Consider the following 144,179-nt stretch of genomic DNA (forward strand, 5'->3'; position numbering starts at 1 on the left):
AGTAAAAGAAAATTTGTGGCCTGTATAAGTCTATGGGGAGGCTAAATAAGTATGTTTGAGGGCGCTATACTAAAACATTTTACACAAAGTGATTTCTGAATTCAGTCACTCGGCCGCGCTGATCGCTAATCTTGAGTTTTGACTGTCGATGTCGTCGTGTCGACGTTTGACTTTAAGAATCGTGTGGGTTACTCTGGAAATAGCGAACCAAAGCTAGATTATCGAAGGTAAGCGTCATAATATTTGATCAATGCATTTTCTCTGAGAATGAGATGTAGAGTGACACTTTTCAATCTTGTGTGTGTGTCAGCGAATTTATATTCCGGCATGGTTCCGCTGAGATCAGCATAATATTATGGCGACGTATTGACAGTCTGTGTCTTTTAAGTTGCTTTTCAAGATTGTATTAGCTACAGAACCAACAATGACAAATTTTTCATGAGATTTCCATGTTGGCATTGATGTTAAATCAGCAGCAGTAGGCTAGCTCCTGCGTACAATAGGTCTGCGTTTCCCGGCGGTACGGTGGTAGGCCGACGGCTTGTACCACACTGTCCACAGGACACCACGTGGTAGAGGCCGTGTGCACAACCTGTACGCAGAGCTTCGAATACACTAGACAGAGTTCGTGTTTCCGTAAATTAGGCATTGAACTTGACAATATAGGCAATAACCAGAATCATCGACCATCGCCTGACAAGTGCACCATAGTCAGCTGTACATGAGTTGCGTGGCGTGGTGAGCAGGTTCCCATGGGTATTTATTTTTGAAACGCGTACTTCAAAGGTCACGAACTCATTTTGCTGCTACACGGCGCGGCACAGATGATTTTGAGAAATTCGGGAACAAATTTTGTCATCTATTGACACATTTTCCTTCTTCATAAAAGCCAATACCCCAAGAAGTACTTTACAAAATGTGCACGCGAGGCCATTCAGTTCATATCTGGTTATAAATTGATTCAAGATTTACGGCTTTACTGACTTTTGACGAAATTTTTATAATATTGTAGGATATTTATAAATTCACAAATATATTATAGAAATTACGGACAACGCGCTGACCATTAAAGCCGCCGTTCTCAATCCCAGGTTCGCGCATAAGTGGGTGCTCCACCCTGTCAACATAGTATCGTTTTCATTGCTTTGCGTCAACACCGCTATTTTAGTAGATATATAAACATAAGCTATTCATGTCAAACGTCGATGAGCACGTCGGAATACGTACATTTTGGCATGAGGTGGTTTCACCATAAGTTGGTGCGTTCGAGTTACAGATTTCACCGATAGCAGCAGCCTGTCGCTTGGCGCCGGACGCGGACAGTGTCCCCGACCCCACAAAATTACCACTACAAGTCAATAAACTGATATGCAAAAACACGATCTGCATCGCTCGAATCTCTCATATTCTTAGAACTAATATGTTTTTATTAAATTAGAAAACATCGGTGTCTAAAAAACATTATATGAGTATTTTCTGAAGATTGAACAGTGATCCCAACGTCCTCACCCAGCCAGCCTAAAACTTTTATGAGGCCAAGATGGCGGTCTGAAGTCAGAAAACAAATCCAGATTATCTTGTATTACATTATTTGCCAATTCGTGTTGCGAGACTTTGTTTGCATTGTAACCAAAAAGTACAAAAATCAGATGCATTTCGAAAACTCGGACAGCAAATCTCGTAAATTTCTCAGTCGTAGTGAACTTTGACCGATATGCAGCGGAACTGCATCGCTTCGGTTATCGATATGATGGCACTTGCTCACGTAGATACGTAGTACACTCGAAGTGACGACGAAACAAAACAGAGGAAGTCAATGCATCCTTTTTTAGCTCCATGGTCAAAAAAAAATTGTGTTTATGAGGAGAGTCATGGAGGTACAAACGACACTCCATTAGCATTAGATTAGATACTATACACGGATACCGTACCGTTTAACACCTCTGTGCCGAGGTATTGAACATTTCTCGATTTGTCATCCTGAGTTTAGCAGCATTAGTTTGGCAATGACAACTCCGACTCTATCGAAAGAATTGGGACATCCTTGACCGGCCACACGCTTGGCGTGATTGCCGATTTTTGGCCTGAAAACAGCATCAGATGCAGGCCGATGACATACTCGTCACAAGAAGAATATTGATATACCATTTTGTGTGACTTCTCTCGTCCGATCGTTATATCTCAATTTGTTCGGCGTACCGTACACATTTGCCTTCGTTGGCCGTAGGGTAGAATCCACAAAACCAAACCAAACGGCCAATTTCAGGGCCACCAACCTTTCCAAAAAGAGAGAACCCGATAATACATTTTCTTCTCAACGGTTACCAAGATGTAATCGACTAGAATGTAGTCTGATCACGTTTTTATCGCCAGAAATGCGGCGGGTAGGTACAAAAGTTGGAGAACTGTGAAGAAACTATCGCGCACGTCTTTCGACACTGGCAATATTGAAACATATTTATTTTTAGTAACTGTTAGCAGATAAGGCGAACGCTAATGATTATTAGGTACACATCCAGCTAACTCGTGTCTTACTTTACACAAGGTTTGATTGACAGTGATATTCAAGTCCCATTGGCGTCCCCTTGGTCGACGTTCTCACTGGCCACGCACAATTACTCACTAAAATTGTCCCGAAACCTTATCGGTTTGAAAACTATTGAGTCGTTATGCATTGATAAGGTATTTACCCTACTGTAGAGCATTCCCTTTTCATAATTGTTCATTAAAACACGCAAAAAACCCGCAATCTCATGAGCTCTCAGTTCAAGTTATCCGCACGGCGTCTCTTTGCATAATGAGCGTCCTTTCATGTAATCCTGTATTTATAACCAATGGGCGTCTTTAACGTTTATTTATGGGCAAGGGCGGGGGGAAAGCCAAAAATTAACGGGCGAGGCTAACCGAGCCCCTTATATTTGGCTTTCCTCGAGCCCACGCCCATAAATAAACGTTAATGGTCAGCGCGGAGTTATATCAATTACAATATCAATGAACCCCCCTAAACCGTCAAAATTTACGAACATTTCTCGTGCAAACGACAACAGGACCCTAGAACCTGTTAGTGAGTAGTGCGCCCATTACAAAAGAAATTTTTGAAAAAAAAGTCTAAACTTGGCCCACAAATGCTCCATTTTATTCTATAGCTGATTATGATCTTTGTATGAAACACAGTTTTCGTTTTAGCCGTAAAGTTACTATGTTTACGATATTATTCATATTCACGGGCATGAAAACAAACCATTACAGTGTATTTGTGGGCAGTCACGTGGTTCAGCTCGACCAATTAAAACGCAATGGAAAGGGCATGGTAATATAATGTACAATATTTATTGATTCGTGAAAAAAATGATGTTGAACAAATGTGTGATGAACTGAGAAATACGTGTTCATAAATGCAAATGACCTTGCAGCCGATATAGCTCATTGTGTTTTGTAGAGATCAAATATTTTGACACATGGAAATTTTTGATAGCTCATTTCAGTGGCCTAGCAAAAACGGCAAAAAAAGTGGCTAAACTACACAATTAAAGATTTTATCATAACTTGAACATATAACATGAGCATATCTCCCAAGAACATGCACTTGGCAAAATGCTTGATGTACAACAATATATACACATATACTGATTCTGTACATGTGTCAAATACGTTAAGTATACACGTACGTATACTAATAAAATGCAAAACTACAGTGTACACCTAGTGTGCAAAGATCTGCATTACGTATACTCATGATCTGCATAGAAATACGCTACGCATATCAACGTAATGGAATGTTCCATATACAAAGATATACGTTGCGTATGCAATTAATATTGTGTTCCATATACGTCAATATACGTAAATATGCTAAGCGCTTATCAAGCATTTTGTCCAGTGATGCCAACAAAATATATCAGTCGAGTAGATTTTCATGAATTTAACTGATTGACCAAAAGTGGCAAAGATTGCCAAAAAAACAACATTGCAGATTTCATCATATTTTTATTATATCATATTCAAATGACTCCTTGGAACCTGTATCAGACGAGTACGCTTTGAGAAACAATTTTCTTGATCAAAAATGGCAAAAATTGCTCCCCCTCAAAAACAAATGCAAATTTCAGATTTTATCATAACTTCGATACATCACATTTATTCATCTGTGGGAGCCTGTATACCAAATATAAAAGCTATCAAGACGAGTAATTTTTGAGAAAGAATTTTTTCTACCAAAAATGGCACAAATTACCACAATAAAAACAAAATTGCAAATTCCACCCTCATTTCAATATATCATATTTGAATTACCCCTAGAAACAAAATAACCCAATATCCAAATATCAAAGGTATCAGATGAGTACTACATGTATTTGAGAAACAAACTTATTGACCAGAAGTGGCAAAAAAATTGCCGAAAAATACAACATTGCAGATTCAGAAATATATATTAATATATCATAAATATAATCATCCCTAAAAACCTGTGTACCAAATATCAAAGCTTTTTAGGCGCGTTCTATTTGAGAAACATTTTTTCCAAACATTGCAAAAATTGCATAAAAAATACAAAAAGCAGATTCCATAATAACTCCAATATATCACCTTTAATTCTTCTGTAGGAACCTGTATACCAAATATCATGGCTATCCAATGAGTACTTTTTAAGACAAGTATTTTTGACCCAATGGCAAAACATTACCCCAAATACGACATTGCAGACTTATAATTACGTTTTTACAAAACAAATAAGATAACACTTAGGCACATGTGTTGCAAATATCAAAGCTAATTGACATTTAGTTTTGGAGAAACAAATATTCGCCGTACATGGCACAAATTAACCCAAATTACAACATTGCAGATTTCATCTTCATTTCATTTATCATAAATAAGATAACCCGTAGTAACCTGTGTACCAAAAAGCTTATAGACAGCTAGTTTTCGAGAAACACATTTTTTGATCAAAAATGGCAAGAATTGACCTACAAAATATAAATTGCAGATTTCATCACAATTTGAATATACCACATTATTCTCATCCCTATGGATCAGTGCATCAAATATCAAAGCTGTCAGACAAGCAATTTATGTAAAACAAATTTTTGACCAAAAATGACAAACATTGTCTTAAAAAAATACATATTTGCATATTTCTGTTCAATTTAGATAAGTCTGAAATAGATCAGCCTAAGGGACCTATGTACCATATATCAAAGATATCTGTCCTTTGGTTTTGAAGAAGAATAACTGTAAGATTTTTGACCAAAATGTGACAAAAAATTCCTCAAAAACACAAATTTGCCAATTTCAACTATATTTGGACGAATCTAACTGAAGTGGCCCTTAATAAACTGCATATCGAATTTCAAAGCAATCGAGAAGAAGATAAAAAAGCAGCGAAAATGTCCCCGAAACACAAATATGCGATTTTTACGACGATTTGAACAAACTTAAGTGATTTCTTTGAAAGACAAGTCAAAGACACAGATTACCAATGCGACGCAAATTATCACAATAAAGCAAACTAATATACAAAATAAGTGTACACTAATCCACGTCCTAAAACATACAAGGAGACATTCGATGATATGTTGTTTCAGAGAAATCGAAGGTTTCATTGTCGCCAACGAACAGGACCGGCACGTTGATTATACCTTAATGTATGTAGCCACTGTGTATCATTACTTTAGTAATACTATAGTTCTCTATAGTGTCCCGACTACTTGCTCAGACCTGGTCAAAAGGCATAAAAACCCTCTCTCTCTCTCTCTCTCTCTCTCTCTCTCTCTCTCTCTCTCTCTCTCTCTCCTCTCTCTCTCTCTCTCTCTCTCTCTCTCTCAGCATCATACTCTTGCATTATTATGTTCCATTGTGTGAGCTATTGTAAAGACAGACACCTTCTCTATTTTTAAAAAAAATATGTCTACCTTTTTTCAAGCCCCGACATCAATATTTGCAGCGTTTGATACTGATATACTATTACAACAGGATGTACTATGACAAGACGATTGGAACAAATTTGGGATAATGCAAATTCAAATTTCTCAACAGTGTTTGTCGGCCTATAGCTGTACAGTAGAATATTACATATTACTCATAAAAACAAGTGTGTTACCAAAAAAGAAAAGCAAATGAGATTACATTAGCAGATTGGATCGACATTACGTAACAATCTACAGATCCAAAATTAGTTCCAACCCTGTTTTGTATACTTGAACATTTAAGACAGACATCTGCTAAGCGGTGTTTGATGGCATCCCTATTGTTCTTTTCGCTTTCTTTGGTTTCTTTGGTCAAGTAAATAATCACCTTTCTGTCATCAACTCAGAGCAACTGACAGTAATGTCATCCTGCTAACTCTAAGGCTGTCATAATATACCCGGAGGTCTAGGGGTCAGTTAAAAGCGTTGATCTATAACATTACCAACAAAGCAGAACTCGTAGACATGCGAATTAGAATCAGATTGCTCACAACATTGAAGTTTATGTGGCATTATTTGTTGACAATTAATTAGCTGATGCCGGGGGGGGGGGAAAGTAGTTGTCTAGACGTCCTGTTTTGTAATAATGCCTACAAAAATGACAATTCTCTAACCATACTCAATGTTTGTGTTCAGTCCTTAATTCTTTCTTCAATATTCTTCATATAATTGATTTCACGTAAACGAGTTCGTTTATTATTCTGCGATAGTCGATGACATTTTACGGAATATTTTAAAACACGAAACAGATAATATATTGGAGCTTATTGCAACCTGAAGGATCAGTTAATGTAACCATTGCAACCTTATTAATTAGGATGGAAATAATGTATTATGTTTTAAGCAAAACAAGCTTTCTGGATACATAATGCAGCTTTTTTAAAATTCCAAATTTATATATTACAGTCATTAATAGTCGCGCCAGCGGCTTACTGAAGTACGCATGCACGTATTCATAATATACTATGCGAGTAACCGGAAGTGTACCCTTCTTTCGTAGGCGCCGTCATGTTTTTTTGAGTGCTCGTAAATAAACAAATTCGAAACGTGCTCTCTATTATTTTATAACATGCCTTTAATAAAATATATCTTTTCTATTAGCGAGTAATTATTATTATCCACCCTGTCGCTTATAGAAAATTTCTTATCACGCCTAAAAATTAAGAGAAGAGAGAGAGAACTGTCGTGCATATGAACGAGAACATTCGCAAAGAATGCTGGGATTGAATCTTAGAAAGGCGCCCTCTGTGTCAATAACTATATGCAAAATTTACCCGTTTTAGAAGTAACGCTGGTTTTCAGCTTACAATATCGGAAGTTGGGCGGTACAGTTACTATTGCAAAGTTAATGATTGCACAATACGTCCCTTGTTAAACACAATAGATAGTAATCATGGTAGAAATTGCAAATTTATGTCAAACTTTTTTACACATAACAGAAAATCTATACCTACAGGGTCTGACATCGTGTACGTGAACTGTCATCAGAGGGTAAACCGGTCATACTTGTACAAACGTATATAGAAAGTAACAATTAGTTCTATTTTATCCTTTTTGATTACTAATCATGAATCGATACAAATAACTTTTTAATCTCAACGCCTGGCGCGACACCAAGGGCTGAGCCCTATACAATATTAGATTCTGTAAGGATATACCGATATTTAAGGATTACAACGATCCTGAACAATGTTAATGCTATTTGAAATATGAACTTAAAATATACTTACCTAAGTTGAATTTTTTGACGAAGACCGACGCGATATTGTAATGGTACGCAGGGATATTCTTGCTTGAAGTAAAGCGAACCTTCTGGGTAATCAAATCGTATTTTACACTTCCATCAGACTGTAATCTCTATACTAAGAGCAAGTCCTTAGGCATTGTAAAGTAGCACAATAAAAGGCACAAATCACATTTTATGAGCATTGCTCTATATGCGCCGATGTTTCTGATGAAACCTTGAGGAGGTACATGATTTTTAGTGCTTGTCAAAGAGTAGTGAGGGTCGTGGTGCTTGATAGAGACATAAATAAAAATGTACAGCATGCACTTAAATATTTAAATTAAAGATCAAGTTGGTGTGATTTGATTTGTCCGTGATCGAGCTCGAGGACTTTCCTTCACATAGCTGATACTCAATGCCGTTAATGACACTTCCCATACGATGCAATTTATATTTTTTAATGTAAGCTATTATAAAGGAATGATAAAACAACCAGAATTAACTGAAACTGTAAACTACCCATTAAATTGAATATTTGTTTTTATAATTCAACAATACAACTTTAGATTTTAATATAATTAAAATACTATCGCCGTTCAATGGAGTTTGAAATCGAAGGCGTATACAAACAGAGCTAAATGTTGAAATTGAAATTCGAACTTTACGGTCATTGGTTTGGACATGAAATGATGTAATTACAGTGTGACATATATCCCTTTGAAAGAATTTCAGCGATGAACACAAAACCGTTCAGCTGAGGTATTTTAAAGGCACGTCTGTAATAAAATGGAATGGGGACATTGGTATTGATCGCCTTTCAACAACAACTTACAGGGGAGATATCCTTGTTTTCGTGAAAATAGTCTTCCTTAAGTCACAGACACTCTCGCTGTTTCGTCTACGGGGTGGAACTTTATCATTTTCAGAAAAGGAACGCAGTCCTTGCGTTTAGAGTTTATACCATCATAAACATGATAATTCCCTAATTTGAATAGAAAAGGCGTACAACGTGAAAGGGAGCTTCGCAAACAAATTACTAATAGAAGAATAATTTTGAAACGTTTTCATGCCTCATGAATCCATGAATGTCCATCAAATATTGTTTTAACAAATTTGCGACGTTTTTATGGCATTATTTTCGTCAAGGGAGATTGGCAGACCATGTAATCCACTGTCGTCCAAGGATTCAAAATTATATATTATTGCGGGGTGACCATGGTTTAATGACCAGTTCAGTTAATACACTGCAGCCAAAAAGCCCCTCATTTTGTACAATAAAAAGCGTCCCAACTTTTCGCCACACATACGCGAAGTACGCGTACAGAGAGTCAAATCCACCTTCCACGTCATGTTAAAAACTTCGCCGAATTTCCTCGCTGCAAAGGTAAATATTTATGAAAGAGTTGCAGATTCCATTTCCCTTACATGTTGCCCTTTCCATTATAGTATTTTGGCAAGAATTTCAAGGAGAAATTCTAATAATACCCAAGCGATAATAGATATGTGCAAAACAAAATGAAAACACAGTCAACAGTCAAACGATTGTTAACTTGTCATTTCAGAAAAGTAAGAGAGAAACTCATTAAAGTAAACTCATAGACTTTAAGTTAACCTTCATGAGATGTGAAATCTCAAATATTATAAGAAATAACAGCGAAATGAAAAAGTTACATGAACGGGTTTTCAGATGTATTTTCCATTTTGGGATGTGGCGAATAAGCTCGATTTCAAAATACACTTAAATGTAAAAGTATCACCAAATTTGAAAAAAAGTGTCGTCAATTTAATTAAAGTACAAGAAACCAACAGAAACGTTGATGTTATAGTATATAAGTCAAAATATACGGGTTATTATGGAAATATTCATGGCGTGACCTGAATACACGAGCGGCACCCAAGCAGATTTCGATCGATAATCTATTGAAAATAAATTGATACAATGTTCGCCGTTGTCAATAGCGACCGGCTGATAGCGCTGTGCTGTGGGAATTATGCTTCGCGGATACTGTACACTCAGACATGCTTTTGGACCGCAGTGATACCGCAGTGATGAGCGTCCGTCTTACACTTTACGCGCTTTGTTGCAGCAAATACTGAGTCCGAAACCCTACAAATTCAAGTAAATCAAATTTTGAATTAAAACTCCTCATCTGCGACTAAAACTGAAAATCATTCCGTTGGAGGCCCATTTCCTCATTATCACTACGATAAAAATCAGTGTCGCCCAGAGACTTTTACATCCTATATTATATTAAGTTATTCAGAAAAACTTTATCCGTACACCATGAGTATCTAAAAATTGTTTGAATTCGTTCTTTACTGCATGATACAATTGTTTTGCTGGTAGTGTCTGCGCCTGTGTTGTTTTTTTCTGATTTAGCAACTTCAAGAATGGTACATATATTTTCTGACTGTTTCTTCTGACGAAAGTCCTTGTCTGATTGAAAAGATAGATCGTACAATTGTGATCACTGACGCTACGTTTGGATGCGATGCACTTAAAGACACATATAATATTGCCTCAGTCTTTCTCGCGCGGTGAGGTGGGGCGAGGTTAGATGAGATTAGATGAGGTGAGGTGTTAAGTATACAGGTATGTCATAAGTATGGACCGGAACTTACTGTAGAAGTTATACTTGTAAAATATGAATTTTGGTAGCAGTCAATAGAGTAAGCTACTTTGGTCGTCAATCGAGCTAAGTCTTACGCAGAACCGGCCTCGATCATTTTCAGCTTCTATACCGTGTGTTGGCACAATGATGCACCTTTTCAGTTCTGTTGTACTGATGTCGCATTGCAATTGCCAAGTGGTGTAAGACTTCGAAAATTCCTATAACCTTCACGAAACCAGAGTCTATCGTGGAGGGAGTATGACATATCTAATTTCAATTAAACTTCACGAAGAGAGAGAGTCACTGTTTCCACACACTGCCTTCAATACCAATGCTGTTCCAGTGTTTGGTATTGGTATTATCAGACACAGCGTAATTCATACCTTCCGTCCAGCGTAGCATATTAACTAACCCCGAACTTTTTTGGGCTCCATACATGGCAAGTTAGTATCGTCGAAGTTTGATGGCTAGCGATAACACTGTGTGCCACTCCGGGCTACCCACATACACGGATGTGTGAGGAAAAATTGCGTGAGGTAGTCATACGGCACAATTGCTCTCTTATTCTGAATCGTATCTTTTTTGGTGATATATAGTGTGTTTTCCTAAATGATTTTGAGGAATGGTCATATTAAGTAACATGCATTTAACAAAGAGTATACCGTACGAAATTGCACTTTAATATCTGATTTTCTTTCCAACTTCTGCTTATTATGCAGTGTTCGATCCGATTTGCTCTTACCATGATATTTTCCTATTTCATCCACCTGTCGGCCACTTCTGACTTTAAACCTTTTGCTGTTCGTTATTCACGGTACGTAGTCAAGCATACGAGAGGTGCATACCTTCATCATCGTTGATCCATCTGAAGAAGTCTTCTTTGGGCTTGTTTCCAAAAGATTGTGCCTTGATCTGTACTTTCTTGTGAAAGGTCGGACGGAGGAGGTTTCAAGAACATGCACCCCCTAGATTATGTCCATGGACAAACTGTGCCGCCTTTTATTTTCTTAAGACTGAATAAGATAAAGTGGAATGTCTGGTTTCTTATGCTTCATAGGAATGGTAATGCTTACCCTCGATTTTGTGCAAGGATTCAATCTCCAGGGTTCCCGTGTTATATTGTACGAGGACTCTATCTTTTATTGCTTCCTTGTGTGATTTTTATTTCTATTTGTGTTCCGACGCCTCGCCCCTATTATAACTTCCTAATAGGCATATCAGGTCTTTAACCTTGACATGAAATATACTCTGATTTAACAATTTAATCTTTATCATCTTTGAAAACAGCCCCTAACGCTACATTCTGTTGCTAACGCTACATTCTGTTGCATACAGGAATTGCGAGCGAACATATAAGTAGAATGAAGATACGGCTACTGACGTCTGTCCAATACAATAATCACAAGTACCATGGCTCTCACAAACTTCCGATGGTTTTCTTTGGTAAACATAGGGTCCTTGACATGTCCAAAAGTGTTTTTCTCATAACTCTTTATCAGTACTTTCAGATCTGCATGAAAACGGGAATTAGACTGTACGTGATACCTGCTAATCTGCACGATTACTTTATGCTTGACCCATTTCAACCTTTCTATATTTCTACCAAATGCATGCAATCGAAACCTATTTGTAGTTAATTTAGCTTTTGAAGTGTATTGAAGTGTAATCCCATGACATCATAAAAAAAGTTTTTTGGGTAACAATGCGTTGCAACTTTTATCATGCGAAGTTGTTTTATATGTTCAGAGAACATTTGATGCATTGGGAGTTTTCCATAAATAATATGTTTGTTTGACTGTGATATGGTTTGTCAGGTGTGGTATTGACGGTCATCACATCTGGCAACGATAATTATACTGGTTATTGTTCTGGGAGGCCGTGAGGTAACTCATTCTTCTGTGTGACCTGGGAAGAACGCCGATATTTTAGTTTTTGTGATGACGCATGCTGGAAACGCTAGCAGTAGCACCGGTAGGGTGGTGGTGGAAGTGTGGTATCTCTGGCAACAAAAATGAGTGGCCTAAAAGCATTGATGTGACGGTTGATCCTATCTGAACTTCTTAATTTTTGTCCCCATAACATAAAAATGATGCCAAGGACCAGATCATACTTGGTTATCCCAAACTTTCTGTTCTTGTGAATTTCCTATTTCTTATTGGTAAACAATACATTTACACCTGTCGTTGTAAACAGGAAATACCCAGCTTTACCGCATACAAAAGATTGTGTAACTCTGTAAAAATGAAACTGGGTTTCACATTGCCTTTCGAAAAGAGAAAATGTTTGCACATATTAAGAAGTGGGACTTTACAGCTCTCATATCCATCGAGACCCACGCACTACAGACATGACGCATGATAATGATAATGTATGATTAATGTTCAATACTTGATTGGTTTCTGAATTGTAGAAAAAAAAAATTTCGATCTCAGATTTAATGAGACATGTATTAAAAACTTTTTGATAACTCCAATAAAAAAACTTCTGAACAATGCAAGAAGTGGGGGCGAGCTTTCAAACTTTACTTAGCCAGGAGCCTTCGCGGCCGATTCACAGAAACAAGCACTGCTGCTGACCTAAACCGGAATAGGTGTATAAGACATATCATGTGTTATTCGTCCAAGGTACGTCAAAAATTCATCGAAAAAAGGTAATGATACGCCGAAAGATATATTGCTAATTGGAGAGCAAAGGATGCTGTTAACTGTCAGATGAAAGCAATGAATGAAAGTAAGCGATCAACCATGTGAATGCTGTTTGTAGTAGCCGTAAAGAGAGTAACTTATACTCATACTCTGGTAACAACACATGTAACAGAAAATCATGCATCAGTAAAACTGTTTTTCACTTTGGATATGTAGAACACTTTGTTAGGTACCCAAAATGTTCGGCTTAAGGCCAGATATGTAGGTTGTGCTCTGGCATTTGCTATTTCAAGGTGAAATGCTCTAAATAAGTTTCCGAATGTATGGACAGGGTAACGTGAAAACCGGATTTAAAGGCTGTAAGACTGGAAATAGTGCAAGTGCTAACTATGCTGAAGAATACTGTGCTGATGAATCACAGTGTGGTAAACACAGAGAAGGGGCACTGCAGAATTATGCTTTTGCATTTTAGCATGAAGCATATTGTCAAACTGGTAACATCAAACTGGATGTAGCTTGAGTAACGTTGCTTGACATCCTGATAGATTAGGATCAACATGTAACTTGATAGGTCGAAGCCCCTAGGTATCCAATGCACCTCGCGAAAGAAGGCAAAGTGCTAAGTGTGTATGGTTTCAATTAACCAACATCAACCCTACACTGCAAATTTTTCTGGTTTGCCGGCCAGCTAAATTCAAGCCAAAAATAAACCGGCTTGTTTGTCAGTAAACGGATTGTTTCGAGTTGTGAATTTTGGCTTATATTTGGCTTTCTGGCATGCCAAGTCTGGTTTCTGTGCATGCCAGTTTGGGTTTTGATACGGCATATATACATGCCAAGTACAGATCACTTCAGCTTGCCAGTAGGCCATTTAGTACTAAAAAATGGTTTACAGGCAATCCACTATTATATGAACTAGGCTTGCTAGCAAGCCATGTTTAAGATACTGTGGCTTGCCCATATACCAGATAATGCTGAACAGTAGCTTATTTTTAAACCAATACCACACTTCCATGGATCAATAGTAAGCCAATTCTGGTTCCATCTGGTTTGAAGATAAGCCAATATTACTGCAATGTGGCTTACAAACAAACCAATTTCTGACTAATTCTGGTTTACAGGCAAACCACTGTAAGGATTCCTCTGGTTACCAACAAGCCATTACAAGCTGGCTTGCAGGCATGCCAATCTATGGCTTTTTGTAGGGCTTGCTGACAAACCAGTTCAATATTAGCCATATTTCCGGGGGGGAGGGGAGGGGGAGGGATAATTATTTCTGACCATCCTCAAATTTAAATTGGATGTCTTCAAATTTTGTAGACACAGAGGAGGATTATCATCCCATGGAATGGCCTATTGGGTCCTCTATGTGATGGAGCTACACAAAGCAGGACTGTAAAATATCTGAAACACAAACAACAGCTGAAATAGTTAGAAATCCTGCAAGCTACATTAAAAAAAACAACAATCATCAAAATGAATTTCAGACTAACATTTATTGCAATTTACAAGAAATGAAACAGTCTTTGTTGCAACATAATTGAATCTAATACTTACAAGGGAATACTAAAAATGACATTCTTATGAATGCTACTTGTAAAATCATACTGATAACATAATTTAATGCATCTGATGCAAAATTGCTTGCTGTTTCACTGGAAATACCCTGTACACTGCAGACCACTCATAATTGTCAGCCCATTTACTTCTCATCCCAGCTTTGTCAAGCCAGAAGTACTCTACAAATTGAAATGTTCCTTTCACACATCTGATGTAATCAAAGTTTGAAACCCTACATAACTAAGCAAACCTAGCACAACATTGTCTCTTTCCATGCTGCAGAATATAACACCTTCAAGAAACAACACAAACTGTTTCCTCCTTTATAGACGAGCACACCTAAACAGGGCTGCTGCTTTGCATCTCGTCCACAGAATGTGAGTTTCCAGCATCCTGCAATATAAAAGATGCAAACATTCAAACTCTGCGGTCCAAGATGAGCTCCTGGTAAAACACTCAGTGCCCAGCTACTTGTACAATGAGGGCAAGGCCTAGAAACTGGTATGTTTAGGGAATTTGCACAAGTATATAACAGTCATGTTCTTAAACACATATTGACTGCAGGAACACAATTTTCAAGTCTTTCTTGGTGCATCAATAATCTGACATGACTGCTCAGGGCAAGTCTCTCAGTATGACAAAGATAGCTCTTACAAGTTACTGTCTATGTCATAGGCTTGCTGCAACAGTGCACTGGCAAAAAGTGTGTGAAACTACGGAGTGAATTTCATGATAATGAATTTCAATTCAAGAATATCAAAATGATTATTACAAGACAAGATATATCAGAGTCACAGTGCAATGTCCTTTTGAGACTTGCAAAGAAGTTAGTAGACCTTTGAGAAAGCATTTTATCACTCTGGCTATGCAACCCTCATCATTGATGATATACTTCACATGTATGTAGTTTGAAATAAGTAAAGGAGGCTTCATTAACTGTAACTTTTGGCTACTTCTTCAGTATTTCACTACTGTTTATCATCTACAGTTTCTTGGTCTACTTTCCACAGCATACTAAAATGCCAAGTTTTATAGCCTGTATATTTGATCATTTTTATAATTGACTAATAAAGTCTTGTACGGCCCTAAATGAAATTTTCAACAATAACAATGCTACATGTACATACTGTATTGAGTAGCTAAACATTAGGGATTTCATCATGCTTCAATGACTTGAATGGGAAACTGCAGTTGATAAGCAGAACAATTGTACTGGACTGTTCACACACTAGGTACATGGATGTAAATGCAGCTGTGCTAGTTATTTTTCTGACTATGCTATACTGGGGATATTATTTTAATAGCTGGTAGTCTCTGTTGCTTCTCAGGGCTGGTACAGCTGTGTGTACATCCCTGAACCAGCCCTCTGAAGGTAACAGGGTTGTATGAATTTTCAAGTGTAGTGTTACACAATGTCCATGCACTGAATCTGACAGTTATCAAATCCAGCATGTTGAAAGCTCAATCAGCTGTAACTTTTAGCAATTTCCAAGATATTTTATTTTGTGCAAAAAAACTGCAGTTTCTTGTTCTACTTCTTAAGGCATGATGAGTGTCAAACATACATTATCAACCCAGTCATATGTGCATATTTAGCATTGTTACTGTTGAAAATCAAATTTCAGTATGGAATACACCCTTTGTGCCAGTCCTGAGGGGACATGGAACTATGGGAAAATACTAACCGGACGTGCGGTAAAACATACGACCTATACTTTAACATGGAAAAGTGCAATTTTCGAGTGAAAAAAAGTGAAATACGAAGTGAATATTTATGCTACAACAAGAAAAACACTAGTGGTGCATTGGACTAGCTTAAGTAAGTGCTTGTGTGCATTGTTTAGCAAAGTAATATTTTATAACTGTAGATATCGGTGATTTTTGGCATGCGAAGCGGGCGAGTTGTAGACTTTCATTTCACTATGTACAATGTATGACGGCGTAACATGGCCAGTATGTCAAATCTTCAGAATTATGGGTAAAAATTCAAAATTTTAACAAATTCATACTTTGTGACTTATGTTTTCATTGCTGTGTTTTTATTTTTGAAATATTTGAAAAAAATTGAACATTCACGTAAATTTGTTTCCGCTGAGCTACTACGGGTCCCTTAGATTCGGGAAGCGCACAGTCATCATACCGGCGCTACTGTCAGCAGGGCCATGTGACACAGTTTGCGTCACCCACTCTCGTATTGAGTCTACAACTTGGCCGCATCGCAGGCTGAAAATCGCTGATATCTACAGTTATAAAATAATATGGAGCTAAACAATGCACATGAACACTTACCAGAGCTAGTCCCATGCACCATTAGGTGTTTTCTTGTTGTAGCATAAATATGCATTTCATATTTCACTCACTTTTCCGCTCGAAAATTGCACCGTTCTGTGTTAAAGTATAGAAGTCGTCATATGTTTTACCACACTTCCGTTTAGTATTTTCCCATAGTTCCATGCCCCCTGGCGACAGGCGCAAAGGCTATATAGAACTCATTTGTCAACAACAACAATGGTTGTTAAACATGTACACAGTACACTGTCAAGCAGAATATTGGTATTCATGAGACTGTTATATAGCTATCAAAACTGCAGTTTGTACACACAACAATGAAGATTCAAAATTGCTAAAATTTACAGCCAATGTGCCTTTACTAATTTGCACAGAATTATGGTAACAAATTTTTTCAACAAGCAATACTTACGTCAAAACCATAACCATTTGTCCAACTGCAGTTTTTCCACAAAAGACACTCTTGAGAATAGAGAAGTTTGATGCCTGTTTAACAATCAGGAAAATGGTAATTATGTCAATTCTATTCTACTTCTATACATCAGACTAAGATTCAATATCATAAACTAGGTGCATGCAAGTGCCTCCCCTCATGTGATTGATTATTATACACCTGCTTCTGTAACCTATTGAGTTTCGTTGTACAGTAAGTTTCAGTATCAGAGGATGCAGAGTCAAATAACTTTGTGGCGCAGTACAATAACATTTGGTGTCATTGGACGCTATTTGACATTTGCCCTCAAAAAACCTTTACGTCAGTGCAGGGGAAAAAGGAGAGATGATTTTAAATTTTTAACAAAAAGTATACTTCTAAACATTCAGTACTTCACAACGTTACTAGTGGTGAATCAAAACCCTGTGAATTAGAGTTAAATTATGCTGCTGACCTACAATTTCTATCATGTACACTGTGCTGCGCAGGTTTGAGTTTAGTTGACACGCTGAATGTGTTCTCAGTTTGCTTGCAATCGCCTGGTGAAGTATGTGACGGGCATCCCAAAAACACTTTGACTTTTTTGCGGAAAAATTGGACCAAAAAAGGTGTATAATAATAATGCTATTCACAAAATACCGAGATTTATGTCCTTGTACATCGTACGCTTTAGCATTGTCCGAGAGGCGTAGCATCGAGGACAATACCTCCGCTGCACTATGTACTCGGACATAAATCCCAGAATTTTGTGAACAACCTTAAATTACAATAATAAGTGTAATGCTTATCATGTATGTTGTGTGACTACGACAAAGATATGTCACAGATATGTAATAACAGCTGAAATTTGAACAAAACCCACATTGTTAGAGTAATATGTGGAAATATGAGGAACATTCACGCCTAACATGATTATTATCGCTGCACACAACGATATTTGATCACCTTTTATATATCCACTTTCTGAGTTCCACCATATCTGAGGGCAGAGTCTTCATTCTGTTTCCACATTGTGCTCAGAGAATCCATTGTTAATTTGTGGAGCTGAAGGCATTTTCTGTATCAAGTATATCATGCCCTGGACCATCTGTTGAAAAAGAAACAAATAAGTATCTATTACCAGTAAGTGGAAGTCAATGGTCAACATTTGTACGTGAAGTTATTTGCTGGAAATGAATCACTTTAGTATGTACCTGTCTTGAATGACAAGATGGCTCACAGGATTTGTGTAAACAATGACGTTGAAGGACCCAAGTTAAAATCAAGCTGTGGAAACATAAAGTTGCCTTGAATAACAGAATCAACCATTACGTCATTTCGGACAAATGATTTGTGAGGTATGTTTGTCTGTATTAAATCATCTAAGTTGCCAGGTCGAGGTTATTATCAACATAACCAAGAAATATCATTCATGAAACAGTCTAGTTTGTTATTGAAAGAATGGTATGAGGATACCTGCATCTACACCATGGCAAGTCAGTTTGCCTACATGAAAGCCATACAAACACCGTATAAAAGGGACACACACATCAGGCCCATTTGTTACATCCTTGGCAATCATCATTGATATGAATATATGCACTAGCTGCAAAATTTGAAGCGCTACGGTGAGGCGGTTGGGGAGTTTTGGTTTTTGCGACCTCACTCACCAGTAGCACTACAATGCCGACGGCCGTGTAGAGTTCCACCACATACATGAAATAAGCACATCCCACTGGACGAGGCGTGTTGATGTGAAATGCTACATATTTGCTGAATTTGGTCGTACCGATTTATCACTACTGAAGACAAACACTACACAACACTAACCTTGTCGTTTATGGGGTTTGGAATTTGTTCAAACATGTCGATCGCGTTCCATAAACCATGGATGTATATTTTTTTTACATCCATGCATAAACATTGACTGAGCGTAGGGCATCCGTGTTTCACTGAGCCGCCTGTACCGGAAGTTGAATGGCGGCTCCCAGAAAATTCAAATGTTTTCGTAACGCGATCGAAGTGTTTGAACAAATTCAAGCCCGGTTTAAATTAATGACTTTGCCACATCTTACACGGAATATAACACGGAATAAAGCTTACTTGCCTCAAATTCCAAAGACGTCGGTTCTTTCTTTCTACCTCCATGCACAGATCTAGCGGGACTGTGCTCCATCGGGTGACTCGATGCATGGTTAAACCACGGAGGTAGACACAAATACATGTAGTTTCGCTGTACATAACATGTTCTTCCAAAGTCATATTTCGTCGGTGATGGAAGCCATTGCTGTCGACTGTTATATGGGAAATTTTGGAGGTAAACTGACGGGGACTGCCGTAGTTCGGAAAGGACTTCGGAAAGGTTGGACGATCGTAGACTGCGTAGAGTACTGTCTCGGCTGCACTGCATCTCGGCTGTGGCTTGGCGCGCAGACAGAGGAATTCATACGCCACTCCCTTTGAAGTGAAGGGGTGAGGATTCCACTAGCCAGCGGTCACTTTAAGAGTACGATCAATCAGCAAGTACAATAATTCTTACATATGTCACGGTGATATAATATCTATAACGAAGTTCACATTGACTCGGGGAATCATTGTGTAAAATTGAACTATGTTAAAGCGTAATGTTACAAAGGGTGAACCGTGGGTCAAAGGTTACGTAATGACCGTGACCGTTGACTTTATTGACACACGTATACGTAACGCTCTAAATTATCATCAGCGGTGATCTAGGCACGTCATGAGCCATAAATTATTGTGGTTTTTACTTTCGTTGTTCTCGCGGGAAATGCAGACAATCCGACCTATAGGCCCAACATTTATTTTTGCATGTTAATGAAAGAAAAATGACGTCATTTGCGATCAACACTATTTCAGTATTGTCAATTAATTCCTTCAAATTATTGTTTTGATATTTATGTACCCGCATACTTGAAGCAAGTTCATATCTTATGTTCAATTGAAAACATCCCAAAATTGTACAGTACGACAAAATTAAAGCTAATCAATCTGTCGCACTGAATGCAGGCATTGATGCGCACCGTCCTCGCTGTTATCAATGTAGTGACGTGATGTACGATTCTGGTTTAGATATTAACCAGTGACTGTCATGACAATGGCTTGAAAACAGGCCGATTAATTTCAAGTGCATGGATGGTTTAAACTTAAACCATGCTCACAAAGTTGCCACTTGTGGTTGGTTTAAAGATGAGCCAATGAATTTGTCGGTATATAAGCAAACCAACGATGCCAGTGGCTCAAATTTAAACCAATGAGATTAGACTATGAAAGGCTTAAAAGAAGCCATTCGGCTTAAATTTATGCCATGACGGGCTTGATAATAAGCCACCCATGTATTGGTATGAATACATGCCATTCATACTCTTTGTGGTGGCGTGACTGCAAACCAAAAAATCTTAGTGGATTGCGGGCAAACCGAAATATTTGAAACTGGTTCACCCGCAAGCCACATACAAACCAAGTGGTTATATTTCAAGCCAGAAGAATTTGCAGTGTAGGTAATTTAACAGCTGAGATTGTGGCACCAAACAATGCAACATGCTAAAAAGACTTTAAAGTCATTGAAAACAAAGGAATAAGCTTAATTTGTAAAAAGACGGCTGGGATGTAGAATCTACTTCGTGTTGGTCCTATTCACACTAACACATTTGATGTGAATCAACGCAGAGCCAAAATGAAGAATGGAGTGCTGTACTGAGTGGCATTGGGCCCCCGAAGGATTATGATTGAAACTGAAGAGAGATGACGCAATAAAGCAAGTTGCAAAGTCATCGCAGTAAATGCCATATTGGTTGAAAGAGAAGTTGAACCAAACGCTAGATGAGCTGCTGGAGCATGGAATTATCGACGAAGTGCTTGAAGGACCAACTAAATGGGAAACACTGGATATGAAATAGGCCAACAAAGTAATCCTAAGAGGACAACGGCCTGTTCCTACTGTGAAAGAGTCATTACATGATCTGAATGGCCCTGCAGTCTTCTCTAGCTTAATGTAGGGTTTTCATCAAACCTAGCTGTGTGAAGAGAGTCGACACACACATAGTCCTGTATAGATACACAAGGTTGATATTTGGACTTTCCTCACCTCCAGAGAAATGTGACAAAATCATCTAAGATGCACTTCGAGGCTGCAGTGGGGTAGATAACATCGCAGATTATCTCATTGTGCGTGGTAATGGTATGGGGAACTATGCGTAAGACTGAGACCGGGCTGAATCGACTCAGAGAAGTTGGAATAATGCTAAATGCCAAGAAGTGCCAGTTGCGTCTAATTGTTCTATGATCATCAGGTAACGAAGAGAGGCATTGTACCTGGCTAAGAGAAAGTAGCAATAATTTATGATGCAGAACCCCTTAAGACCATTGCTAGAGCAGAATCTTTCATAGGACTAATAAACTTTTTGTCAACGTTTATACCAGATCTCTCGGCAGTGGCTATCCAGTGACTGTTCGGAAACAGGTTCAGTTTTCCTGGGGTGAAGACCAGCAAACTGCCTTCGATGAGCTAAAGACGTTGATTACCTAAGCTGATACACTTGCATATTTCAGTGAAAACTGCAAGAAGAGAATAGTAAAAGATGCTTCACCGGTCTCACTGCAGCAGTAATTACACAGTCACAGGAGAATTAGTGGCGTGCAATTTCGTATGCATCAGGCAGAGTCCCTAATGTTGAAGAACACTACAGCCAAACAGAGAAAAAAAACGCTAGCTTTGGTGTGGGCCTGTGAGCAGTTCAACCTGTATATTTTGGAAGAGCATTCGGACTCTCTTCAAAAACTCCGAAACTCTCTTCATCGCTTACCAGACTGATTACATGCCACTGGATTATATTTCTACAAGTAAATCAAAATGTTCAGAGCGTGTTGATAAATTGGTGATACGCCTACAAGTGTACGACTTTAAGGTAGCCTACAGACCGGGGAAATAGAATATTGCTGCGACATTATCTTGTCATATCAAGTAAACAGCGTGATAAAGGTAAAAACTATGACTTTGTGCGTCAAGTGGCAGAGAATAGCGTGCCAGTTGCTCTTACACCGTAGTAGATCAAAAGAGTCAACAGATGACACACGCTGAACCTCGTGAAAAATATGTCAGAACTAGAAACCGGAACGAAAGTATCATCAGCTGTTACATTCATGAAAAGGATGATATAATACATATGGAGAACTCTCACCCGGAGTCATAAGGATTGCACTGCGGGCCAAAGGCCCTCCATTTTGTTTCATATTAGCGTGTCAATTTCTAAAAATACCTATGCGATAATTAAATAATAACACACGCCAGCAAGGGCAAGATCACGATTTGTTGCCCGCCCAAGGGATGGTGCTCATGACGGTAATATTGATGATGCCCGAGCCGAACCCGTGCTAGAGTGTGTTATTAATTTTATTACACCGAACAAACACTTGTTTTCGAAACTTTGCTCAGAATGCAGTCGTGTCGACCGAGACTCGCCACAGTGAAACGTTCTATTTGTTGCTCGATCGTAATGCTACATGTAGTTGAATTAACGTCTAAAAACGAAGACAGCGCTGTTCAAGTTTTTCTCATTTAATGTACTAAACTTCGTCGTATACTTCAGGTCGAGCTAATTTCTTCTACCTTTTCAAAAGCCATTGCTTTACAGAAGATACCAAGCAAATGTACGCGATGATGTTGTACGCGCAGAAAGGACGCACGGTATTCCAGAATGTTGTAGCGGGCTATATCACTGCACGCGACAGGGCTATATCAGCGCACGCGACAGGGCTATATCACCTGAGCCATGTTCTATCACTTTTTATTCTATATCACGTGAGTGAGGCTCAGCCAATCACGGTACCCGAATAATACGTGAGGTGTAATAATTATTCATATGCAAAATTAGGTGTAAACGCAGTAAACAGCCAACGATCGTAAACTCGTCATTTAACCAGATATGAACTGAAAATGCTCACGTGTTTCATTATATATTGAAGTTATGTGTAAATTTGAACCTTTGCCACATGTTTGCAACTTCATTGAAATTATTATGATCAACATAATGAACAATAATCACCACCGATAAATTCTAAAAGGTCATGAAGTATACAAATATGTAATTGGCTGAAATAAAATTATTAATTTAAGTTATTTGACTGTTCTTATTGTATCACCGCTTTATCTAACAATGTAATTACCGTTGGCAAAGTCCTTTAAGCCATATATGCCGAGCTGTGGAAGCTCATTAGATACGTAAATTATAAATTAGCTGACATGAAAATGTGAAATGACTTTCGATATTGTTTTGACCCAGTACCTGGTATAATCATCAATGTACATAGCATGATTTGCCAACTTTGATCAAGTAAATCCCGGTATATATCCCTAATAAGCAAGTTCATTTGATATGTAAATTAGGAATTGGCTTAATTAAAATGCTTAATGATTGTCAATAATGTTGTATCATGGTATCTGCAATATGAGTAGCAAATTTTGTCAACTTTGGTCAAGTCAATTCAGACATATGTCTCTTATTAGGAAAGATCATTAAATATGCAAATTAGGAATTGGGGAAGAGAAAATGCTTAAGGTAGTACGCTACCATTCTATATAGGAGAGCGCCCTCTTTTGTCCAGAAGATGTACATGTTCCTTTTAGACTACCTAACCTTGTGAGCGTGAATAACAGGACAAAATGGCAAAAAAATCATGCTAGTGACCTTATAATATTTCTTTCAGAAGTTTTTATGAATCAAAACAACCGAAATTATATTTTTGCACTGAAAAATCGACAGTTATTTTTATTTTGAAAGATCAGCACAGAATAATTAACAAATGTAGCTCTGACATAATATCAGTAAGCTAGAGGGTCAAATCTCAGGTCCAACAAAATTCACCTTTTTTCGTCACTTTTTGCTGTTAATAAGAATATTTGCGTGGTGACCCCAACTTTTTTTGCTTCTAAATCAAAGAACATTGTCTGTTTGATAGATATTGCTGTACTTTTAAACATTTTGAAAATTATTTTGTGCATTTACATGAAGTTTATATTTTTAAAAAAGACTAATTTTACAGTTAAATAATAAATTTAGGGTCTAATATTTAATTTTTAAGACAAGACATCAAAATTTTAGTTGATGTCCTAATTCAGCTGTCCTGGCAATGCAAAAATGTTGTATGCACACTGGGATCTGTTAATCGTTTGCGATAAAATAAAGATTTTGCTGGCAAGAGCAAATTTCGCAAATGGGAGATTTAGTGGTTTTCTGTCAATTTTGGCATGTGTTTTTTCAAAAAGTTTGCATGGGAACCCCATATTTTTTTCATATTTTTGCAATGTACACATAAAGATTATTTCAGAAAAGTCAACTTCAAGAATGTCCCAACATTTTTTGGAATGGTAGCGTACCTCCTTAATGACTTTCAATAATATTGTATTATAGTGTCTTTAATGTACATAGTAAGTTTCATCAATTTTGATCAAGTCGATTCAGATATATATCCCTAATTATGAAATTCATTTAATATATAAATTAGTTTTGGCTGAAGTAAAAATGTCTTTTGACTTTTAATAATGTGATATTACAGTATCTTTGATGTATATAGCAAGTTTCAACAACTACAATCAAGTTAATTCAGATATATATCCCTAATTGGAAAAGTTCATTAAATATGCAAATTCGGAATTGGCTGAAGTAAAAATGCTTAATGACTTTCAAAATGTTGTATCATAGTGGCTTCAATACATGTAGAAGATTTCACCAACTTTGGTCCAGTCATTTCAAATATATATTCCTAATTAACAAAGTTCATTAAATATGCAAATTAGGAATTGGCTGAAGTTAATAAAACGCTTAATGACTTTCAATAATGTTAAATCATAGTATCTTTAATATACATACCAAGTTTGGTTAATTTTGATCGAGTCCAATCAGACATATATCCCTAGTTAGGAAAGTTCATTAAATATGCAAATTAGCATTTATCTTTCATGTCAACCCTTAATGGTTCCCACTGCTGATATATCTTGGTGTGATCAACATTTGTAGCAAATCTCATCAAATTATGTGTAGTCGTTTTTAATATATATCCGTTTTTTCAAAATCATTAATTATGCAAAAGAGCAAAAAGTATGCAAGCCACACCCACCAAAAACTAATCAGTTCTTGCCATTTGCTAACTGAATATATGTACCAGATTTGATTCTGATCTGATCAGCCATTTTTGAGATATCGGACCAACAGACAGACACACAGGCACACAGACAGACAGACGGACAGACAGACAGACAGACAGACATCGCTGCGACATATGCTTAACCAGATATGAACTGAAAATGCTCACGTGTTTCATTATATATTGCAGTTATGTGTAAATTTCAACCTTTGCCACATGTTTGCAACTTCATTGAAAATATTATGATCAACGTAATGAACAACAATCACCGCCGATTAGGTCATGAAGTATACAAATATGTAATTAGCTGAAATAAAAATACCAACGTTCTTTTACTGCTGTCATTGTATCACCACTTTATATAGCAAGTGTAATTACCGTTGGCCAAGTCCTTCAAGCCATATATGCCGAGCTGTGAAAGCTCATTAGACATGCAAATTATAAATTAGCTGACATGAAATGTGAAATGACTTTTGATATTGTTTTAACCTGGTATAATCATCAATGTACATAGCATGTTTTGCCAACTTTGATCACGTAAATCCAGTATATATCCCTAATAAGCAAGGTCATTAAATATGTAAATTAGGAATTGACTTAAGTAAAAATGCTTAATGATTTTCAACAACGTGTATCATGGTATCTGCAATATATGTAGCAAGTTTTGTCAACTTTGGTCAAGTTGATTCAGATATATATCTCTAATTAGGAAAGTTCATTTAATATGCAAATTAGGAATTGGCTGAAGAGAAAATGCTTAATGACTTTCAATAATATTGTATTATAGTGCCTTTAATGTACATAGCAAGTTTCATCAATTTTGATCAAGTCAATGAAGATAAATATCCCTAATTATGAAAATTCATTTAATATGCAAATTAGCAATTGGCTTAAGTAAAAATATTTTTTGATTTTCAATAATATTATATCACAGTATCTTTGATGTATATAGCAAGTTTCAACAACTACAATCAAGTTAATTCAGACATATATCCCTAATTTGGAAAGTTTATTAAATATGCAAATTGGGAATTGGCTGAAGTAAAAATGTGTAATGACTTTCAAAAATGTTGTATCATAGCAGCTTCAATACACGTAGCAAGTTTCATCAACTTTGATCCAGTCAATTTAATATATATCTCTAATTAGCAAAGTTCATTAAATATGTAAATTAGGAATTGGCTGCAGTTAAACACTTAATGACTTTCAATAATGTTAAATCATAGTATCTTTAATATACATACCAAGTTTGGTCGATTTTGATCGAGTCAAATCAGACATATATCCCTAATTAGGAAAGTTCATTAAATATGCAAATTAGCAACTCTCTTTCATGTCACCCCTTAATGGTTCCCACTACTGATATATCTTGGTGTGATCAACATTTGTAGCAAATCTCATCAAATTGTGTGTAGTCATTTTTAATGAATATCCGTTTTTTCTAAAATCATTAATTATGCAAATGAGCAAAAGTATGCAAGCCACACCCACCAAAAACTAATCAGTTCTTGCCATTTGCTAACTGAATCTATGTACCAGATTTGATTCTGATCTGATAAGCTGTTTTTGAGATATCGGACCAACAGACAGACAGACAGACAGACAGACAGACAGACACACGGACACACAGACAGACAGACAGACAGACAGACAGACATCGCTGCGACATATGCTCACGTGTGTAAACACGTGAGCAAAAAAATGACCAATTGTTAGCGGTTTCTTAAAGCCCTTGTAGCTGCAACTCTTGAAATTTGTGGACCTGACAAAGGTTTTCTATTTTCTCTTGTTTTCTTTAAATTCTACAAATTTAAGGGATATAATCTTTTACTACTGAAAAATGGACAAGTGAAGTTAAATTGTTAACGCTATTTTGATTTCCCGCCATTGTTAAAAAACTGGTAATATTACAAAGAAAACAACGCATGATGTCCCAGTGGAAAACATTCAGCACTATGCATTATATTGGACTACTCTGTTGTTTCAGTGAAGATTCCATTGCATATATGACCGGCGTACAGTGTTTTTGCTTTATTTGCATGAGGGCCCATTTTATTTTGGGGCACACGTTTATTATTTATCTTGTTCAAATTGCACAGCAGTCCCAGTGAACAGTTTATATACTTGTATAAACACCCCTCAATGAGAACATTCCAACGAACTTGTTTTCGTTTGAAAGTAAAATGACAAAATAATGCTAAAAACATTGGGTCTTTAAGTTTTCAAGTCCAACTACAAGCCTTATGAAACCACAACTCCAAAAAATGTTGATTACAAGGGATGAGCTTATGAGTTAGCCAGAGCTGAATTGCGTCATCCTCATGGCCGGCAATATCTTCAGATCATTTACCACTTTTGTATGTGAAGGTTTCCCTAAATAGTATAAAAACATTTCCTATGTTATAAGCCTATGTTTTATGGTTTTTCGGATGAAAAGTCGATCCAAATTTGTTTTTTTCCGTAAAAAGGTAACCTATCAGTACACATTTCCATTTAATAGTACGGTACTCATTCTCATTCTGCATTTGACCAGCACAGTAGTCAACTTTACGCTCGCAATGTCTCGCATTGTATCATCATGGACGTAATAAATAATTTACTCTGTTTATTATAATGTGCACGGCTCTGATGGACGCATGTGCTTGAGATCCCCTAGCTCGTGCAACTGCTTCAGTTCAACTAATGGTGTCAAAATCTCTACTGTAGATCGACGAGGCCTTCAGCCACTTCCGGCAATTTACTCAGTTGCCGACTGAAACCAAGCAAAGATATAGAAGAGAAGACCAGATATGAACTGAAAATGCTCACGTGTTTCATTATATATTGAAGTTATGTGTAAATTTGAACCTTTGCCACATGTTTGCAACTTCATTGAAATTATTATGATCAACATAATGAACAATAATCACCGCTGATTAATTCTAAAAGGTCATGAAGTATACAAATATGTAATTAGCTGAAATAAAAATATTAAAGTTATTTGACTGCTCTTATTGTATCACCACTTTATCTAGCAAGTGTAATTACCGTTGGCCAAGTCCTTCAAGCCATATACCGGTATGCCGAGCTGTGAAAGCTCATTAGATATGCAAATTATAAATTAGCTGACATGAAAATGTGAAATGACTTTTGATATTGTTTTAACCTAGTACCTGGTATAATCATCAATGTACATAGCATGTTTTGCCAACTTTGATCAAGATATATCCCTAATAAGCAAAGTTCATTAAATATGTAAATTAGGAATTGGCTTAAGTAAAAATGCTTAATGATTGTCAATAATGTTGTATCATGGTATCTGCAATATGTGTAGCAAATTTTGTCAACTTTGGTCAAGTCAATCCAGATATATACCTCTAATTAGGAAAGATTATTAAATATGCAAATTAGGAATTGGCTGAATAGAAAATGCTAAATGACTTTCAATAATATTGTATTATAGTGACTTTAATGTACATAGCAATTTTATCAATTTTGATCAAGTCAATTCAGATAAATATCCCTAATTATGAAAATTCATTTAATATTCAAATTAGGTTTTGGCTGAAGTAAAAATGTCTTTTGACTTTCAATAATGTTATGTCACAGTATCTTTGATGTATATAGCAAGATTCAACAACTACAATCAAGTTAATTCAGATATATATCCCTAATTGGGAAAGTTCATTAAATATGCAAAATCGGAATCGGCTGAAGTAAAAATGCTTTATGACTTTCAAAAATGTTGTATCATAGTGGCTTCAATACATGTAGCAAGTTTCATCAACTTTGGTCCAGTCATTCAAATATATATCCCTAATTAACAAAGTTCATGAAATATGCAAATTAGGAATTGGCTGAAGTTAAACGCTTAATGACTTTCAATAATGTTAGATCATAGTATCTTTAATATACATACCAAGTTTGGTTAATTTTGATAGAGTCAAATCAGACATATATCCCTAATTAGGAAAGTTCATTAAATATGCAAATTAACATTTATCTTTCATGTCACCCCTTCATGGTTCCTACTGCTGATATATCTCGGTGTGATCAACATTTGTAGCAAATCTCATCAAATTGTGTGAAGTCGTTTTTAATGTAGATCCGTTTTTTCTAAATCATTAACTATGCAAATGAGCAAAAGTATGCAAGCCACACCACCCAAAACTAATCAGTTCTTGCCATTTGCTAACTAAATATATGTACCAGTTTTGATTTTGATCTGATAAGCCGTTTTTGAGATATCGGACCAACAGACAGACAGACAGACACACAGACGGACAGACAGACAGACAGACAGACATCGCTGCGACATATGCTCACGTGTGTGAACACGTGAGCAAATTATTACGCGAGCAAAAAGTATGCAACCCACACCCACCAAAAACTAATCATTTCTTGCCATTTGCTGACTGAATATATGTACCAGATTTGATTCTGATCTGATAAGCCATTTTTGAGATATCGGACCAACAGACAGACAGACAGACAGACAGACAGACAGACAGACAGACAGACAGACAGACAGACAGACAGACAGACAGACATCGCTGCGACATATGCTCACGTGTGTAAACACGTGAGCAAATAAAAATAAGAGGGAAAATTAAAAAAATAAAACGATAGAGTTTTAGTAAACGTTCATGAGATGTGTAATCTCAAATATTGTAAGAAATGACAGCGAAATGAAAAAGTTAAACCGACGGGTTTTTTTCAGATTTTTTTTTGTCTTTACGACGCGGCGAATATTCTCGATTTCCCATAGAAAACAATAGCGTCTAACACACCGAACAGATTGCGTACTTCTCGCCGGTGCAAACTCCTCAATTTTGAACGAATAATGATGAAAAGTGGTACAGCGATCCTTTGATTAATATACAAATTTCCTATTATTTTAGATTTTTGAATTTCTTCACGAAATTTGTTTTATTTGCATTTTATTTTTTCCGATCACTGAAATATAGTGTTGCCGTCAATAATTTGGCGATTTGACGGCGTGTACATATGCAGAACACGGGTCTTAAATTGACGCATTTCAATCAGTATGCGTCTCGTAATTTGTACAGACCAAATACGTGTCATGTTGTTGTAATTTATACCAAATTTTGGCGAATATCAACGATGGAAATGCCAGTAAATTTGAAAAAAATAACACAGAACGGAGGCAGACGGGCGCAGAGTCTCCACTGTAATCGTGTAGTGAACGTTATCGATCGATATTCTTTTATCGAAAATTGATACAATGTAGTGTTGCTCACTCGCATGACCTTTCCAGCTTACAATGGCGCCAAACTTGGCCAAAGTGCGCCAAAACGTGCTGAAATATAAACGCATCACCAAAACTGTAAAAAAGCGTCGAAGATTCAATTTAAGTACAAGAAACCAACGGATACGTTGATGGTTATGGTATATAAGTCAATATATACGGGTTATTGTGGACATATTTATGAGCAGATCGGAACGCGTGAACCGGTAGGCAAGCAGATTTCGACCGATATTCTATTGAAAATAAATTGATACAATGTTCGCTGTAATCACTAGCAACCCGCCGAAAGCGCTCTTAGGCAGAACAAATGCTTCGCTGAATATGAAACAATCAGGCATACTTTCGTCCCGCTGTGTTATGATTCCCAAGTCTCTAAGGGAGCAGATGCAAAGTAGTTGGTGAATATTCAGCACAAAAAAAACTATGGCAAGAGTTACTCCTCCGAGCAGCCCTTGACACGATTGCTGTGCAGACCTGTTCGATCAAATACATTCTCGATAAACCATACTATCAGTGGTAAATGACTATAGTAGGCTATACAAGGTTGTGGCCATGCATTCTACATCAAGTAGAACGATCATAGAAGCACTGTAACCCATATTGGCCAGGTATTGAATACCTCAATCGCTGAGAACAGATAACAGACCGCAGCTGGCCTCAATTGAATTCGAAGTTTTGCACACACAGCATGAATTGAGCACAAAACAACTATACATTTGTTGCCTCAGGCAAATAGTGAAGACTGTAGACAGAACAGGTCATTAATGAAAGTACTGCGAATTGCGAGGGTTGAGAAGAAAAACTGGCGTGTAGAATTGTCAAAATCTTTACAGCCTATAGATCAACACTTCAGTTAGGACGGTATGTACACCATTCTTCTTAATATTTGATTGTGAGATGAGATTAAAACTACCAGATCTAAGACGGGAACAGTCTATGACAGATGAAAAGGGATGTGACAAATTGGTCTAGAAAGTTGTATGGACAGGAGTGTGAGGATGCAAAGAGACGAGTGACAAGAAACAAGATTGAAATTTGTGAAAAAGTGCTGATAATATGTCACCTAAGCTCGAAGTAAGTTCCTTACAAGCTTGTGAATAAAAAAGGTTGACTGGTTACAGTACAAAGTAAAGAAGAAATTGGGTTTAAACGCAATATCACGTTCTTAAAAAGTACAATGAGAAAGATAATGAAAGTGTACAGAAGGGATCCGTCAATATGAAACGAGAACCAGCACCAATTTACAGTCAGGAGGAACGGTCAGCAGTCCAGCTCAACAGACGAAGAATTCCAGACCAGTGAGATTCATATGCATGCACAGACGCACAATTCTTTGTTGACATTAACATTCTGAGTTTCAATTCGCTTCCATGCATGCTAATTTAAACTTTGTTGCTTTTCAGTGTCTGCCAACGAAACAGATGACTCATGTGATATTGTTTTGACATTTGCATCTTTAACATATAAATTGTGTACTCGGACATTGATGAACTTTCAAGTTTTGGACCGGTTTGTTTGCTTTTCTCTTTGTAGTCATTGATACTCAATTGAAATGAGATAGACCAAAATCTAAAGAAAGAAGGGATGCAGTGTTTTGTAGTATAATACAATGATGTCATATTAGCTACAAACGTTTGTTGGCAAACAATACTTTGTTACTTTTAGTTGCTGTTATACTTTGAGAAAATGTTTCAATGTGTTGAGTGTTTCTCAAGAATATGTATTGACTGAGATGTTGTTTGTCTTGTGCTGTATTGACGGACACAAATATTTCTTCTTCAATTGTAGATTTCCTCGTCTTCATAAACGGCTGGCAGAGCATCATTAATAAGGACTTTATCGATGGAACTCTGTTGATGTAATTATTATTTTGTCTTTTTCTCTCGTTCATCCTTGTGACCCCTCTACTTTGGTCGATATTTTATCAGAGGTCTGTCCCTTTACTTGCACAAAAGTTAGTTGGTGTTGCATTCACAAATGCTCATATCGACTTTGTCTCCTTCTACACTTACGTAGATACAAAATCCACCACGGCATCCTCCTGTTTGCCTGTATTTCTCTATTCTGGGTACTATTGCAGGAAAAAGTGAGAGTTCCCTTGTCATGAAATTGAATTGTGAATTCCTACTTTTCTGCCTTCATCCTCATGTGTGATTTTTTTCTCTTCAGAGCACTACTGAAGCCTCTGTGGGTACCTTGTACCAACGTCTTTTGCATTCTGGACAAGGCTTCCATTTTATCACGAAGTTGCAGGTTGACAACTCTGACACCCATCGAACATGATATTTAAGTAGACATTCCACACTAGACGTAGATGATGAGAAAATGCCATCCCCTTCAGAAACTGGGTACGGATTGTACAAACTAGCGTTCTTTTTTCCTTCAGAATCGCTCAGGAAGTTCATTGTCATGCAAAATATTTCTTTCTGCGTACTATATTGGCACCTTTGTTTTCAAACTCTACATGCTGCCCGTTGTCGACTGAGCATTGTCCCTCGCTGGCAAATGGAAATATAATTAACCTTGTGCTCCGAGTGCTGTTACCAGAATTAGTCGATATCTGTTTGTAGTAGTCAATTTCTATTCATTAAAAAACCGTACAGGTCGTGAAAAAACAGAATTGTCAGCGTTTCGCACAAAAGTGGGTGCGTTTGATCAGAAGGAAATACGTAAGTTTCAACGGGGTTCGAACTCACAATGTACGGTAGCCAGTAAACTAGTGGAAAAGCCACAGACAAAACCACTCGGCCACAACTAAGTTGACCAACCACTGGCCATGTTTTATTTTTGTGGCAAAATTTAAACCCTTCCTATCATGGAAAGGAACATTAACACAAACAGATTATCACCTACTAGCATGGGCAGAAAGTCGAATGTGATAATGTCGTCACATACTATCCTGTAATTCCCGCATTAATTGTTGAGTCCCTTCTAATTCCTGTCCCGGAAAAATATAAAACTATCTTGTCGTTTTTCTATGGTGTACATAAATTTCTCAGAAGGTGCAAATCAACAGGCTTCTTCATTGTGTCTCTGGTGGTTCTAATACTACTAAGCCATTAGGTCTAGATACATTTGACAACCACCGAACTATGTTCTCAAACATACAAATATTCCGTCTGGTATTTACTCGTGAACAGGCAAATGTTACACCTACTACTTTGCTATGGCACCAAATTCTTTTAAACTGTTCTCCATTCTGTCATCCCGCTAAGTTCAAGCGATGTAATAATTAGATATTATTCTCTAATTTTTTTCTTCGTTCAGCAAAGGAAAATACTTGTGACACAGTCATAGCGTCACAAGTATTTTCTGAGCCAAGAATCGTTATTTTTTGCAAAGTAAAGGTTGTTTTCTATGACAATGCCGCGATTAAACTTTTGAACTACTTTCGGAATAATATCAATACGCCATGCGTAAGTTGTCGATCATTTCTAGTCGTCCGTCGCGTGAGCGAGGAACACGGCGTTCACGTTCGTTCGTGTATGGAGCAAATGCCAAACGACCTCTCTTTCCACACGTATCTTCCACAAAGTTATACACTATTTCAAAGAAAGCACAGGCCTAGAACTTACCTCAGGCGAAGATACGCTATTTTTCGGGAACAAAAAGCGACTGAATCTAGACGGTGCAAACACTGTAGACGTTGCGCTTGACCCTGGTTGCAATGCTTACAGAACTCACGGTAACGCGACCAGCTTCGAGTTCCTTGTTTCTGCAAATTATTCACGGCAATTCCTTCGGACTATACAGGTTTTACAGTCTTGTAGTAGTCTGTGAAAATATCGATTTCATGACATTTTGAGGCATAAACACCGCACTTGATCCCCTTGTTGCAGTGGAAACCATATGTCTACCGCATGAAAGTACACGGTGCGTCGATGGGGTCTATATAAACCCCATGCATATTGGCGACAAAACTGAAACACGAGGACTAAATAATTTGCCCAGTTTATGTATTTTGTCAGACTCTAATAATCATGAATATCTTTACGATATTTTCACGTCAGGCACATTTTGATCGTGGGAGAAATACCGGCCGCCATGTTGTTTGTTTATTTTGACGAGCACACCGAAGAATGACGCAAAAGAGTTCTGACGCACCAAAATCGATGACATAGACGCGGGTTGTCGTGACGTAAAACGACCAGAGAATAAATCCCATATTTTTGTTCGGAAACGACAAACTCGGCTTGTGCATGTGATAATTGCTTATCGTTAAGTTTTTGTGGGATGATACATGTTGGTGAGACGTATGGCGAACACTTAATACACTGTAAAGGGTGCAGGGGGTCGAAGTACAAAATGTATTTTAACAACTTAGCTTGACTCTTGAGCCACTCTTTTTAGTAATAGGGATTCAGCACTTGCTGTATGCTGTGTGTATGAATATAATTAAGAAATAATAGACCGCCAGTATTTGCATATTCAGCGGTGATCAGATCAATCGGCTTGTCACTACTAATGCATATCACGTATCCAGTTTTCAATAAAGAACATTATGTAGCTGCTTGGAAGGGAGTAGTTTGAGCACTGGTACCACGGAGTCCCATAGTTGCATGTCACTCGGTGATGCAAACCTATTAAATGGAGTGCTATTAAAATTAATGTGTATTTACACATTCGATGCCCACTAAAAATTCCCATTTCAGTTTATAGGGCTTCAGTGGCATATGACTGTAGGCCAGGAGGGTTACGCCCTACTTTTTAAGCTCGATTAATAGCTAAGGTAAACTCAAAACACCTGCTTCCTTATAAACTAAATTAAACACATTCCATGTTTTGACAGTTCTAATGTAATTTCATCGGTGTGTTAATGAAAACTTTTCCCTAAGAAGATCTAGGCATGGTCATTTGCCGCTTCTGCAGCCTATGGAGACACTGGCCATGTCTATTAACAGTCATAAGTGTACAGCATCTCTCAGCAATCAAGCTACGAGGTATAAGGGAGCGTTCAGTTATTACAGCCGAGGGTGGGCCGGCAAAATCCGAGGGGTCACCTTAAATTTGAAAGCTGCGAAGGGGGTCAAATATTTTTCAAACAGCTCAGAGGGGGGGGGGTCACTTAATTTTCATAAGTATCCGTCACGCCAAAAGCAGTTTCAATGTTCAGAATATTCTGGGAGATAAAAATGATTCGCTGCATTATTTCATTCTCTGAAGTCATTTATCTGTAAATCTGAAGAAAAGTATAATTATCTGTCACATGAACATCTTGACTTGGCAACTCTGAGGCTTTGCTTATTGTAAATCAAGCTCACTGAGGGAAATGAACAATTCCTATTACTTACATATTAGAAATGTAGCAAGGTTTGTCAAGGAAATTATTTAACAGTTACATGTAAACAACTGGCACCAAGAAAAGTGAAATTGTACTTTAAGGTGAAATTCCAATGTCATACTTGTTGTCAACATCTGAACTTTCAATACCCTTTTTGAATCAAGTACATTTGTATCAATTATCAAACATCTATAAAAGCACAAATAAATTTAGTTTAGCATTGTAAGAAAATTATTCATAGATTTCATAGTTTTCATATAGACTCCAATCTATAGGGAACCAACATTTCGGTGAAATTCCAAATCCAATTTTTGGGCACACATACCAGCCTTTAACCATCCTAGTCTACCTAAGTACATTAGAATGAATCATCAAATATCTATAAATACACAGATTTGATAGTTTTGTATCGGAAAAAATATAGATTTTCGCTCATAGACTCCCATGTACAGTGAATCTACATTTTGGTATAATTCCAAAATCCAATTTCTGGCGAACACATCCATTTGTTACCACCCTAATCTAATCAAGTACATTAATGTTAATAATCGAGAGTTCATAAATACACTGATTTACCTATCTTTTTATTGGAAGAAATTATTACTAATTTCCTCGTAGATTCCCAAGTATAGTGGATGAACATTTTCAGCGAAATTACAAAATGAGATTTCTTGTACACATAGTATGCAACTTTAACCATTTTATACCACTCCTGGTCATGTGACACATTGTTCTCACCGTACATTTATAATCGCAACACCAATTGTTCTTATGCAAATAAGTAAACCACTACGGTTCATTGATATGGAAATTAGTAAACCTACAGTTTAATGATACACTTCATTAATGTACGCGTAAAGGTTTACTAATCTACATACAAACGAAAATCAAACATCTGGAAGATTGTACACATGGCAACTTTTAATGAACTAGCGAAATTACATTTCAATGACAACTTATCACCGTGTTGATTTTGAATGAAAATATGGCCTGATTAACTTCTGTACGAGGTTATTAAACGTAGTCGTATCTGACAAGCGGCACGGAGAATTGTACTCTTCAACTTTTACATCAACTTTTGTCACAGGTTGTGGGGATTGTAAAGCGTTAGAAACGGTTTTCTGCAGGAAATTGCTGATACGCAGTGTACGTGCGAAATTCTTCATCAGGACGATGACCAGTGCATTCTTTAAATAGTTGTTCATCGAAGCCCTTATTCATACAAAGAAGTTGCTGCAGCAACCTGAATTTAATGAAAATAATCAATAATTGAAAAATTTTGCCGTCGAAAAGGAATGATATTTGAGCGGAAAGTAATGGAATACCACACTTGAAACTCCATTCAAATGACAACACTCAGCGGGCGGGGTAGACCTACTTCATCTAGCGTTTCAAATATTATCATGTCATATTAAACTGGCCTTTCAAAAACAAGATGGAAGAAACAATAATGAGAACGGTCACGCCGGGAAAATATAAGAAAATAATTGAAACTAACCTGCCCGAATGGCCGGTATGATATCCAGATATTCCACACATTCACAAATGAATATTTCGCTGCTTTTAACTGGAGTTGTTTTAAGTTTCTCGCTTCGGGTACGTCCCCATGCATCCGACACTGACACGCCTGATCCGGTAGACTTGCGTGTATTTTGAAATACGCGAGATCCTTGTATTTCAGTCAATTGTGCACTGTTCACGGCAGCAGGAAATCTTTCACTTTCATGTTTGCCGTTTGGTAAAATCCTCTCTGTCATCCAGTGGTATAGCGTTATCAAACTGCGAGCAAAACCGTTCCACTTCGCTTGATTACATTGTGTCGGAGATATACAAGTATAGGTCCATACTGGTGGCGTGGCCGATGCACAGTGACATGCACATGCATCATACCACGTGGCAAATTGATATGCACCTGGATCAGGGCAGTTCAGTTTGTTAGCCAATGAGAAAGCTGTATTAAACTATCTATTGTGTCAGAATTTCAATCCCTAATGACACCAGGTGTTTTAAGGCGCAATGCAAAATGAGCATTCTGATAGCACGACCGCACAACTAGGTCATAGTATTTTTCAAATTTCCTCTTTTTTCGTGGTATAAGTAGGTAATTGTACAGGGTATCGTATGTTTACAATTCTAAACCTCACGGCTTTAACTGGCAAGTTGTAAACCGCACTTGGCCTTCGGCCTCGTGCGGTTTACAACATGCCAGCTAAAGCCGTAAGGTTTAGAATTGTAACCCACTCGAACCCGTACAATTACCTATACATATTCTAATCAAGTACAATTTTGTTCATTATTCATCGTTTGTATATGCACAAATATAGCAAGTTTATCAGTGAAAATAATTATTCAAAACTTTATCATAGACTCCCATGTATAACGGATTAACATTGTTTGTGAAATTCTAAAGTCAAATATTTTGTCCACATGCCAGTTGTAACAAACCTATTCGAATTAAGTACATTCATGTCAATTATCGAATATCTATAAATGCATAGATATAGTTTTGCATAGCGAATCAACATTATCAACAGCTGATTATCAATTAAATCCAAATATCAACAGTTTGTACACACATGCTTGCGCACAAATATTGCGATCGATCTGTTATTTCTGTCCATTCCCTTTTAGAGTTAATTTCAAAATTACAGCAAGTGACAAGGGAAATTTAAACATTAACACCTTGTGAGTTTGTAAGTAGCGTCATTTGAAAAAAAACGAAGAATCTTTTTGTTTTGGATCCTATCGCCCCATACCCCTCCCTCGAAGTGTTTGTGTGTACAGCTTTACTCGAGCAATGTGGGGGCATGGAATTTTTGTCATCTTAAAAGGGGGTTCATCAATTTTTTGGTGTAATGGGTGGGGGTTCATGGTGTTGTATCACAGCCATGTTTGACTGATGCGCAGGAAGAATTTGCCGGTCCAACCCCGGCCATAATGTCTGAACGCTCCCCAAAGCATTTCACCACAAGTTATGACAACCAATTTGGCGCTTATAAAACGTAGAGCAGTGGTACTCGAACTTCGCTCTTTAAATTAACTCTTTCACGAGCATTTTGATGTTTTCGACCCTGCTATGCAACTAGGAAATGACACAAGAAACTAAAAACACCCAGATTTCTTGCGGTTAGCCATGGCCAAGGGTACTACTGAATTTGTAAAGTAAAATAAGGGAACGCGTGTCTCCCTACATCAAATATTATATTATGTGAGGAGTTGTGTGGTTACAAGTCTTGTGTTATGATCTCATTGTGTACTCGTTCAATGACTGTTTTCGTTTAGTATATCCATGATGTGCACTGTCGTGTCTTGTTTATTTGGTGTTAGAAATTATCTATGGCAAGACAAAGCCGGATAGCTTTTGCCTGAGCCACAACACAATGCACAACATGAATTTACTATACGAAAATAGTCACTGAACGAGCGCTTAATCAGACCATACCACAAAACATTAAACCAGATAACACCTAAAATATTTCAAAGCCGTTGTTCGGACCAACCGTTGTACTATTGTGAAAGTTTTTTTGTCGTCAATAACTTCTTTATAGGCAACATGATGCCTCACCTTAACGTCTGACCAGTACATAGGCCTAGGGGTCATTACAAATGATGAGAAGAGCCATTTTAATCAATTACGTACGAGTTTTGTGAACGGTGTCAAAAACATTGGATTAATCTGACATTCGTAGATAAACATCGAGAACAGTAATATTGTAACTTGTGTTATAATCCCAACCAGGTCGTTTTTGCGTGAGAAAAGTTGGAATGCTGTCTGGGACGGAACACATACAGATTGAAATTAAATGCGATGCTGGCTGTGATACAACACCATGTTATGTACTGGACAAAATACACCACTGCTTACAGCATGGATTTTGGTTGAGTCATTTTCACACTGTTGTCGTGCAGATACTCTCCGGACAGCTGGTTTATACTGGTGTTTCGGATGCTCGACACTGTACATGAATGATGTTTGATCTTTGTTCTCATGTATTATTATGTAACTCTATCTCTCTCACACAACAGACCCTTTAAGAAAAGCGTAGCATACTGAAAACCCCTTACAAGTATTATCGATTTACAAGGGGACTATAATATCCCATGATATATTAAGCGATAAATTTATGGTTCCCTTTTGCGCTGAAGACAAACTCCCATATTAGTAGGTGGGATTTAGTTTTATAAATATCTGATGTCTTTACGTGACTACAGCTCATTGATTTTTCGGAACGGTGATTTTTTTCGACATATATAGGGGCAAGCACTCAAAATTTTTCTTGTTTTAATTTTCTGTTTCTCAGCAAGCACAGAGATATACATCATAAAATGCAGGGCAAAAATCAATGAACCTTGTACACTCTAGATAATAACCATGAAAATAATCAATAATCATACAAAGCCCTTACGTGGATGGTTTAAAGGCTAGGGACTTGATCCCCGGGATCAAGCTTGTTCCATTCTGTAAGTGGATAATGGAGTGCCATAGCCTTTTGTTTTACACTGAAATTGTGATCTAGTCAGTAGATCTCCCTGAAAGACAGGCCTTTAAAGACTCATTGGAAATTATGCCCTACGAAATTTTGAGACATTGTTTCATGATACGTAAGTCCCTAATGAAGTGACACTGGTTACATTCAGTATTAAATTGTGCCAGTTTATAGGTATAATATATAATAGCCATCGATAAGCCGAAATTCAAAAAGCAATCTGACTTATTGCTTTGTTTTTCTCAACTCTATGTGACTACTAACAATTAAAGAATTGAAAGGCTGTTGTACTTTTAGCGATATTAATTCCTTGTCAGACGATTACCCCAGAAGCATGTGTTTGGAAACGCTTACCTGTGTCTTCACCTTTTTGTTGCTTATCCATGTGCACACTTTCAATGACAGCGCCGACATCTTTGAGTAATTTTTCAAATGTACTATCCTTATTCTTCATCCATCTCTTAATAAGTCTCTTGTTTCTCTCCTCTAATTCAAGCTCTTCCAATGACCTGACCATGCGTTCTTTTATTCCTAATCGCTTCCATACCATATTCGCGATGTCCTCAGTGATTTTGCAAGCAATAATTCCTGGTGTTAATAAATATCACACATATGTTTGATGAATTATCTCGTATAGAATGCATGCTATTTTTTGTACATGTAAATTAGTCCATCATCCAACAGGCTTTAGCTCAATTACAGGATGAGGTATGCATAATCCACTAACCCCAATGGAGCACTGAGGAGTAAAATGCCTTGCTCAAGGGCACAACGCCGTGCTGGAGTCTCGAACTCACCCTCCTCCGACAGTGAGTCCGTTACTCTGGACCTACCGGGTCTTGAACCGGGTCTCGAACTCACCATCCTCTGATAATGAGTCCGTTACCCTAACCACTGGGCCACGGTGCCTCTTGAATGGATTATTAAGCATGTGAAAAAAATATACAAGCTTATAAATCTCGCCATTTGTATCGATTACATACATTGTTCACATGTATTATAATCAAAATAAGTTTTTTACCAATATCTGTTGAGCGTTTCACATAATACAAAAATTGCATGATAAGCACTTTTTGCCGTTTGTTTGCAGTACCATTTAGAAAAAGGTGAGGGGTCTCAATTATGTTTGGGAAAATTACGAAACGAAAAAAAGCATGAAAGTCTGTAGTCAATTAAAAACGATAACTTTTACAATTTGTCTGTTTTGAGAGTTTGGTGAGAATTGATATATCTGCAGCTAGTCGTTTCAGCTCGTTAGTCGAGCAAAAATAAGTGATAATAATGATAACCAATATAACAAATATCTTTGAAAACGCAGTTCGTAGCGCAAAAATGACAAAGAGAAAAAGGCGACTGATGCCGTATGTTGTGGGTTCGAATCCGATTGAAAACTATCCGAATAAAACAAAGCTACTACGGGGGACTATGACATTGAAGTCATGAACAGTTTTGACGTCAATTAATTCTTCAAGTAAGATATAAAAATACAACTATAGAGGTCTAAACAGTTAAGGGGATACTTTAAAAAAAATAGCTATTCTGAAGTTAATGCAAATATTTAAAGTAATACCTATGTTTTGAAGTCATACTGATTGCGTTTGTTTAATTATTCAAGTCTGATATAAACGTACAAGACTACCTGAATACACAAGGCCTGCTGCTAGTGTTTTTCAAGAGTACACTTCCTATAAATAGGAACGGTTTTAAAGTCATTATCATTTATAAATTTAATACTTCAAGCAGCATCAAATCATAGCTTGAAACAGAACTAAGAAGGTTACTCATTGTTTTTTTTCAAACATTCAATACATATATGGGGATGCTTTTAAGCTTGATAAGTACAACTTCGAGCTCACGCACTTAAAAATAGTGGACGCTAGACGCTTCTTTACGTGTTCAATATGTAGATGTCGGTGTTCAAGTTTGAACGACTAGTGTTCATGTTATTAACAATGATGTTCTTAACCTGACATTGGTGTGTTAACAACAATCTTGTTTAAGTGTTCAAAACTCAGCATTTAAGAATTTTACAATACAATGAAAAAATTTAAATCTTTAGTGTTTTTTCTTTACTATTGCTATATCAAATTTACTACTACCTTGCTGTTCGGCAAACGTACACTAATTTTGATGTAACGAATTTCCCTCTAAGTGAATACAATAAAAAATAATAATACACATTTATTACGGGTTCAAATTTTGTAAATTAGAAAAGAAAGTCGGAAAACAACTATAACGTTTTAATTTTAACATAGGCGTGCAAGAGGCAAAGCCCCCTAGCTTACCAAAAAAGAGTGGCACGCCCAATTTGGGTCGGTGGCATGTGGCACAGGACCTCATAGCTTACCCAAAAAGTGAAAATGTGGCACCTTAGGCCTTGGTTTGCCTAGAAAGCTTGTAATTGTGGCGCACCCCCCCTCCCCTCCCCACGTTTTACGACCACAGTGCGGAGGCAAGGGTGGTACCAGACCCCCTAGCTTACCCGAAAAAATTAAATTTAAATGTGGCACCTTAGCCATTGACTTGCCTGCGAAGTGTGCAATTGTGGCTCACCCTCCCCTCCACCAAATTTTGGACTCTGGTGCACTTGCACTTGTAATACCAGACCCCTAACTCGTCCAAGAAAAAATAGTATGGCTCCCTTTTTAGCACTTGATCCTGATTGGTTCATTTAAACTTTGTAAGTTTACATAGGTGGTCTTCCCTTGAAAGTTTGCACATGATGAAATCATTCACAAGAAAGTCATCGAAAGTCAAGTCCTCAGTAAACTGTTGAATAATACTTGGCATGCTCCAACCTTGGCAATGATGCAATAGGTAATACAGAATGTACTGTCCACACACGGATGAAAGAGGCCTTTGAATCTCTGCCTGTTGAGGTCCAGTTAGCACATTTCCTGTCCAGGAACACCCCGAAAGAGCTTGGCTGGCGGGCATCCGTATGAGTCAAAGTATTCACCATGAGTGTCATCCATAAAGTAGAAAGCCAACCAATGCTTTTCTGGTTTGGTACTGAGATTTACATTAGCAACAAAGCAGCAGGAAAGGATTTGAGTCTGGCCTTGGGTAATTTATCACCAAAAGAGGATGCCGTGTACTGGTCTGCAAACAAGATCCCCATGAGATTTACGGGTGTCATTTCTTCTCTTGTATGGTGTTCGTCGAATGATCCGGGATCAAAAGTCAAAAAAGACGTTGCAATCTCTGTAATTTCCAATGATGTTGTCCAGCTCGCCGTACACGAGCAGATTCACAGTATTTTGCAGGGCTTATCTGAACTGCAGTTCGATGCCCAGGTTACCTTCTTTGACCAGGTTCAAATGTTTTCCGTCGGCAAACAAAGTCGGTGTGAGACCAAAGGCAAACAGCGTGTATTCTTTGTCGCATTCATAGCAATTGATATTAATTCCTTCATCCCGACCTATTTTATTCATCCCAGCGAAAAAGGAGTAAGAGGTCATGATGAATGATTGGCTGCCAGCTTTGGTGAAGTGCAGATTCAGGGATTAAGTCGGCACTTGTTTTCCACCCACATTAGGGACCAGCTACGTCATGTCGTAATGTTTGAAGTTGAAAGGATTCTTCTTGTATCAACCGTTGAAGGCATCGTTGTCAACCAGACCCGGGACCACATGCTTAGGTACTTGTCCCAGAAAGATGAGGTCTTTATTGAAGGTCATAGTGTCTCCAGGAATGGACAGAACCTTCATCACACAACAATGTATGGGATACTTGGACAGTCCCTGCTTTAAAGCTTCTGCATGGCCAAGCTGTACCGATGGACTGACTTTTGTTTTCCTGAGTTTTGTTTTCCTGACCAGTAGTGTGGCTTCGGTGACCATAGTTTTGAAGTCTGGATTTTCTGCAGAGCTCACAAGGGAGAAAACATTTTTGCTTGTATTGAGTTTGACACGTAATTCGACACCATTCATTATATATTTCGGCTGAAAGAATCTTTTGCCATAATTCAACAGCGTCTCCAACATGGCTCTGTTAGGGTAAGTAGGGGAAGGGTTGGATGTCATTTTTGCCATCGAGGTGTACATCCATCTGGCTGAGCAGTGAATGGAGCCACACGTCGACAGGGCCCACTGCTGCATCTGCACCGAGGTTAGCACCACCAGCTTTTGTAATCTTAGCCTTGATCTAAAGGAGTGTTGAGGACAGATCAATGTAGTCTTCCCCTGAGCCTGAAATCACACATTGGATGAGTCTCGATTCTACAATATTGGTCAGGAGAAGCACTTCTTCCCATTGTCCCTTTTCCACACTAGTCTGTGTTGGAGAAACCGTGAACAAGTCAAGTTCACCCTCGGTAAATTCACAGGAGTGTTCGTGAAGAATACCATGATGAAAAGTGCCAGTCGAAAATGTCGGGAGATCCCTTTCCTGTTGCTTTTGATGAAATGACTCGTCTGCGTGGTGCTCTGCATTTTATACCACCACCATTGCCTGGGGAGACAAACTGTCTCAAACCTCTTCCTGTCACCAGGTCTTTGCCAGCTTTCAGCGATCGTCTTTATGCAGAATGCTTTATGTTACGTCCGCTCAGTCATCGCCTGCAATGTTGAGTCATGTTCCTAACATGTGTATGCTGGGGACTTTGGCGCCTTTTTTGAGTAGTGGCGTGGCTGCGCAGAAGAGCTCTCTGAGGATGCCACCCAATCCATATCCACATTGCACGGCCGCTCCCTGGAACGATGCTCTACTTCCCACATGATCCAAATAAATTTTCTTCTATGTGCAGGTTGCTTTCATAGATTTTCTGTCTGCTAGACTACAGCAGTGTTGGACATCGTTTCCTGAAGGCTAGTGTCACGATCACTTTCCCACCTTGAAATGGCACTTTTTTACCCATGTCGGCTCTTATGTACACTTCTACTGTATCAAGTTCGCGCTGTTTCAGGGGAAGAATGTTTGGAGTGTTGAAGGCGCTGTTGATCATCTGTCCAGGGATCCCATCCACATTTTCTATTCTCAGCTGGGGTGCATATACACGTCTCCGGGCAATTTTTCCTCCACTAGGTCGCAGTACACATACAGGGAAGAGAGGTTTTGAACATTGAACATGAAAGGTGCATCACGCTGCTATCTTATGACGGTATTGGGATAAAATCCCATGAGTTCAGCTAGAACTGAGAGAAAGTTCAGGCTGGCACCCCCACTCACATCGGCGGTTACTTTCCTGGATGCTTGGTCGAAGCCATATGGACATTGTGGGTAAGCCTTGCTCCCTCAGAGTAGTCAGTATACTTCCAAAACCAGCAGGTATTTTGACAAGTATTTCTCTATGGTCCTGATCTTTGCACACAAGCAAGTTTCTGCCCTCGACCACATTGTACTAAGAGAAAGGGCAGTGTATTTCCATCAAGGCAACTTCCCTGTTTCCCAGCAGAGAAATGTGTTTGGGTAATTTCACAGTATAGCCTGTCACTGTATTGTCTGGAAAATCGATGTCCATGGATGCATTGCTTAGCAACGTCCAGAAGAAGGGGTGTTCGGCCAGGATGACCGTTGAGTTCAACATGCTGTGATTGGTCAAAGCACACCTCCTTATAATACCTTTGCAAGATCAGTCATCCAGCTGTTAAACTTGGCTGGCCAACCCTACCACTTAGCCAAGTATTCTAGCCTTCCTTTTCTCTTTCTCATCTTGAGTACCTTTTCTACATTGAAGACATCATTGTCTTTCTTTACCATTCTTTGCAGTTCTTGCTCATAGAATGTCCCTTGCAACTCTTCACCATCTTAACCTTTCAACTTGTACAAGAGTGGTCGATCAGAGCTCCGTCCGGATATGGTAAAAACTTCTTCAGTCCAATTGAAAGGTAGACCTTTTTGAACATACATTTGGCTTTGCTGATGCGTACTTGATGACCGATGTTGTATTTGAATTTGACGGTTTTTTGATTCAAAGTGACTGTACAGTGTATACCAGAGTTCCTTCTCGTCGGTCTTGTTCACATTGACAGGTTTTCTCTTGATGGTGCTGTACCAGGTGTTGTTGTAGGCTTGCATCAATGCCTGATTTTTGAAATGCAAACTCTCGTGCGGTTTAAGTTTGTACACACGCGCTTTTAATGCTGTATGCGTATTTCCGAACAGATGGTAGGACATATTTATCAGCGATTGTCATAAATTTATTCAGTGGTTGCTAAGAGATGCTCGAGTTTCAGTGTGCAGTACAGGACTGCAAAACTCACACCAGGACACTCCTAAATTTAGGAAAGTACCCATGGATGTCCGGGTGACTTTTCATCCATTTCCCCATCGGATATCACAGAAATATCTTCGCCATAAGTGGATCGATAGTTGCCCCCGAGAACCGTCCTGGCTCTCAAATAAATTTTTAAGAGTTTGCTTGCGGCATTTTGATTCTGACAATCTAACTTCCCCTTGCGACTGGAGTCACACTATTGTGCCTGGTAAATTTCTTTATATAATGTGGGCCATTCTTCGGATCCATCCCGTCCAAGAAACCAGTGGCAGCTAAACTAAGGGATCAAGAAACATAACGTTCTACAGCCAGCCACACAAAAATATAGAACAGTCAAGCAACGTTGCATACATTTTGTTTCATGGTCGTCTCGGTAGATTATGCCTTTTCATATTAAAATGGGCTTCAAAGGTGTTAAACATTTTGGATACTTTGTTTGTGGTTATAATTGCACGAGATCATGCGAAAAATGCGACGAGATGGCATTGTGCTGCCAGTCACGTAGCAACCATAGTTACTTTGTGAGCTCTCAGGGCAGAAACACTTCTTCAACGCCAATCAAAACATAACACGCCAGCAGTTTCATAAACATGCCCTACCTTGATGATTGTGTAAAAGAGACGGTATTACTGACTGTAAACCATTGAGTACAATCTAACAGTACCGATAAAAGACTTTCAAATTTGGTTAAAACTCGCTTATTATATATTCATAAAAAGGTGAGGGGAATTTTTAACACTGCATGAAAACCCTATAATACTTACTGTATTAACATGGATTATTGCCTGTATTTTAGCTGAAGAGTGCATATACAGATGAATACAGTCAATAATCCATTTTTTGTATTCAGCAACAACCTGTATTCATGTGGATTCATGTGAATTCAAGTGTATTATACTATAATACAGGCAACTCATGTGAATTCATCTAAATTATTGGGTTTTCATGCAGTGTAAAATGGTAAAACTCACCTCCTCGAAGCTCAAAACTTTCAAGTTTTCACTAAGATTCCAATTCTGCTCAGCACCACAAGACAATAACAACACAAATTTTGCCGAACATACTTTCTCTTAAATATTAGCAAAGATCCGGAAACTAACGAAAGGTGCATGGCTGGCACTCTTCGGAAAAGAGAGTCGACAGCTTCCTGAGGCAAGATAAACATGGAGTGCTTACGTAACCGCTTCATACCTTGAACAATGCCCGTTGCTAGTCTGTTTTATATATTTGTCTGTGAGCCAGCTGAGGAATGGCATGATCTAGTGGTTCTTGAGACCAACTGAAGCCCGTCTCTTGAACTTGAAGTTGAGCATCATCACGGAAATCAACAACGTATTCCACCTGTCTCCACAATAGGTTAGTTCATCATTTTTAATGTTCTGCTTTCGATGGTTGCATGTGAATGTAAGTATTTTATTGCCTATTTGTATTCATCACGCTGTCCAAGTCGATCACATTAGATTGGTACACTGGTCATTTCATCATTGTCGTCTGCTGTCAAAATGTGCCTACAAATAGTTTGCGTGAAGGACAATTCGAATAATTTTGGATAGAGAACGGACAAACGTGTTTAACGACGGTTATAAGTAAGTCGGGATGCTACAATTTATAAAAGTAAGTCGATTTCAAGCATTTAGTGAATCTTTGTGACCCGATATTCATTTTTACTGCACGAATATGCGCTTCAAAGGTGTCCTTGGTGTTAACGTTCGCCTCCATATAAACTTACGCTCGGAACCATGTCTTTTATTTACATTTTTTGCGATGGGAACAAACATGTTCTACAGAAATAATATAATGGCTTTGCCGAAAGTGTCTTGGACCGAATATCATACTTGACAAGTCCCTACCAATATCCCCAGGAATGTTTCCATGTTCCCACAGGAAGACATTAAGAACTTTCAATGTTTTCATTGACCAGCACATACCATGCCATGCTAATCCAGTGTCCCTACAGTTTTTTTTCCAATTCATAGAGAAAGAGAAAATAAAGGAGACTGGCGAAAGATAAGAAGGACACTAATTTCTTAAGAAGATCGGGACATTGCAAGGTAAGTTGATAGTAAGTAGGATTTACTCACTTAAGTCTTGTATTTGCAGTTAATGACTGTATTCCTTAAATTTATAGTTGCCAAATTAAAAAATAAATAATCGATTTTGCTATCTTTTGATTGTCAGATGGAGTCTTTACTTTTACCAACCCACCCAGTGAAGATCTCTTATATTGCAAAACTGCTCAGACACAAATCACAGGTATCACAATCTTCCTTTAGAGTGTATACCCGACTGCGAAGGGGGTTATTGCTATTATATTATATCAACTTGTGTGTCTTTGTTGTCTTACTTGGGTATTTTCACCACTTTTAGCTCGAAATGCAGAAAACGGACAAGCATATGAAAAATTTGACTTTTCGAACAGTGGTCTGAGAGATCGAACGTTGGAAATTCTGCGCCCGAGACCGAGCATTTTTATAAATAGGGAACACGCACACAGTATCCTTCGATAAATACGCTTTCAACATTGCATTTTATTCACATGCAACATGAACACTATTCTTGTCAAAAATACCTGCTGCAGACATAGAAAACCGGCTAGAGTTCAAATCAAAAGATAAAGTAACATTTTTTTCGGAAATTTACATATGAACAATAGCCCTGACTTTTTCGGTATGCTAAAAAAAATTTGTCTCATTCTGTACGGCATACGCGTATAGATCGTCGCGGCATCCAGAAGAGGAACAGTGAAGTTACAGGATCTAATTTTGATGGATAATTCGTGCGTTAATTGTACTAAGAAAAAAACAGTTTTGAAATAATCCAGACTTGCGACGACTGCAATTGTGATCATAATAGTTGTGCAGATTATGTTGCCCGATGCAGCGAGAGCTGGACGTTGACACTGTTCGTTGCATTTGATGTCAAATTTCGTCGCAGTCGACAGGCAGAAGACATCCTATTGTTATTTTGAACGTTTTGGTCTAAATCGTCAGGACACCCTGGTCTGTTACAGCCCAAACTTTGGTAAAGAATATCTGACATACCGTTATTGTGAGGAAGTGTCAATTTTTTCTTAAGTGTATGAACGAATATTAGCTTCATTTTCACGAGGGGTAGGATTTATCACGCCTCGACTCAAGCAAAGTGCACGGTCCATGAGCCGTTGCCCTAATGCAATAATTTGTGTATCACACCCAAATGCACTGCTTCAGAGATGTCTTTCATCATCGATCCAAACTTATTTCACCAAGAGGTGAGTTTCGGTCTTTGAAACAAAGCGGACTGTTTCGGTTTTTCTCCAGGGTCTATGGTGTAGATAGGTACGTTCAAATGTACCGACTGGGCAATTTTCGAAAATGCTGGTTTAAGGGCCAGTTTTACAACCGCTATCAGTGCTAAAACATTATTTAAGAATTGCTTGAATGAGCTCTCGTCCGATCAAAATGGCGCATGGCAGCTTGATATAATAAAATATTGCATATGTACCCTCAAAATTAATGAAAACGGTAGTTTCGGTCGTGGCCGCTGCGGGCATTCGTGTATTTATATCTGGTTCTCTCAGAAATGATTGATATTATTCATATATTCCAAATGAAACGGAAAATGAAATTCAATAATGTAGTTCCAAAAAGGAAACCCCTATAAAAGCACACAACAAAAACAATGTGCATGTTTTATTGTCAAACTAGACTACTTCTATATTTTTGTATGAACAACAATTTTTTCTTTGCATATGGTTGAGAAAAAATGTTTTGATTTACAGAAACTCACATCACCTTTCATAAAAGACCTAAGTATTCAAATAACTAGCTCTTGCAGCCGTATATCACATTTATTGCTCCATGTTACTTTGTCATATTATTACCTTTAACAATACTGTTAAGATACATTGTGTCTTAGATAGTACAGCTTATATTGAGTTAGAAATGAAAAGTTCTAGATATTTCGAAGATGTCATTTTTTTATTTCTCAGTAATAATATTTTTATGTGAATGACTTGCCTTTTGATGTCTTTAGTACAAGTTTGTGAGTTGCAAGTAGTGTGAATTTTGATATGACATGACAATATCTCCTTGTCCTTTATAGCTTTGAAGAATTCATGGCTTATGATACATGACTTGGAGCTAGAACCTCTTTGCTGCCCACAATAGTAAAGCCACTGTTTCCAGTGATGTGCATTTTACAACGGTAAAATTACAGTATCTGGTGATGTAAACATTTAAAAGCTGTGTTGGAGTTCACTGTACATTTGAATAGATATGAAAGCAGATTTCTATGCTCATTAAGTGTCATGATCAGATGCTGTGTCATTACTGCTCTAAAATTTGCCTTTAAAATATGGCATTTACCACACCTCAAGAATCATTACAACGACAACAACAATTTGTATCACATATGTAGCAAGTTTGTTATGAAGTAGAACAAGCACAACAAAAATTGAGCTTATGAAATAGAAAACTACAAGCAACTTTCCCATTAAACATTAGGGAAAATCCATGAAATGAACACATTTGTCAGTTTTAAACACCATGTATTCCATAATGCTCTGTCATAATCAATTCTCTCCACATGTACTACGGATGTTTCCCTAAAAACAGTACAAAATCACAATACTCCACCTTAGCTAATGCCTATTGCATCTGTATCTGTGTCAACCATGGACCAGATCCAAGATGTACATTCTTGTTTTCATCCGTAGTTACATTATTTCGTTTGACTTTAGTGTACTGCTCTAAAGTACAATCAGCGCCTGTACGTAGACACTTTATTTCAACCACCCCCCCCCCTCGCCCACCATGTCATTCACATTCAACCATTGCATCTGGGATTGCACCTAGATAAGGTTTATCTGGATCAACAATCAACCTGTTTCCCAAATCTTAAATTTCCTATGTATTTGGCCAGCTTCCATACGGTATGTACTACGTGCAGCACTTCCCAAATCATTGCCATATTGTGTAAGAATGTTTCCAGACAAATTATTTTGACCAAAAATAGTTTTCAGGAGAAAATGAGTCAGTGATGGATTTTGTACATGCATGACTTGATGAGCAATACTGGTAGTTTTCCTCCTAATCTTTAATGAACCCATCCAGATTCATAGCTTGACCCCTGGTATTTTCCTCAATTTTATCACAAGTACTCTGTGTAAATTCTCATAAAAGAGACGCCAGTCAACCATTCTTATGTTTTTTTGCAAAGTTCTAAGAATGTATGCATTTCTTCATCGGTATCTGAATCACTACTTGAAGTGCCATACAGATACAGGTTGCAAGTGAATCTTCACTTGAAGCATGTTACCACCTGAAACCAAAAAAAATAAAAATTAGAGATTTTTCCAATTTTTCTCCATTTTTTGCTCACGCATTCACACACGTGAGCATATGGTTTACCGATGTCTGTGCGTGTGTATGTGTGTAAGTCTGTATATCTGTATACCCGATATCTCAAGAACTGCTGAAGGGATGTCAACCAAATTTGGTACACAGCTTTAGGATCTAAATGGCAAGATCTAAAAAGGTTTCGGTGGGCATGGATATTGATAAAGTTATGAAACTTTTAATTTTTTCTGTTTCATGGTTGTCTATGGGACAGCTTTCACTAACGCCGCGTATGACAAATAAAAACGATCGATTGATGAGATCGACTGTTTGAGGGCGCTGTACAATGAGGTAGTGCTGGTTTCAACCTCGTATTGAACGTTACAAATATTATATTCTATGACTCATTCGACTCACTATTCAAGACAAAATATCGTTTAGTAAATTAGCTTAACCCTTGGTGATTGATCGTTTCTCTCGCTGCTCGATCGCCAGAAATACGTTCTCCACACTAGCCTCATGGCATAATCACTTGCCCGACCCTAAATATGGAGTGCTTATGAATATTTGGTCCTACGTATTGAAGTGTCCAATCAGGTTCGTGCACAGAGTCCAAGGCCGTGACCTACATCATGTACTTCTGCCGTGTTTTGATTTTGCTTCGCCAAGAAACGTGCTCGCCGTTGTCCATAAAAGTATGTTTGTTCTCCTTTATAAGCATTTTTTTAGTTCTAACTGTGTCAGATTAAAAGGCGAGGTTGTTCGTTAAACGAATTCCGGGATAGGCTTTGGTATGTGTACGATTGACAATTCGTGTTATGGTTAGACGTGATGGCCATTTTATGATGTTTGCAATACTGCAAAGCTATATAGCGTCACTATCGTGATCGAGGTACAGCGTACAGAAACTCTGCAGAGGTAGAAACGATCGTTGACATGACCAGTCAATCAAGCTGATTAAAATCAGATGTAGAGTACGCCGACGTCTTCTTATGCGTACGCGGTATTCTCTTGCTGTCGTGAGATGAGAGGCGACTGCGAGAGAATACCGCGTATGCATAAGAAGACGTCGCCGTACTCTACATCTGATTTTAATCAAATTGGCAGTCAATGTATTTCAACACGTAGTCCGCAGATTGTAAATTTAGAAAATAAACGTGTCCGAGTAAATAATGGAATATTTATGTACATTAACTCGATATTAATCAAATTTCCAGCTCATCGCAAAATATGTATTTTGAAAGATTTGTCACTGACAAATACTGCACTGTACGGGAAAAAAACAGTCTGGAGAATTTTCAAGTCGTACAACCCGAGACAAACTTTGTCAATTTGATTTCATTTCACGAACTTCATACTTCATCGAGTATCGCGTATTTCAGCCTTTGTGAAGCCATTTTATTGATATTTTCAAGTTTGCTTTGGGTTTGTTGCGGAACTTGTTGAATTGTCTCCGCGGACATGAAGACCCTAGGCCTTGGTGCAAACATATTCAGCCAAATTATCGTTTCAAAGCAAACAGCTATAACACAGAAACACCATAAATTCTCTCTAGCAAAGTTGCGTTAAATATTCAGTAAATGTCACGTAACTTGAAAAGTGTGATGGGGTCGAAGTGACTTGGTACGAGGTGACCAAAGCCAGTGTAAATTACTGTGGTCAAAGCGGACAGGGGCGGAATGACCTGTTCCCCAAGCGAGCTACCTTCAGAAGTCTGTTTCCTCGTACGTTGTTCACAGCATCACAACATATACGCCTCTGCCAAGTATCAAAGCAATAGTTATATTTGAGCGCCTGTAAACGGGATCCTCGTTTTTTACGAACCCGGAAGTGTGTCTCGCTTAATGCATTTCCTATCGATAGCGAAGGAAACTGCCCGGGTTCCATGTACCTTTCTTCAATGCCAGTACAACGCTATCTGTGCAAATTTGTGGCGATATGCTCCTGTGTGATTGAAAACCTATCTTATTCTAACATGGATGCAGTTGCTTTTGGACTTCGATTTCGTAAATGTGATGTCCATGCAGTGAGTTTGGGTTGGCGCGTGTAATGCAATCTTCGCCCGCCTGCAGTCCAATATCTCACATAAGGCATAAGATCACAAGAAAGATTGCTAGAAACCCGTATTTCAACTCTGTTGTCGTTTTTAGTTGATTTCATTGCTTATCGGAGAGGTTTTTCCAGGATTGGGAGCTATGGCAATGCAAATCTATATCTTTCTCTGTACTGCGCCCTTTTAGATCGCCTCTGACTCCTGAAAACAACGGTCGAAATCAACACCACGCAGCCATTTGAAACACGTGAGCACTTTCAGTTCATATCTGGTACTCACATTGAATATATCCTAGCTATAGTTATCGCAGCACTTTGTACTGTACATATTCCAGTACTTATGGAATTCAGAGTGATGGCTAGCCTGTATCATATTTTAGGTACATGTAGGTATAATATGTATGGATATATGCAGTTTTTCTGTCTGTATATCTGGTAGTCTGTGTGTGTATATGTTGTGTGTATGTATTGTATGTTTTAATTTATTTTTTAAATTATTTAATTATACGTGTACATGCATGTATATATGTATGTATGTATGTATGTATGTATGTATGTATGTATGTATGTATGTATGTATGTATGTATGTATGTATGTATGTATGTATGTATGTATAACAGCACAAAACAATTTCCCAATTAACGAAAACCACACTTTTTTTCAAATATTTCCACTTAAATAACTGGTTATAAAATTCAGTTCTGCTGTACTTGATAATTTCACCATGAATTTCTGATTTGATCAAAAGTGGTTGAACTTTCTTGATAGTTTAAGATATTTTTATGGAAATAACTAAATTTAATATATAATATATCCTTTAATATGATTTTCCATGGAAATATGTGCAAATATGCAAGCAAAAGCCATTTCGTTATATTTCAAGTCAAATTACAGTCATTTCATTGCCACAAGTTCATTCTTTATGAAATATCTGTTGGGTTCTTACCCGTGTCAACTTGTCAGTTGCAGGAAATTTCTTGCAAGGGTGGGTGTGTCCATCGCAAGAAATTTATGTATGTATGTATGTATGTATGTATGTATGTATGTATGTATGTATGTATGTATGTATGTATGTATGTATGTATGTATGTATGTATAACAGCACAAAAACAATTTCCCAATTAACGAAAACCACACTTTTTTCCAATATTTCCACTTAAATAACTGGTTATAAAATTCAGTTCTGCTGTACTTGATAATTTCACCATGAATTTCTGATTTGATCAAAGGTGGTTGAACTTTCTTGATAGTTTAAGATATTTTTATGGAAATAACTAAATTTAATATATAATATATCCTTTAATATGATTTTCCATGGAAATATGTGCAAATATGCAAGCAAAAGCCATTTCGTTATATTTCAAGTCAAATTACAGTCATTATTTCATTGCCACAAGTTCATTCTTTATGAAATATCTGTTGGGTTCTTACCCGTGTCAACTTGTCAGTTGCAGGAAATTTCTTGCAAGGGTGGGTGTGTCCATCGCAAGAAATTTATGTATGTATGTATGTATGTATGTATGTATGTATGTATGTATGTATGTATGTATGTATGTATGTATGTATGTATGTATGTATGTATGTATGCATGTATGTATGTATGTACGTACGTATGCATGTACGTATGTATGTATGTGCATGTGTACGCTGGGTGAAACCCTATAATGCAGGCCAATACAGGAACGTATTTTAGTCTGCATTTAGGGTAAATACATGTAAATAAAGGGCAATACAGAGTACTATAGGAAACACAAATACAGGCCCTGTATTTTTGCCTGTATATACCTGTATATGCACTGTTACAAATACATTGTAAAACAGATAATAAAGTTTAATACAGATTATAAATACAATCTGTATCATCATGTATTTGCCATGAATTTGTATGGTTTAAATTAGTCTATATTCATTCCTGTATTTTGGATGTATTTTCATGGCTTGAATTTACCTATCAAAATTTTGTAATCAATGATCTTTGCCTGATTATTAACACATTTTAAACAGCAGCGGTAATCATGCTAGTGTGCTGCTGGTATGCAGGTCGATCTGTATTATGCAAGGTAGTAATTGTTTCACGTACAGTAATTGTACAATATGCTTATATGTTATTTGAAACTTTGTCGTCTTGGTAAAATGTACAATTTTTATTCACTTTTCTTGGGCTTGATGTAGCCATTAAGGTATATGGTGTAGCTAAACTGCAATACAGATGCCTTAATTTGGCTTCACTAGTTATCACTGTTTGTGGTTACGTGCGGATGCATGCCAGCCGTCATTTTTTACAATGGAGACTCATAGCTTGCATAGTTCATCACATTATATTTTTTAGCCAGTCCGTCTTTGAATTTGAGGCATAGATTGGCAGAATGAGGTGTATTTGAACATGGAAAGAGTAGCAGATAATCTCTTCAGTAATTGGAGATATGATCACGGACGTAAAATGAGGTTGACTTGGGAATGGATGTAAAAAATGAGATGTTGTGGTCGAGATTACATGGTGACAAAGTCACCTTGTCCCAAACCAATGTACCAAGTCATAGTCCCTCCAACCACGGACGGTGACCAAGCCTTGCTTCTGTTCGCACTCTCATAGTTATAATTTTTTACAGAGCCATTGTCGGCATTATGAATAAGAACTGTAACGCCATAAGGACCATGCCACAATTTATCGTCTCTGTCAAATTATTTCACCATGTTTCCACATGTACTGAAAGAATTTTTTCATTAAAAGAAATGAAGAGAATATATCTGTTGGGCAGGAGAGGTATTCACTGGCAGCCAAGGGAATTGTTCAACCAGGCACGATACATGTATGTCACGGTCCCGTGTGTATGGAGGTAAAAAGCGATCACGCTGACCAGAAATGTTTTAAGGCTGTATTTGAGAGAAAATACACATTTCTCAATACAGATTTGTATTCTATTGCTGTAATGTGTTTTTTTACTGTGTCAACCTCAGACCATATTTTGATGTGCCTCTAGACATGCAGTCTGCACTGTGTGTAGATCCCTCCATCACGGATCTGTGCACTGTGGGAAAGCCACCTTGCCACCTAGTTTACCATTCTTCCTCTTATAATCAATGTATTGTTTTTAAGCAACAGTTACGTGGTAGATAAGCGCCCTCTGTTGACACGAGCAGGTGTTTGACAAGCCCGCAGGCTACGTACAGGTCCTGGCACTAACCACTTTTTGTCAGTGGTGAGGTCGAACAAAAAATTGTGCTGTTCCGATAGCCCGACATACCCTATTTTTAACTGCCGACCCTAAACTTTTTAGAGCTACGTTGACACGGAAGTAAAAACAGAAAGAAAAATTCCATAAAATCGCGCATTCGTTACTTGACATTTGATTTTTGCTTGAACAAAGATGTTTTTATGTTTCGTTTTCCTTTTATATGTATGATACATTTGCTGGAAATATTTTATGGCCAGTAGCCTATTTGACCACCCTCAACCCCAGAAAAATGCATATTTAAAATTAGAAATGTTTTGGGAAAAAATTCCTGCTGTCCTACCTACCCTATTTTTGAAAACCATGTTATCGGAACAGCACAATTCACTTTTTTGCCTAATCAATCAGGTCAACACTAACAGCATAGACAACAGTGAGCAACCCGTTAACGCCCCTGGCAAAAGTATCACAGGTCATGGGTTTGGTGCTATTACCCTTACACCGTCCACTGTAAAGGTTGAGGTGACCCAAATCAAGGCAATGTACAAATTGTGGTTTCGATGTTCTTAGCACACGGCGGTTAATCCGCAGGGAGTGTCGAGTCGTTATAAAAGTAGGTTTCGAAGCAACCTGCACAGCCATTTCATGCCATTTTGTTTGTCGAACCGTACGCCTGTTCAGCTTCCTGTCTCACGGCATGTGCTGGACGCACTTCAGTTGTTCGCTTAAAGAGGCACTCCCACTTGGTAACATTTTTAAAACACATTTTTTTTAATGCCAACGGTCGATATTTGACGTGGCGACTCCGCGCGGATCGCGAGATATCGATAAAAACATGTCATTTCCCGAGCGTATTTTTCACATCCCGAAGTTTTACGATCGTTTCTGGTTATGACCCGAAATCCCCCAAAGTGTGTTGTTGTGCTGATTGACGATATTCTAAGGAGTCCAAAAACGTTCGAATGACGCAATTAATTTACCTCCTACTGCGATGACTTTATATACATCATTATCAATGCCTTTACCTCTGGTAATTCTTTTTTTAAAACTTCTCCTCAGTTTTTGTCGTTTTCATTATTCTCAATCAGTTGTATTAAATTTTTAAACAATACCACATAGATATCAGTTTTTACGTGTAAAATATTAGTTGCCTCTGATGACGCGCATACCACGCGGCGGCCACTATGCATACTATGTATCAACCGCACCTATCTGTGCTAGTCACCTATGCGAATTCTGGTGGAATCAGCAAACTTTGTTTTTCGTTTTTTTGCCGAGTCAGTAGTGCCGAGTCAGTAGGACTCGGCTTTCTCCCATGGGACATGACCGCTCACCGACGCGAGTGGTACTGCTGTGGCGTACAGCAGCGTCAGCGTAGACTCGTACTCCATAGCTTAGTTGACAATGACCCCAGTGCCGAACGTTCTATGTTCGGAAGCTGAATTCAGGTGGGCCACCGGAATTCAAACTTTAACTTTTTTGAGGACATGTTTTTATCGATATCTCGCGATCCGCGCGCAGTCGCCATGTCAAATATCGACCGTTGGCATTAAAAAATGTGTTTTAAAAATGTTACCAAGTGGGAGTGCCTCTTTCATTGCCAAATTCGGGTAAAAACCCAGGCGTTATCAATGTGTACGCTATCTTAATATCACCGTAAAAACCCTTGTATTTCGAGCACAAAAATGATTATGATTTTAAATCGTCAGATCAAATTTAATAGTAAACTAACACCGCCGAAATAAATGGTCGAATTAATAGACGAGACGATTGTGAAATTTTACATGAAACATGTTTTTATATGGAGATTGCTTCAAAGGATGGGTGAATTTTTTGGTGCCCCGACATCGACAAATGGTCGTCATTCAGTAGTTCTATGCTCTACGTCACAAACGAAAACAAATTGGATATAGGGGCATGTCAAAATCAAAGTGGCCGCTGTTTCAAGACACGTCGCAACCGGCCGATTGATGGACGTCGCGTAAGTTGTGTCGGCCTTTGAAAATAAATAGTACAAATAGAATAAATAGTAACTTGTGGCAGGCAGGTAATATGATCGAGACGTGTAGTGCATTATCTACGTCGATCAAATAATTATAATTGACATCACCTATCGTAAGAAACGCGATGTTGAAAAGACCATGGCGACAATTTTCCTGTTTGTATTCTAAGTATGCAAACTTGCGAAACAAACAGCAGAAGACTTAAAACTCTTTTGCTGTGTTCTACATGTTATGATCTCAGTAAAAATTTAAGGAAAGTATCCGTTCATCTTCGTAATCGTACAGCGTAATTGTGCAACCCGACGGCGATTTCCGAAAAACATGATCGGTTCGTGGAAGCGTAAAATCTCTCTCTCTCTCTCTCTCTCTCTCTCTCTCTCTCTCTCTCTCCTCTCTCTCTCTCTCTCTCTCTCTCTCTCTCCTCTCTCGTTGTTCGATGTTTTGAATTGTCGACATTTATTTCGGGTTCGCGGTCACAACTCAATGTTGATGTCCATTTCTGAATGGGTATTTCTGCCGTGTTCAATATCAGACACTCAGATCGGGAACAACGATTGTAATATTGCGTCTTTGGTCTTGAAAGCCAGTAGAATTCGCAACTGATGAAATGTCAAGGCATGGAGCAAGTTATCACCATTGAAAGTAAAGTTTAACGCACGAGCAATTTTGTATTGAATGGCAATATGAATTTTTACCGCTGAGAATGTGTATGACAACACGGGAGGGATCGTGGAATAAAACATGACGGAAATGATACCGACTTCAGAGAAACAGCGTGTTTTTTTTCGCAACAGCAGGCGATAGTTAGTTGTAGAAATTTTACAACCTTGAGGCTTGTTTGGTTCTCAAAACCATAGACCCTCGAGACTTTTCTCAAGCTTAAGGGTCTATTTCAAAACTAACAATAATATAAGTAACTGTACTCTCTATGTAATCAAGACGCACGTGGCGACATTTCGTGATTTTTTACTGAAGGTTACTGGAGGTCCGCATATCTTTCTCTCACGACTTTGACTGACATGTATACCGGTACTTTGGTTGATAGGGGCCTAATGTTGCTGTGCTGGTCTGTGTTTGACCTGTACAATAAGTGTTTAACATAACTTTTGTCTACGATTTTTGGATTTCGGATTGGTGTGATTGCTATTGCTATTAATTTGAAAATAAAACATTCGAATATCTGAACCTCGATATAACTAGCTTCACCGCACGCTCGAAAGTTGTTGTCGGAAACAGGACAAGAACATTGATCAAGCCCGGAGTTTGACATCTCCGTTTCCATGTGTGAAGACTCTGTCCTCTGTCAGTATTAAGGATTTAGCCTCCGCCGTGTTACTCACTCAGGCTAACACATGGTTGTTTTGCCAAAGATGCCTTCAACTTTCCGGTCTATTGCATCTGACACATCTGTGTACTTTCACAATGAACCCGCCACAGTAATTTATGAATCTATATTTGTCAAAATAACACGGAACATTGAAGATGAAAATACTTTTATCGATTGACTTAAAGAGCAAGAACGAGTTAGGGAATCTGTAATTGGACGGACGGGACAGGCATGTCTGCATATAAAAAATGACCACCTAGCCTTTTCCTCGTAAATAAGGTCTAGCTTGTCACGTAATCTGCTAAATCACAAATATATCGTGCACTGAGTCATATTTTGTCTTACGAGAGCCACAAAAATGTATTCTGTCGTAATTGAACATAACTAATAATAACTTGTGAGCAAACTCTTCCCGTGAATATTTGAGCACTAAAGGGGTCGTAAACAGTAAAGCGCCACCTTGATTACTATGATGTACCTGTGTTAAAGTTGCAGTTGGTCTCCGGAGTGGGTCGTCATGCAGTTACGAGCCGTCAACTTCGACAAGCAACACGTTTATTTTACAGTTTAACCCCAGTTTAATCAGGGCGAAACTACACAACCCATTTTCGAAACTTGGACGGAAGAGAGCAATCTTTTCATCAACAGCGACATGTCGACAAGTACCTAAATCGTCGTTTTCATAGTTACACAACATCAGCTGGACAACTGTTTAATCCAGGTATGTATCGTTACCATATCAAGTCCCTGTGTTTTTGATACTTTTTCTTGTATAGCTTTGTATATAGATGTCTTTATCAGGAATATGTATCTACATTTTCCTGACTGTTGCAAATCATTGAGGTACCTTTGGTAGGTCAGTGTGCAAATGAACACGAAATTCCTAGCATCCTGTTCCCAAACCTTTATGCTTATGTGACCTTTCATGTCATGCCGTGCATCAGACCCAGGAAGAGTGTAAATCCTTGCAGGCAAATATACACGCATAGACCCTAAAAAGACAAAGTACACATGAATGGTTTACGTTCTACCGTTTTTAAAACCCCCACTTGAGAAGCTCAGGGGATTGTGAAACTGAAGTCTTGAGAAGACTATGTGTTTCTGTCTTTTGTTTTCCTCTAAAATTGCAGTAATTGTATAAATATGTTGCGATGATTTGTGATTGATCTGACCAGACTTAATTCTAATATCTCAAATCTATGTACTATGTATTATGTTCCATGATGTGAAGAGCCCCATTCAAGTATTGGGTCTTTTTGAAGCTTCTGAGAAGCATATGCATCTCCATTCACTCAGTTGCCATTCAGCGATGGCCACTACTATAATTTATTATAGTGTTATGCAATTAGCCACTTTGCTATCAGAAATTTTTGGGGAGAACGCTTTTCACACCTGACCAAACCTTTCCAAACTTCTAAAATTTGGGTTTCTTTTATGTAACACCAAAGTCAGTCTAATGCTTTAGCACTGATATTTTCACTCAATTCCTTTAGCCAATGTTAATGCAGTATTGGTTAATAGCAAATAATGACATCTTTTCCAGCAATGTTGAGTAGCTGAAAATGAAGAATCAAGAGATAGAAATATCACACAATTTTCATAGATAATTGCAAAGACAAATATAAATAACATTGTTGTTAGTAACGCAATGATCCTTATCTCTTATTTAGTCATTTACTGCATCTGTGATTAGTTACCCTTTTAGCGACGAAATTACGTAACTGACGGTGCTTATCGACTGGAGGAGGCAAAATTGACGTCATTTCCGTCAACAGCTTCCATAAAACTTTTTATGACACTAAGTGATCACAGTGTTACGTAAACGTATCTAGTATAGTACCACGCACGGAGAGAATGTGTTGTTTATGAAATGACAATAAAATCAGGAAGTTAGAGCGTACGTGCACCGTCCCTCCACCCACCGGTCTGGAAACGCGACACGTGCGCTATTGTTTAAAGGTGTAATTGCTCCGCCGTTGGTACGAAGCGCGTTACGGATGTAAATGCTTGCTTGGGGACGCCATCAGTAGTGTTTGGCAACATCTTGCGGTGCGGAGTATTATAATTATTTATTGTCATGTCTTTGCTCCTCTGGTAACTTTGTTACCATAGACAGGATTTCTGCTACAACTGAGAAACTGTGTTTATTGAGAGTGATGTCTTTTTAGATTTTCGTCTATGATTTTCCGTGTTTTTCAGTCGAATTTTCGCCAACCAAATTTGACCTCGCTAGGTAGGAAGAGGCACCTTATAGTACGGAAGTTTTCCCCCTTTCACTTGTATAAGAGGAATCGAAACGAATTTGGCGTGATCAATCAGCAATGGGGATTTTAAAATTTGAAGTATGCGTTTTTTGTCGTTTACGTACTCTGTTCTGTTGTAGAAAACGCCCGGTTTTCGACGATGCATTTGTTGTTAAAAATCAAGATGGCAGCCACCATACGTCGGCCATGCGTTTTTTGAAAAACGAAAATAGCCACTCAACCCGTTAAATTCCCCGTGAATTTTGACTTACGAGGTGTGTACCCTCCTAAAAGGTTATTTTCTAGAATCGATTTTCATTCTAGCATTACTCGAAATTTATGCTTTCGATGTTTCGGAATGCCGTTGAGTTTGCCGCGACGCCATTTTGAAACTTCGATCGCGCATGTTGGTTCGATTCCATGTTTGAATCTAATCCAACTCAGCATATTTCAGTCACTGAACATTAAATTTACGATATTTTACTAATGGTAAGACACTTATTTTGATATTTATTCTTCCGAAACGATGACTTTGGGATAGTGATTTTGTTTGTGTCTTTGTTTATCCGTTTTAAGACGTAGGGATACAGTCGTGTACAGTTTTCTAGCGGCAATTCCTTGCAAGCTCAATTTCTTTTTGACGCCAAAGAGTACGCAGCAGCTTGGAAAAGAAATGAATGTTTATCTATAAAAATGTGAAAGAACCTTGAGGCTCCCACTTTAATATCGAAACCTTTGTGTTACAATATCGACAAGTTTTATTCAGCAAAATCGCTGTAGTGAATAGCGCAGTGCATTCTGGTCATTTTGGTTAAAATTAGCATATTTTGCATGCAAATTCACGTACTTGTCACTTTTAAGGTGTCGAGATTCACGGATTTTTTGTAATTGATATATTGGACGGAAGAGAGCAATCTTTTCATCAACAGCCACATGCAACGCGCATCGGACAAAGGAACAGGAGCTGTTTCCAAACCGGTGGGTGGAGGGACGTTGGTACGTGTGAGTGCATTGGCTTGCATGAATGTGATGCATTTACGTTAGAACGTTCATGCTCGATCAATTTTGTTTTTGTCCTGTCAGTATAAATTACGAGAATGTGGACATTTAAAAACTATCGATCTTGCGTTTGTGGTCGATCTTAGTCACACCATGGATGTTCGGACAAGTCGTTCCGATCTTCTTTTTACTGCGCAGGGGAGAATGAATTACGTTCTCACGGTTTTCAAATATGGTAAAAAATACGATTTTTTAGTTTATTTACGATTTTTTTAATACCAGTTCGTAAAATTACGAGCGAAAATTTCAGCTTCCCATTTCATCGGCGCGATCGATCGTGCAAGAAAGCTCAGTCTGTAAGCTTTTCACATGTTAAGGAGCCATATGAGACTCCCTAGTCTCAGCCACGAAAGGAAATAGCCATTGTTTCATAACATCAAATTTGATTGGTCTGGAGTGATTTTCTGGAACTATTTTAGCCAATCGAAAATGCCCAAACAAAACTTCTATACCTCTTAGTTTTAACATGGCGGTCAAGCATGCAAGGACATAAGTATCGGCTGGCCATCTTCTGTTCGAATTTTTCAAAAGTAGACGGACTAAAACTGTGTATAGCAAGTAAGAAGAGAGTGGAAAGAAAGCAGATAGCTCAGAAAACAAGATAACAGACACAAAGAAGTCCTGAGAATATGGACAAAGTCCTTGAACTGAACATGCAAGGTCAGTACATATAATAGTACCTGTATGCATACTGTACAGTGTACATATCAGCAGCGACATGACTTTTAAAATCAAGCTGCTGAAATAGGTCACTTATCTTGGACATTTTGTGAGCTATGTAATGTTTGAACTAACACGAATACCGAGAGGTATTTCATGTGATTCAAGTGATACTATAGTAAGTTCATTGTAACTCAATGAGTGTAGCAATAGGAACACGAAATCATTTCTGGCAAAGTCAATCAAAATGTATTTATAATTTGTAGCATAATTCGGCGATGTAAATGTATTTTCATGAAGATTCTGCAGTCATCCATATTTAGTTATAGTAAATACAGTATTTTTGGCTTGGTATATAACTACTTGTCACTGTTTATGACCACTGTAAATGTTCACTTATTATTGCTTAATGTTCGTGAGATTGTGGGACAGGACTGGCACTTTCTACAACTGATAATTTTAATGAGTTTGCTAATTCATCTGTTCAGGCATATTTTCCAGACTGTCAAAGTTTATTTTGACATGTCACGTCTACTTTTCATGTAATATTGTTTGCTAAAATCAGATTTAATTTATCTTTCAGATAACTCTCCTGTGGCATTAGCATGACAGAGAACGTCATGTCATGATGTATGAATGGTGCAAAAAGGAGAGAAGTTACATAGGTTGCTACTCTATCACAAAAGACAACAGTTAATGTTGAAACATTCCCAAATCAGGAGAATGGCAACTGCTGTCTTGCTTCAGATAGAGAGAGTTTATATTTGTTGATTTGTATGAAACGTGTGAAAGCTCTGTTTGAACTTGAGATTTGATGTAAGGATGACAATAAAGGTGTTATTAAATGAAGTGTTAATTTGTGTTTGTACCATCATTCAGTGTAGTCCATACAAAATAGATGTTGCTTTTTACTTGTACAATGTCTTACTTGTAAATTTACAAAGACTTTTCAGAAGCAAGAGAAAACACAGGCACACCAGTGCAGAAAGTCCATGGGAAAATGTTGTTCATACATGAACATCGCTGTTTGGGGGAGTTATTTGTGACACACTGTTCTAACATGTTTCAACACCCAAAGAAACATTCGAACTTTATAGTCAATGCGACATATTAATCACAATATTTTAATTTTGAATCGGGATATCACAAAACAATGTTGTGTTCGTCGCAGTCCAGCCTTTATGAGTAAGCATGTGTACTTGGCTGGGCAGATCAAGTTTCCGAAAAAAAACAATTCAGTGTCATGGACAAGCTTAAGTGACGTCTTTCACTTGTCAATTAACTTGTTGTGAACTTTGGTATATGACGAAATTTTCTCTCAAACCACTTGTCAATTTGCTTTGAGATTTATTAGGCAGGTTCCCAAAGCAAAACACCCGAGTAAGATTTAATCAAAATTATGATGACGAGTTCATGTAATTGCATTTTGGTGAAAGTTTTGCCCTTTAAGTGGAAAAAATATCTTCTTAGAAACTGCCACTCGACTGATTGCTTTCAAATTTTGCACGAAGGTTGCCACGTGTAATCTGTGTAAGTTGTCTTCTGATATATGTTTATACCCACAGTTGTGTTGTATGCATGCCAATATCGCGAAGGGATCTCTCAGCTGCAACATTGCATGTTTTTCTTTCGAAACAAAAAGAACATGTGCTATACTAGATTAGAAAAATTTCCGAAAGGTCAGTGCAGTAAGTCCAAAAACTTTGCAATATACACCTATTTTGAAGTGTAGTTTACAGTTTTTGTGGCTCTTTTTGTTCGATTGTGTATTTATTTTAAAACCTCAGATTAAATTCTAGTCTTGATATACAATTTTTTTTTTTTCTTGGTAAATTTGCTGTGTAAAATATTTGTTGAATGTGTGTCATAAGCGAAACTGCTTCTGGCTATTTAGTGATTAGAAGTGAAAATATCATGTCATCATGTTGGCTAAAGGTCTATAGAAATATAGACAATTTTGACCCAGGTGAGTTTGTCTTGCGCTAACATCATGTGAATATCAAATCATAACGGCGATCCCTCGGTTTAAAATCGGATGCAATGTTTTATTTGTAGCAGTAACTCAGTTACTGTCCTACGTTGGTGCAATGAAATCATGTGTCTAGTACATTGGTACACGCCTCTCAGTAGGCTTTCATTGATTCAGTGGCTAAAATTATTCCGCGAAAATCCAGTATTGTTCACTGCCAGCTTGTAACTTTTGAGAAGCTAAAATATGAATAATTACAGATGCCATTGTGGTAACGTTGGTATATAAATACAGAACTGTTTTAATCGGAATTTATATAATCCTGAAAAATAAGCAGGAAGCGCTACCAGCAAATTGGCTAAAAATACACGTAAATACAGGCAAATGTAGTCCTTTATTTACAGTAAATATAGGCAAATACAGGAGATGTATTTACCATGTATAAAAAGTATATATATACAGGTAAATACAGGCTGAACTTCCGTGTATTTACCATAAATACTTGGCTGTATTTACCTGTATCTATCTGAATTTGCATAGAGAATCAATATACTCTGTATCCTAGTCTTCTCATGCAGTGGTATGTTTGTATGTATGTATGTATGTATGTATGTATGTATGTATGTATGTATGTATGTATGTATGTATGTATGTATGTGCGTGCGTGTATATATATATATATATATATATATATATATATATATATTATATATATATATAAACATTACTTCAAGTACAAAGTAATGAAATCTATTACTTAAGTTTCATGCATCTTGCAATCCTCAGATAGAGTGAAAGGATTACTAGCTCGATACTCTTACATATATGATTGGGACGAACTATTCTATTTGTAGGTAGTGTTAAAGTTCGATAAATAAATACTTGTTTTGGTGGCGACATTTTGAAACCAACTCAGAGCGTTTGTTTAACAGTGTAGATTTGTAAGCATTGATAATGTGCAGCTTTTCTGATATATATATATATATATATATATATATATATATATATATATATATATATATGTTATGTGTGTATGTGTGTATGTATGTATGTATGTATGTATGCATGCACGCACGCATGCACACATGCATGCATGCATGAACGTATGTATGTATGTAGATATGTAGTATGTCTGCATGCGTATGTATGTATGTATGTATGTATGTATGTATGTATGTATGTATGTATGCATATACATGCATAGAAGCTCGGATGCATAGATACACTGTGCATGCATTGGAAGGTATGTCGGCGGGCAATCTAGACTATATTATCTGTAATCTTGCAAACAAATTACAGCAGCAAGATGAGTAGGCCTATAAGGTAAACACATCACTGCTATGTTCATTTGATTTGAATCAGATTGGTCAGTATGAAGGTTGATATTCTGTATACATTTGTAGGTAGGAATGCAGTTAGGAAGAAATGTGAATAGGTTTGTTGATCTGTAAATATACAGGTAGGTAGGTAGGTAGGTATGCAGATAGGTAGGTATTTGTGAGTTGTTTGTTGGTTTGTAGGTATACAGGTTGGTAGGCAGATACGTATGCAGATAGGTAGGTATGTGAGTAGGTTTCTGGGTGAGTAGGCTTCTAGGTCTGTATGCAGGTAGGTATGTCCGTAAGTAGGGTCCTGTGCAAGCAATAGATCATTATGGGATCCCTATTATTGTGTCATATGAATGATGAAGATATGACATCAGATATGACATCATCCTAGGTGTTCATCAGTTATTTACCGAGGCGACTGTTTCGGGGATTTGAAAACAATACAAACAACTGCCTTGGCTCCCTAGGCAGTACTGATCAGCAGTACTGATTATATATATATATATATATATATATATATATATATATATATATGTGTGTGTGTGTGTGTGTGTGTGTGTGTGTGTGTGTGTGTGTGTGTGTGTGTGTGTAGTAGGATTAAGGGTAGGTAGGTATGCAGGAAGGTATGTGATTAAGTCGCACTGTTGGCCTGCAGGTAGGAGTTTATTGTGTGGCATATTTCATTAAATTTGTTTTGTTATCTGCTTAACAGCAGCAGTATCCTAGATATTAATTTCAGAAATTATTTTCTATAGAGGCCCAACTGTACAATAGAATACAACAGAGTTTAAAAAATCTATGTTGTGAAACGGTAAGACATGTTGCCATGTCCATTATTACCGATAAGCTTGTCAAAATAGCCTGCATCATTAAAGGCATTCAAATCAACTTTTGTCAAGACATTTCAGAGGACAATTTTTATTTCTTGATGTGTACTTTATACAGCAGAGTATGTGCGCATACTTAATCGTTAGCCTCAAAATAATTACTGAAGTTACAGAGTGAAATTGAGTGGATACCTAGGCTTAATTTCACCATAAGATTCAATTGTTTGCTATACTTGTGATGCTCTGTCACCACTGCATTAAACAAGTTGACCACTCCTCTCGATCTCCATGTAAAGACACCAAAGAATATGTACATTCGTGTGTATCAAAGCTCACCTTTTTTTCTAAATCATCTGGCATGTCAATTACTGGCTGATACATAACTAGTATTGGTTGTATGAGTGGAGTTGACCTATTTGCTTGTACATCAATATCATCAAGGAGCTGTGGAGTTGCTGCCTTTTTAGGACAATCCCATGTAAAAGCTATGTCAGTGCCAACAGCAGTGTGTCGATCCTGATGTCTGTCAGTAAACGACCACAATCAAAACATTAGGGCTGCCACATGCTTACATGCTTGATCATCCCTATACAAGGAAATTTACTTGCCTCAATTAGACATTGTTTATACTAATGACCGATGCAGCCTGAAAGAAGCATGGGAATAATGTATTGCATTAGTTAAAGGGACATTAGCTGTTACCTTTCGCCATTTTTGAAGAAATTTGGTTCCGTGCTGCATCTATATATCCTTATACTAATTCCCATATTTTGCAGAAATGCCAAATATTCTGTTTGTCCATGTAACCTCTATATGTCATTGTTGACAAATGAATTCTAGTCCAGACTTGTATACAATTGGCACAATAACCATGCTTATTATGCTTGACATTGGTTGTGAGAGTGTTGATAATCTAATATCCAGTATTTCATCATAATTCAAGGATTCAGACCAGAAACAGCAAAATTGCGGAAACAGCTAAAAGTTACAGCTAATGGAGCTTTTAATTGGTCTGGCATATTGGGTCATGACAAATGAATTGAGGTTCTGAATTAAAGATATAGAGACACAAAAACACATTTTTTGTGATGACATGAAACAAAAAGATTTCTGAAAAATAACATAAACTTGGTCCCTTTATTTCCTCATGACAAGAAATATTATTTATAAAATGTTTTTTATTATTTGAGTATTTAACAAAACAAGTTTTACTTACACATGGCACTCACAAGATGATGACATGATATTATTTTCTTCTAAAGTTATCCAGATGTTATAAGCAGCTAGTTGTTCTGTTTCCCTGACACAAACTCCCCTGACATATGTGAAATTATCATTGTGCTTGGTAAGCTGTACCAAGAAATAAACAAACGTTTTCTACATATTGGTAAACAGATAATAGAATAAAACTATCATTTTTTAAATTAACAAACAAGAAATCTACCTACTTTATTAACATGACCATCAATATGCAACTTCCAACCATCAGATGGCATATAATTATTAACCATTGATTTTGACCATCCATTGCTAAGAATATAGACTATCACCTGAATAGAATCATGAAATACATATGAAATATGAAGTGCGAGTGAATGCTATTTGTCATCGGCGGTGTTTACTGTTTCTCTGCCCGGGAAACATGCGTCCGTTCGTGTGACCTCAAAGTGTTTACACTGTATGCAAACAGAAATTTTAGACTGCACATCTGTTGCCGCTGACGTCAAACATGGGTTCGTAAAGCTTATCTCTTTCTCTCGCTTGTATATTACAGGCAGTGAGAAACCACAAAATGCAACAAGAAATAGAGCGTAGACAGGAGTACTATGAAACGAGTATTGCCGAGTATTGAACAGACCATTCACAGACCTACGAACAGGTAATTTCGATCTTTTACCGGAGTTCATTGGTCCAGAGCCGGGGCTTATCAACCCGCTGCCAGACGATGCTTCAGAAGTCGAATGGTTTTGCAAATATTCGACGAGGATCTGATAAGATTCATTACCCAATGCACTAATCGTTACGCTAGACAGAGGAGAAGGGCAAATGCGAGGGAACGTCAAAGATCGGCCTGGACACCGACGACGGTTGTCGAAATGAGAGCATTCATTGGAGTGATGGTGCTATTCGGAATTTGCTGGCAGCCTGAAATCCAGCTGTATTGGTCGGACCATGTTTGCTTCGGTCATAATTTCGTCAGGCGAACTTTTCCAATTATCGCTTTAGGCTACTGATGCGATATTTATACTACAGCACACAGCCATACTGTGCTCATAACACAGCCATGTATACACCCAAAAAAATAAGTGAGAAACGGGATAGAATGTTGAAAGTACGAAATGTCATTGATCGAGTGAATGCAAACAGCAGAATGCACCGAAGCCCGATGTGCGAACTGGCAATCGACGAAGGAGTCATCCCCTACCGGGGCCGCACAAAGAATGTTCTCTACAATCCAGCAAAACCGCACAAATATGGAATGAGAGTTTACACTCTCAGTGAGTCCGCCATGGGTTACGTTTTCAACGACGAAGTCCATCAAGCTGTCGCTGATAACTGTCATCACCCACTTGATCCCGATGCTGCAGACGACCCCCGAGTTTTCAGGGGAAACAAACCTGGGCAAGTTGTTTCCCGGCTGATTCGACCTACTATGAGTTAGGACATCATGTCATTATGGACTCATATTACACTTCTGCCCCGTTGTTTGACCATCTCTACGTGCATAATATTGCTGCCACGGGAACCTGCAGGATGTACACCTTAGGTTTACCCGATGAAATAAAAAATGCCGCAAACTATGATCCACAAGCCGCCTGATGCTAAGGACGAAAAGCGATTTCCACGTGGTAGTTTCTCGGTATTTCAAGACGGCGCAATGACAGTGTGTGCCTGGAAAGACACAAAAATGGTGAAATTTATTAGCACGGCAGTCTCTGCACAAAGACCGAATCGAGCACTAGTGAGGCGCTGACGTAAAGATAAAAGAACCGGTGCTTTTGAATGAATTGAAGTACTATGCCCGAACGTTGCTGTAATGTACAATCAGTACTTCAGAGATGTTGACTGACTGATCAATAGCTGGCTTACTACACGCCAGGTCGATCATCGTCACGGTGGCACAGAGCTGTGTTTTACCACGAGCTGAACAAGGTACTCATGAACACTTTCCACAACATGGCATCAGTTCATGGATACGGTCCAAGTGGATCGAGATACAGACGTCAGCTCATGTTTCGCGCCCATTTAGCAAGACAGCTGATCGGTAATTTCTCATCTCGTCAACATCCCCACAGAGCAACTAGTCTGATGGCACCATGTCTCACTCCTACCAATGTGGAAAGAGTTGGTCATCGAATGGGTCGCAATCCGGACGGAAGACGTAGTTGCATGATGTGTCGACGTACAGGACGGATAGTAGGCCATGGAACTCGTCCCAATCGTGTTCATGAGACAATCAACTGTTGCCTCAGTTGCTAGTTACCACTGTGTCACCCACGGTACAGACAAGCATGCTGGCGAGAGCACAATGTGTGAATGCCGTTTGCAGAGGATCACAGAACTTGATATAAGCACAGACTGAACATTAGTAGGTATTACAACCCTTAATTACACAGTTGACATGGAAATGATAAAAAAAAACCATTCACTCGCAAACTATCGGTGAGTACGATGTACTTTTGTGTATGGTTGTGTGAAGTGAATGATTGAGTCTAACACATTTGCATTTGGGTAATGATCGAGTTACAGTGATGATTGCATCTGACGATCGCTAGACAAGGTCTTAGCCAGAGCAGTTCCTGTTTTGGCAGATAGTGAGTCGGTGTACGATGAAAAATGCATCTGAATAGTGAACAGTCAATTTCCCCGGTCTGTCATCTCTCAAATGCATAATAAAAATATTTTTATTATGCAAATAGTATTCGACATTTACATACGGCTCCCTAGGATGTACGAACCTCGAATACATCAGCACAGAAAAGATCACATGTCAGCTCAGGGTAGTTCAGACCATAACTGCTCAAACTGACAGCTGCCGACCGACAAACATGAAAAAGTGAGATTGGCCTTGTGGGAACCCGTCGCCTCAGTGTTAATACGACAGAAATTAAAAAAAACACACACTATCATTTCACATTTTAGTTCAGTGATAGAATAACAATGAATGAACCACCCTCTATTATCTTTAACATAATCCTAACTTTTCCTCCAATCATATCTACGGCCGTTTAGCGTACTTATGATACTGTGAACTTTGCCCTTTGCTTTGCGGCGAAGTTTTGCCGATTCAGCACATATCAGAGTTAGGGTCACGAACAGACAAATGACTTCAATTGCACCTATTTTGTGTGACATGATACAAACACAGTCACACTTACATTGCAAAAACAATGCTGTCGCCGATTGCCTCACATTACGAGATGAAATTCGGAGGTACCCACTCACTACACACACACACACACACACACACACACACACACACACAAACACCAATGTTTAAGAAAGGTCGAAGAATGCTGGGCCTGCCGAGCTTCCGTACACACAGTACAGCTAGCAAGTTGAATATGCCATTGAAATCTTTGTTATTACGTGGTGGTCGGAGAGTCACTTTTCTAGATTAGCCAACTGATTATACAATTTAAGAACATGGTCGCTCCTGTGTTCTGAGCAAATACTTCCAGCAGTAGAGTTACATAGTTTTGGTGTAATTTCGTCTGCCGATAAAGTAAGGCTTACAATCATGGGAATGGCAATTGGTACAATTTACCCATGAGAGGAACTGCCGTGAAGAACTGTCCGGCCAAGGCAGCTGATTATGTATTCAACATTAGCATACATTAGCATACAAATAATCAGCATATCAACGGACTAGCTTGTGACGTATGAATTTTAAGTGAGGGCGTCTTGACCGATGGGAGGAGAACTCCGCGAAGGTGCTAATTGGTGTTCGATGACAATAATTGGCGCTTGATTACCGTCTGATTGCATATCCATTACATTTGTTTGTTCAAAAACAACTGTCTAACTCTTGTAAAAAAACACGCCAGATTGCACTGCTTCTTGTCTCTTGTCATGCGCGTCTCCCTATTATACTTAACCTGCTTTCTGTTCGTAAGTTGCTTCTCTAAATACTACGTTATCGTTTCTTTTTGGAAGTGGCTATTCGCACCACAGACATGCGGATAAGGAATCTAAATTTCTTATTCGCACAACAGAGCTTACACCCAATCAGATAACGGTTTACATACACAACCAATAAAATTGTAGTTTTCTTACATACAACGATATTTGGTTAATATTAATTGCTCTGTTAACTTTTATTAGCAAATTGAAGTCAAAGTGGCGTGGTGAGTAGGCGGGACGCGTCAAAAGTGGCCGTGATTGCATGTTATCTGGTGCCACGTTCGCTTCCGCGGATAGGATTTTTTCTCCCTGCCCACTCTGTTTGTTCCTCTCTCGTTCTCTCTCTTTCTCTTTTTCCTTCCGTCTTTCCTTCTTTCCCTCTTCGCTCAGGCCCCAGCCCCACTTCCCACCCCACGGGCCGGCACTACTTAGCCGACACGACAGAATAACTTCAAGTGCAATAAGCTGGCGCACGGCCCGCGGGCTTACAAAATAATATTGCAGCTGCTCAATCCCTGTGCTAATGCCTTCAAACTTCACATCGCCTACACCTCAACTTTCCCTAAGGGTTTAGTCTGGACATCGTGAAAACAAAAGTAATAGAAAAAATGTATCCGTCTCTACTGCAGAGACGACGTCAACTGTACCACCGTGACATGTGGTGCGATGCTGGCCCAGCGACGCTAACAAGATAATTTTGGCCCCGGTTACTCGAGATCATGGACTGGACCGTATTTAGCCTGCCTTCAGACCATTTTCACAATAAAATAAAATATTTAAATGTTATCCCGGATACATGAAGTAAACAATGGTACAAATGCGCGTCCTATTACTTCCTTATATGCTCCGCTGCAGTGCAAATAACACCTTCCAGTCAGATAACTAGGTGAACTGTTCGGGCCGCACTTTTTCCCAAACGAAGTCGTTCCGGCCATAAAAATGAAGTCGTTTGCGGCCCCGATAGTCACTCAATCGCGCCCTAAGACCAAAGTGTAGTTATGTAGAATTAGAACATTTACTGTCACGAGTCATAATTACTGGCAAAATATGTCCCTATCGCTCACTCTACCTGTGTTGTCCCTTATGGGTCCGACTATCAATTTATTGTTTCTATCCCTCTCTCTACACACGGTTTTGTGGAGGGACCGTGCCCTACATACAGATACATTTTATATCTTAGGGAGGGCCTAGAGCCAGGGAATGATCTGGGTGTCAAAATTATTTCTTTTGAGGGCCGGAACGACGACGTTGCTTTTGGGACCGGCATGGTTTGGCTTGGTGAAAAAGCGGGGCCAGAAGGGTTTGGGGCCGGATCGTCAACTACCCTGCAACAATTAAGTGATCAATGACCCATGCCTCTATGGTAGTCCAGCACCCGAGTTTGCACAAACGGCGTCAGTCTTGCAAAAGTCAGTAGCAATGCATTGGTGTCAAACAATGGTTTTGATAAGCGCAATTACCAACGACTTAAAATTCGCGTTCCTGGTTAAACCACCCTTCCTTTACTATGTATGGCTACACAAAACATATCCTATTTTTCCATTCTGATCGGTTTTTATGTGTAACTTAAACATGCAAGTCGAAAAACGACTCACTTCGTCGTTATAAATGTGTATGGTCGTTAAAAATGCGTATTTGTGTTTTCGAGTATGTTTCTAATCAACTCTTTCAACTCAAATCTTTGAACTCCCGGCTTATCACGGCTTATCAAAGTGTTAATCATTTAATGGTCAGATCAGAAACCGTTGATAGCTCTCCTTGTGAGAAGTGCTTAATGTGTGAAAAACGAACATTAGGCAGTTCTTTGTTTCGCATAATGATTGGCAGCTGTGCGCTCCGTTTATGTGCATTCAAATTAACCCGCTTTTGCATTGCATATGCATATATGGATGTGAAATGAGATTTCAACCCGTCGTTTTCACGGGTCGAAGCAGTTCTCGACCGGACAGTTCTTCACGGCACTACTCGGCATGCCTCTGCAAGACAATTGTAAATAGATGGTGTTGTTGTCGTACTGTGTCATTTTGGATAGGATCTATTATTTTGCACCTTAGGGCGACGTTGCTGTCAAAATCAATGATGTTGCTTACAACTTTTTTCAAGCTACTAGTATTTTCCAAATTCTGCTGCGCGATGATTTTCCACCCCCACCCCCACCCCATCCCTGTAAAACGAACACTCCATAACCGCATGGCCAAAAACAACTCGACGTTTCACGCAATCCAGAAAAAAATTCTAAAAGCAATCGGATACATCCTCTTATTCGCAAAATATGTGAATCGGCCAAAAGCAACTTCCCCTTTGAATGCCTCAAAAGCGCTCATTTTGGAACTCGCAAACGAACGAAATAAGAACAGAGCAACACGCTCACTGACGCTGATTTGGCAAAATTTGCTGATCATACGCTAAAAATCCCATGGTCAACTCCTTGAAACAACATGTCACCCAATTCAATCAATATATTAGTTTTCACGCATTAAAAAGCTTAAGTTTCGATTTTTGTGTGAAAAACATAATTCTAGAAAGTACTTTCAGTAAAAAATTTCAATAAAATTTCAACACGTTAAATAAAACAATAATAACGAACCTTCTCCTTTTCAGAACACTCTCCCGACAAAAGTAATCACCCTAGAGTGGTACTTTCCTATCCTGTCCTCTGCTGTCTTACATAAGTCTTCTAGCTCCTGTTTTCTGCCATGTCCTTTGAAGCCATTTTTCGAAATGCTATGCAATCTGCTGTCCTACCTTGTTCCGTTGCTAAGGCTAATACGCATTTTATGAATCTCGTGAGAGTTCGCAATTCGAAAATCAGGAATTGAGGAAGTATGGAGATGTTGTTCAGGGTGTTGTGTCTGGTGAAGTATTTCCACATTTGGTTTCCAGGGTCCGATCGAACCGTTCGACCATGGCTGCTTTAGTTTTATTGCTGGCGGTGAAGAAATGAATGCCTTCAACCTTGAGAAATTTATGGAATAAGTGTTTGCAGTTTCTCTAGTTCCGCGCACTTTTAAAATCAATTGGAAAGCAGACACCAGGGTGATCCGACGTGTATCTTTCAAGGGAACAGCCCAGGCTTACTTGGACAGGATGTCAATGCAGGTGAGAATGTATCGTCACCTTTGGTTGTATTTTGACAGGGAACTCAAGTAAGCATGATCGGCCTGCCACTGTCAGTCCATACCCCCGGCGATTACTCTAGACTTTATAAATCTCAATCGCGCTGGCTTGTGCAGTGTGTAGGTGCCCTGGCATTGCATCCAATCCCCTAACTTGCTGGCACGTGATTTTCATACCCTGTTCTCTTGCAGCACAGTAAACAGCATCGATTCCTCCAAAACGTATGGAATGACTTTGTTTGTAAAACACCTGGCTGAGATGTTGGTCCAATTCCGTCGATTTGGTAGCATGGTTCATGTTTGATAACAATGCACCAAGAACAGCAGGCACAAAGACACCTCACACATTTGAGAATATCACTTACAGAAAGAGAGGGGGGACAACACTCCATGACAGCAGCCTCCTGTAAAATGACCAGCAGCAGAACATGCATTGATATTTTAAAAGTCGATCCCACTCTTTGGATGATGCGAGGTCTTATGGCTGTTGAAATGACAGGAAGTCCCTTCTTCTTGTTGGCAGGCAGCTGTTCGTCGAACAATTCCGGTCCAACATCAGTGTTGTTGCTGTGAATTAATCCCTTGGATTTCTTCAAAGACTGGATCCAGTTCCACCTATCTTTGTTGCTAGCCAAGTCTTGGGGAACGTTCATGGTAGACAATACCTGTGCAAATGTTGCCAACCCGAGGAGTGAAAGTTTTTCTTTGACATAAAACATCATTGACAAGGCCTACCATGTATGTGCCAGGTACAGGACTGCCATTGTACATAAGTTCCCCTTCTCATTCCAGTCGACCAGATCAATCTGTTTCACTTTCTGCGGGAGTAGTTTTGCCTTTTGCTTCCGAGATTTTGGAACACTTTTGATGACATTCAATTGACTCCATCTCTTGGCTTAGCATAGTCGATTCTTTCTTCTTTCGCAGTCAGGTTAAATGAAGACACGGTAGAGGAAATTGCAGCAGTTCTGTTTCAGTTTGGACGATACTGATTTTCACAGGTTCCTTTCTTTTGTCGATAAAAGCCCTATACTGATGAAGTTTGTTGAAACAGTTTGGCTTTTCCATCATCAGCTAAATCTGTTCAATCCAAAATATGTTGCATCCCCCGATCTTAGGAGGATAATACCTTGGTGACGGCATATGTAGACTGATTCTGCTGTACTTGTATTGTATTGAGCAGATCCTGTGGCACGAGTGCCATCTTCTTGGCATGTTCCATGGGCATGAGGCTGTCACCTAAACAAGAGATTTTTCAGCACAGATAGCATAGCTCCCAAAACAGTTGAGAGGAATCCTTCTTCTTGGACGTTTTAATCTTTTTATCTGTCGGCGTGCGAAGCTGATGTCTGTATTTGCTCAGTTTCTTCTTCTGACTAGCCGTCAATGGAACACTATCCCTCTGGATGTTCAAACAAAACTCAGTAACTGTGAATCAGATCATTGCTGGCTCCTTTAATAACTCCTCTCTGCTGCTTCGGGTTGCCTCCGCTTAACACAGAAAGAAAGTGGGCATGCTTTCTCATTCGCTGAGACATGATGAATGATGACATATCTTCCCATCATATCTATTTTAAGTTTTCCTCACATAAATGAAGGTAGTCTCCCCAGGAAAAATGTGGGAATGCAGACGAAGGACTTCCGGCGTGTTTGGTTTCAGGTTAACAAGAAGATAGCCATATGGTTTTTGGATACTGTTGCTAAATGCTTCTTGAACAAAAAGAGTATGTCCAGGATACATCTGTTTGGCCAGGCGACTGTGTGATTTGCTAGCCATCTCTCGGATATTTGAAGAAGACCAAGTAGTGTGAATTTAAACTCATGGTGCGAGTTTCTTTGCCTTGGTGAAATAGATTTTGCAAAATTAGCATCACAGACAGGTTGCGATGATGAGAGCATTTGGCGAAAAGGTTAGTAATTCTCTTGTTGTTTCTGACATCAGATCGTCGATGATCAATAAGTTTGATTGCTCGGGAGAAAACAGTGTGCCCAAGTCCACAGGAATGCTCTCCACGAAACGGATTCCTGGAGTCTGGGCAGTTAGTTCTACATAGGCAGGTTGATACTCTCCATTACACAAGGCAATGTTTTCCTGAGATGGAACAATCAGGGCTTCTCTTTCCTTCAGAAGTCGTTTCACAAATTCTGTTTTGCCCGACTTTGTTGGCCCGCACACAAGTGCAATGAGCGGATGACGAAGTCTTGCATCCATAATTTAGTTGGCTTGATCTCCTTTTGTCAAAATGTATACGATTCAGATCAAGTCAGGCAGCAGTTTATGGGAGTCGGATTTATTGGCCAGTTTTAAGAGTCTATGGCTTAAATTTCTAGTTTGTCTCCAACATTATGCACTTGAGCAAGATGATTTTACAGTCTGACCAGTTGTTTTGCACGACATCCAGGATAGGGACAATTCTCTTTAATTCGTGGCATATCCACAGTTGGCTCACTTTCAACCTCTTCTTTTTTTCAGTTAACGATCTTGGAATTACTTTCGGTTAAAAAAAATTATCGTAGATGATATAAGGTAAAACACAAAGATAGACGAAGAACATGGGCTTTGAAAAGTCTCGATTGTTCACAATCAATCTAAACAATATTTGCAGAATGACACCCATTATGCCAACTGAGTGAATTACATGAAAGCACTGTCTTTCATAGGCAGATAATACCTCATTGCTTGAAAGAGGAAATGGACAGTCAGGGGAAATGGCCTGAGGAGCAACGGGGCCTCCTGCTTTTCATGAAGAGCCTACAAAAATCGCATCACAGAAAGGCAAGGGGAGTTCAGTGGATCACACATTTTCACCGAAGGCCCTCGGGGCGCGGGGACCTGAATTTTGGTTCTTGGGGAAAAGGGGCTATGCTTTTCAGCCCTTCCCATTACTCAAAACATGCACACAAAAACACTATCTCCCATACATACGAGGATAAAACACCATTTCTTTTTTTTCAAATCAATCCATCAAAGCGATGGATTTTTAAATTTCTGTCAGAAAAAAATAACTTATGTAACATGTACCAAAACATTCCATTGTCAAAAAGTGATGTAAACATTCACAATGTTTTTTTGTTTAACTTCTTCTCTATTTGTCCCGTCATCTTTTCTTTCTTGGATGTAACGTGAACAAAGAAAAGGTCAATTCTCAGTCCATTAAAGTTTTGAATAATGACAAATTCAATGATGATTTGTATACTTTATTTTATTATTCTTTTTTATTTGAAATGATCAATTGTTTGTTTAGATTTGTTTTCTTTTGTTTTTTTAATTTGTGTCGTAGGGAGGATGATACTACAAATACATTTGCAGGTGTTCAGTGAAACCTCCATCAGCCAGGACTGTTGTTTGACATACAGGTAGAAAAATCCACACTTCAGTTGTTGATAAGTGTACATGTGGAGTCCATGTAGACGGAACCCTGTCGGTCACATTCTGGTCATACTTGGAATGGAAGACGTCGAGATTCAAGTCTTTGGTGATGGGACTGGTTTTCTTGTTCACATCTTTACATGAAAACGTGGCTCCCTTATCTCCACCAAAGCAGTAGTAGCATTTACTGTTAAGTGCAACAATACCATCGCCTTCCCACTCGATCCTGGAAAGGCCGGGAGTTCATTGTCATACTAGAAGTGATCAGGGCGTGGAAACCAATGATGATGTTGGGCTTCATACAACTCTCTCATCTCCGGTTTGATCACTTCTTCGAGGCTGTTAGCAGCGATGGCAATGTATGCCAAGTCATATCCATCTCCACATACTGGAAATCAGATCGCTTGAAGAATCGACACATGAAGTCGTAGTAAAACTGCAGCATTCACATCTTTGCATACTGGTGGACAAGAGGCCAATCCGCATGGGTTGGTCGATGGTAATGGTTTTCGTGGTGGAGGAGACTTCGTATGTGTCATTGGCAAAATCAACCAGGCGTCGAAAATGTGGGAAGTTGGCCAGTTTGGTTGCCTTGACCAAACCACAGATATGGACGTCCAGTTGTTTGTCTTTATTCATGAGTGTTTTACCATAGGCACTATTCCCAAGAAGCTTCATAGTGTCTCCAAATACAGCTTCGTCGGGATTTTCGTCACCGAGTCGACAAGCTGTTGATACGGACTCCCAAAACTCTCGGAAGCAGGTTTTTGGGTGAATTCTAGGACATGGTGATTTTTTCCTTCAGAGTAAGACCATGATTCAAGTACCAGTTCAGTAGGAAAGTAATAATGATGATCTTCTCACCGTGCAGATAGCTGATCAGTGATCGTCGAGGACTTCTCAGTGGAACATGATTGACGGCATGATAAAACGTGTTCTCAAACATCTGACCTGTTGATCGAAATTTATTTGAATATGGGATACATTTCTGAAAAGTGATCCAGCAGATGTTCAGGAACTTCAAGGTCACACTTGACCATCCAAAAGAGCTCACCGTCTTTGACTGCTTCGTTGATGTCCTCTTCAGTAACTGAGTAGCTCCTGTCGAGATACGTGGTGTTTCTCCGACGGATGAACTTTGAGATAAGGATCTGTCCTGAGCATGGAACGTAAGTGACATTCCCACATGGTGACTAGGTTGAACCCTATGTCTCTAATGTACCTGTCATTCTTGGCAGTCACTTCCCGAAGCTCTTGCACAGACTTCCTACGAACTTCATTGACTTCTCGGTTGTCTGTTCACATCACAATCATGCCCATGCCAGTAGCACCATGAAACTGATAGACAGTGTTGTTTGCCTCACAGAAACCATCAATGGGTAGGCGACGACCACTGAGACATCTTTCTCTTGCTTGCCAGTGTGCTGGATATGCAGGTCATCTTTAGTTGCAATGTAGTCAAGCCACTGGGAGACGATGGTTCAGATTGTGCCCGACGGAAGTTTTCACACACCTTTCGACAAACGTAGAAGCCCGTTGGCATTTTTTGCATCAAGGTCCAGAGGTACAGTGTATTGGCATCATATCCTACGATACGCTTGCAGGGTTTCTAATTCCTTATGACTTGCTTCATGGTAGCAATGGAATATGATGCTGTGGCCTCCAATGATGTTAGACTTGAAGGCGCCATACAGGTCTCTGTCTTGTTTGCTAGGAAGACAGAAGTTGACATCAGGGTCAAGCCGCTTGAACAGATAGTGCATGGTTATGCTAGGCAACGATCAGAGCGACCAGAGTTGAAGCAAAAGACTGGCAGTTGTTTCAGGTGATTAAGTTTCTGATAAAAACTCCTGAAATCTTGCTTTTATGATCCAGAAAACCGTTCGCTGATGGTTTATTAGTATTGTAGTATTTCGGAGACCAGATGTTGCGGGTTCCCATCTGTGATGAAACATTGTGGCTCTTCATAGGATGGCACATTGCTACAGACACTTATACTGAGTAACTCGTGCTTGTATACAAAACGGAGTTTGTTAGCATCATTAGAAGGTAAGCTCTCTTTATCCAGGTAGCATTCGAAATCAAATGTTGCCCTGTAGTGATAAAACCGCAGTCCTTCAGGTACCATGACCCTAACATCCTCAAGGGATTCAAATACTGTTGGGTTGAGCTGGAATGTGCCACCTGGGAACTGGTGTTTTGTCCCTGTAGAGCATGTTTTTCATGCTTGTTTAGATTCTTGAACTGTTGGAAGAGTTTATCCCAGGAAGAGCACTTGTATGATTGGGCATAGTGGTCAAAGTCTTTGATATATGAAAAATGACCTTCGTAATGGTTCACATATGTCGTGTCCTCGTGTTTCTATGGATCTATATCTATTGAGTGAACTGTCTTGATGAACTGTCTGGAGGTATGAGTGAACTGTCTTTGATGAACTGTCTGGAGGTATCGCCCAATCTCATTACGATGAAATCCACCTGTGGTTCGCAAATTGAAGATGTCCAGCAATGGTTTTCACTCACGATGTCTCGATCGAATGTGGAGAAGACGATGGAGAAGAAGACAACAACGATGAATGCTATGCATCTTCCTGGTTGTTGTCACTGTGCTTTCAATGCCTGAAATGAGACGGCCTTTGACAACATTCTGGCTGGTATAGTGGGACCTTCTGATGAATACCATATCACATGTTTAACACTTGTATATGCTTGGAAGACGATAGCAATCGTGGACGTATTTTCTCAAATAATCCCTGGAGGCAAATCTTTGATTACACACAGGGCAGGTGCAGTGTTGATCTTTAGATCCAGCATGAACAGTGTTTTTTTCGCTTTGGATTATCTTTGTGGCTGAAAAAACGATCATAGCACGGGCAAGAGAAACGAATGTTCTCACCATGGACAGTGCTGAGGTGACACTTGAGATCATGGCGTCGTGCACATGATCTGTTGCACAGGGAACGTGTGCAATCTTGTGGCGTGGACTATTTTTCAGTTTGCCCAAGGGCCTGCATAAATTGAGGTGATGTTCGATGATTTGTCATATTTAATGTCAGGTTTGCAACTCCCTAATCGTAAGGCTCCGGCATCGTTCATAAAAATTTAAATAAATAAGTGATTCAATGAAAACAAAATTTAATCAATTATTATCCTATTTAGCACATTTATAAACACACAGGAGAGCACTGCAAGACAGTCGAGATAGACACACTACATACATACATTTATGTTGTATACATACATACACACATACACACATACATACATACATACATACATACATACATACATACATACATACATACATACATACATACATACATACATACATACATACATACATCACCTTGGGGTTTGTGGAGTTAAATAATCCTGATTGGTTTTGCTTGTTTCAGACATTGACTCCTCATTTCTGTATGATTGAGGGAGAGAACAGAAAAATCCAATATTATATCAGATGAACGTTCTAAAAAAAACAGGAACGTAAATAAAAAATCCTGCAAAATCGCTTATGTCAATTTATAACCGTAAAGGTAGTTATATTCTTACACGCCTTTGCATCTCAAGAATCAGACACACGACACACACGCTGTGACCTCTGGAGTGTAAACAACCGTGAACGGTTGAATGACATGAAAACAAAGACATTGTTATAAGATACCAGCTCTGCAAACTGATAGATCGATTAATATCGTCGCGCCGGTTTGGTACGGCTGGTTTTGACCCTTCTACGCCAGTTTCGGCATTTGCACACACACCCGAAATATATCACTATATGCTAGCATATACACGAATTATCTCTTTTATGAGCTTTAGAGTATCGTGAAAATTCATTTACAAATATTTGGAGGGAATACAGAGGTATAAGCAGTACACAGTTGACGGCCGAGCTGCGTATGCTTTCACACGTTCACACTACAACACCATATAAAGATCTACACCGGACTGAAGAGAAGTGAAGTAATTTGAGCGGCAGAAACGTACGCCTAAGCTTTTTCACCCCTTTTCACGATTCACAAAACATTCACATGTACACCTATATGGCTGACACCATTGGGTTGTTTATTATGGAAAAATATCAGAAACTATTTGAAAATATCCACTAATACTCATAAGATTGATTCGGCGAGTATGCAAACAAACCTTTGCAGACAATAAATTTACACACTGCGCAAGCACACTAAGGCACATTATGCGAACCGCTCACTCGATGCCCAGCGTACAAATCAAACACACAATTTTTCCACATTTTGTGAACATACTTTTGTACGCCTTTAAACAATCTTTGGATAAGTAGTATTCAACAATAAGAAATGTTTTCATCCATGAAAGTTTGTTAATTTATCATACAGACAAGTTGTCTGTAGCACTGACTATACACTGTACATAGCCGAGCAACATCAACTGTATGACGATTACAAAAAGTTTAACAAAATACGGGCAGACGCATTCAAAATTACATAGGGCTGGTTTTCTTCTTCCAGCTGCCTTCTATATTCTTCCTTGATATCTGTGATCTTTTGCTACTGGCTGGATGAAAATTTCGTGAACTGTCCATGCTCATAATGACGGTGCGCTCTACGTACTCGACGGGTGGCAGTCTATGACGGACAAAAAAATCTTATCAGCTGGTCGATAGATGGCGCACGTCTTCACCGACCATGTGAGAGTAATTATGAGCCACAGTGGCGTGAGAACTGCTTTGTATATCCTTCTGAATTAGCATAATTCTTGTTCACACCAATCAACTTTGAACTCCATAGGATCCTAATACGCATCAGCCAATCAGAAGAAGGATGGATGGGTTGCCGGGGTGAAAAATATTATGTTGAGCATAGGCTCAGGTACCATATTTTATTTTTTCGGGGTAAGCTAGGGGATCCGTTGCCACAAGCCACGGACCCAAAGCTGGCGTGCCTCTTTGGGGGAGGAAAGCTAGGGGCCGCGAACATATACTACTAACATCGCAGAGTAATTACTGTATTGTTACAGCATGTACATACTAGCTTTCTACTTTTCATCAGTTTATGACAAGAAGAAGCCACTATTTTGTAACAGTATTGAAAAGATGAACTGTTTATCAAAGCCTCCCCTTTTTACATTACCAAATCAGCCTTTTGACTTTCATTGAAAGTCTAATCTTGCCATTTTACTTATTGTTGCATTAAATTCAGGATGTGGAAAATTAGATTTACCTGGAAATCGAAGAGTTGTTACAGAAGCTGATGGTACAAAAAATGAAGAAGATGAGTGTAAAGTTAGTTGTCTTGAAACAAGCTTGAGAACCTCAGTTAATCTCTAATATAGATGTTAACTTTTTCAAAACAGCAAGTACGATTCCTTTATATTTGGATTACAGATCCAAAGGGATTACCCTAATCACATATATTCAAATTATAATGAAATATGCAAATTTATATTTTTGAGGGTAATGTTGCTACTGTTTGGCAAAAATCATCTTCCCCTTTACTGGTACTTCGAAATATTTAATATTTGGTAAACAAGTCCATAAGTATGACCTTAGTCAAGTTTTTGCAAGGTGTGATGACATATTCAAGTTTTTTTATTTTTCATGGCAAGTTTTTTTGTCAGTTTTTGTGAAAAAAATCTGTAAAAATCTTCATCAAAACTGCTGATTGAACAGCTTTGATATTTAGGATATAGGCCTATGCTGATAGCCTTTTCAGATTGTTCAAATTATGCAAAATGTGCACATTTTCATTTGTTGACATTTTTAAGATATTAGGTTTATTAGAATATGATATATTCATGTTATGATGAAATCTGCAACTTTGTTTATTTGGGGGCAGTTTTAAACATATTTGATAAAAAAAATTGCATCTCAAAAATTATCCGTCTAAAAACTCTGATATTTGCTACTCACGTTCTTAGGGATGATCGTATTTTGATATTTTCATATGATGATGAAATCTTCAATTTTATATTTTTGTAGCTATTTTTCCCATTTTTGTCAGGCCATCCTTTAGTGAGCTGTCAAAGATTCTCTACATAAAAGAGAGAGCTCTTTTGACCTATTGGTCACTTGTTGTATTGCTATATTAGTTAGGAAATGGCTAGTGTTTAGTTTGTTGCCATTGGTTTCAGACTGCAGTTTCCTTTACAAAATTAATGAATTTTAATAAGGACTGAAATTTCGAGGTTAAACAGCAAATGCTTGTCGATACAGAGAACAAAAGTAATGAATCGAAGTCAACATTAGTTAATAGTCGCGCCAGCGGCTTATTGACTACGCATGCGTAGATTCATAATATACTTTGCGAGTAACCGGAAGTGTACCCTACTTTTATGGGCGCCGCAACGTGTTTTTGAGAGCTCGTAAATCAACAAATACGAAATGTGCAAATTATTATATAACATGCCATTTGTGAAATATATCTCTTTTATTAGCCAGTAAGTATTATTATCAACCTTGTCGCTGATTTAAAATATCGTTAATATAACGCATAAAAAATAGAAAAAGGTAGAAAGCTGTCGTGCATATTAACGGGGCATTCGCAAAGAATGCTGGGATGGAATTTTAGAAAAGCGCCCCCTGTGTCAATAATTAGATTAATAAATTGCCAGTTTCAGCTTGCAAGTAGAAGTTTGGCAGTGCGGTTACCATTGTAATGATAACTATTGCACAATACGTCCCTTGTTTAACGCAATAGTATGTTATCATGGTAAAAATTGCAAATTTTGTCCAACATTTTTACACATTACAGAACATTTTTACACATTACAGAAAATCTATACCTGCACACTGCAGGGTTTGACGTCGTGTACGTACAAGAACTGCTTTCATCAGAGGGAAACAGGGTATAGTTGTCATATGAATTAACAATCAATTACATTTTATCATGAATCAATACAAATAACATTGCCAATCTTAACCCCTGGCGCGATACCAAGGGCTGAGCCCTATATAATATTATGTTTTTAATTTCTGAGAATTAGTTTTTTTGAAATACTACTGATTTATTTCAGAGTTTATTTAAGTCATTAAAAACAGACAAACCCATTTGTTTATGAAGGACTTTGTTGGACAAGGAAATATGTGTTACACTGCCAAGGACCCACTTTACCCATTTTCTACATGTTGTGCCTGACTGTGACACTTTGACAACTTGACATGTTGTGTTTACTTTAGTTTTGACAACTATGCACCGTGTGCATCACAGGAGCCTTGACTAACGTTTTTCTCAAAATATAAAATTTGTCTGTAGAAGAGGAAATGTGTTTAATAAACCATCTTCAACCAGATATACACCGAAAATGCTCACGTGTTTCATTATATATCGCATTTATGTGCAAATGTCAACCTTTGCTACACGTTTGCAACTTAATTGAAAGTGTTATGATCAACATAATGAACTATTCACCACAAATCTTTAAAGGTCATTAAGTATTTAAATACATGATTAGCTGAAATAAAATAACTGATTTCTTTGAGTTCTGTCATTGTATCACCACTTATTATAGCACGTGTAATTGCCTTTGGTCAAGTCCTTCAAGCTATATATGCCCAACTGTAAAAGCTTATCAGATATACAAATTATCAATAAGCTGACATGAAAATGCGAAATGACTTTCAATATTTTTACATCCTAGTATGAATGTACAAAGCATGTTTTGCCAACTTTTATCAAGTAAATCCCAGTATATATCTCTAATTAGGAAAGTTCATTACATATACAGATTTAAAATTGGCTGAAGTAAATATGCTTAATGACTTTCAATAATGTTAATATCATAGTATCTTTAATATACATACCACGTTTCGTCAATTTTAATCTAGCCAATTCAGGTATATATCACTAATTAGGAAAGTTCATAAATGTGCAAATAAGCAACTATCTTACATATCAACCCTTAATATCTTTCAAGGCTGATACATCTTGGTGTGATCAACATTTCTAGCAAATCTCATCAGATTGTGTTCCGTCATTCTCAATGTGTATCCGTTTTTTTTTCTAAAATCATTAATTCTGCAAACGGGCAACAAGTAAGCAAGCCACAACCAAAAAACTAATCAGTTCATGCCATTTGCAAACTTACCAGATTTTAATTCTGATCTGATGAGTCGTTTTTGAGATATCGATCACATAGACAGACAGACAGACAGACAGATAGACAGACAGGCAGACAGACAGACAGACAGGCAGACGTTGCTCCGACATATATGCTCACGTGTGTCAACAAGTGAGCAGAAAATGAAGTATGCATTTTATACATCTACGTGTTTTCAACACATTTAGTTAGCCAAAATATTAGCTTATCCAAATGACGTTTGTACATTTATAACAATTATGAACATAAAAACGTAATCCACAATAATTAAGTAAAACCTGTTTTATCATTACTTTGCTCATAAACTTTACAAAATGGCCATGTCTATTTGCCCATTTTACACTAAATGATTGTATTTTACGTACGAAATATTTTGTGTATTGTTAGAATAAAATAATTTTACTAAATATCAGTTGTCTGTATTGTTATTTCCAGGCTTGAACATCCCCTGAACGCCCAAAATTAAAGGTGTTCAACAAATGCACATCATGTGTTCTACACTGTAAAGTTAGGTGTTTAAGGATAGAACACCCATTAAACGCCTTTTTTAACATTTTTTGAACGGGTCTTGACGTTCAGAAATTTAACACTACGTGTTCACCAATTTCAACGTTCAATTTTTGAACACATGTGTGCAGATGTTGAACAGTACGTGTTCATCAGATATTATATTGAACACCATGGTGTTCCATGACTGAACACAAGTTGCAAACGAAATTTGTTCAAAAATTGAAGGCATTACGCGTTCAAAGGACTGTAAAACTTTTTGAACGCATGGACGCCGTTCAACGACAAGTGTGTTAAAGGCTAGAACACATGATGCGCACTTTTTGAACACCTTTAATATTGGGTGTTCAGGGCATGTTCAAGCATTTAAATAACAATACAGACCACTGTTATTCAGTAAAATTATTTTATTCTAAAACTAAAGAAAACATTTCTTGAGTAAAATACAATCATTTGTGTAAAACGGCAAATAAACTGACAACTTTGGAAAGTTTGTCAGAGGAAAATACCAACGGTGTTTACGCCTTCCTATAAACAAAAGAAAATCTAAATAAACACTGTAGATTGCTTTAGAAATATGAACAAAGTTTTGACAAACAGGGTTTACTTAAATATTGTGGATTACTTTTATGTTGATACTTGTTAAAAAAATACAAAAGTTTTGAAAAAGCTCAAAATTTAGCCTACTTATTATGGTAAAAAAACGTATATGTATGAAATGCGTACTCCATTTTTGAAAGATGGTTTCTTTAAGACATTCCCTCTTCTATGCACAATTGTAAATGTTGAAAAAAAAGTTAGTCAAGGCTCCTCTGATGAATATGGTAAATAGTTGTCCAAACTAAAGTAAACAACATGCAAAGTTGTCAATGTGTCACAGAAAGGCACAACACGCAGAAAATAGCAGTGTAAAGCTTATTTCCTCGTCAAACAAAGTCCTTCATAAACAAAAGGGTTGTTTGGGTGTAATATTTTAAATAAACCTTAAAATAAATCAGTTACATTCCAAACATTTACTTCTCCAACATTAAAAACATATTAAATAATGTTGACTTCGTTTCATTAGTTTTGATCATTGTATATTAACAATCATTTGGTGTTGAACCTGAAAATTCCAAGCCCTACTGAAATTCACTTGTGAAAGGAAACTGACGTTTGAACCAATGGTAACAAACTAAATACTAGCAATTTCTTCACCAATATAGGAATACAACAACCGACGGTCGAAAGAGCTCGCTGTGTATGTGGAGAATCTTTAGCAGCTCACCTAAGGATGGCCTGACCAAAAAATGGGAAGTTAGCTATAAAATACACAACTGAAGATTTCATAATAATTTGAACATATCTAACTAAGATCATCCATAAAACCTGTGTAGCAATTATCAAAGTATCAAACGGGTAATTTTGAGATAGTTTTTTTTTTACCAAAATTAGTAAAAATTGCCAAAAAATAAAAAAAAAATTGCAAATTCATCAAAACTTGACTATATCACATTCTGATAATCCCTTATGTCTTAAAGTGTCTGAAATGTCTTGAATGTCTAAAAAATACAAACTAGCATATTTCTGCATAATTTGAACAATTTGAAAAAGGCTATCAGTAGATACGTATGTCCTAAATATCAAAGCTCTTCAATCAGTAGTTTTGAAGATTTTAAAGATTTTTTGAACAAAAATGACAACAATTGCCATGACAAATAAAAAATTCAATATTTCATCACAACTAGCACAAATTTGACTAAGGTCATTCTTAGGGACACGTTTTGTTACAACGCAAGAATTGTATAGTCACTATATTCATATTTATATACTCTCATGTATCGAATGATTACGGACTCTTATTAGTTCGCTGGGTAAAAAGCTTGATATACAACAATATATACACATATACTGATTCTTTACATGTGTCAAATACGTTACTATACAAGTACTATACTAATAAAATGCAAAACTACAGTGTATACTTATCTGCATAGAAATACGCTACGCATATCAACCTATTTGGATGTTCCATATACAAAGATATACATTGCGTATGAAATTAATATTCTGTTCCATATACGTCAATATACGTAAATATGCTAAGTCATATCAAGCATTTTGTCCAGTGGTTATTGTTATAGGTCAATCACCTTGCAATCAAACGTACTTCAACAAGAGCAGAGTTCAAGAAGTATCAGTGATTCAGCAAAACTGTTATCTTACTGGAGCTATTTTGCTTTAAATAGAAAATATATCTTAAAGAACAATCAGGGACTGTTAATAAAACCGGCTTAATTAAGTGCGAACCAATCACTCGAGGTAAATTTGAGACCTTAACATTGTATGGAAATATATGTCAATCTGTGCCCAATGGACGACCATTTTAGTAAATCAGTACGACCAGATTGTAATTTCCCTCTTTTAAGGGAGAATTTATGAGAAAGAGCAGAACACGATCCTGCTTGGCACGTTACGGCAAGGTGCAATCAAGCCGATAACCCTCCTCATACGAGTCTAACTCTTTGTGAGCCTCTGCTTTGCTGATCGTCCAGTACCTCATCGCACAAGTTCTCCAAGTAGACGATACGTCAGTATCAGTTTATCAAATGTTGAAGACGTCGAACCAGCAGTGAAGGAGAAGAAGATTTTTGCTAAAAAAAGCAAAATTAGCCTCAAAATATAAATTTACATATTTCATCATAATTTAAACATATCAGATTAGGGTAATCCCTGGGGACTTGTAATCCAAATATAAAGGAATCGTACTGACTGTTTTGTAGCAAAAGCTTGGGAGTACAAATTTGAGGATAATGACACACATCCACCTATTTAGATAGGCTCCGCGCCGCTGACAGAAAGCTAAAAACAGTTGCTAGGAAGAAGAGAAGTGATGAGCTACAATACAATATAATCTTAGATTTAGTAGCATGTTATGATAAATATTTGTGGAGCATAAGCTTTCAAGGACGTTAAGCCTCCTTTTCAGATGCAAGGATGACTGAAGAATTGAAGCAGAAAGTAACAGAATATTCAGAACGAAAATTTCAGAAAATTCAGTAATTCAGAGGGGACATTTTTCACTCCGAATTATCTGTCACTTTCAGCTTTAATTTTTCATTGCAACCTTGCATCTGATAAGGGAGACTACATATCTATGAAAGCTTATTCTCCAGTAACATTTAGTTGATCAAAGCGTGCAACCAAAGCTTAGATTAATTCAGAACAAAAATACAGAAACTTATCAAAATTCACTTACTGACCCTTGAAAGGTTAAATCTACATTATAGATGAACTGAGATTCTGAAGCTTGTTTCTAGACAGCTACCAGTATACTCATCTTCTTCAATAGCTTCTGTAACAACTTGTCGATTTCCAGTGAATACCAACTTTCCACATCCTGAAAATAATGCAACAATAGGTAATATGGAGAGATGAAACTCTTAAATGAAATAAGAAAAAGAGGAGACTTTCATATTCAGTGCCTCTTTTCAATACTGTTTCAAAATATTGGCTTCTTCTCGTCATCAACTGATACAAATAAAAAGCAAGCTCTCATATACTTGATCAATACAGTGTATACTCTGCGATATTTAAGTAATATTTTGCATGTGATTTTGCCTACAAAAAAGACTTGTGTTAACTGTGATTACGCAGCGGTACCGTGCAAGGCGTATTGATCGCGCTCGGGTCAAAGAAGTGTGGCGATAACCTTTGACCCGATCGATCGATAGGCCATGGCCCAAAGTACCGCTGCGTATTCACATATTGTAATTGGTATACCAGCCACTGAAAGAAAAAAGGTTTCTTCACCGTTCTTAGCTATTCCAGAAACACAATACAATGAATTCCAAAAGATAATAATACACTTGCTTCAAAATGTAACAACTTTTAGTATTTTGGAGGGAAAACTTACCGTTTCAGGTCTTGCTTCAGCACGATCACGACTTAAGCGTGCGTTTACAGGAAAACATTTCGCAACTTCCGTTTTGATGCATCATGGTATAAGAAAAGGCACCAAACTTGAACACCAAGTGTTTAGAAGTAGAACGCTCCTTTCAAACCGATGTTAAAATTAAAACTTTCATGGTGGTTTTCAGATTTTCTTTTCAAAATTTCAACCCGTAATAAACGTGTAAAATTATTTTGTACACTTCCTTTTTCAGAAAGATATGCTTTCACCAATTATAGACCGGAATTTTTTTTTCACTTCGTGGGAAATTCGTTACATCAAATTCCGTGTACGTTTGCCGTAAAGCGAGGCAGTAGTAAATTTAATATAGTCATAGTAAAGTAAAAACACTAAAGATTGTTAACTGTTTCACAGTATTGTAAACTTTCTTAATTGCTCAGTTTTTGAACACTTGAAGAAAATGGTTGTTAACACATCGTGTTTAGGTTAAGAACATCATTGTTAATAATATGAACACTAGTGTTTAAAATATGAACACTAGCTGTTCAAATTGAACACCGACACCTACGTTTTGAACGCGTGGAGACGCATCTGGAGTCCGCTATTTTACAGTGTACACTGTAACAATAGCGGACGCCAGACCGTAGTGTGATATTGGATTTATATAATTTTTGATGGTATTTCCTTTAAGGAATGGATTAGAGTATGTTACAATGATATTGAGAGTTGTGGTTTGAACAACGGTTATTCGACAAGATAGTTTAAATTAGAAAGAGGGATTACAAGAGGCTGCCATTTTTGTGCAATAGAAATTGTAGCCATCGTTGTGGGGTCAATACTCAAATCAAAGGATGGTCACGTAAAAACTTTTGTACGTGTGCTCATGATATTACTTTAATGCTGAGGACTAAAGATACTGTAAAATGTTGTCTTGCTCTGTTTGAACACCTTCATAATTTTGGGGGCTGAAAATGAATTAAGACAGGACAGAATTGCTACTCTTTGAGACGCAAAGGCATAAAATTGGATAACGATGGACTTCATTTCACTACCTTGTGGGCCTATAAGCTATTTAAGGATTTTATAGGTACGATACAAAGAAAAAAAAGTTTTCCAATGTGTATGCTCGGATAAGAAAAATGGGTGACGAACTGGATATTTGGAGGTCAAATGACGTGAAAATTTGAGGGAAAAAACATTTGCAAGGTTAAGGGACTTTGGAGCCTTTAAGTTAGTAATTATATTTAAGGACAACAACGGGTTAATCGCAGACAGTCGTCTCCGTTCTACTCTCTATGGTCACATTCGCCGAAATCAAGACAACGTCCAAGACGGCGGCGGATTTGAATGAAAACTTCGTTCCGAGTTGTTTAACCGTTGTTTTTCAACCTAAAATATACACACCCGACCATTGCGTTTATAGAGATTGCATCACTGATGACCAGGAAGTAATATTTCGATAACTTTTCTACAAGGTAAGGGAATATTCGCCGCGTGCGCGACCGGTTTATGCAGAGCAGATCTGCCTTGCTAAATTTCTGCGTTTTCTATTGGAAGGAATTGAAGCCCTACTAGCCGGCGCTACATGGCCAACAAGAAACAATAAGCCGGCGCATGGCTCGTGGCTATAATCATCGCATCTAGGGGACTTCAAAACAATGCAAGACAAGAAGGAAAACTCAGAGTTTCCAATCTGAAAATCTTCACCAAAACGTGCCCTCAAATCTATTTTGTTTTGTAATATAATCAAGTTAGCAATTTCAAATACTGTACAAATGCGCAGCTTTTTAGAAAAGCTTCAAAGCTTTACATAATACTACATTAAGCAGTAATAAGCTTTACTGTCATGTTACACAATAACGTTGAACTTCATAATATCTACGAAACGATTCTCTTAAATTGTCTTATTTAATAGCGAAATAACTATTATACGCCCACCGATATAAAAATTCTAAGTTAACTTCGAAATTATTTGTCCAAAAAATTATGGACGTAATATCAATTGAAGAAAAACTGTCTCAGCAAAAAAGAAATTTGATGCAAAGTGGTCTCCTTTAAGCTCATTGTAATGATTAGACTCTTACAGTGTCTTTCTCGTGTCTTTTCCCTCCTTTTCCTTTATGATTTGAAAAAACTCTCCTTTGTTTACTGTCTTTAATGTAGTAATTTTTCAAAAAAAACCCAAAAACTATTATCAACATATGTAGCTTCTGTTCTGCAACAATTTGTTGTTTTTCTTCAAACAACTCAGTTATAGGATTTTCAGATTTTTTGGTATTCCGTATATTATTTTCATTATTACTAACAAACGAAACTGTTGGAGGGTATGAACAATTTACTTATATTCCATTGAATTATCTTTGTAAATAGAGGCAATAAGGTATTACCAGATCCTAGATACCAAAAGCAGAAGCGTCAATCCCCCTCCAACTTACAACAGCCAGAATTTTCAAAGACCTTCTGAATTCCTCAAGCCTCCTCTCTAGTAATTGTAAATAAGTCTTATGATAAATTGTTGAATGACAATTTGCGCTAGACTTTAACAATTCAGCCATATCAAATATTAAGTGTTACATTTATACTGGTGGGTTGGAAATTTAATAAGCATGCATGTAAACATTATTTAATCTTTATAATGACATGCATCTTCTTGTATGTGTGATTGGCAATTTAAACTGCTAAAACGCTACTTGGCTTTTAATCTGTAACATCTTAAGCGGGACGTTTGTAATACGAAACCTTTACTAAAAAACTTATATTCATAACCTTTTCGTTGACTAAACATGTTTCTCGGAGGGGTTACGAGCAATTTTGATATTCAAAATTAGTGAACAGGCATTCATAAACCCCATGTTGTGTCCAAAAAGAATGCATTACATACCTTCTACTTTGTTTGCAACATCCTTTGCAACACTATGGTGTCCGTGCTGTTCGAGGTTTGCAATCAGATGATCAAGGCCAGCATCATCATACTTATCCAGCCACATAAGTAGACTCTTCTTAGCCTTTTCGAGAGGTTTATATCCACTGTACATTTCAATGTCATCGTCTGATATCCGAAATGTTAAGTACAAATCTTCTACAGTTAGTAAGCTAGCTGTTTCTGAAGCTGCGGCTTCTAGGATGCTTTGTGGAGCTTCCGTATGATGATCTTAAAAATCAAATTCATAAATCAAATACATCATAATTACTTCCTCGACGATGCAGATGATGATGATCTTTCCCATTAATAGAGTTCAAGTAAGATTTTATGGTGGAAATTTGGTTCAACCTTTAAAATTTTAACACTAAATTTTGCTCACAAGCATGAATTCATACTGTTAATACATGACAATGTGAATTTGGTCTTCACTGTATGTCAATCAAGTAATAAGGTTTTACATTGAGTGAGTAGCAAACACCAGCGTACGCAAAGATGGAATCGCTTGTGGAGCGATTTTTAAATTCTATATTATGTAAATATTGATACGTTTGAAAAAAAAGCTTTGACGTTAGCGAATTTGTTTCAAATAAAATAAATAACAAAATATAAAACTAATCACTAAGTCAAGGAAGAAACTACACACTTTCATGGTTTCCAGGCTAATAATCTCAGCGACGAGGCACAAAGCTCCAGGGGGAGTCAGACACTGAGACAAAGTGAACAGTAATTTAGCTTGCTTAGAGGTTTGAGGTTGCACAATATACACAGAATAAATCCAGAGTTACTGTGAAGGTTTTGAAAAGTCTTTAAATTAATACTTCTGGAGTTTCCAACATTTTGAAGTAACACGTCAGCAACATGATCCTAAATGTCTGACTGGAGACTGTGCCGTCCTAGTTTTTATACTTAAATTGTTATATCTGTTCTAACATATCTCCACTTTTAGTAAACACACGACTAATTCAATTTCTAGAATGTCCAAACATAACTAAATGAATCCAAGTTGAGAAGGACAGTGACCTTCAGAATGCTCTAGACTAATTCAACTCAGGTCATGGGTGGGGTAGAATGACGTACATAACACACACCCTCTTCAAAAAATGTTTTTCAACGAAAATATTTCTTTTACAAATGTGATATTAAAATGTGAACAACACTAAACTCTTAATACGAGAGAGACAGTCTGCAATCAAATTGTCTCTGTCAAGGTTAAACTCTTGCAACATTTAACGCCATCTGAACCATCTCTGATTTTTGCCTTTTAATTTCTGCAGAAAACAAGAGGTTGTGATCTATATAATCCATATTGGCTGATTTGACGAAGAAACATGGACATCAAATGCTGTAAAACTAATAGTTGAATTTTCATTATATAAGTTTGTGACATCTTCTTTTACAATAGATAAAAATATGTTAGTCAAAGGCTCAGTAATGATCAAAAAATTGGCAAAATTTCCCGTAGAAGCCAGCCATACTAGGAAAGCGCATCAGTTGTCTCTTACATTTGGTATGGGGAAACTTGAAATGGCACTATTTTGGCATCAACAGGTTTTTACCTCACCCTGTTCTACCGTGTGTCCTAGGTAAGTCTCCCTTGCCCAACCAACTCAGATATGGCGAGGTTGGCAGTCAACATTGCTCAGTCTCTCAAAAAAGTTAATAATTAGTTTGATGTGTTCCTCACAGGTGTCGCTGTACAGGAAAACATCGTCGACATATGCTTCGCATCCCTTCTAGTCCAGATATGACGTTAATCATCTGTTGGAATGTTGCGGGCAAGTTCTTCATTCCAAATGGCACTACCTTGTACTGGGACAATCCATCTGGTGTAACAAAGGCGAATATTCCACAAGCATGATCCGTCAGAGGGACTTGCAGTCTCCACACAGAGATTGTAGCAGTGTGGAAAATTAAACATAGCTAGGAAGTTTCAGCAGTAGCTACACTAATCTCTGTCACAGGCGACGGATTTCATCAACTTTTGGGTATTGCGCGTTTTCCATGATATACATTTTTTTTGTCTTTTTTATATATAATACTTGGAACAAAAAAATAGGTAAATGAATAATACGCATGTTTTCAATATTGATAGTTGATTCTGTGAACACTTGCAAAACATAGATCTTGCTCTAGGTTACATGGATGTGAAGCGATGATTGAAAATGTATGCCCCAACTGCTGTCTGCTTTGTCTGATTTTCAAAGTTTTAACACAACATTTTTTAATTTTACTAATGTATAATGTATTATTTTTACGAGTGTACGGAAATTGCGATCTCTAGCTAGATAGCTCCAATCAAAATCTGCTATTTCCACAACATTTGTTGAGCCAGGTGGGCACGCGCAGGACTGAAGGAAGTCCCAGTTTAGAATATTCAAATTTGCCTGCAGCAGAGGTTAGTGGGGGCGCGTAGTCAACGACTCGGAAACCCTCTAGCTTGGTTCGAATTATCCACGCACCACTGCTTCCCCATTGCGCTTCGATCTTTGTGAGGAGATTGAGGGACTTGCTAAAATGCCTTGAGTAAATCAAATTTTGTCACTCGATTTTGTAGATCGATGCAGTCTTCAATCTTCGGGAGCGGGAGAGTGTCTGCATTTGTGATAGTGTTCACTTTCCCATGGTCAATGTACATACGATACCTTTGATCTGGTTTTGTTCAGGCACTTTGACTGGTTTCCATAAAGTCGTTGTCCAGCAGGTATTTGACTTCTTCAAAGAGAATAATTTGCTTTCCATTGAGTCAGTCTGTATTGATGTCGTTTCACAGGCTTACTATCGCCAACATCAACATCGTAATAAATGATGTTTGTCTTCGTTGGAACACCTTGAAAGAAGTGTTCATATTCGTGGATCACTTCTTTCATCTGTTTTTCTTATGACGCCTGGAGGTGTACCAACTTAGACTCCAAATTCTTAAGGATTTCTGAAATCTGGCCGATCCCAGCTTTCAATTTAGAGTATTTTCACTAAAGTCAATTTCACAATCGCTACCTCGATATTGGTTTGAACTTACTGCACTGACATATTGTATTACAATAGGATTATTGCTATCTAAATATGGCTTGAGCATAACTATGTTGCATAACTGTTTTGTTATCGCCTGTAAGATGTTATTAAGATGTTATAGGTTATCTTAATTTCTTATCAATTAGATAGGACAAACGTAAGGAGCATGGAGTGGTTTTCAAGGAACCAGAAGAAGAAAAACAAGAAGGTACTATTTTTATCGTATTTGACTTCAATTGACTACTGAGATGATTCACGATTTTCACTTGCTAATCCACACGCCTTTGTAAGTTTCGTACTAAATTCTGATACATATTGCAAAATATTTAGACACTCATTGTCATCTGATAGAATTTCTCTTTGAAAAGCTTGAGTGGGCCACGGACTGTATGTCAAAATAAAAGCTCAAATGGGCTGAAACCAAGAGACTCTTGAATTGATTCTCCAACAGTAAAGAGCAGAAAGTTAATTCCTTCATCCCACTGCTTCTCTGTCTCAAAACACTAGGTCCTAATCATTTTTTCAAGTTTGATGATATCGCTCGGGAGCACTCTCGCTTTGTGGATTATAGTTGGAGGATCTGTACTGTTTAATTCCAGACATAAGTTGGAAACTTGATCGGACTGGAAGTGAAAAGTGAGAAATTCGACTACAGCTTTCACTATAGTCTTTGTCTTTATGTTTCTCAGTGGCATGGCTTCAGGGAACCGAGAAGATGTGCACATTATTTAAATTATGTACTCATTTCCTGATCTTGTTTTAATAAGGGTCGTACACAATCTATGAGTATCCAACTAAACTCTTCTTGAACAGTGGGAATTGTAAAGGGAACTGTAAAGGGATTTTGGAATGGTCTGATTTTGCTTTCCTAATATTTGACATGTATGACAATTTTAACTGAAACGTTTCATTCTAACTGTGGACGATGTTCTTCTAATTGTCTCTCCCTTTCTTTTTCCTCTGAACACGATTCGAACTAATTGGGATAATAAGATCTTCATATTTTTTTAAATTTCTCAGTAGTATTTGCTGCCATAAAACTGAATGTTGCAGTATTACAAATTAATCTTGAAATCAAGTCTTTTACTTAATAAGAAAAGCAGATGAGCTTACATTTGCTGATTAAAATAACCTTACTTCACCATCCAATTCTCCCAAATAAGTTCCTATCGTGTTTCTCTGTCTTTCTTCCATTCCTAATTTTTCCAGTCTATCTTTCTCTCTGAGCATTTTTATCCATTTCTAATTCTCTTTTTCTGTCTTTCTTCCATTTGTAATTTTTCCTGTCCTTCCCTTTCTCTCCTTTGTAATTCTTTTTCATTCATATGTAATTCTAGTTTCATATGCTTCAAATATGCCTGCATTTCTGCTTTTCATTTCTTTAGTTCTAAGGTGAATACAGACACATAACCTTTCAAGGTGGATTCCTCAACTTTGCCTAATCTAATTAAATGTTTTGCTATACTGTACTGAATTTCCTTTAAAACATAGAAAGATTTTTTGACTTCTAAGTTAGCAAACCGGCAGTGCAATTTGGTCGTCCTTTCTGTAAGAATCAAAATGTGTCCTGATCAAGGTCCTCCATAAATTCGTCTGGCATGAATTCCGCCATCATAAAAAATTACTTGAGTTCAAAAAAGAGTGCAGTATAGTTAAGGCTGGCAAAATGTTGTCGGACGGCTCGAAATGTTCGAATGCCGGACAAGCCCCTTAAATTTGTAATGTTTGAAAAACTTTGAAGTTAGCGAATTTCTTTTACATTACAGAAAATGAAACTAATCACTAAGTCAAGGACGAAACTACAAACTGTAAAAGTTTATAGGATACTTGTCTCATCTGGGACAGCACAAAGCTCCAGAGTTGAGTCAGACACTACGACAAAATGAACTGTCCTTTGGCTTGCTTGCAGACTGGGGTTGCGCAATGTCAACAGAATAAATCCAACGTTGCTCTGCAGGTCTGGAAAAGTCTTTTTTAATTAATACTGCTGGAGTTTCAAAAGTCTTAAAATAAAAGGTCAGTGACATAATCCCAAATATCTAACAAAAAGCTTTGTCGTCCCGGTATTTATACTCAAATTAACATATATATATAAGAGAATATAAGAACAATCTAGATCTTCTACTTATATGCTAATTACCGTTCTAAAAATAACTCCATTTAAAATAAACACACAAGTAATTCGATTATTAGATGGTTACGAGCATCACTAATTAAATTCAAGGCCTTGAAGGACAGTGACCTCAGGATGGCTCTAGACTAATTTAACTAAGGTCATGAGTGGGTAAAATGACCTACATAACAATATGTTTCCCCGTTTTAACACAATAACAATTTATTGTTGAGCGTTTTATAAGATTCATGAAAGATATGGTAGGAATTAATTTCACCGTTCAAATTTTTGATGGGATGCAAATACAGCAGATGAACTATTGTTGAGATATTTTAATCTACATCGATGGAAAATTAAATCTAACTTGTGTTGGATATGCACTTTCATTCAAGCTTTGGATCTTGGACAGTCGTGAAATATTTAAAAAAATGAAATGAGCTATGTAGAATATTGTAAGTATTTATGTAATTTTGCTGAGTTTCCGTTGGAGTTTCTACTTAGGAAGCTCTGACAATTCTTCCATCTACCTAAATGCAAATGCGTCAACATAAGACCCTGATTCTGCATATGTAAAGGCCGTAAATCGCCATTTCATTGAGGGCAAGAGTATAAGTTAGCGGTCGGAAAAAAAGAAAACGCAAACAAAACAAGTTCTGTCAAGAAATTCAAAAATCTACAACAACAGGAATTTTGTATATCAATCAAATAATCACAGTGCAATTTTTACCATCATTGGTTCAGGATTGAGGAATTTGAACGAGCGACCATTGTTGGGTCTGTTCAGTACATTAAATGCCATTGTTTTCTAAGGGAAATCGAGCCCATTCGACACATCGTAAAATGAGAAATACATCTGAAAACGTTGGTTTGACTTTTTTATTTTGACTGTTATGTTTTACAACATTTGATATTTCACTTCTCATAAAGGTTAACTAGAACACTATGGTTTTATTTTTGAGTTCCCGTTTTATTTTTATAAAATGACGAGTTAAAGATCGTTTTGCAGTTTGCTGTGTTTTCACCTAATTTCGCATACGACTGTTATCGCTTAGGTATTTTCGGTATTCTTTCGTGTAATACTTCCAAATATTCTAAGGGTAGTATATAAGGGAAATAGAATATGTACCTCTTTCATTAATATTTAGCTGTGCAGCAAGGAAATAGGGCGACATTTTCAACATGACGCGGAAGGTGAATTTGACTCTCTGTACGCGCACTCGACGTATGTGTGGCGAAAAGTTGGGACGCTATTATCGTACAAAACGGGGTGCCTTTGGGCCGTAGTAATAAAAGCCGAATAAGAATGGTCTTATGTAAAATAAAGTCTGACACTACAATGAAATGTCAAGGAATAAGACCGAGACGTTTTTCCCGGAAAACTTACCCGGGGCTAACTTATACCCGACAGAAATCGAGCAAATAAATAGAAACACACTATTTTGATGGCAAAGGTTGGTTAGTTCATGTTTTATTGGCAATTTCATCTTATTACGGGTAATATATCCTCTCTCTCATATTGTATTCAACAAATTTATTTCATGAACACAGTGACCCCACAGCAATGGCAACATTGACCCTTTTTCAATACGGGATTTGCCAAAGATGACGTACTATTATGTAAGAGAAGTCAGGACACATTAAAATGCAAATAGCAGTCGTATACCTGCCAAAACATATTTTTCTTTTACGTGCCTTCTTCTAAAAATCACACTTGTACGATAGTTCAAACTCAGACTGGTATAAACTGGTTTAGTCTTTATCGATAAATATGGTTCATCTGTCTTCGCGATCATGCATTTGAACAGATTGGTGTCCTGTTACAACGATAACGTAGTAACTAACCGATAACGTATCAAACCCGATAATGTAGTAAAAATTTATCGATAACGTATCAAATCAACCTATAATGTAATAACGAACAGAAACCTGGTATATTTTCTTAACCAAAAAAGATTCAACAAATTTACGATAACATATCACTCAACCAATAACAGATTAAATCTACTGATAATGTACAAAATTCAACCAATACCGCATAGAAACAACCAACAACATATCATATAACTGATAACGTATCTGATCAAGAGACTAATGGGGAGCGATACAACGATCGACTGATCGATCGATCAATAGACAGATAGACAGACATATAGACAGAAATATAGATAGATAGATAGCACTGGACAAAATGCTTGATATGCGCTTAGCATATTTACGTATATTGACGTATATGGAACACAATATTAATTGCATACGCAACGTATATCTTTGTATATGGAACATTCCAATACGTTGATATGCGTAGCGTATATCTATGCAGATCATGAGTATACGTAATGCAGATCTTTGCACACCAAGTGTACACTGTAGTTTTGCATTTTATTAGTATACGTATGTGTATACTAAAGTATTTGACACATGTACAGAATCAGTATATGTGTATATATTGTTGTATATGAAGCATTTTGCCTAGTGTAGATAGATAGATAGATAGATAGATAGATAGATAGATAGATAGATAGATAGATAGATAGATAGATAGATATGTATAAGTAGGTCAATCGATCTACGGATACATAGATCGATCACTCACTCTATCAATAGACAGATCTGTCGATCGATCAATCTATCAAATGATAAAATGATGGGTAGATCGATCGATAGAACTAAGGATATATAGAGAAATAGATCAATCAATCGATTTATCAATCGATAGATCAATCGAAAGAATGATCAATCGATCGATCGATTCGATAAATGGGTCACCATATGCATATGAGGTTTAACTTGCAAAAATGATTATAGGGAATTCACTGGAATAATTAACCCAGATTACCTGTAATTTAGTCCCAGTGTGAGAGTTACATTGTAAAGACTTATGTTATTTTTGAGATACTGACATTGTAATTACAACGCAATTTTATAATCTGTCATTTTGAAAACTATATTCCAAGAACTCCCACCTTAGAAAATGTGTTGTATTTATCCTGCAGGAATATTTATTTGATGTGTCATCGGTAAATTTGTTGATTTATTATTCGGTTGGAAAAAATTACTACGTTATCGTTAAATTTTTACTACCTTATCGGTTAGCAAAAAATACTATATCGGATCTTTACTACGTAATCGGTTGATTTAATATGTTGTCGGTACATTTTTACTACGTTATCAGGTTTGGTACGTTATCGGTTACTTACTACGTTATCGGTTGTAACATGGTCATATCGTGAAAATTGGTTGAAGCATGGATGAAAAACCCCATCCATGATAAATCTAAGTTAGGAAGTATAAATACAGATGGGGTCAACACGGTGACGGACATTAACAGGTTTTCGGATTCACAGCTCTCTCATTCGACCGTCAACTATTTTGTGACTCATGAATCATCAATCCTTCGCTCACACCGACACCAAGGAAGGCAGGCCAAGCGAATCTTCAGATTATCGTCATTAGTTCATGTGCCGGAAGCGATAAAGCCGAGGCAAGGATGTCACTTGTTCAACATATTTTAGCTCTTTATATTCTGAGTAAACAACCCCTTCACCGACACAAAGCTACCATAACAGCATATTGTGCCAACTTTTGCGAATGACATGCCAAACTTTGCCTAACTAACACGTGACACTTTAAATTCACAAAGCAGGCAAGGAAATGAGTCCGTACATGTTACAGTGTATGGACCCCTAATAAGATATTGACAACCGATTTTGTACGCTTCTGTTCTAGTCCTCTTCATGAATAAGTTGAATTTTGATAATGTAAGTTTTGTGACATCTTCTTTTACAATAGATAAATAGCTATGAAATATTGCATGCTGTACGTATAACGGACAACTTGTATACTTAGCTGTTTTACAACAAAAAGAGAACACACATCTTTGATATTATAAAAAGCAGCAAACGACAAATTATTAAAAAAACAATAAACATCAACAAGAAGTATATAACACCCTCAACAATTACACTTTTAAGTAACATTGCAAATGCATATTTCATATGAAAGTATATTGAATCAATAATTAACCTACATACCAAACACGGTTTTAAAACAAATTAAAGAACAAAATTAAAAAGAATTGATAAAGAAATAGTAAACCTGCAAAGCGAACATGGAAATGAAAAAAGAACGAAAATCAAATTAATTAACAAATAAATGTGAGGCCCAAAAATAGATTTAAACCCAAACATGTCAACATCAATTTAAGGCAATATCAAATGAAGAGTATAAATCACCCTGTACCTGCAAAACATTACCATCCTAACCTTTATATCAAACATGGTACGCCTTCTTGCAACTTGGTCTCGTGGAGTACAGACTATAGGTTGTGCTTCACGATGATGTTGGTGAAATATACTACATCATTAAGTATCATGCAAATGGAAAATTTTACTTCCTGTAGAATAAATCGAAGCTTACCATTTAACACATCTTTAACTTTGACTGCAGCATCTGACAGACCAATTTTATCAAGAGCGCCAATAAGTGCGCAAGAGGTACCCCCATCGTCGTCAATCCATCCTAACAGTATATTTTCCGCCTTTTTACGTGGGTTATAATCCTCATAAAGGTCAATATCACAAGGAGAAATCTGCAATTCTTTCCATAGGGCATCATAATGTTCCTCGGGTATAAGTTTTACTAGATCTGGAACCAGTTCCATGAATTCTTGTGCATCTGCAAATTGTAGAAAATACAAATCTTAAATGACAGTCAAATTTACAATTTAAAGGCGACTTACTGAAGCGATTTATTACCAGTACTTTTAAAAGCTTGAAATGAATATGTGAATAACATGAAGTACTCTTAAAAATATGTAAACTAAGAACGAACAAACTGCCGACATTCTATACTTTTCTGTTCTGTTCTGTTTAAAGGCATTAATAGTAAGCAATGGATAAAACTATGCGAATCGGTAGTATTTGAGACACCATATGAGGACACGAGCATTTTAGGGAGATTTTATAAAACTCGGGGCAAATAAGCCCGTAAACATTTCCGTGGACCAGCGTTGTATACCCACAATGCTTTGCGAAACTAGCGGCTTCGAGGATATCATTTCGAGCGTATCGCTTGTTCTTTAACAAAGTCTGCTATATCCGGACTTATTTTTCGCGTGTTTTCAGACTAATTATGTGGTGAAATATCAGCTACACAGTCATATTTTACGTATTAATGTATTTGTAACTGCTTGATGCAACAGTTTGACGATTGCTTACAGTTTTAAGGAAATGTAGAAAATGTTTGTGGATTCGCGATTGTTTACATCTGTGTTCAGTGCGGATGTAGCAAGCATTCCTAATTTTGCAAAATTAGATTTGTGTAGCTGCAACGAAATCTTACACGAGATGCCTTCAGGACATGTCTCCTCAAACTTACATGAGACTCCGGTCCATGATTGCCGCTGTGTCGAATCAAGTTTACATTTTTGTTTACATGAGCGGAGTTTCCCTTTTGTCTCCAAGCTAAAAATTGTGTTCAATGGATTTCGTCTTAAGATATTAAAATCACCAGTGCAGTTTGTACGTAATCTTTACATGTTCAGTAAAGCCTCGAGATGCAATTTGACGGCAGTAATGAAATCGTATACTTTTTATGTGAAATCCCTTGTAAAAGCAACAGCCGATTAGTGTGGATGAACATTTGCAGATGCAAATAAATCGACACAATTGTCTTCCAGATGTCCACAAATATTAAAATAATTGGCGGACTTTTATATTCAACAGCTTTTAAATAGATGGACATATACAAAATGGCTAATTAGTTTACTGTTATCGACATAACAAGCCGAATAACAAGAGGAAAAGGATTCTTGATATAGAAGACGTGTGGAAAGAATTGGCGGTCCGCTCAAAGTGGTACCCTCGAAGCCGCTAGTTTCGCAATACGGCATGGGTATAGAACTACGGAAGCGTATTCGTGCCATTTTGAAAGAAAAGAAAATCTCGTAATTACGAGTTTTAGACCCTCGTGATTACGAGTTCTTCATTCTCGTAATTACGAGATTTCAATTTTCGTGATAAGTAGTTTCTGAATCTCTCTTAATTCTGAGCCTTGATTCCCCTCCATATTATGAGACTTAAACTATAATCACTCGTAGTCTAGATCTTTCTGTGGTGTTTGAGCTCTTTTGTGTGAACCTTTATAGTTTATACATATTATTGATCATTATTCAATGAATACAAAAGTTTGCGTGAATCTTGACGTGTTAAGTGTCGTGAGCAAGTATTGTACACTCGTTTTCGAATAAATGAACGTGTAAACTTTGGGCTGCTACATGGCTTACAATAGTAAATATTCATTAACTTATCTAGTAGATCAAAATTCATGCCAAGCATGGCCTATATATTTTTTTCTGTCCGGATGTGCAATACATTTAGAGTGAAAGATGCATAAGTATGCTATTATGCAAATTACTTCATTCAAAAACACCTATGTTAGGGTCTTGTCCGACAAGCTGAAAAGCACGGCTCTCAGAAGATAACACCAATAGGCTACTACATGTTCCTGCCAAAGTGATGTTAACTTTTTACATTTAGCACAGACCGTCAGTTGTTTTCATGTTGTGTCTGCACTAGAAAATTTCACGAGAAGCCAACGTCTTCTGAAATTTTTGAATATCCCTACTGTGTGATTTCTATGTATCTGTCCTAAACCCCCTTTATATATGAAAAGCATATCTAAAACAGCAGTGAATAAGTAAGACGGGTAAAATCCCTTTCGAGAATATACGAAAAATTGAAAATGGCAAATTAAAACGAAAAGGAGATGATGAAGTGATGAATTTATCACTGGTTTTAATTAAGTAGAAATTAAAAGGAGATTTCATTTAGACAATAAGATGGAATAACACAATGAAAAGTAAATTTACACTTGGCTCTTTAAACAATAATCATCATGACGTTAAGACATCACCATTATGCTGACATTCTGACCTTTTGATAACACGATTTTGAAACTTTAGAAATTTGCGATTAGCCTACTCGACCAAAGCTTTTGACCATAAATGTTCAATCATAATGACAATTATCATATACCTACATTCACGTGCCTGTGTAAAGCTATGGGAGAAAGCGCCCTCAGATCCGTGCATTTGTTTTACGTATCACGCCCCGGCCTGGTGCCAAAATATGGGCAATCGCGTGCATTTCTGAACTATTTCGATTCTGGTTACTATGAGCGTTGCTATCTGCAAACGTTCCATTCGTACACAAAGCCAGCGCGAGATTAGGAAAACGTCTGCTCACTGTGATCTTACTTCCCCGTTGCGACAGTGGGGCCGTGCAGGTGACATCGGCTTTTATTTCTAAATTCTAGTGAAATCCTGTGTATACTAAGTGCAAGCCTGTTCAATAAAAAATACCAGAAACTGACAACACGCTTTTATCCTCCATACACATGGATTCAGCCTTGATCTCTGTGGGTAACGTACAGTACTCATGTTTCTTTGCGCGTTCTAGAATTCTTCAGGTAAACAAATGACGTCATTATTATGTCAATCCGCGACGGGAAGCGGTCATCGTTTAAATTTCTGAAAAACTTACACAAATGGCGATGAATCTTTGATATCGCACGCATTTGTATCTCCTAAACAATGTTGAATATTATGTAAACTACATATTTACCATTTCATAGGTATATGATAAACCTTTACGGCCCTGATACGGCTTTTGCGGCCCTTGGTCGTACGGAGTACGAGCCCTCGCACGCTCGGGCCCTTCCGCCGTACGACCTCGGGCCGCAAAAGCCGTATCAGGGCCGTAAAGATTATAACAGAATTTGCATTTTCATGAAAAAAAAATATCCTAATTGATGTGTTTCAATTTTCATAATTATTAGTTTTCAATTCTCATGATCAAGAGTATTAAATACTCGTTATTACGAGTAAGCTTTTTCGATTTCGTAAATACGAGTTTTAACTTTTCGTTATTTCGAGTTTTGATTCTCGCAACTACGAGATTTTGACTCTGGTCGGTCCCATGTGTGTTTGTTATTCTGGTATCGATGCCTTTCCTCTGATAATTCAGTACTTTGCTACGTCGGGGGAATGTGTTCCTGAAGGTACATGTGAGTTCATTACCGAGAGTAGGCCTGTAGCCATGCGGCATAATTAAGTATATTGTAAACTTTATTGTCCTTCGAATGACACGTGACACCAGAAAGCGCGGTCTGCTCCAGACGGGGCACTCCTGCTGTATCTTCAACATACTAACGGAGTGAAATGGCGGAGATTGATAAAGAATTCTTAATGTTTTTGAGAAGAAGGGGTATCGCCGAACAAGTTATTTAGCAGAACATTGCAGAAAGAAAAGGTAAGGACTAGCTCTGAACGGGTCCAAACAAGGTGGATAGTTATAACATCGACGTCGCGGTCGGTCAACAGTTTTCACTGCCGACATGCCATGCAATAGTGTAACAATTTTTGATGCCCGTGGTTGTAATTTTGCACCATTTGAACTAGAATGTTCATCATTGCCAGATACCAAATATCAAGGATTTAACCAATGCATAAGCTATGGTGTCTCTAAATTTATGTTTAAAAGCACCGTTGTTACACCAAACATGCCAATTAACAGTCACTCAATAGTTCCCACAAAGGTGGGCTCGAGGATAGAAAGATCAAGTCAAAGAATTCGGCTCAACCTATGTACGGCACTGCGATTGCTTTTACGCCTAGCTCAAATAGTTTTGGATTTGCTTGGAGTGTAAACTACAATGCCGTTGAGCCTCAACCTCTGGCGAAATTCCTACTTCGATACTTCAGTGCACCTGCGCGCAGCCATGGTGTGATAGCCATGGCCCCTGTGATTGGTTATCACAGCACCGCTCACGTAGTAAACCGAAAGCTTTTGTTCTAGTCATTTCACCAGCATGGATTTACCGTCGTTTTCAACAATTTATGATTTTGACTGGGAGATTATAAATCCTATGAACAAAATAACAAGGAGTAATATGTGTACCATCGAGGTGCAAGCGTGAGTGCTTGTAGTCTATACTAGGAATGTCTGCCTTTGTTGTTTACAGAATGTTTTACTGGATTTGAAGTTTGGTGTTTTGCACAAAATCTCAAAATTAGTTACAAAATGTATGGCAAATATTGGCAAATATGTTTAATGGAGCTATGTATTAACTTGACATTGCCCAATGCTTCTCAGTACAATTAGATATATATCAGATCAATATTTGTTGCAGGTATCATCAAATTTGCTGTAGGAAATTTAGAGTTATGTGACTTATTACAAATTTTAAAGTTCATTTAATATGCAAATGAGCAAACAATTGACATGACACTCACAGTATCATCATTATGTTGTGAGATTGTCATATGTGAAAAGTTTTATGTAGTTTTGTGCAGCATTTCTTGATATGTCGACTCTGTCATTACCGTCTCCATAGGAAACCATTATATATAAAACCAGATATGAACTGAATATGCTCACGTGTTTTACAACAGGTTCATTAATAGGAGTACGCTTCACAGAACAATAAGATATATGTTATCACTAAATGAAGCAGTTTTTTTCAACATCGCACAGTACTCTCAGATTTTAATCACTAATTCAAAACTTTATTTAAAATGCAAATGAGCTGTTAATTAACTTGACACTGCTTAATGCTTCATTGGACAATTAGATATCCATCAGATCAACATTTGTAGCACGTTTTATTTAATTTAATGCAGTAATTTTAGAGTAATGTCACTAATTACAAAGTTCATTAAATATGCAAATAATCCCTATATTAACTTGACACTGTTCAATGATTCATAGCACAATTAAATATTTATCAAATCAATATCTGTAGCACGTTTCACAAAATTTGGTGCCGTAATTTCAGAGTTATATACCTAATTACAAAGTTTATTAAATATGCAAATGAACCCTTAATTAACTTTACACAACTAAATGCTTTACAACACAGTTAGATATCTGTCAGATCAGTATATGCAGCAGTTTTCATCACATTTGATGCAGTTATTTCGGAGTTATATGACTACTTATAAAACTTCATGAAATATGCAAATGAGCTAATTATTAATTTGACACTGTTCAATGCTTCTCAGTACAATTGGATATTTATCAGATCAACATCTGTAGCAAGTTTCATCAAATTTAACGGTGTAATTTTGGAGTAATATCACTAATTACAAAGTTCATTAAATATGCAAATAAGGCCTTAATTAACTTTACACAAGTAAATGCTCTACACCTCAATTAGATATCTGTCGGATCAGTATCTGCAACAGATTTCATAACATTTGGTGCAGTTATTTTGGAGTTATATCACTAATTACAAAACTTCATAAAATATGCAAATGACCTATTTGTTAACTTGACACTGCCAAATGCTTCTCAGTACAATTAGATATTTATCAAAACAATATCTGTACCCAATTTCAAAGACTTGGGTGCCGTAATTTCAGAGTTATATACCTAATTACAAAGTTCATTAAATATGCAAATGAACCCTTAATTAATTTCACACTACTGAATGCTTTACACTACAGTTAGATATCAATCGGATCAGTATCTGCAGCAGATTTCATCACATTTGGTGAAGTTATATCGAAGTTATATGACTAATTACAAAACTTCATAAAATATGCAAATGACCTATTTATTAACTGACACTGTCCAATACTTCTAAGTATAATTAGATATATATCACATCCATATTTGTTGCAAGTATCATCAAGTTTGGTGCAGAAATTTCAGAGTTATCTCACTAATAACAAAAGTTCATTAAATATGCAAATGAGAAGGTAATTGACATGACACTCACAGTATCATCATAATGTTCTGAGATTGTCATCTGTGAAAAGTTTCATGAAATTTTGTGCAGTATTTCTTGATATATGTCTACACTGTCATTACCGTCTCCATAGGGAAACCATTGTACGGAAAAAAACGATATTGCATAACTTCATTAATATGCAAGCCACACTAACCAAAATCTAATCAGTTCTTGCAAGTAGCATATGGTACCTGTGTACCAAATCTGACTTGAATCCGTTCAGGCATTTTTGAGTTATCGTGTAAACAGACAGACAGACACACACACACACACTAACACACACACACACACACACACACACACACACGGACAGACAGACAGACATCGCTATGACAATAGCCCACGTGTTTACACACGTGAGCTAAAAATGATATTTTATAACTTCATTAATATGCAAGCCACACTAAGAAAAACCTTATCAGTTGTAGCAATTAGAATATGATACCTGTCTACCAAATTTGACTTGAATCTATTCAGGCTTTTTGAGTTATCGTGTAAACGGACAGACAGACAGATATATATACACACATACACACACACACACGGACGGACAGACAGATTGACAGACAGACAGACATCGTTGTGACATTAGCTCACTTGTGTAAACAAATTAGCCAAAACAATAAAATATGCTGACAACAGAAAATGAAATTATGAATCATCTAGAGCAAAGATTCTTACATGGGCTTGATGAAACTATTCTTAGAAAATTTCTAAGATTCTGTTCTGTGCAAATTTGATGATTAAGCGAGAGATATGGGCGCGGTTTGTCGACTCGACAGGGTTGGCATGTTGATTTTTTTTTTTAAAGTAGAGGATATCTTGACAAACCTTTATAAAACTCTCTGATGATTTTATGTAGTTCTCCTCCTCTGGACAGCATCCTGTTGTACAGGCTGGCAACTTTTGGAAGAAGTTTCCTACTAGAAGTGTTGCGCGAGCAAAGCGGAGATATTCTGATAATACAGTGCCATAAAATATGTGTGAAGGGATGTTACTATCGCGATCTAGTATTCTCACTATGTAAAACTCATAATCGTCGCGCTTGTCAAAGAGTTTATAGAAAAATATTCCATCCACTCTGGGTTTGTCCAAATCAAGAAACGTAGCATGTTGCCCACCTGTGTTTTGCCATGGTCCCTCCACAAACGGTCAAGAAACGCTTTTGTTCAAAGGTGCTAATCACCTACACAGTTGCAACAGTCCGCGTTGCGGTGGACGCAGGAAGCGAATGACGTCATAGGCATGTTAGCGTCTTGTTTCAGCGGCGTCTTGTGATACGGTCCCGCTCCGGTATCCAGTCAATCAATCTACTTTATTTTCATCTTTCTGCACTATTTCGCATGTATTTGAAGACTTTTGTGTCTATGTGAGAAGATGAGTAAAACAGTTTCTTAAAGATCTAGGTCACTATCGAGAAATCTTGGATAGTATTTTACGGCTGAGTTCAGCCATGAGGTGATCTTGACCGACGCCATGCATTTCGGAAACACTGTGAATTTTACTCTCCCGTTTGTTTTTTCGCCTTTCATCAAAAAAGTAAGTCATGCACCTCCTAACAAGGCAAAGACTTCGAAAAAATAGGGAATCGTGTTGTGTTCTTATTTTGAAAACTAATTCGACAAGAAATTTACTAGTCTTTTTTGCTGCATTTATTTTTTAAACTGAAAACAAAATGGCGTCGCTTGGGATCAACGAGTCGTATCTGCATTACATAGGAAACTCCTGAAATGTCCTCCTTAACTCCCTTTTGATGTTTCATTTAAAGTGATAATTCCTCAGTTCCAAACTTTGAGAGTTTGATTTGAAATTTTAATCGTTTTAAACAATTCAATTCAATACACGAAATCAAGGAACTCTTACGATGAACTTGTTTTTGCAAAGTGCTCCCGTCGGCCATGCATCGACCCATTGAGAGTTGGCGTTATGGTAATAGTGCAATATTTTTCCCCCTTTTTTTTCTCCTTTATCGATCGTTCAGAGGTGTCAAGTGCGTCCCTATCGGTCACTCAGTCTTCTCAAAAGTAGGCAATCATGTTCATTACGGAATCTGTTCTTTCTTATAGACGCATGTTACTGCCAAACCCATGCAATGTTTTGATTTTGTCGACATTTCGAATCTAGAAACCCTACAAGTGTCGTGATGATGTTTTGATGACACACCTCCCCATGCCTGGGCGCCCAACTCTCTGTCATGGATTTTCATCTTCCAAAATGAAGTTCAAATCAAAATGGGAATAGTCAAAATTGACGAAATCGTCTCCGAACTTGTACATAACGTCACTAACGCTGCGTCACTCCACGTGATCTCTCTCAGAAGACGGTACACGTACGGTAAATAAACTTTGACCTTTTAGACCCATGCGCAGACAATAATCAGAATGCATTCTGGGAGAATTAAGTTTCTGCTTACGATAATTTTATGCACGTTACTGTTAACACCTTCAACCAGCGCGTGATAATCGGGCATTATCCCCATCAGTAAAATCAACAGACAGCCCAATCGAAACACGGACTATAACAAAAGAAAGTAGTGGCGTTTCTTGACCGTTTTGTGGAGGGACCGTGGTTTTGCCTATAGTAAGCCGGGCAACTTAGGTTGAGTAAGCGAGCAACGAACAATTCCAATGTAGGGTCTTCACCTGCAGGCTACACAGCCATCGCTACACTTGGGTAAGCCTAATTAATGCGCCACGAGCCACGTGCAGCATGCCATGAGTCATGAGCCACGAGCTATGAGCCACATGCCGCATGCCGCGAGCCGCGAGCCAAAGTTCACAATGCACGATTAGCACGTTAAGCTAGAAATAAGTAATTTTCACTCTAATTCACTTTATCGATTCATCATCACTGGTAAGTCACTTTAATGGACGCCTTGTATGTGCATGAAGTGGTGATCTGTGATATGTGTGTTCACGAATTCAACATGTGCTGGCCGGTTAGTGATTTGAAAAGATTATAGGCAAGGAGGGCGAATTTTTTCAAAATGATGCTGAGAAAAGTGATGCTCCCCAATTGTTATACCGTCCCTGTCCGTGCTAAAGTCAACATCAATAATATTTTATTTGACAAATATTTACTAATTCACAGTGTGACGCCTCATCCCACCAAATATGAAGGTTGTTGCACTAATATACTGGCAAATAACTTAAATTCAGGTCAAAGATCATCCTGGTTACTTGATATTTTTGCTGTACAGCAAAAATCAGACCTATAGCCATATTGGCTAGCCGTGATTTATGTGCATAATTTATAAAATACAGGATGTTGCACCATTTGTTGCCTCATGTCCAAAATTATCAATGGTGTAGAACTTGCAGTTACTGATTTATACGAATATTTGTTAAATCGAGTCAAATGTCATCCTGGTTGCTTGACATTTTAGCAGAAATCTTAGTTAACATAATCATCTCCGTCCACTAAACTTCAGACCTCTACCTCTGTTAGCCAGCCTATAATTTATAGATGTGCATAATTAGTGAGGTACAGGATGATTTGAGGGTCGAAGGTCAGTGTCCCATACCAGTCACAGTTCGATAGACACCAGCCGTCTTTGACTCTTACGTAGGATAAGCCACAGCTTAGTTGCAGAGGGGGATAGGGCAGGTCAAAGGTCATAAATTCTCAAAAATAATATTGTAAAAATCTTCTTAATATTATCATGGCTTAAGACCTAGATATTTAAAATATAGCAACCTTACCGTATGGTCTACAAAATTAATGTACAGAATTTAGATTGTTCAATTTTTAATGTTGCAATTATACGCGCAGTGTGATTTTGAAAAATGCTGGCCCTCCCAAAATACTGGCCCTCCCTCCCCCATAATTTATCTCGAGACCCTTTCTACATATGAGCCTTGATGTAGAATTCGTAAACACACATTCCCTAGTCATCAGTTCATGCATTTAGGCGGCGGCGTTGAAGCCCGAATGTTGATTTATTCATGGGAATAAATCAATGAATTAAATTGGAGTGAAAATGCACCTATTTCTAGCTTTATATAGTAATCGTGCATCGTGAACTTTGGATTGTGGCTCGTGGCACGCGGCACATGGCTCGTGGAGCTTGAATTAGGCTTACCGGCTACGCTTGCACTGCTTTCGGATGTTGTATTCAAACGCATCAATAATTTGAATAAAACAAGGATATATGTGCCAAATTGACATATTTGCAGTTTATTATGGCTGAGAAATGAACTTTTGATGGATTATAATAGTTTTTTTTTAGCTGGGAATACGATGTTTTTTTTCAACATCGCGGACAACTAACCAGCTGATAATGTAGGTGTTTTTTACTGATGTTCTGTAAGTTTTCGTGAAATTTTCGGTATTAAATCAATTTTAAAACCTATCAAACCATTTTTTTGCATCACTCATGATCGTATTGTGCCAGATTTGTGTATCACATGTCCTAACTTATTTTTTTGTTGCGTGGGTTTTTTTTTCAAATTCTGCCGATGTTGCCAATTACCATTGCCGTGTTGGCATGTTTTACATGGTTAACGGTACTGTTTACACGAAAGAAACCCTGTTTTACAACCAATTTTTAATGTAAAATCGTCTATTGTTTGTAGACTCGGGACAAGATTAATATTATTTTCAAAATCATCCGTGACTTTCGCATCAACGTGATGAAAAATCAATGCTTTGTATGAATTAACACATCATTATTGACACACACATTACTGTGTGAGGGATGTATCAGTGAACTAAATCGGTGTTTGGTATAGACATTACTGGTGAAAACAACACTACATTCTGCCAGTTTCTCATACAACTGCCAATTGTGCTTTCACCGAAGACAGCAAAGAGCAGTAGCCCATGTAAAGTTAAAAAATTTGGACACGTAATGGAAATAATGAGGCATAACTGAAAAGGAAAATATAGAACATCTTATGCAGAGGTCAAAATTAAGAATATCCATATAAATAAAGGAAGGCCACAGAGTAAAGATAAACACAAATATAGCTGCAAGCAGCAATGACCGGGTTTCGACACATGTCGCTGCATAGGATCAAAACAAGAAAATGGTGCCAAAAGTCATCCTTTGAGCCTGACATATTTGCAGTAAAGTATTATCAAATACGTATGCCAGTGTACCAAAGATCAGACCTCAAGCTCTTCAGGCCAGACAAGAAATAAGTATGCGTATACTGAATAAGGTACATGATGTGAGGTCTAATATCCTCTCAATTTTGAAGGGTGTAGCACTTGTGGTTAATGATTTATTGACATATATGTATATTTGAGGTCAAAGGTAATGTAGGTAACTTGACTTATTGTCCAAAAAATTGTATAGCTGACTTATCCCTATATACCAAAAATCAAACCCTTAGCTCTATTGGCAGGCTCAGAATAAGTTATGCGCATTATTTAAGAGGTACATAATGTGGTGTAATAAGGTCTCCCATCATAATTAACATGAAATGTGCAGTACTTATGGTTACTGAATTATGGACATATATGTATATTTAAGGTCAAAGGTCATCAAGTTCACATTACATTTTGTCAACAAATTTATATTGCCAAGTTTTCCCTATTTACATAAAATCAGACTTTTAGCTCTATTGGCAGGCTCACAATTAGATAGGTGCATAATTAATGTGGTTCAAGATGTGGAGTCATAATGTCTCACAACATACCAAATATGAAAGGTGTATTACTTGTGGTTACTGAGTTATGGACGTATATATATATTTAAGGTCAAAGGTCATCGAGGTCACATAACATTTTGTCGAAAAATATCTATTGCTAAGTAATCCTTATTTACTAAAAATTAGACATCTAGCTTTATTGGCAGGCTCAGAATTAGATATGCTCATAATTAATAAGGTATAAAATGTGACGTCATAAGGTCTTCCCTCCTACCACATATGAAAGGTGTAGCATTTGTTGTTACTGAGTTATGGACATATACATATATTTGAAGTCAAAGGTCATCGAGGCTGCATGGCATTTTGCAAAAAATATTTTACTGAATATTTATCCCTATGTACCAAAAATCAGACCTCTAGATCTATTTGCTGACTCAGAATCAGAATGTGCATAATTAATGATGTATGGAAGTGGTTGGTCATTGACATTATGCCAAAAAATCGTTCCCTTACTTGCTGCCATATACCAAAAATCTGACCTGTAGGCCTAAATGCAACTCCAGAGTGACGATTATGCATACTAAATGAGTTGCTTAATGATGCTAAGGTCAAAGATAAAATTGCATCCCTAAAATTTTGGTGTTTAATTTGCTCCCCTATTGGTCATTGTTCAAGAGACACTAACCCTCTCAGCCTCTTAAATAGGCCAGGATAAGCCTTTGCCATGGCTTAGCTGCATAGGTAAAGGAGGGGTCAAAGGTCATAGAAAAATAAGAAAAAATAATACTTTAAAATTATCCTCTCAAAATTGGCAAGGCCACTGACCTTGTCATTTGGCACAAAGGAGCATGGATATATGGTCTACAAAATGAACTCGTTGAATTTCGATTGAGTAATATTTATGCAAATGAGAGGGATTTAAAAGTTTAAATGGAAGATTGATGGCGGGTCATGGGACCCATTGGTATGGTAATGAAATAGAAAAATATGATCTTTGAGTTTTACCTATGTGCCAAATTAGAACTCATTCGGTATGACGGTGATCGAATGGGAAGCATGAAAAGGTGGTGGAACAATAATAATAATTGATAAAGCTGCAAAGCAGCGATGTAGGGTTTCGAGAAAATGTGCGAATGGTTACAAAATTATAACATTATAAAGAATGAGATATTAACCTGTATTGTAAAGCAAATTATTAGGTGCATAATTGATAAGGCTCAGAATATGGCATCATATTGTCTCTATCCTACTGATTATAAACAATATATCTCTTGTGGTTACTGATTTATTGGCAAAAACGTATTTTTGAGGTCAAAGGTCATCGAGGCCACGTGACATTTTGTCAAAAATGTATTCCATAGTTAACTCTTTAAACCATAAATCAGACCTCAAGCGCTTTTTGCTGGCCAAGAATTAGATATGTGCATAATTAATGAGTTACAGGATGTGTCATCATAAGGTGTCCCATCATACCAAATATGAAGGGTGTAGCCCTTATGGTTACTGAGTTATGGACATATATGTATATTTGGGGTCAAAGGTCATCAAGGTCGAGTGATATTTTGTCAAAACATTTTATCCCATAGTTTTCCGTATATACCAAAAATAAGACCTCAAGCGCTATTATTAAGCCCAGAATTATGTATGTGCATAATTAATGAGGCACAGGGAGTGGCTGGTCATGTGACATTTTGTCAAAAAAGTTTTGTTCCATAGTTTTCCCTATGTACCAAAAATCAGACCTCTTCCTCTATTTCAAAGCCCAGAATAAGATATGCACATAATTAATGAGGTACAGGAAGTGCTAAATCATGTGACATTTTGTTAAAAAACTTTGTTCCTATACTTATATCCCTGTATACCGAAAATCAGACATCTGCCTCTATTTCCAAGCCAAGAATTAGAAATGCGCATAAATAATAAGGCTTAGTATTATATGAAGGTCAAAGGTCAAGGGCGACCCCCGCAATTAGTTTTCCAATTTGGTCGCATACTTGACTTTGTTCCATCGACACCTGTTCTCAAGGACTTTAAAAGGCTAGAATGAGATATAGCAATAGCTTAACTACAGAGGAATAGGGAAGCGCAAAGGTTATAGAAATATATGAAAAAAATGCTTTAAAATTTTCTTCTCAAAATCGGCAGGGCCTGTGACCTTGATTTTTTTACATGAAGGAGCCTAGCTGTATGGTGTACAAAATAACCTCGCGGAATTTTGATTCGTTTTTTTTTATGCAAATGAGGTGAATTTGAAATTTTCAAATCAAGATGGGCCATGTGACCTGTCGCCATGGTTACAAAACAGAAAAATATGAAATTTGAGTTTTTGCCATGTGCAAAATATCAACTGAATTGGAGCAACTGTGTTGGAATGAGAGGCGAAACCGTGGGGAGAACAATAGTAATAATAATAATAATAATAATAATAATAATAAATATAGCTGCAAAGCAGCGATGATGGGTTTCGAGAAAATGAGCAAATGGTTAGATAGTTATAACATTATAAAGAATGATATATTACCCTGTATTACAAAGCAAATAATTAGATGCATAATTGATAAGGTTCAGAATATGGCATCACATTGTCTCTATCCTACCTAGTATAAACAATATATCTCTTTTGGTTACTGATTTATCGGTAAAAACATATTTTTGAGGTCAAAGGTCATCTAGATCACGTGATAGTTTTTCAAAATATTGTATCCAATAGTTATCCATATACATAACAAAATCACATCTTTAGCTCTCTTTGCTTGCCCAGAATTAGATATGTGCAAAATTAATGAGGAACAGTATGTGGCGTCATAAGGTCTCCCACCATACCAAATGTGAAGGGTATAGCCCTTGCCGTTACTGAGTTATGGACAATTATGTATATTTGAGGTCAAAGGTCATCGAGGTCATGTGACTTTTTGTCAAAAAATTGTAACCAATAGTCATCCCTATATACCAAAAATCAGACCTCCATCTCTATTGGCTTGCCTAGAATTAGATATGCGCATAATAAATAAGGCAAAATATAGTTGGTCATGTTACATCTTGTCAAAAAAGGACAGTTTGCACCCCCAAAATTTTGGTGTGAAATGTGGTACCCAACTGGTCAATGTTCAATAGACACTAGCCCGTTGTGACTCTTACATAGGCCAGCATAAGCCTTTGCTATAGCATAGCTGCATAGGTGTAGGGAAGGTCAAAGGTCATAAAAAATCAGAAAATAATACTTTAAAATCTTCTTCAAAATCGGCAAGACGTGTGACCTTGATTTTCAGCATAAAGGAGCATGGCTATATGGTCTACAAAATGACCTTGCCGAATTTAGATTGGTGAATATTTATGCAAATGAGAGGGATTTAAAAGTGTAAATGGAAGATTGATGGCGGGTCATGGGACCCATTGGTATGGTAACAAAATAAAAAAAATATGGTCTTTGAGTTTTACCTATGTGCCAAATTGGAAGTCATTTGGTATGATGGTGTTCGAATGGCAAGCATGTAAAGGTGGCGGAACAATAATAATAATAATAATAATAATAAAACATACCGATAATACAAAAGGGTTTCAAGACGAAAGTCTCGAAACCCTAAATATAGCTGCAAAGCAGCAATGACCGGGTTTCGAGACATCTCGGTGCACAGGGGCAATAGAGGAATAGATATGCAAAAAGATGAAAGGCTATGGTAGTATTTGTGAAAACGAGGTCAAAGGTCATCGAGGTCATGTGACATTTTGTCAAAACAAATTGTATCCCATAGTTATCCTTATATGAGTCATTCCACAGTAAAGTGCAACCACTTTGTGACAATAAGGTCAAAAATTAAATTTATTTATCTGAATCTAAAAGTTGCGTAGGTGGACAGTACAACAGGTGTCTCATCTAAAAATGTTTTTTTTTAAGATAAATAATTTCTTTCTTAAAGGAGGAGGGCAAATTGTCGCGGCAACAGTAACGCGTGTAACATGGACAGACATGACATTGTATGTATTTGATCACATGTATGCCATTATCATCCCTGTGCCAAGTATGAAAGAAACCCATTAGTCTACAAGAACTAGAAACACACTTCAGAAGATATTTTAATCTTAAATATTATCAGAAGAGGAGGATATCTGATGCAATGTTATGGCAACTGGCAACGTATATAACATGGACAGACACTGGATTGGCTTTATACACAAATTGTGCGTGTTCCAATCTGAATAAGTGTACTTGATTGATTTATATATGTATATGTCATGAGGAAGTTAAATACCTCAGAATTATGAAGTGAATTGTTATAAATTGGCACTGTGGATAACCTTATAGACAACAGAGGGAAGACCCCTGTATTGTCTATGGGATAACGTACGTAACATTGGACAGATATCATCAGTTCTGTCCAATTTGTTCATAAACGATATGGGCATCTAAGATGCATCAATAGTTGTAAAGAAAGCTTTCAGTAACTTTCTGATATAGATAGAATTGTCACACTAAAAAACAAATTAACATTATTCTATTCAGTATTTAATTAAACTACAATTACTTCCATGCGTGTAATACTGATAACGCGTGCAACAAAGAGGACAGACATCCTGCCATTCAGGTGCTCTCAGTAATGGTGGCCATTGGTTTATATTCAATTGCGCCATAAAACATGAAATTTAGGGCACCCTCAAATGACAACATTTCAGCAATGTATACAAAAAGAATTTTTTCAAATCTTGATTTTGGAAATGAGGTAACGCGGGTAACATGTGGACAGACGCCTTCCAGAAATATTTTTAACTGCAAGAGAACCCAAGCTTCAATAAAGACAGGATAAAGAATGTTACATAGTGGAAGATTCATTGTTAGTCAAATGTATGAGTGGTTTGTTGCAGCTCACAGCCTTCACTATATTTATTGTTCTCATATTATCAAATCGCATAGAGTTGGACAGACATAGTTACACACGTTGCAATATATTTTGGCATAATGTTTGGCCCTGTCCCTAGCAGTGTGCGAAATTAAGAGAAAATAGCTTCAGGTCATAAGGGCCTGCACAAAGCCAAAGCTTCAGGTCCTTACAGAAAACTGCCGGTCCTCAATAAATGCAGTTGTTAACGACCATTAAAGTAAACACGGTCTCGACTAATACTATGCTTTTAAATGTTGTAATATTTAATTTTCATGTCCTTTTATCAATACAAAAGGACTATTGTTCACATAGATTGCAGAATAGTGTAAGTGAATGCATCATTCAGCTACATGATCTTCAATCTGAAAAAATCACAGCCCTTATCTTCCTCACTGTCATGCGCACACATTTATCAATGTTTTCCACCACGTTGGGACTATGGGATTGACAGGAGAATTTGACCTTTTTTCTAGCCATGTCAAATCCCCCACTTTCGGACCATAAAATGATGTCAAACACCCAGGGGCCAGCGAATACAGGCTCATGCACTGACTACGTGTGGGTGATGAATGTGAGACAGTTTGTCTCTCATGACAGTCAATGGGAGATGATGTTTTCTACATGGCTGTGTAAAATTGTGCACTACACCATGGCATGTGATATTGTGATTTGAAAATGGTTGGCGAGCTGAAAATCACTTCTGAAATTAGCCACGTGAGTGGTAGAGGAGTGAGTGAATACCTTAGTACCCTGAAAACGGTCATGAGTAAGGGGAGGAGAAGAAGGGGAGTGTATGAATAATTTTTATGCAAACATTGATCACTACGTCTTTTTTAATTGTAATGTAAAACAGAAGGAAGAAAATACTTGGTATGTATTTTGATATGACTTATGGCTCACTATCAAAATTTTTCATAAAATAAATGTGCTTAAATGTGGCCTCTGTTGTATTCATCAAGAAACAGGTGAAGGTATACTTTTAATAAAAAGGACAAGTATCGTAATTTTTTTATCGATTATAGAAATTCCAGACAACATGAATGGCACATATCGCCACTCGCGGAAATGAATGCATATTTTCTGATGAAAAGTTTTGACTGAGCGATTGCTGGGTCTCATCGCCTTTTAAAATGATTCTGATAACTTTGACAGACACTCCATACTGCTGAAAACGATGGCGACACGATCAGTTAATGATACCGTAAAATCTTAAAAGACGTAATTTTTGCGACATTTTTAGGCCTGCAGGCCAGGATGACTGTGAGTTTTGCGTGCCTGTCGTAAAACGGTATACATCGAAACAATTTGAAGCCCTACTCTCGGCCTCTTGGACTATACACGACGGATCGTGCAACTCGACAAAACTGTTATGATAAGGCTGCTCTGTTTTATAAAATGTACACGTCGATATATCGTGGTAACAGTCTGTCTTGTGAACTTTGGTTGAAGACCAACGAGCAAGCAAGATGTTCTAGCGGTCCACAAACAAACGTAGCGAAACGTGAACTTGACTGTCGACTGCAGGTAGCACTATTGGGCTGTCGTGTAACATCTTATCCTTGTATTGGGCGTAGTTCAAAACCATGGAGGTAAAAAAATACCTCCATGTTCAAAACCAAATATGTTTAGGCAACAGCACTGTACTCGTAGTAGGTTTTGTCTTAAACTCTTCTATGAACCGTTTATGTTTTGAACGCGTCAATTGAAAATCAAAGCAAAGAAAACGGAGTCAGTTTGATAAAATGAAGGGCTGTATTATGTACATTTGTGTAATTGTAAATTCCGAACACTTGAAGTGTGGAATTAGTGAAGTGATACTGGGTGTTGTTATCATATGACACAGATATGCTAAAATTACCAGGGTTACACTCACTAGACAAGTATTATTATAATATTGTATCGCATTGTTGCACCAAAATCAATCTATTCCATTGCTAGAATTTGCATGCACGGACGTAATTCATATTGATCTAATGTAATCAGCTAGACCGTGCTACGCGCCTCGATCAGAGGGATTAGACTTCGTAAATGTAAAACGTCGAAAGACAAAACATTACTATGTTGCGACATTGTCACCCCCTCCCCGTCTGGCGTACCATTGATCGAATTCCCCACTACTAGGACACGAAGTGCGATCAATATCTCCTGTTGCCCCGCACTCCCACGCTGGAAAACATTTATAGGTGCATGACATTCAAGTCTGAATCATATGATTCAAAGTAAGTCATTATCTGCATCTGTTACAGGTCTTGACGGAGAAATGTTCATCATCTATTCCAAATTTCAGTCGGTCATAAGGACCAACATGTTGCTAAACTTTCGGCCCGACGAGAAATCTGTCGGTCTCGGACTCGGACCGACGTTAATTTTGCACACTGGTCCCTAGTGTTTTTTTTTCCAAGAATAAATTGAGTTCGTAATTGCTTATAACACATTACTACTTTGCATTGAAATCAATTCAAATAGTATCAATATTGTAAATATCCCTTCCTAATGTAACAGGGGGACAAAATGTCACAAAATGGTGAGCAAATAGAGGTCATATTTACAAAGATAAAAATCTATAATTTTTGTTGAGCTGGATATACAGCTTTAATATTATTTTTTATATATGCTCATATGTAGTACTTACTAAAAATATATCATTCTGTGTGAATGCTGTTATCATTGAAAAAGCTAGAGCTCCAAAATTGGGAATGTCAAATGTTGCGCTTTACTGTGGAAAGACTGAAATACCAAAAATCAGACCTCTAGCTGTGTTTGCTTGAACAGAATTAGATATGTGCATAATTAAAGATATAAAGGATATGAAGTCATAAGGTGTCCCATCATAACAAATATGAAGGGTGTAGCACTTGTGGTTACTGAGTTATGGACATAAACGTATATTTGGGGTCAAAGGTCATCAAGGTCATATGACATTTTGTCCAAAAAATCTGTATCCCCTAATTATCCCTATATACCGAAAATCAGACCTCCAGCTCTATTGGCTTGCCCAAAATTAGATATGTGCATAATTAATGAGGAACAGGATGTGGTGTCATAAGGTCTCCCATCATACCAAATATGAATGGTGTAGCACTTGTGGTTACTTGGTTATAGACATATACTCATATTTAAGGTCAAAGGTCAACGAGGTCGCATGATATTTTGTCCAAAAAATTGTATTGCTAAGTTATATCTATATAACAGAAATCAGACCTCTAACTCTTTTGGCTGGCTCAGAATTAGATATGCGTATAATTAATGAGGTACAGGATGTGGTGTCATAAGGTCTCCCATCATACCAAATATGAAGGATTTAGCACTTGTGGTTACTTAGTTATGGACATATACGTATATTTAACGTCAAAGGTCATCGAGGCTACATGAAATTTTGTCAAAAAAATTGTATTAATAAGTTATCCCTATATACCAAAAATCAGACCTCTAGCTCTATTGGCTGGCTCAGAATTAGATAAGCGCATATGAGGTAAAGGATGTGGAATCATAAGGTCTCCCATCATACCAAATATGAAGGGAATAGCACTTGTAGTTACTGAGTTATGCATACACATGTATATTAATGGTCAAAGGGCATCGAGGTCATATGATATTTTGTAAAAGAAATTGTATGACTAAGTTATGCCTATATGCCAAAAATCAGACCTCCAGCTCTATTGGCAGGCTCAGAATTAGATATGTGCATAATTAATGAGGTGCAGGATGGGATGACATAAGGTTTCCCATCATACAGAATATGAAGGGTGTAGCACTTGTGGTTACCGAGTTATGGACATATACATGTATTCAGGGTCAAAAGTCATCAAGATCACATGACTTTTTGTCAAAAAAATTGTATGCTTAGTTATCCCTACATACCAAAAATCAGACCTCTAGGTCTATTAACTGGCTCAGAATTAGATATGCACATAATAAATGAGGTACAGGATGAGGTGTCATAAGGTCGCCCATAAAACCAAATATGAAGGGTGTAGCACTGTGGCTACTTAGTTATGGACATATACGTGTATTCAAGGTCAAAGGTCACCAAGGTCACATGATATTTTGTCAAAAAATTGTATTCCTAAGCTATCCCTATATACCAAAAATCAGACCTCTAGCTGTCATGGCTGGCTCAGAATTAGATATGCGCATAATTAATGAGGTACAGGATGTGGTGTCATAAGGTCTCCCAGCATACCAAATATGAAGGTTGTAGTGCTTCGGGTTACTTAGTTATGGACATGTACTCATATCTAAGGTCAAATGTCATCGATGTCACATGACATTTTGTCAAAAAAATGCTATTGCTAAGTTATCCCTATACACCAAAAATCAGACCTCTAGCTCTATTAGCTGGCTCAGAATTAGATATGCGCATAATAAATGAGTTGCAGGAAGATGCCAAGGTCAAAGGTAAAGTGGAATCCCCAAAATTGTGGAGTGCAATTTGGTCCCCTACTGGCTATTGTCCAATGGACGCTGGCTGTCTTGAATTTTACATAGGCCAGAATAAGCCATTGCCATGGCTTAGCTGCATAGGTATAGGGGAGGTCAAAGGGCAATGAAAAATCAAAAAAATAATATCTTAAAAATCTTCTTCTCAAAATTGGCAAGTCCCGTGACCTTGGTATTTGGCATGAAGGAGCAAGGCTATATCGTGGTCTAAAAGTCACTTAAGCAGAAATTTGATTTATCACTTTTTATGCAAATGAAGTCAATTTAAAAGTTTATTTTCAAAATGGCCGAAAGTCATGAGACCAATTATTATGGTCATGTGATCAAAAACTTACTTTCGCAGACTTTAAATTATATACCAAATACGAAGTCTGTAGGTGCAACGGTGTTCGCGTGGTAGTTGCAGAAGTGCGACAGAAGAAGAAGAAGAAGAAGGAGAAGGAGAATAAAAAACGGAATGATTCCGAGAGGGTTTCGCACCCTGGTGTTGAAACCCTAATAATAATAATAATAATAATAATAATAATAATAATAATAATTAATAAATAATAATAATAATAATAATAATAATAATAATAATAATAATAATAATAAATAATAATAATAAATAATAATAAATAATAATAATAATAATAATAGTAGTAGTTAATAATAATAATAATAATAATAATAATAATAATAATAATAATAATAATAATAATAATAATTAATATAAGTATTATATAGAAATAATAACGCGAATAATAATAGGTTCAATTTCCGTGAAAATTTCACCATAAGGGTATTTGGGTCGAAAAGGCCAAATATGATATCGATTTCACTGCCCCATGTTTCCATGGTAACCATTTTAGGGGTTAAATTTTCAGTTTTTCTAATATCCAATGAAAAGTTACTTTGATTGACATGAAAATTATCTAGCGGGGGAGTTGGGGTCAGAGAACACAAAAACCAGACTTATTTTAATGTTTCGAGTTGCCATGGTAAACTATTATTGGATTGAAAACGTTACTTTTTCCCTAATTCCTATTAAAGAACTATTGATTGATGTAAAAATTGATAATAGGGTTTTTCTTGTTAGAACACCAAAAGAATTACACTCATTTTAATGTGAGATGTTTCCATGGCAACCATTCAGGAGTTAAAATTACCAGTTTTTCAAAGATTCCACCTAAAATCCAGGAACAACAGAATGTGTTATATCAAAGGGATATTTAATGTGAGATGTTTCCATGGCAACCATTCAGGAGTTAAAATTACCAGTTTTTCAAAGATTCCACCTAAAATCCAGGAACAACAGAATGTGTTATATCAAAGGATATTTTGGGTTAGAAAGACCAAATATCCAGTGTAAAAATCCAGTAATCAACAGAAATATTATACCAAAGGGTTGTTTCGGGTTAGAAAGACAAAATATGATATCCATTTTTACTGCCCTGTTTTTCCATAGTACCCTATTTGCGTTTTAAAATTTCAATTTTTGTCCAAAGTCATTAAAAGTAATCCCAGTTACTATGCAAATGCTCTCCTAAGTGTATTTATAACAGTATGAACTCCATGTTCATTTTGTTTAATGTTACCATAGTAACCATTTCAGTAACCACAGCTTTTTATTTAAAACCATGCATATTTAGATCAGGGGTATCTTTTTTCGTAAACCAGACAAGAAAAGGCTACTTTACGAGATTCTGCCATGAAGTGAATTTTCTAGTCTTTTGATGTGTATACTTGCACCTTTAATACCCAAGGAAACAGGTATAATGGACGACAGTGGGACTCAAAAGTTCTGTGACCTATAACCCGTTTCACTCTCAGAGTTGTATGTAAATTTTAAAAGTCGCCATGACAACCTGACAACAACATGGCCTTTTCAGCACTGAGACATACTGTAGCAGGGCTAAAAATTGGCCATGGCCCTTCTGCCGGGAGGAGGCATAATTCTGTGTCATTGTGATTGATACATTATCAAAATGCAACGAGAATGCGTTTTTATTAGTTCCAGAGACCAGCTCTGGAACTGTTAGTTTTTGCTCACTTTCCTTCTTTCTTTCTTTCTTTCTTTCTTCTTTCTTTCTTTCTTGCTTGCTTTCTTTCTTTCTTTCTTTCTCTATTTCCGGTATTACTATCATAGAACATGCGCTACACAAATTTTACCTTAAATACCCAGAATGCATTGCGACACGCTTATGACGTCATCGCTCAACTCAGACGGGTTTTACGGGCATTTCTTGTGTGTTTATTTATTTATTTTTTATTCTGCATTGCTCGACTATCATATTGCGTTCATCTATTAATAATTCTAGCTTTTTTTCGCTTTGTTTTTTGTTGCTTTTCGATTTTATTTTCTCTAAATACTCGCCGTACGTGGCGCTATACTGTTTCGCCCGAATGTAACAATGGCGGCACATAAGATGGCTTCGGTCGCATAGAGAGAGAAAATTATAACTTTCCCTAAATTTACAAGCGCGGCTGGGTACATCGTGTACCTAGGCGAGGTGGGTGTGCTCGAAAACGAAGGTCAATGCAAAATTTGGATTCAAAATCGGCTGTTTTGGCGGAGAAACCGCCCGCCGTATTTCTGAGGAGCCACCAGCGGTTTTTCCCCGGTTTTTCCTATATCAATCTGCGAGGCCGTTAACACACAGGCCGGTAACACACAGCCGTCACCGCGCCGGCATGCGTTGGCTGCACGTTATAGCAGCTCAACTTTCCAAGATCAAACGGTCAGTATCTCGTGAAAACAGCGACATTGCAATGAAAATTGTTTTAGTCTGTGCTTTTAATCAAATGAAAATGCATGTGGCCTCGGTTTTCAATTCCAACGGCCTAGGTCCGATGTTTCCTCTCGTCTGATCATCGTCGTAAACCACGCACCTCTTTACGGCAACAACTCAGCGCTACCCGTCAAGCGATTGACTTTTGCGTAGATCAGCGGAGCGAAAATTATTGCTCTGGCTCGCGAGAATGTCGTCTGATATACATTTCCGTGCGTTGTCGCCCCCGTATGTATCTGTTTCGTTTTTACCGTACATGTAGGCATTTGTAATCTGTGGACTGCCTTGCTTTTAGTTGTATATCATTGTGTTTACTGCTAGCAGCCCTATAGGTACGTGCTTGAATATTAAAAGCACTCTTTCATTCTGCACCTATCTTTGTCACACATTCTCTTGTTTCTTCCGCTGCTCTGGTCTCTGGAACTTCGCTTTTGCTTGCAAATGCTTTCTAGTTGGCCATTGTTTCCTGTACCAGTCATTCAAGTACGTCAGTACAGATATTGAAACTTTGTTGCAAAGTTCCACCGCACGTCTTCGTAATTTCCAGAACAAAGTTGCCAAGCTGGGTTTGACTGCATTTATCTAGCTCGTCCCAAAGTGACGGACGGATCTTTCAACCTTTCAGCTTGGTGAAATACGCATTTATTGATTCGCCAAAGGCCTGTGGATTCGCTTATTTTTGCACAAGTGCTACATGGACATAGGAAAAAGTTCGACTCACCCTTGCCCTCTCGATTGTTGAATACAACCACGGTCCATCATGATGAGAGTTCTCGAATCAAAAACTCACAGTGTAGCCGTGCTCGAATACAAATGTCTTCTCATTAAATTACGTCATTCTTGATATACAATTGTTAGCATTCCAAATCTGTCACCCTGTTTTTTTCAAAGTTTGGAGAAGGGCAGCATTTCCATCTGAATCATTGAACGACATGAAACGCAAAATTCCATCGCATATTATCCGGCAATATATGTACACTGTACAGTAGAAATACTGTATACGCTCCAGGTATGTATAACTATAAGCTTATACTCCACAATGGCCACAGGCGGCGTGAACTTTCTGAAAAGATTTCCTAAACGTCCTACTTATTACCTTAGAGACTCACATGTGATGTCCTGAAAAGTATTCTCTGCAGTAATTCCAGTTTCTGTCAACATGCAAAGCTGAATGACACGAGACGTAGTGTGCAGACTACACATTCACCAGCACGTTCACTCAACTGCGCACGCTCATATTGGCAGATTACACGGGCAAAAGAGTGCGCATGCGTAAAGTTATATTTGTAGCACAGATCTCATGGAAGCTCATGCCTTTGCTCTATTTCCATCCCAAAACTTCCTTGATTGCTTACAGTTAATGCACATGAACAAAATAAAACCAACAACGTCAGCATAGGGAGAGGGTTTATGGTTTTCGCCACAACTACAAATGCCACGCTGAAGGTACGTTTACAAGGCCAATTACACTGGCATAGACTCTCCACAGTCGCTGTGCCTTGTTTTTTACATGCCCACGCGACTGCCACGATGGGCCTGCATTCGAAGCCTACGCTGTGCAGCTCAGCAGCTGTGAGCAGGCGCTGCCAGACACAGCGACTGTCAGTTTTTGCAAGTATATGAATATTCATAAGGGTAGTGATGTCAAAAGGAACACCTAACTGGGCGGACAGAATATATGTACGACAATTAGAAGTCACCCCTATTGACAAAATTAAAATAAACAACAACCTCTTTTTCAGAATTCCCACAGCTTCAAAGAACTGTTATTAGATTTCTATATAATACTTATAGCCAATAAACTTGTAATAATAATAATAATAATAATAATAATAATAATAATAATAATAATAATAATAATAATAAATAAAGCTGCAAGCAGCAATGACCGGGTTTCGACACAAGTGGCAACATTAGAGCAAAAGAAAAATTAGATTTTGCGCATAATTAATGAAGTACAGGATGCGGTGTCATAAGGTCTCCAATCATACCAAATATGAAGTCTGTAGCTCTTTTTGTTACCAAGTTGTGGACATATAGGTATATTTAAGGTCAAAGGTCATCGAGGTCATGTGACATTTTGTCAAAAAAATTGTACCCCATAGTTATCCCTATATACCAAAAATCATACCTCTAGCTCTGTTGGCTTGCCCAAAATTAGATATGTGCATATTTAATGAGGCATGACCTATGGTACCATAAGGTATCCCATCTTACCAAATATGAAGGATGTAGTCCTTGTGGTTACTGAGTTATGGACAGGTATGTATATTTGAGGTCAAAGGTCATCGAGGTCATGTGACATTTTGTCAAAAAAATTGTATCTCATAGTTATCCCTATATACCAAAAATCAGACCTCTAGCTCTGTTGGCTTGCCCAAAATTAGATATGTGCATATTTAATGAGGCATGACCTATGGTACCATAAGGTATCCCATCTTACCAAATATGAAGGGTGTAGTCCTTGTCGTTACTGAGTAAGGACAGATATGTATATTTGAGGTCAAAGGTCATCGAGGTCATGTGACATTTTGTCAAAAAAATTGTATCCCATAGTTATCCCTATATACCAAAAATCAGACCTCTAGCTCTGTTGGCTTGCCCAAAATTAGATATGTGCATATTTAATGAGGCATGACCTATGGTACCATAAGGTATCCCATCTTACCAAATATGAAGGGTGTAGTCCTTGTGGTTACTGAGTTAAGGACAGATATGTATATTTGAGGTCAAAGGTCATCGAGGTCATGTGACATTTTGTCAAAAAAATTGTATCCCATAGTTATCCCTATATACCAAAAATCAGACCTCTAGCTCTATTGGCTTGCCCAAAATTAGATATGTGCATATTTAATGAGGTACAGCATATCTTACCATAAGGTATCCCATCTTACCAAATATGAAGGATGTAGTCCTTGTGGTTACTGAGTTATGGACAGGTATGTAATGTTATGTTATTTCAGGTCAAAGGTCATCGAGGTCATGTGACATTTTGTCAAAAAAATTGTATCTCATAGTTATCCCTATATACCAAAAATCAGACCTCTAGCTCTGTTGGCTTGCCCAAAATTAGATATGTGCATATTTAATGAGGCATGACCTATGGTACCATAAGGTCTCCCATCATACCAAATATGAATGGTGTAGCCCTTGTGGTTACTGAGTTATGGACAGATATGTATATTTGAGGTCAAGGGTCATCGAGGTCACGTGACATTTTGTCAAAAAAATTGTATCCCTTGGTTATTCCTATATACCAAAAATCAGACCTTTAGCTCTATTGGCTTACCTAAAATTAGATATGTGCATATTTAATGAGGTACAGCATATCTTACCATAAGGTATCCCATCTTACCAAATATGAAGGGTGTAGTCCTTGTGGTTCCTGAGTTAAGGACAGATAAGTATATTTGAGGTCAAAGGTCATCGAGGTCATGTGACATTTTGTCAAAAAAATTGTATCCCATAGTTATCCTATATACTAAAAATCAGACCTCTAGCTCTGTTGGCTTGCCCAAAATTAGATATGTGCATATTTAATGAGGTACAGCATATCTTACCATAAGGTATCCCATCTTACCAAATATGAAGGGTGTAGTCCTTGTGGTTACTGAGTTATGGGCAGGTATGTATATTCAGGTCAAAGGTCATCGAGGTCATGTGACATTTTGTCAAAAAAATTGTATCTCATAGTTATCCCTATATACCAAAAATCAGACCTCTAGCTCTGTTGGCTTGCCCAAAATTAGATATGTGCATATTTAATGAGGCATGACCTATGGTACCATAAGGTATCCCATCTTACCAAATATGAAGGGTGTAGCCCTTGTGGTTACTGAGTTATGGACAGATATGTATATTTAAGGTCAAAGGTCATCGAGGTCATGTGACATTTTGTCAAAAAAAATGTATCCCTTAGTTATTCCTATATACCAAAAATCAGACCTCTAGCTCTATTGGCTTTCCCAAAATTAGATATGTGCATATTTAATGAGGTACAGCATATCTTACCATAAGGTATCCCATCTTACCAAATATGAAGGGTGTAGTCCTTGTTGTTACTGAGTTATGGACAGGTATGTATATTTGAGGTCAAAGGTCATCGAGGTCACGTGACATTTTGTCAAAAAAAATGTATCCCATAGTTATCCCTATATACCAAAAATCAGACCTCTAGCTCTGTTGGCTTGCCCAAAATTAGATATGTGCATATTTAATGAGGCATGACCTATGGTACCATAAGGTCTCCCATCATACCAAATATGAATGGTGTAGCCCTTGTGGTTACTGAGTTATGGACAGATATGTATAATTGAGGTCAAAGATCATCGAGGTCACGTGACATTTTGTCAAAAAAATTGTATCCCATAGTTATCCCTATATACCAAAAATCAGACCTCTAGCTCTGTTGGCTTGCCCAAAATTAGATATGTGCATATTTAATGAGGAATGACCTATGGTACCATAAGGTCTCCCATCTTACCAAATATGAAGGGTGTAGCCCTTGTGGTTACTGAGTTATGGACAGATATGTATATTTGGGGTCAAAGGTCATCGAGGTCATGTGACATTTTGTCAAAAAATTGTATCCCGTAGTTATCCCTATATACCAAAAATCAGACCTCTAGCTCTGTTGGCTTGCCCAAAATTAGATATGTGCATATTTAATGAGGCATGACCTATGGTACCATAAGGTCTCCCATCATACCAAATATGAAGGGTGTAGCCCTTGTGGTTACTGAGTTATGGACAGATATGTATATTTGAGGTCAAAGGTCATCGAGGTCACGTGACATTTTGTCAAAAAAATTGTATCCCATAGTTATCCTTATATACCGAAAATCAGACCTCAAGCTCTGTTGGCTTGCCCAAAATTAGATATGTGGATATTTAATGAGGCTTGGCCTATGGTACCATAAGGTCTCCCATCATACCAAATATGAAGGGTGTAGCCCTTGTGGTTACTGAGTTATGGACAGATATGTATATTTGGGGTCAAGGGTCATCAAAGGTCATATGACATTTTGTGAAAAAAATTGTTTTCAATGGTTATCACTATATACCAAAAATCAGACCTCCAGCTCTATTGGCTTGCCCAGAATTAGATATATGCATAATCAATGAGGTATAGGATGAGCTGGTCATGTGACATTTTGTTAAAAAACCGTAACACTGATACATGTCCATGTGTACCAAAAATCAGAACTCTAGCTCTAGTTTGAAGGCTGGAAATACATATGTGCATAATCAATGTGGTAGAGAAACATGCCAGGGTCATAGGTCAAGTTCATCCTCAAAATATTGATTTGCAGTTTGATCCCTGTAGGTCATTGTTTAGTAGTCACTAGCCCCCGGCCCCCCACGACTCTCACATAGGCCAGAATAAGCCATTGGTATAGCTTAGCTGCAGAGGTATAGGGGAGGTCAAAGGTTATTGAAAAATCAGAAAAATAATACTTTAAAAATCTTCTTCTCATAAACGGCAAGGTGAAAATTCCTGAAATTTGGTATGTAGCATCTAGGTAGTATGGTCTAAAAAGTTTCTTAACAGATTTTCGATTTTTCAATTTTTATGCAAATTAGGTGAAATTAAAATTTTTAATAATTAATAACAGCCAGGTCATGTATCCAATCAAAATATGAAGGGTCAGGTGCACCAGTACTCAGTATGCTTAATATGCCCTGCAAGTTTGAAAAGGCTGCGCGCAACGGTTTTGGAGATCTAGCTTTGCAAAGAATTGTCGGAAGAAGAGGAAAAAGAAGAAGAAGTGATCCAGAGTAAATACAATAGGGGACAAGCCCCATAGGGCTTTGTCCCTAAATATAGCTGCAAGCAGCAATGCCGGGGCCAAAGCAATCTTAAGTGGGAAAAAGAAGGCAAATGTAATCAGAGAGGGCAAAGGTCATTACCGTTACACGTCTTTTTTCCAACTAAACTTTCTTTCCTTATGTTACATCTGTCAACAAAAAATCTGAACACTAGGTTTATTGCTAGCTCAAAATTAGAAATGTGCACAATTATGAGGTACTGGATGTGGCATCATAAGGTCTAAGATCGTACCAAATATGAAGGGTATAGGACTCTGGTTACTGAGTTATGGACAAATATGCCCTGCAAATTTGAAAAGGCTGCGCGCAACGGTTTTGGAGATCTAGCTTTGCAAAGAATGTCGGAAGAAGAGGAAAAAGAAGAAGAAGTGATCCAGAGTAAATACAATAGGGGACAAGCCCCATAGGGCTTTGTCCCCTAATTAAAGCTGCAAGCAGCGTTGTTGGGGCCGAGCAGCGCATAGTTGATGAGACACATGATGCGTCACAATGAGATCTGCTGTAATACCAAATATGAAGGTGTTTGCACTAATTGTTGCTCTTGTTTAGGTACATACGTATATTTGAGGTCAAAGGGTATAGCACTGTTGGTTACTGAGTTATGGACAAATATGTATATTTAAGGTCAAAGGTCATCGAGGTCACGTGACATTTTGTCAAAAAATTGTATCCCAAAGTTATCCCTATATACCAAAAATCAGACCTCTAGCTCTGTTGGCTTGCCCAAAATTAGATATGTGCATATTTAATGAGGCAAGATATAGGGTACCCTAAGGTCTCCCATCATACCAAATATGAAGGGTGTAGCCCTTGTGGTTACTGAGTTATGGACAGATATGTATATTTGAGGTCAAAGGTCATCAAGGTCACGTGAGATTTTTGTAAAAAAAACTTGTATCCCATAGTTATCACTATATACCAAAAATCAGATCTCTAACTCTATTGGCTTGCCCAAATTAGATATGTGCATATTTAATGAGGCATGACCCATGGTACCATAAGGTCTCCCATCATACCAAGTATGAAGGGTGTAGCCCTTGTGGTTACTGAGTTATGGACATATATGTATATTTGAGGTCAAAGGTTGTCAAGGTCACGTGACATTTTGTCAAAAAAATTGTATCCCATAGTTACCCCTACATACCAAAAATCAGACTTCCAACTCTATTGGCTTCCCAAGAATTAGATATGTGCATATTAAATGAGGCATGACCTAAAATACCATAAGGTCTCCCATCATACCAAGTATGAAGGGTGTAGCCCTTGTGGTTACTGAGTTATGGACAGATATGTATATTTGAGGTCAAAGGTCATCAAGGTCACGTGACATTTTGTCAAAAAAATTGTATCCCATAGTTATCCCTATATACCAAAAACCAGACCTCTAACTCTATTGGCTTGCCCAGAATTAGATATGTGCATATTTAATGAGGCATGACCTATGGTACCATAAGGTCTCCCATCATACCAAGTATGAAAGGTGTAGCCCTTGTGGTTACTGAGTTATGGACATATATGTATATTTGAGGTCAAAGGTCATCTAAGTCACGTGACATTTTGTCAAAGAAAATTGTATCCCATAGTTATCCCTATAACCAAAAACCAGACCTCTAACTCTATTTTCTTTCCCAGAATTAGATATGTGCATATTAAATGAGGCATGACCTATGGTACCATAAGGTCTCCCATCATACCAAGTATGAAGGGTGTAGCCCTTGTGCTTACTGAGTAATGGACATATATGTATATTTTAGGTCAAAGGTCATCAAGGTCATGTGACATTTTGTCAAAAAAATTGTATCCCATAGTTATAACTATATACCAAAATCAGACCTCCAGCTTCATTGGCTTGCCCAGAATTAGATATGTGCATAATAAATGAGGTTTAGAAACATGCTAGGGTCATAGGTCAAGTTCATCCTCAAAACATTGATTTGCAGTTTGATCCCCTGTTGGTCATTGTTCAGTAGTGACAAGCCCTGGCCCAACACGACACTCACATAGGCCAGAACAAGCCATTGGTATAGCTTAGCTGCAGAGGTATAGGGAGGTCAAGGTCATTGAAAAATCAGAAAAATAATACTTTAAAAATCTTCTTCTCAAAAACTGCCAGGTCAATTTCCTTGAAATTTAGTATATAGCATCTAGATAGTATGGCCTATAAAGTTTGCGAAAAGATTTTGGATCGGTCAAATTTATGGAAATGGGACAGTAAAAAACATTTTCAATTCAAAATTGTAGCCAGTCACATGACTAATTAAATATTCAAGACTAACATGCACTACCTCTCATTGACCTTAAACATTGTACCAAGTTTCAAAAAAATTCATGGAGCAGTTTCTGAGATTAGGACTGACAAAAAAACGGCAGAAGAAGAAGAAGAAGAAGAATTAAAGCTGCAAGCAGCGTTGGCGGGGCCCAAGCGGATAACATGGCTGAAAGATCTTGCACTAATGATATTATGTGCAAAAATTCGATCTTAGAAAAGAATGATTTTGAACATCATCTCATAGTTACTGTACGTGTCAGTGGGAATTGCATGTTTTACGTAAAATCCATATGGCGGCGAAATATGAAGGATGTAGCACTTGTGGTTACTGAGTTATGGACATATACTCATATTTAAGGGCAAAGGTCGTCGAGGTCACGTGACATTTTGTCAAAAAAATTGTAAAGCTTAGTTATCCCTATATACCAAAAATCAGACCTCTAGCTCTATTGGCTGGCTCAGAATTAGATATGCGCATAATTAATGAGGTACAGGATGTGGTGTCATAAGGTCTCCCATCAGACCAAATATGAAGGCTGTAGCACTTGTGGTTACTTAGTTATGGACATATACGTATATTCAAGGTCAAAGGTCATCGAGGTCACGTGATATTTTGTCAAAAAAATTGTATTGCTTAGTTATCCCTATATACCAAAAATCAGACCTCTAGCTCTATTGGCTGGCTCAGAATTAGATATGCACATAATTAATGAGGTACAGGATGTGGTGTCATAAGGTCTCCCATCATACCAAATATGAAGGGTGTAGCACTTGTGGTTACTTAGTTATGAACATATACGTATATTTAAGGTCAAAGGTCATCGAGGTCACGTGACAATTTGTCAAAAAAATTGTATTGCTAAGTTATGCCTATGTACCAAAAATCAGACCTCTAGCTCTATTGGCTTGCCCAAAATTAGATATGTGCATATTTAATGAGGTACCGGATATGGCACCATAAGGTCTCCCATCCTACCAAATATGAAGGATGTAGCACTTGTGGTTCCTAAGTTATGGACGTATATGTATATTTGAGGTCAAAGGTCATCGAAGTCATGTGATATTTTGTCAAAAAAATTGTATTGCTTTGTTATCCCTATATACCAAAAATCAGACCACTAGCTCTATTGGCTGGCTCAGAATTAGATATGCACATAATTAATGAGGTACAGGATGTGGTGTCATAAGGTCTCCCATCATACCAAATATGAAGGGTGTAGCACTTGTGGTTACTTAGTTATGAACATATACGTATATTTAAGGTCAAAGGTCATCGAGGTCACGTGACAATTTGTCAAAAAAATTGTATTGCTAAGTTATGCCTATATACCAAAAATCAGACCTCTAGCTCTATTGGCTAGCCCAAAATTAGATATGTGCATATTTAATGAGGTACCGGATATGGCACCATAAGGTCTCCCATCCTACCAAATATGAAGGATGTAGCACTTGTGGTTCCTAAGTTATGGACGTATATGTATATTTGAGGTCAAAGGTCATCGAAGTCATGTGACATTTTGTTAAAAAATTTTTTTTTGTAGTTATCCCTATATACCAAAAATCTGACCTCTTGCTCTATTAGATTGCCCAGAATTAGATATGACTCTTACATAGGCCAGAATAAGCCATTTGTATAGCTTAGCTGCAGAGGTATAGGGGAGGTCAAAGGTCATTGAAAAATCAGAAAAATAATACTTTAAAAATTTTCTTCTCAAAAACTGCCTGGTTAATTTCCTTGAAATTTATTATATAGCATCTAGTAGTGTGGCCTATTAAGTTTGCGAAAAGATTTTGGTGTTTGTTCTGGAGAAGCAGATTTTTAATGATTAAATTGCGATTTTCGTAAAATCAAAGATGGCGGCCAAATCATGTGACCGATCCAAACGTCTTTCGCAAACTTGAAAGAGATCACCCTAAGGATGACATGAGTAAAATTTCAGCTCAATCGGTGTTTTGGTTCTGGAGAAGAAGATTTTTTAAAGATTAAATTGCGATTTTTGAGATCACTCTAAGGACGACATGAGCAAAATTTCAGTTAAATTGGTGTTTGTTCTGGAGGAGAACATTTTTAATGATTAAATTGCGATTTTCGTAAAATCCAAGATGACGGCAAATCATGTGACCAATCCAAATGTCTTTCGCAAACTTGAAAGAGATCACTCTAAGGATGACATGAGTAAAATTTCAGTTAAATCGGTGTGTTTGTTCTGGAGAAGAAGATTTTTAATGATTAAATTGCGATTTTCGTAAAATCCAAGATGGCGGCCAAATCACGTGACCGATCCAAACGTCTTTCGCAAACTTAAAAGAGATCACTCTAAGGATGACATGAGTAAAATTTCAGTTAAATCGGTGTGTTGGTTCTGGAGAAGAAGATTTTTAATGATTAAATTGCGATTTTCGTAAATCCAAGATGGCGGCCAAATCACGTGACCGATCCAAACGTCTTTCGCAAACTTGAAAGAGATCACTCTAAGGATGACATGAGTAAAATTTCAGTTAAATCGGTGTGTTGGTTCCGGAGAAGAAGATTTTTAATGATTAAATTGCGATTTTCGTAAAATCCAAGATGGCGGCCAAATCACGTGACCGATCCAAACGTCTTTCGCAAACTTGAAAGAGATCACTCTCAGGATGCCATGAATAAAATTTCAGCTTACATCTGTATGTTGGTTCTGGAGAAGAAGATTTTTAAAATTAAATCGGTATTTTTCGAAAATCCAATATGGCCGCCAGGTCACGTGACCATCGAAATTTGTATACCAGGTGCACGAGATCTCATAGGTACCTATTAGCCCTGCAAGTTTCAGAAGTTTGCGGTAAGCGGTGTTTGAGTTCTAGGTCGACTAAAAAAGAGCGGAAGAAGAAGAAGAAGAAGAAGAAGAAGAAGAAGAAGTAGAAGAAAGTTGAACTCCTATAAAACCAATAGGGGCCCAGCCGGTCGGCTTGGGCCCTAATTAAAGCTGCAAGCAGCGTTTTAGGGGCCGAGCAGCTCGCATAGTTGATGAGAAACATAAGGCGTCATCTTGAGATCTGCAATCATAACAAACATGAAGGTTTTTGTACCAATTGTTGCTCATGTTTAGGTACATATGTACATTTGGGATCAAAGGGTATAGCACTGTTGATTACAGAGTTATGGACAAATATTTATATTTGAGGTCAAAGGTCATTGGGGTCAGGTGTCATTTTGTCAAAAAAATTGTATCCATACTGATTCCCATATACAAAAAATCAGACCTCTAGCTGTATTGGCTTGCCCAAAATTATATATGTGCATATTTAATGAGGTACCGGATATTGCACCATAAGGTCTCCCTTCATACCAAATAAGAAGCGTCTAGCCCTTGTGGTTCCTTTGTTATGGACAAATATGTATATTTGAGGTCAAAGGTCATCGAGGTCACGTGACATTTTGTTGAAAAAATTGTATCCCATACTTATCCCCATATACCAAAAACCAGACCTCTAACTCTATTGGCTTGCCCAGAATTAGATATGTGCATATTAAATAAGGCATGACCTTCAGTACCATAAGGTGTCCAATCATACCAAATATGAACGGTGTAGCCCTTGTGGTTACTGAGTTATGGACATATATGTATATTTGAGGTCAAAGGTCATCAAGGTCACGTGACATTTTGTCAAAAAAATTGTATCCCATAGTTATCCCTATATACCAAAAACCAGACCTCTAACTCTATCGGCTTACCCAGAATTAGATATGTGCATATTTAATGAGGCATGACCTATGGTACCATAAGGTCTCCCATCATACCAAGTATGAAGGGTGTAGCCCTTGTGGTTACTGAGTTATGGACATATATGTATATTTGAGGTCAAAGGTCATCAAGGTCACGTGACATTTTGTCAAAAAAATTGTATCCCATAGTTATCCCTATATGCCAAAAACCAGACCTCTAACTCTATTGGCTTGCCCAGAATTAGATATGTGCATATTTAATGAGGCATGACCTTTGGTACCATAAGGTCTCCCATCATACCAAGTATGAAGGGTTGTAGCCCTTGTGGTTACTGATTATGGACAAATATGTATATTTGAGGTCAAAGGTCATCAAGGTCACGTGACATTTTGTCAAAAAATTGTATCCCATATTTATAACTATATACCAAAAATCAGACCTCTAACTCTATTGGCTTGCCCAGAATTAGTTATGTGCATATTTAATGAGGCATGACCTTTGGTACCATAAGGTCTCCCATCATACCAAGTATGAAGGGTGTAGCCCTTGTGGTTACTGAGTTATGGACAGATATATATATTTCAGGTCAAAGGTCATCGAGGTCATGTGACATTTTGTGAAAAAAATTGTTTTCAATGGTTATCAATATATACCAAAAATCAGACCTCCAGCTCTATTGGCTTGCCAGAATTAGATATGTGCATAATCAATGAGGTATAGGAAGTGCCGGTCATGTGACATTTTGTTAAAAAACCTTAACACTGATACATGTCCGTGTGTACCAAAAATTAGAACTCTAGCTCCTGTTTGAAGGCTGGAATTAGATATGTGCATAATCAATGAGGTATAGAAACATGCTAGGGTCATAGGTCAAGTTCATCCTCAAAATATTGATTTGCAGTTTGATCCCCTGTTGGTCATTTTTCAGGAGTCACTAGCCCCCGCCACCCCAGGACTCTCACATAGGCCAGAATAAGACATTGGTATAGCTTAGCTGCAGAGGTATAGGGGAGGTCAAAGGTCATTAAAAAATCAAAAAAAGTAATACTTTATAAATCTTCTTCTCAAAAACTGCCTGGTCAATTTCCTTAAAATTTCATATATAGCATCAAGATAGTATTGTCTATAAAGTTTGCGAAAACATTTCGGATCGGTCAAATTTTATGGAAATGGGACAGTAAAAAACATTTTCATTTCAAAATTATAGCCAGGTCACATGACTAATTAAATATTCAAGACTAACATGCACTACCTCTCATTGACCTTAAACATTGTACCAAGTTTCAAAAAATTTCATTGAGCAGTTTCAGAGATTAGGACTGACAAAAAAACGGCAGAAGAAGAAGAAGAAGAAATTAAAGCTGCAAGCAGCGTTGGCGGGGCCCAAGCGGTGAACATGGTTGAAAAATCTTGCAATAATGATATTATGTGCAAAATTCGAGCTTGAAAAAGTAGGATTTTGAACATCATCTAATAGTTACTGTACGTTTCACTTGGAATTTAATATTTTACGGAAAATCCAATATGGCGGCCAAACCACGTGACCGATCAAAACGCCTTTCGCAAACTTGAAAGAGATCACACTTTTTATGTTACATGTCAAATTTCAGTCGAATCGGTTTGTTGATTCTGGAGAAGAAGATTTTTAAGGATTTAATCATGATTTTCACAAAATCCAATATGGCGGCCAAACCACGTGACCGATCAAAACACCTTTCGCAAACTTGAAAGAGACAACACTTAAGATGTTACATGTCAAATTTAAGTCAAATCGGTGGGTTGGTTCTGGAGAAGAAGATTTTTAAAGATTAAATCATGATTTTTGCAAAAATCCAATATGGCGGCCAAACCACATGACCGATCAAAACGCCTTTCGCAAACTGGAAAGACATCACACTTAAGATGTTACATATCAAATTTCAGTAGAATCGGTGTGTTGGTTCTGGAGAAGAAGATTTTTGAAGATTAAATCACGATTTTCGCAAAATCCAATATGGCAGCCAGACCACGTGACCGATCAAAACGCCTTTTGCAAACTGGAAAGAGATCACACTTAAGATGTTACATATCAAATTTCAGTAGAATCGGTGTGTTGGTTCTGGAGAAGAAGATTTTTAAAGATTAAATCACGATTTTCGCAAAATCCAATATGGCGGCCAAACCACATGACCGATCAAAACGCCTTTCGCAAACTTGAAAGACATCACACTTAAGATGTTACATGTCAAATTTTAGTCGAATCGGTGTGTTGGTTCTGGAGTAGAAGATTTTTGAAGATTAAATCACGATTTTCGCAAAATCCAATATGGCGGCCAGACCATGTGACCGATCAAAACGCCTTCCGCAAACTTGAAAGAGATCACACTTAAGATGCAATTTATCAAATTTCAGTAGAATCAGTGTGTTGGTTCTGGAGAAGATGATTTTTAAAGATTAAATCACGATTTTCGCAAAATCCAATATGGCGGCAAACCACATGACCGATCAAAACGCCTTTCGCAAACTTGAAAGAGATCACACTTAAGATGTTACATGTGAAATTTTAGTCAAATCGGTGTTTTGGTTCTGGAGAAGAAGATTTTTAAAGATTAAATTGGTATTTTTCAAAAATCCAATATGGCGGCCAAGGTCACGTGACCGCATGCGATTTTATTGGCAAATTTTAAAGACCTTAGGCCATGCTTGCTATACAAAAAATTTCAAATCGACTAGACCCCTAGGTTATCTGGAGAAGCCATTTTTAGTTTTTTGGAAAATCCAATATGGCCGCCAGGTCACGTGACCAATCAAAATTTGTATACCCAGGTGCACGAGATCTCATAGGTACCTATTAGCCCTGCAAGTTTCAGAAGTTTGCGGTAAGCGGTGTTTGAGTTCTAGGTCGACAAAAAAAGAGCGGAAGAAGAAGAAGAAGAAGAAGAAGAATTAAAGCTGCAAGCAGCGTTGGCGGGGCCCAAGCGGTTAACATGGTTGAAAAATCTTGCACTAATGATATTATGGGCAAATTTCGAGCTTGAAAAAGTAGGATTTTGAACATCATCTAATAGTTACTGTACGTTTCACTTGGAATGTAATATTTTGCGGAAAATCCAATATGGCGGCCAAACCATGAGACCGATCAAAACACATTTCGCAAACTTGAAAGAGATCACACTTAAGATCTTACATGTCAAATTTCAGCTCAATCAGTGTGTTGGTTGTGGAGAAGAAAATTTTTA

The 144,179-nt window shown here is 37.6% G+C and overlaps 1 protein-coding gene and 1 long non-coding RNA gene across 2 annotated transcripts; both read right to left on the reverse strand.

Annotated features, from left to right (window-relative positions):
- Positions 1–14,594: 14,594 nt before the first annotated feature.
- Positions 14,595–19,869, reverse strand: LOC139128979 (uncharacterized). Its single transcript, XR_011551474.1, has 4 exons — positions 19,318–19,869; positions 18,177–18,318; positions 17,211–17,284; positions 14,595–14,902 (listed from the first exon to the last, which is right to left on the reverse strand). It is a non-coding gene; the product is annotated as an uncharacterized lncRNA (long non-coding RNA).
- A 30,463-nt stretch (positions 19,870–50,332) lies between these two features.
- On the reverse strand, positions 50,333–105,355 carry LOC139128982 (uncharacterized). The gene is made up of 3 exons (XM_070694661.1): positions 105,103–105,355; positions 95,523–95,792; positions 50,333–51,904 (listed from the first exon to the last, which is right to left on the reverse strand). The coding sequence occupies exons 1-3, from the start codon at positions 105,344–105,346 to the stop codon at positions 51,843–51,845; spliced, it is 576 nt and encodes a 191-aa protein (XP_070550762.1). The 5' UTR covers positions 105,347–105,355; the 3' UTR covers positions 50,333–51,842.
- Positions 105,356–144,179: the final 38,824 nt, after the last annotated feature.

Source organism: Ptychodera flava, unplaced genomic scaffold (genome assembly GCF_041260155.1).
Source record: "Ptychodera flava strain L36383 unplaced genomic scaffold, AS_Pfla_20210202 Scaffold_82__1_contigs__length_521545_pilon, whole genome shotgun sequence".
Taxonomy (NCBI): Eukaryota; Metazoa; Hemichordata; class Enteropneusta; family Ptychoderidae; genus Ptychodera; species Ptychodera flava.

Excerpts from the sequence above, each read along its gene's own strand:
- LOC139128982 (XM_070694661.1), bottom strand. The coding sequence starts at position 105,346 with ATGGAACTGGTTCCAGATCTAGTAAAACTTATACCCGAGGAACATTAT. Across the intron at positions 95,793-105,102 it reads AGTTAAAGATGTGTTAAATG|ATCATCATACGGAAGCTCCA; the intron begins GTAAGCTTCGAT and ends TTGATTTTTAAG. Across the intron at positions 51,905-95,522 it reads TGTTGCAAACAAAGTAGAAG|GTGGTAACATGCTTCAAGTG; the intron begins GTATGTAATGCA and ends TTTTGGTTTCAG.